Source organism: Crinia signifera, chromosome 5, assembly GCF_055691185.1.
Source record: "Crinia signifera chromosome 5, ASM5569118v1, whole genome shotgun sequence".
NCBI classification, from domain to species: Eukaryota; Metazoa; Chordata; class Amphibia; order Anura; family Myobatrachidae; genus Crinia; species Crinia signifera.
The window spans coordinates 331,924,530-332,046,425 of record NC_139221.1 but is presented as its reverse complement, the minus strand read 5'-3'; the positions used below and the strand labels follow the sequence as shown (position 1 = coordinate 332,046,425).

Sequence of the window (121,896 nt, the reverse complement as noted above, 5' to 3'; positions counted from 1 at the left end):
GGCTATGCCCTTCGGGTCCACAGACAGCGGGTTCTGGTCTCTGGCCAATAGGGGATTCCCTGGTACCATCAGTAACTGCCCATTACTGACTCGGCATCTAGAACTGCGGATACCTCCTCAGGACCAATGCCAGTACCTGAGTACTACCTGCTGAGATGTATGCCTCGACACACTGTTGACACACCTCCAACCAGCATTGAGTGGTCTCCACTGGCCTCTGCGTCAGTAGCCAGCAGAGTGGAGCTTGGAGATGCTGGATCTTTTACTCAGTACAGGAGGAGAACAAGATTAGTGCAGTAATCCTATTGGTCGCAAGATGAAAACGGTTGTCTTAAAAGGGATGTTTATTGCTCAAATATAAGTCCTTAAAAGGACACTCTCCTAGATCTCTCTGTGGACAGAGGGGATTGGTTACTCCCCTGAGACCACTGTCCACCTGGGGTGCTAGGTACCACCCAAGCGCCACCTTGTCTGGCTAGGGGAAAGGTTTCCTGCCTAAACGTACTTCCAGAAGCCTGCCAGGGGACCATCTGAACATCTCTAGCCCAGACTTAATCTCCAGAGATGGGCATCCCTAATCCCCTGCCAGGGTCTCCTGCCCCCTGATGGAGAGCTCTATGGAGCTCCAGGGAATCAATCAGCTTGTTAGAAAGCTGCTACCTTCCCTGAAGCTCCCAGTAGAGATGGAACGTTTGCGAACGAAGCAGGTCTTTTGGACGGATCCCATAAAAGAGAGAATGAGCCGCTGATCCCAAAAAGGTACAGTATGTTACTGTATACATCCTTGCTGGCGGGTCGCCAGAACGTACGCGCTGGCGACCCGCCAGCAGCCTCGCCAGCGAGGAGACTGAGACGCGCGTGCGTCTCACGCGCACGCGCGTCTCAGTCTCCGTCGCTAGCGCGACGGAAACCCTGTCCGTCTCCGCCTCAGGGAGACGGACAGGGTTAGGGGGGGTTAGGGGGGGGTGCGGGCAGGCGGCGGGGACCCCGGGTTACCGGCGGCAAGCCGGCGGGGACCCGGGGGAACGGATCGAAGCGCCGTCGGAAGGGGACGCGCGCGCCGCTCGTGCGCGCGCGTCCCCTTCTCACCATCGCCATGGCGCTGGCGGGGGATGGCGGCTGGCGACGCCAGCGCCATCCCCTGCAAAGATGGGACCTGACCCATCTGTAATTCCTTTACTTTCAGTTTCGTTTCCATTACAATGCATTCGTCTGTTCTCAGCACTGCCACCTGTGGCAGCTGAGATGTACTGACTCTGGAGACTGAGTACAGTGCTGCGACTGCAAGTGAAAGAAGGAATAATAAGGCTGCTGCTGCTAGGGATGGCCATCGGTGCAGACGCCATCGATGGTTGCCATCAATATTGATTCTGTACCCAGCCATCGATCAGTGTTTTACTCGGTCATGTATGTTCTTATTTGTTCAGCTTAATGTTTAAATTTTTTTTTTTTTTAAGTAAAAAAAAAAAAGGGTTGATTTACCGTTTATGGCAATAAATGATTGTAAAACAAATGAAGCTTCGTTATTATCAAATTACCCCTTTTTTCAAAGTGAGCCGATGATCCATCTAATAGATCCCCTTCACACGGTGGTGGAGAGTTTCTCTAATGAGAGCCGCTCCATCTGTGCTCTGTATATGACTGCTGCGATCCGACCCGATTTTTAATTGTACAGCACCCTGAGGGGTGATTACTATGATGAATGCACCCCCATTATTAACGCCACCCCCACTATCAACGATAAGCCGAAGCGTGGCGAGCCCGCGAGGGGCGGCGGTACGCGTCCTCCGACCTTTTCATACCCCCACTATCCACGTCGGCGTGGAGTTGACTTTAGATAGTGTGGCGAGCACAGCGAGCCCCGCGATGGGACGCGGAGTACATGTGCAGTAATACGCGTCTGCTCGCCACGCTTCGGGCTCGGTGGCTCGCTGCACTCGCCACACTATCTAAAGTCAACTCCACGCCGACGTGGATAGTGGGGGTATGAAAAGGTCGGAGGACGCGTACCGCCGCCCCTCGCGGGCTCGCTGCGCTCGCTGCGCTCGCCACGCTTCGGGTTGGCGTTGATAGTGGGGGTGGCGTTAACAATGGGGGTGCATTCAACATAGTAATCACCCATTAGGGTGCCTGTACAACTAAAAATCGGGTCGGATCGCATTGCATCGCATGCAATCGGATCGCATGCGATGCGATCCGACTGATACGATGCCCTACGATAGAAAATGCCCTACTGCGCCCCCCCCCCCCATCAGACCTGGGCCCGGGTAATTAGTACCCCTCCCCTCTTGGCGCCAGGACCTCAGTCTGGGCACTGCTGCCATGTATTGTGGTCCCTACTGTGCCCCCCCCCCATCAGACCTAGGCCCGGGTAATTAGTACCCCTCCCCTCGTGGCGCCAGGCCCTCAGTCTGGGTGCTGCTGCAGAATGTTAATTATTTACAATGTCTCAATGCAGAGTTTATAACCTCATGTGTTTATGTGGTTGCCGTGGATGTAAAACATATCCATAGAGCCTGCACTGCGAATCTGTAACTTGTAAAACATTTCTATATCCCGATTAGGAGTATCTCGTGCCGGGATGCATGCACGTTCTGCCTATTATATGTCACTGTATACAAAGTTTCTGTGTGTCCGTCCACCAATCACCTGCTCCCACTGTCTGCACACACGTCAGGGGTCCTGCGCTATGTCTCCCTCTGTATGTTAGCTGCGTGAGAGCAGTAAAATCTTTATGTATGAGGAAGCTATGTGCTATGTAAAGCGTAAGGTCCTTTTACAGCGCGCAGGGAACCTTTCACCTGAAAGCCTAACGATCTGTGTTTGCTTCTGGTTTATAAACAGCAGGGACACTGTCTGCGGGGAGAGAGGACAGGTGAGGCGTACCTGGATTATATACCTACAGGTCTAAGCAGCCAGAGCGAAAGGTCAGTGATATAATCATATAATTATCAGGTCATTTATTATGTGTGCAGTTTGTATGTTCTCCCTGTGACTGTGTGGGTTGTGCTTGTAGTTCAGAAGCTCGCTGGTGATTGGCTGCTGATCAGTACACTGTAATCCGGGTGCACACGTGTGGTAGGGAACACTGGTCAGGGACTGAGGGGAATTATGTAATAGTCCCTGTACAGCGCTGTGTAATATGTTGGTGCTACTATATGAATAAAGGTTATTTGCAGGATGTGACAAAGATACTGGCATCACTGTGGGGTCTGCAGATGGGAATACTGTATGTACAGCAATAACATATCTACATATATATATATATATATATATATATATATGTGACTGCGCAAAGATAATATAGATATATGATGTAGGTAAACGATTCCAGTCCCAGTGGTCAAAAAGTCCCGTATCAATACGAGGATCAGGGGTGAAATGTAATAGGATGAGAGATTCAGAAAGTGAGAGATTTGGTAAGAAATCTCCAGTTTTTTTTAAACCGGCAATCATTTACACTTCAAAATCAAACTGGCTGTGCAGAGTAAATGATTGCCGGTTTAAAAAAAACTGGAGATTTCTTACCAAATCTCTCACTTTCTGAATCTCTCATCCTATTACATTTCACCCCAGGTGTCTTACAGGGTTCCACACCTGTCTTAAAAATCTTAATAGCACTCCGCTTGTGTTCTCTAAAACACAAGAACGTGGGCGCTCCAATGGTGCAATTACCATTTAAGAGATGAACCTTATTTAAATAAAAAACATGTAACAAAAGATGAGGTCACGTACCACAAGCAGCGGCTCACAAATGACTGTGATGGAAGAGTAGAACCACTTGACCCATCCAGGCTGCCGGTTTTATCCTTATGGTGATCTCAAGCCATATTAGATCCTTAGTTCTTTGTAAGGAGATCCGGTACTTCTTTACTTTCACGGCGCCACTAGATTAGGACAGATAGGATATCGCGGTCATCGCGGGCATTGAATGCACTAAAAAATCAGGTGCGACGCGATGCCCGCGATTTCCCATAGGGACCAATGTTAAATTTCTCAATTGACACGATTTTTCCATAGGAATCAATGTTAAATGGCCCACAGAGGCCAAATAGACGTCGGCGTGGAGTTGAGAATAGAATAGTGTGGCGAGCGCAGCGAGCCACCGAGCCCGAAGCGTGGCGAGCGCAGCGAGCCCCGCGAGGGGACGAGGATACCTGTGAAGCCCGCGAAGGGACGCGTTTACCTGTGAAGGTATCCGCGTGCGCTCGCCACGCTTCAGGCTCGCCACACTATTCTATTCTCAACTCCACGCCGACGTGGATAGTGGGGGTATGAAAAGGTCGGAGGACGCGTACCGCCGCCCCTCGCGGGCTCGCTGCGCTCGCCACGCTTCGGGTTCACGTTGATCGTGGGGTGGCGTTAACAATTGTGGGGGCCATTTCACACTTCAGGGTGGCTATTTGGCCTCTGTGGGCCATTTAACATTGTTTCCTATGGAGAAATCGGGTCAATTGAGGCATTGAACAGAAAAATCGGGTCAATTGAGACATTTAACATTGGTCCCTATGGGAAATCGCGGGCATCGCGTCGGTCGCGTCGCACCCGATTTTTAGTGCATTCAATGGCCGCGATGCCCGCGATTTCTAGTGGCGCCGTGAAAGTAAAGAAGTACCGGAGATCCTTATGTCTATCCCAAAAAAGTTTACAGAGGGGCTGGGGGCATGGCCAGCAGCTCACAGTGCCACTGGCCATGCCCCATATTGGCAGAACCAGGGGCGCGGCCTTGCAGAATTGAGGCCACACCCCTTGATTGATAGAACACGCTCCCAAAATATGGAAATCCCAATTTGCACTACACAAATGTTGGGAGGTACTGTATGCTATACCCCTGGTTCACCATTCTTTCTGTAAAGTCATTCTTCCTCAGATACTGACCTTTTGAATGTTGACCTTTTGATTGTCGACATCTTGACCCTGTCGACCTACTGGCTGTCTATGTAGACACTGTAGATCTATCAATCCACCACTGATTCTATGATATATGAAGCTCCGCCCACTATATGAGTATATAGTATGGAGCATGGAGGAAGCCGGGTCCTCTCATTGTGGACTGGACGGGTTACCATAGGAAATGATGGCAGAGGAGCCGTAGGACGTTGCTCAGTACTAACACCACACCTCTGTCTCCCGTATAATGGCAGGTACAGAAGGACACATTCCCCTCCTCCTGATACTGACAGGACCATGAGCGTCTTCCCAGCGCTGTCCCTGGCGGCATCCTTCCTCCTCTCGCTCCTCTTCCTCCTCTCTCTCCTCTTCCTCATCTCATTCAGGAGAAAGCAAAAGAAGTACCAGTTCCTGCCTCCTGGACCTGCTCCAATCCCTCTCCTGGGGACCCCCAAATATGTCGGAGACCGAGCTGCCTGCAAATATTTCCCAGAGGTGCGTAACATGGAACATTGTGATGTCATATCGTAGCAATATAATGACAAACCCAATAATGGACAGTTACTAAGCGTAACACGTAGAATATCCAGCTCCACAGTAAGTACACTATGCGGATGGTATGACTGTCCGACAATGGGGATCCCGACAGTCAGTATACCGACATCAGTAGCAGGCTCGCAGCACTCGCCATGCTCACCACAGGTTCTGTTCTCGCCTCTATGTGGGTCATGGGCCTACACCCCTGTCACTCAGAATCCATGTCTGCATATATAATACATCCGCCATGTGTACGTCCCTGTAAGTGACAGGGCTCTGTGTGACAAACACTGATATTTGGTAATGACGTCTCCGGGCACCGGCCCTGTGATGTCGCAGAGAGGCCCACAGGCCGCGGTCACATATTATAATTTACCAATAAAACCAGTGGTACTCCTGACATCATACAATGTCATTAATCCTGTGCTAGTACTAATAACAAAGATAATTATATTGGAGCAACTAGGTCCTTAAATATCAGAAAAGCAAACTTTGGTAAATTTGGGGAGACCTTAAAGCAGGCATGCCCAAAGTCAGGCCCGGGGGCCAATTGCGGCCCGTGCTGTCATTTCAAGTGGCCCGCAGCCTCCAGCTGGAAGCGGGCAGAGCATCAGATGTGGAAAGCACAGGACAGGACACTAAAAGTGGGGCCCCGGCGAGCGCGCCTTTACCTTGCTGTCTGCTGCAGTGAGGAGGTGCCGGCCGCCACAGTCAGATGTGTTTGGTGTCCTACCCCTGCTGCTGCAATCGTATATATATATATATATATATATATATATATATATATATATATATATATATATATATATATATATATATCACCCTACTCCACAATCACAGTGACAGCAGTGTTTGGGGAGGGGGGCAGCAAGGGGGAAGCTTTCTCCCGTAACATGTAGAGCGGAGGAGGGCAGCAGCGGGAGCCCAAGCATCTCCTGTCCTTGCAGTGCCTGCTTTGCCTCTCCGTCCTCTGGCTCACACAAGGTGCTGGGAAACCTACAGAGAAGGGAGGGGGCAGAGTGGGGGACATACAGTGACGGAGGGTCAGGCTGGGGGACATACAGTGAATGGAGGCAGTGATGGCCATTCAGAGAAGGGGGAGCAGGGGCTGGCTGGGGGACATACAGTGAATGGGGGCAGAGTGGGGTACATAGTGAATGGGGGTCATACAGTGAATGGGAGTCATACAGTGAAGGAGGGTCAGGCTTGGGGGCATACAATGAATGGAGGCACTGATGGACATTAAGAGAAGGGGGAGGCAGGGGCAGGCTGGGGGACATACAGGGAAGGGGGGGCAGGCTGGGGGACATACAGTGAATGGGGGCAGAGTGTGGTACATAGTGAATGGGGGTCATACAGTGAATGGGAGTGAAGGAAGGTCAGGCTTGGGGGCATACAATGACTGGAGGCACTGATGGACATTAAGAGAAGGGCAGGCTGTGGGACAGAGTGAATGGGTGCAGAGTGGGGAACATACAGTGAATGGGGGACATACAGGGAAGGAGGGGCAGGCTGGGGGACATAGAGTGAATGGGGGCAGGCTGTGGGACAGAGTGAATGGGTGCAGAGTGGGGAACATACAGTGAATGGGGGACATACAGGGAAGGAGGGGCAGGCTGGGGGACATAGAGTGAATGGGGGCAGGCTGTGGGACAGAGTGAATGGGTGCAGAGTGGGGAACATACAGTGAATGGGGGACATACAGGGAAGGAGGGGCAGGCTGGGGGACATAGAGTGAATGGGGGCAGGCTGGGGGACATAGAGTGAATGGGGGCAGAGTGGGGGACCATTCTGATGTGATTTATGATTCAAAGAATGCCAGGCTGAATGGTCGGCCCCCACAGATTTTCACCTCACCAAATCTGGCCCTCATCGCAAAAAGTGTGGACACCCCTGCCTTAAAGTATGTAAACTGGAAGGAATTATTTAGAGGTATGGATACTACTGAAAGGTGGCAAACTTAAAACAATACTGCTGAAGGTCACTGATAAATTTATTAGGTTAAATAAAGGGTAAATAACAGAACAAATGTCAAAAGGAAACCGATGTGGCTTACCAGCAAAGTCAAATGTGAAATAGTGAAAAAAAAGAGGGCATTCAAAGCGTTTAAACAAGATGGGACACCCAAATCATGTGCCGCATATAAAGAATGTAATAAGAAATGTAACAATACAATCAAGATGGCTAAATTAGAGACTAAACATAAAATAGCGTCAGATAGCAAATCTAATCCCAAAAAATTCTACAGTTATATAAACAGGAAACGGTTAAGGAAGTAAAATATTGGCCCACTAAAAAATAAGCAGGGTCCCCTGGTAATAGAAGGAAAAGAGAAAGCAGAATTGTTTAATTAATTTTTGGCTTCATTATTTACAAGGGAAGAATCTTCAGAAGATCTCCCACAGATTAAATGCTCGGCTCCTGATTGCTCCCAAACTGTAGGTTTGAGTGAGGAAAAAGTCACAAATACATTACAGAACCTAAATAGTAACATATCTTCTGGCCCGGATGAAATACACCCTAGGATACTAAGGAATTGAGTTCTGTCATAGCACTACCATTATATCTGATATTCGGGGAATCAATAAACTCGGGGATGGTACCAAGGGACTGGCTCATAGCTAACGTAGTACCAATATGGAAGGAAGGGAGCAAAACTAACCCTGAAAATTATAGACCGGTCAGCCTTACATCCATTGTGTGAAAAATATTAGAAGGAACAATAAGAAATAGTATCCAAAATGTCTTAGAACGGGAGAAGGTAAATAGGTTAGGCTCAGCATGGGTACATCAAAATAGACCATGTCAGACTAATTTAAGTAGCTTCTATGAGGAAATCAGTAGAGGGATGGACTTGGAAATCTGTTGAGGTAATACTGCTTGATTGTGCTAAAGTTTTTGACACAGTGCCTCTTAAAAGGTTATTAATGAAACTAGGTAATTTAGGGTTAGGGGATAAAATTTGTAATTGGATTAAAAACTGGTTGCGCAATAGGGGACAGAGAGTGGTGGTAAATGGCATACATTCCAGCTGAGTTCAAGTCCAAAGTGGAGTCCTGCAATGTTCAATATTGGAACCTTGTTGGGACCCACCGTGTTTAATATGTTTATTAATGATATTGAAAGTGACCTAGTGAGTAAAATTGCAATATTTGCGGAAGACATGAAATTGAGGAAGGAAATGAACTCAGGAGAGGATGTGGAAACACTACAAAGTGACTTAAATAAATTGGAAAGGTGGGTGGAAAGGTGGAAAATGCAGTTTAACGTAGATAAATGTAAAGTGATTCATTATGGGAACAAAAATGAACAAGCTACTTATAGGCTAAATGGAGTTATTATAGGTAATTTTGCTGTAGAGAAGGACTTTGGGGTCATCATAGATGAAATACTGGGTAATAGTGCACACTGCTCAAGTCAGCAGTAAAAGCAAACCGGACACTGGCATGCATTAACAGGGGAATGGAGTCAAGGGATGCCAATGTGATAGCGCCTCTTTACAAGGCATTGGTGAGACCACACTTGGAATATTGTGTTCAATTCTGGGCACCTATTCCAAAGGAATTGGAATAGGTACAGAGAAGGGTAACTAAGCTATTAAAAGGCCTCAAATTACTAGAATACAGAGATAGGTCATACCAGGCTGAATATGTTCTCACTGGAGAAATTGAGGTTGAGAGGTGATATGATTACTATGTTCACATACAGGATTGGGATTCATTCTGGAACTCATTGCTGGTGGGGGTGGTTACAGCGACTACTGTTAATGAATTTAAATCAAACCCAGATACATTTTTGGCCACTAAGGGAATCTTCTAGATATGACTTACTCACGTCAGTAGTTACACATCAAATAGGTTGGACTCGATGGACTAACGTCTATTTTCAGCCTTAATTACTATATTATTGTGTTACCTTATTTCCCCACGTTATCCTGAGGACTAGCCAAGTAACAGAAAGCTGGGGGAAAGGGAAGCGCAGGTGTGTGAATCATAGTATCCACAGTAATTAGGACAACCCTGAAAGGTCACCACTCAGAAGGTTGAAACTGGAAAATTGTCGACACAAGTGAAATGTCAACACGGAAAAGGTTGAAACGTGAACAGGTTTTCATGAGTTACCATTCCCTATCAAAGTCCACGTGGATGGAAAATCTGAAAAACAAAACTAAGATTATTGGGAAAAACTCATGTCATCACAGTGATGTATTTATAAATGGTGCAGCATGTTCTTTTTTGGCCCCCTGGACTCAGGGGCCCATGTGTACTGCACCCATTATAAATATGCCACTGTGTAGACCATTGCTGCGCCAACTGCCCCCCCCCCCCCCTGCCACGGGACAATGCAATACAGCTGAGGGGGACAGTGATGGGGTCCAACCTGGCCCCATTATATGCAGATGTATTTAGGAATGTGTGCGAGAACCAACACATTATAAACCATTCTTTTTTTTCACTATTTATTCTTTTTTATGTAAGATATATGACTGGTTTGTATTTTGATTGGACTGGTGGTGCTAATGGACTGACTGGTGTCACAGACCTTCTCGTTTCTGGCTGGTTCTGGGCAGGTGCTTTTAGTGGGCAGGGCATAAAAATCACTGATACTTGTTGGAATGTAATGAGCTCTAATGTTAGAAAATTACCTCATCATGTAGGTGAAAAAACCCTCATCAGTGAAGCAGTTAAACCAGAGGAATACTGTAAACGGTTGTACCTACACAGAACTGCCAGTGTTGTGTCCAAATGCAAAGAAAATGCAATCCTTTGATACAACTTAATATTGAAATTCAGGAATAGATAGTCTAAACTTTGTTGGGGCATTAATATTCTAAAAGTGGAAATAGCATGACACCCCAGAGCTCCTCGTTGTCTCCATTTAAAAAATAGTGTGTATCTATGATAGATAATAAGTTGGAAAGTTCCAGTGGTGCCCTTTGTCGGCGAAGGATTGCCCATGTGCCAGGTCATACTGAGTGTAGCTCCATGATGTTCTCACCTGTAAGATCTTCAGTCTCTCCCAGTCATGTCATTACAGTCACCCCTGGTGCATTTCCATCTAAGGACCTTTGTATCTGGAAAGTAATTTTGGTGCATGCCCCTCGCCTTGATCCAATGTATTGTCCTGTATGCACCCGAAGGTTTATATTGTTTATAGCGCCTGTCTGGGTGGATTTAATGGGACATCTGTAGATAAAACTCCATATTAAATGTTGTAACGGGACATGGTCACTAGATAGACAAGCTTTGGGTCCACCACTGAAGGTTGACCTGCATGAAGGTCGACATGGGTACAATGTCAACCGTTTGACTGTCCACCTTCCCCATGTTGACCTAATGCTTGTGTTGGCATAATGACCCCGTCGGCCTTCAGCCATGTCGACCTTCAGTCATGTCAACCTTCAGTAGTCCACCTAATGCTTGTAGAGCTAATATCGGTCTATCCAATGATATGTGGTGCTTTTCCTGCAGCTCCATAAGAAGTATGGTCCAATGTTCACAGTATGGAAACTGACAGACCCTGTGGTGGTTCTCTGGGGCTACGAGGTGGTGAAAGAGGCCTTGCTGAATTATGGCGATAAGTTCAGCGGCCGCCCATTTGCGCCAGTGATTGATCGCTACTCAGAAGGATACAGTAAGTCAGGCCTCTCAAATGTCAATTTACAAATTTTCCCAACATGGCGGCTCTATAAATGTTTCCCTTGCCTTGGAAGCCTTGGTAGCTGGTACCAACACATCTGGGAGCTATAGGATAGAGACCCTGACATTATATCCAGAGGCTCCATAGCCTGGTATCTGCCATTACTTCTATGTCCTAGTCCATGCTGGTCTTCAAAGAGCTTCAGACGTCTGCTGTGCATGGAGCAAATGCTTCCCTCATGGATCTTATCTTTATTTCTATAAAATGTCTTGGGCTGTCCCCCACATATAGAAACTATTCCTGAGCCAAAGCTTCTCTGCATCATTGATCATGTGACCTCTGTCTCTGCATCATTGATCATGTGACCTCTGTCTCTGCATCATTACCTGTGCTGATCATGTGACCTCTGTCTCTACAACATTACCTGTGCTGATCATGTGACCACTGTCTGCATCACTACCTGCGCTGATCATGTGACCTCTGTCTCTGCAACATTACCTGTGCTGATCATGTGACCACTGTCTGCATCACTACCTGCGCTGATCATGTGACCTCTGTCTCTGCAACATTACCTGCGCTGATCATGTGACCACTGTCTGCATCACTACCTGCGCTGACCATGTAACCTCTGTCTCTGCAACATTACCTGTGCTGATCATGTGACCACTGTCTGCATCACTACCTGCGCTGATCATGTGACCACTGTCTGCATCACTACCTGCGCTGATCATGTGACCACTGTCTCTGCATCATTACCTGCGCTGATCATGTGACCTCTGTCTCTGCATCATTACCTGTGCTGATCATGTGACCTCTGTCTCTGCATCATTACCTGTGCTGATCATGTGACCTCTGTCTCTGCATCATTACCTGTGCTGATCATGTGACCTCTGTCTCTGCAACATTACCTGCGCTGATCATGTGACCACTGTCTCTGCATCAATACCTGTGCTGATCATGTGACCTCTGTCTCTGCATCATTACCTGTGCTGATCATGTGACCATTGTCTCTGCATCATTACCGGCGCTGATCATGTGACCTCTGTCTCTGCATCATTACCTGTGCTGATCATGTGACCACTGTCTGCATCACTACCTGCGCTGATCATGTGACCACTGTCTGCATCACTACCTGTGCTGATCATGTGACCTCTGTCTCTGCATCATTACCTGTGCTGATCATGTGACCTCTGTCTCTGCAACATTACCTGCGCTGATCATGTGACCTCTGTCTCTGCATCACTACCTGCGCTGATCATGTGACCTCTGTCTCTGCATCACTACCTGCGCTGATCATGTGACCTCTGTCTCTGCATCATTACCTGTGCTGATCATGTGACCTCTGTCTCTGCAACATTACCTGCGCTGATCATGTGACCACTGTCTCTGCATCAATACCTGCGCTGATCATGTGACCACTGTCTCTGCAACATTACCTGCGCTGATCATGTGACCACTGTCTCTGCATCAATACCTGCGCTGATCATGTGACCTCTGTCTCTGCATCATTACCTGTGCTGATCATGTGACCATTGTCTCTGCATCATTACCTGCGCTGATCATGTGACCTCTGTCTCTGCATCATTACCTGCGCTGATCATGTGACCACTGTCTCTGCATCAATACCTGCGCTGATCATGTGACCTCTGTCTCTGCAACATTACCTGCGCTGATCATGTGACCTCTGTCTCTGCAACATTACCTGCGCTGATCATGTGACCACTGTCTCTGCATCAATACCTGCGCTGATCATGTGACCTCTGTCTCTGCATCATTACCTGTGCTGATCATGTGACCTCTGTCTCTGCATCATTACCTGCGCTGATCATGTGACCACTGTCTCTGCATCATTACCTGCGCTGATCATGTGACCTCTGTCTCTGCATCATTACCTGTGCTGATCATGTGACCTCTGTCTCTGCAACATTACCTGTGCTGATCATGTGACCTCTGTCTCTGCAACATTACCTGCGCTGATCATGTGACCACTGTCTCTGCATCATTACCTGTGCTGATCATGTGACCTCTGTCTCTGCATCATTACCTGTGCTGATCATGTGACCTCTGTCTCTGCAACATTACCTGCGCTGATCATGTGACCACTGTCTCTGCATCATTACCTGTGCTGATCATGTGACCTCTGTCTCTGCATCATTACCTGTGCTGATCATGTGACCACTGTCTCTGCATCAATACCTGTGCTGATCATGTGACCTCTGTCTCTGCATCATTACCTGTGCTGATCATGTGACCACTGTCTGCATCATTACCTGCGCTGATCATGTGACCACTGTCTCTGCATCATTACCTGCGCTGATCATGTGACCACTGTCTCTGCATCATTACCTGTGCTGATCATGTGACCACTGTCTCTGCATCATTACCGGCGCTGATCATGTGACCACTGTCTCTGCATCATTACCTGTGCTGATCATGTGACCACTGTCTCTGCATCATTACCTGCGCTGATCATGTGACCACTGTCTCTGCATCATTACCTGCGCTGATCATGTGACCTCTGTCTCTGCATCATTACCTATGCTGATCATGTGACCTCTGTCTCTGCAACATTACCTGCGCTGATCATGTGACCTCTGTCTCTGCATCATTACCTGTGCTGATCATGTGACCACTGTCTCTGCATCATTACCTGTGCTGATCATGTGACCACTGTCTCTGCATCATTACCGGCGCTGATCATGTGACCACTGTCTCTGCATCAATACCTGCGCTGATCATGTGACCTCTGTCTCTGCAACATTACCTGTGCTGATCATGTGACCACTGTCTCTGCATCATTACCTGCGCTGATCTGATCATGTGACCACTGTCTCTGCATCATTACCTGTGCTGATCATGTGACCTCTGTCTCTGCATCATTACCTGTGCTGATCATGTGACCACTGTCTGCATCACTACCTGCGCTGATCATGTGACCACTGTCTGCATCACTACCTGCGCTGATCATGTGACCACTGTCTCTGCATCATTACCTGCGCTGATCATCTGACCTCTGTCTCTGCATCATTACCTGCGCTGATCATGTGACCTCTGTCTCTGCATCATTACCTGCGCTGATCATCTGACCTCTGTCTCTGCAGGTTTCCCCAGCATTGATGGGGAGCGATGGCGCCAGCTGCGCAGATTCACCATAGCGTCACTCAGGAATTTTGGGATGGGGAAGAAGGCCATGGAGAAGCGGGTGCTGGAGGAGTCCCAGAGTCTCATTCAGGCTGTGTCACACACAGGAGGTGAGGGTCTTATACAGGTGCGGATCATACGTTCAGCAATACTTGGTATGACCAATAGGCCAACCCGTTTAGACGACAAGAACATGGTCAACAAGATCAAAAGGTCGAAGGTACAATAGGTCAACACAGTGAAAAGGTGAACATGAAAATGGTCGACACTGGGTTTTTTGGTGTGTCATTTTGTATGTTAAACCATGTAAAAGCAAAATGAGTGGAAACATGTCCGCGCTCAGGGACACTCTGGGCACGGCAGAGCCAGAGTAACAATAGGGCAACTGTAGCTCCAGGCCTCCACATAAAAATAGGTCCATCACCATGGCAGCATGAGCATCACCAGGCATTGGGGCCTATAGTGTATGGGGTCTACATGCTGACATGTCTACATGGCCTCACCTCCCCCACTTCTCATATAGGCCCATCACCATGGCAGCATGAGCATCACCAGGCATTGGGGCCTATAGTGTATGGGGTCTACATGCTGACATGTCTACATGGCCTCACCTCCCCCACTTCTCATATAGGCCATCACCATGGCAGCATGAGGATCACCAGGCATTGGGGCCTATAGTGTATGGGGTCTACATGCTGACATGTCTACATGGCCTCACCTCCCCCACTTCTCATATAGGCCATCACCATGGCAGCATGAGGATCACCAGGCATTGTGGCGTATAGTGTATGGGGTCTACATGCTGAGACGCCTACATGGCCTCACCTCCCCCACTTCTCATATAGACCATCACCATGGCAGCATGAGGATCACCAGGCATTGGGGCGTATAGTATATGGGGTCTACATGCTGACACGCCTACATGGCCTCACCAGCCCCACTTCTCATATAGGCCCATAACCATGGCAGCATGAGGATCACCAGGCATTGGGGAGTATAGTGTATGGGGTATACATGCTGACACACCTACATGGCCTCACCTCCCCCACTTCTCATATAGGCCCATCACCATGGCAGCATGAGGATCACCAGGCATTGGGGCGAACAGTGTATGGGATCTACATGCTGACACGCCTACATGGCCACACCTCCCCCACTTCTCATATAGGCCCATCACCATGGCAGCATGAGGATCACCAGGCATTGGGGCGTATAGTGTATGGGATCTACATGCTGACACGCCTACATGGCCTCACCTCTCCCACTTCTCATACAGGCCCATCACCATGGCAGCATGAGGATCACCAGGCATTGGGCATATAGTGTATGGGTTCTACATGCTGACATGCCTACATGGCCTCACCTCCCCCACTTCTCATACAGGCCCATCACCATGGCAGCATGAGGATCACCAGGCATTGGGGCATATAGTGTATGGGGTCTACATGCTGACACGCCTACATGGCCTCACCTTCCCCACTTCTCATATAGGCCATCACCATGGCAGCATGAGGATCACCAGGAATTGGGTCTTATAGTGTATGGGGTCTACATGCTGACATGCCTACATGGCCTCACCTTCCCCACTTCTCATATAGGCCATCACCATGGCAGCATGAGGATCACCAGGCATTGGGGCCTATAGTGTATGGGGTCTACATGCTGACATGTCTACATGGCCTCACCTCCCCCACTTCTCATATAGGCCATCACCATAGCAGCATGAGGACCACCAGGCATTGGGTCTTATAGTGTATGGGGTCTACATGCTGACAAGCCTGCATGGCCTCACCTCCCCCACTTCTCATATAGGCCCATCACCATGGCAGCATGAGGATCACCAGGCATTGGGGCGTATAGTGTATGGGGTATACATGCTGACACGCCTACATGGCCTCACCTCCCCCACTTCTCATATAGGCCCATCACCATAGCAGCATGAGGATCACCAGGCATTGGGGCGTATAGTGTATGGGGTCTACATGCTGACATGGCTACATGGCCTCACCTCCCCCACTTCTCATATAGGCCCATCACCATGGCAGCATGAGCATCACCAGGCATTGGGGCGAATAGTGTAATGGGTCTACATGCTGACACGCCTACAAGGCCTCACCTCCCCCACTTCTCATATAGGCCATCACCATGGCAGCATGAGTACCACCAGGTATTGTGGCGTATAGTGTATGGGGTCTACATGCTGATACGCCTACATGGCCTCACCTCCCCCACTTCTCATATAGGCCATCACCATGGCAGCATGAGGATCACCAGGCATTGGGGCCTATAGTGTATGGGGTCTACATGCTGACATGTCTACATGGCCTCACCTCCCCCACTTCTCATATAGGCCATCACCATGGCAGCATGAGTACCACCAGGCATTGGGTCTTATAGTGTATGGGTTCTACATGCTGACACGCCTACATGGCCTCACCTCCCCCACTTCTCATATAGGCCATCACCATGGCAGCATGAGGATCGCCAGGCATTGGGGCGTATAGTGTATGGGGTCTACATGCTGACATGCCTACATGGCCTCACCTCCCCCACTTCTCATATAGGCCCATCACCATAGCAGCATGAGGATCACCAGGCATTGGGATGTATAGTGTATGGGGTCTACATGCTGACACGCCTACATGGCCTCACCTCCCCCACTTCTCATATAGGCCATCACCATGGCAGCATGAGTACCACCAGGCATTAGGTCTTATAGTGTATGGGTTCTACATGCTGACACGCCTACATGGCCTCACCTCCCCCACTTCTCATATAGGCCATCACCATGGCAGCATGAGGATCACCAGGCATTGGGGTGTATAGTGTATGGGGTCTACATGCTGACACGCCTACATGGCCTCACCTCCCCCACTTCTCATATAGGCCCATCACCATAGCAGCATGAGGATCACCAGGCATTGGGATGTATAGTGTATGGGGTCTACATGCTGACACGCCTACATGGCCTCACCTCCCCCACTTCTCATATAGGCCCATCACCATGGCAGCATGAGGATCACCAGGCATTGGGGCGTATAGTGTATGGGGTCTACATGCTGACACGCCTACATGGCCTCACCTCCCCCACTTCTCATATAGGCCCATCACCATGGCAGCATGAGGATCACCAGGTATTGGGGCATATAGTGTATGGGATCTACATGCTGACATGCCTACATGGCCTCACCTCCCCCACTTCTCATATAGGCCATCACCATTGCAGCATGAGGATCACCAGGCATTGGGGTGTAAAGTGTTTGGGGTCTACATGCTGACATGTCTTCATGGCCTCACCTCCCCCACTTCTCATATGGGCCCATCACCATGGCAGCATGAGGATCACCAGGCATTGGGGTGTATAGTGTATGGGGTCTACATGCTGACATGTCTTCATGGCCTCACCTCCCCCACTTCTCATATGGGCCCATCACCATGGCAGCATGAGGATCACCAGGCATTGGGGCGTATAGTGTATGGGGTCTACATGCTGACATGTCTACATGGCCTCACCTCCCCCACTTCTCATGTAGGCCATCACCATGGCAGCATGAGGATCACCAGGCATTGGGGCGTATAGTGTATGGGGTCTACATGCTGACATGTCTACATGGCCTCACCTCCCCCACTTCTCACATAGGCCCATCACCATGGCAGCATGAGGATCACCAGACATTGTGGCTTATAGTGTATGGGATCTACATGCTGACATGCCTACATGGCCTCACCTCCCCCACTTCTCATATAGGCCATCACCATGGCAGCATGAGTATCACCAGGCATTGGGGCGTATAGTGTATGGGGTCTACATGCTGACGCGCCTACATGGCCTTACCTCCCCCACTTCTCATATAGGCCCATCACCATGGCAGCATCATGATCACCAGGCATTGGGGGTATAGTGTATGGGATCTACATTCTGACACGCCTACATGGCCACACCTCTCCCACTTCTCATATAGGCCATCACCATGGCAGCATGAGGATCACCAGGCTCTGGGATGTATAGTGTATGGGGTCTACATGCTGACACGCCTACATGGCCTCAACTCCCCCACTTCTCATATAGGCCCATCACCATGGCAGCATGAGGATCACCAGGTATTGGGGCGTATAGTGTATGGGGTCTACATGCTGACATGCCTACATGGCCTCACCTCCCCCACTTCTCATATAGGCCCATCACCATGGCAGCATGAGGATCACCAGGCATTGGGGCGTATAGTGTATGGGGTCTACATGCTGACACGCCTACATGGCCTCACCTCCCCCACTTCTCATATGGGCCCATCACCATGGCAGCATGAGTACCACAAGGCATTGGGTCTTATTGTGTATGGGTTCTACATGCTGACATGCCTACATGGCCTCACCTCCCCCACTTCTCATATAGGCCCATCACCATGGCAGCATGAGGATCACCAGGTATTGGGGCGTATAGTGTATGGGGTCTACATGCTGACATGCCTACATGGCCTCACCTCCCCCAATTCTCATATAGGCCATCACCATGGCAGCATGAGTATCACCAGCCATTGGGGCGTATAGTGTATGGGTTCTACATGCTGACACGCCTACATGGCCTCACCTCCCCCACTTCTCATATAGGCCATCACCATGGCAGCATGAGGATCACCAGGCATTGGGGCGTATAGTGTATGGGGTCTACATGCTGACACGCCTACATGGCCTCACCTCCTCCACTTCTCATATAGGCCTTCACCATGGCAGCATAAGGATCACCAGGCATTGGGGCGTATACTGTATGGGGTCTACATGCTGACATGCCTACATGGCCTCACCTCCCCCCCTTCTCATATAGGCCATCACCATGGCAGCATGAGGATCACCAGGCATTGGGGCGTATAGTGTATGGGGTATACATGCTGACACGCCTACATGGTCTCACCTCCCCCACTTCTCATATAGGCCCATCACCATGGCAGCATGAGGATCACCAGGAATTGGAGCGTATAGTGTATGGGGTCTACATGCTGACACGCCTACATGGCCTCACCTCCTCCACTTCTCATATAGGCCATAACCATGGCAGGATGAGGATCACCAGGCATTGGGGCGTATAGTGTATAGGGTCTACATGCTGACACGCCTACATGGCCTCACCTCCCCCACTTCTCATATAGGCCCATCACCATGGCAGCATGAGGATCACCAGGCATTGGGGCGTATAGTGTATGGGGTCTACATGCTGACACGCCTACATGGCCTCACCTCCCCCACTTCTCATATAGGCCATCACCATGGCAGCATGAGGATCACCAGGCATTGGGGCGTATAGTGTTAGGGGTTATACATGCTGACACACCTACATGGCCTCACCTCCCCCACTTCTCATATAGACCATCACCATGGCAGCATGAGGATCACCAGGCATTGGGGCCTATAGTGTATGGGGTCTACATGCTGACACGTCTACATAGCCTCACCTCCCCACTTCTCATATAGGCCCATCACCATGACAGCATGAGGATCACCAGGCATTGGGGCGTATAGGGTATGGGGTCTACATGCTGACACGCCTACAGGGCCTCACCTCCCCCACTTATCATATAGGCCCATCACCATGGCAGCATGAGGATCACCAGGCATTGGGGCCTATAGTGTATGGGGTCTACATGCTGACACACCTACATAGCCTCACCTCCCCCAATTCTCATATAGGCCATCACCATGGCAGCATGAGGATCACCAGGCATTGGGGCGTATAGTGTATGGGGTCTACATGCTGACACGCCTACATGGTCTCACCTCCCTCACTTCTCATATAGGCCATCACCATGGCAGCATGAGGATCACCAGGCATTGGGGCCTATAGTGTATGGGATCTACATGCTGACACACCTACATGGCCTCACCTCCCCCACTTCTCATATAGGTCATCACCATGGCAGCATGAGGATCACCAGGCATTGGGGCCTATAGTGTATGGGGTCTGCATGCTGACACGGCTACATGGCCTCACCTCCCCCACTTCTCATATAGGCCATCACCATGGCAGCATGAGGATCACCAGTCATTGGGGCGTATAGTGTATGGGGTCTACATGCTGACATGCCTACATGGTCTCACCTCCCCCACTTCTCATATAGGCCCATCACCATGGCAGCATGAGGATCACCAGGCTCAGGGCGTATAGTGTATGGGGTCAACATGCTGACACGCCTACATGGTCACACCTCCCCCACTTCTCATATAGGCCATCACCATAGCAGCATGAGGATCACCAGGCATTGGGGCGTATAGTGTATGGGATCTACATGCTGACACGTCTACATGGCCTCACCTCCCCCACTTCTCATATGGGCCTATCACCATGGCAGCATGAGGATCACCAAGCATTGGGCCCTATAGTGTATGGGGTCTACATGCTGACATGTCTACATGGCCTCACCTCCTCCACTTCTCATATAGGCCATCACCATGGCAGCATGAGGATCACTAGTCATTGGGGCGTATAGTGTATGGGGTCTACATGCTGACATGCCTACATGGCCTCACCTCTCCCACTTCTCATATAGGCCCATTACCATGGCAGCATGAGGATCACCAGGAATTGGGGCGTTTAGTGTATGGGGTCTACATGCTGACATGCCTACATGGCCTCACCTCCCCCACTTCTCATATAGGCCCATCACCATGGCAGCATGAGGATCACCAGGCATTGGGGCGTATGGTTTATGGGTTCTACATGCTGACACGCCTACATGGCCTCACCTCCCCCACTTCTCATATAGGCCCATCACCATGGCAGCATGAGGATCACCAGGTATTGGGGCGTATAGTGTATGGGGTCTACATGCTGACATGCCTACATGGCCTCACCTCCCCCAATTCTCATATAGGCCATCACCATGGCAGCATGAGTATCACCAGCCATTGGGGCGTATAGTGTATGGGTTCTACATGCTGACACGCCTACAAGGCCTCACCTCCCCCACTTCTCATATAGGCCCATCACCATGGCAGCATGAGGATCACCAGGCATTGGGGCGAAGGGTTTATGGGTTCTACATGCTGACATGCCTACATGGCCTCACCTCCCCCACTTCTCATATAGGCCATCACCATGGCAGCATGAGGATCACCAGGCATTGGGGCGTATAGTGTATGGGGTCTACATGCTGACATGCCTACATGGCCTCACCTCCCCCAATTCTCATATAGGCCATCACCATGGCAGCATGAGGATCACGAGGCATTGGGGAATATAGTGTATGGGGTCTACATGCTGACACGCCTACATGGCCTCATTCCTACCACTTCTCATATAGGCCATCACCATGGCAGAATGAGTATCACCAGCCATTGGGGCGTATAGTGTATGGGTTCTACATGCTGACACGCCTACATGGCCTCACCTCCCCCACTTCTCATATAGGCCCATCACCATGGCAGCATGAGGATCACCAGGTATTGGGGCGTATAGTGTATGGGTTCTACATGCTGACACGCCTACATGGCCTCACCTCCCCCACTTCTCATATAGGCCATCACCATGGCAGCATGAGGATCACCAGGTATTGGGGCGTATAGTGTATGGGGTCTACATGCTGACACGCCTACATGGCCTCACCTCCTCCACTTCTCATATAGGCCATCACCATGGCAGCATGAGGATCACCAGGCATTGGGGCGTATAGTGTATGGGTTCTACATGCTCACATGCCTACATGGCCTCACCTCCCCCGCTTCTCATATAGGCCCATCACCATGGCAGCATGAGGATCACCAGGCATTGGGGCGTATAGTGTATGGGGTCTACATGCTGACACGCCTACATGGCCTCACCTCCCCCACTTCTCATATAGGCCCATCACCATGGCAGCATGAGGATCACCAGGCATTTGGACGTATAGTGTATCGGGTCTACATGCTGACACGTCTACATGGCCTCACCTCCCCCACTTCTCATATAGGCCATCACCATGGCAGCATGAGGATCACCAGGCATTGGGGAGTATAGTGTATGGGGTCTACATGCTGACGTGCCTACATGGTCTCACCTCCCCCACTTCCCATATAGGCCATCACCATGGCAGCATGAGGATCACCAGGCATTGGGGCCTACAGTGTATGGGGTCTACATGCTGACACGTCTACATGGCCTCACCTCCCCCACTTCTCATATAGGCCCATAACCATGGTAGCATGAGGATCACCAGGTATTGGGGCGTATAGTGTATGGGGTCTACATGCTGACATGCCTACATGGCCTCACCTCCCCCACTTCTCATATAGCCCCATCACCATGGCAGCATGAGGATCACCAGGTATTGGGGCGTATAGTGTATGGGATCTACATGCTGACACACCTACATGGCCTCACCTCCCCCACTTCTCATATAGGCCCATCACCATAGCAGCATGAGGATCACCAGGCATTGGGGCCTATAGTGTATGGGGTCTACATGCTGACATGTCTACATGGCCTCACCTCCCCCACTTCTCATATAGGCCCATCACCATGGCAGCATGAGGATCACCAGGCATTGGGGCGTATAGTGTATGGGGTCTACATGCTGACATGCCTACATGGCCTCACCTCCCCCACTTCTCATATAGGCCCATCACCATGGCAGCATGAGGATCACCAGGCATTGGGGCGTATAGTGTATGGGGTCTACATGCTGACATGCCTACATGGCCTCACCTCCCCCCAGTTCTCAAATAGGCCATCACCGTGGCAGCATGAGGACCACCAGGCATTGGTTCTTATAGTGTATGGGTTCTACATGCTGACACGCCTACATGGCCTCACCTCCCTCACTTCTCATATAGGCCCATCACCATGGCAGCATGAGGATCACCAGGCATTGGGTCTTATAGTGTATGGGGTCTACATGCTGACACGCTTACATGGCCTCACCTCCCCCACTTTTCATATAGGCACATCACCATGGCAGCATGAGGAACACCAGGCATTGGTGCCTATAGTGTATGGGGTCTACATGCTGACATGCCTACATGGCCTCACCTCCCCCACTTCTCATATAGGCCCATCACCATAGCAGCATGAGGATCACCAGGCATTGGGGCGTATAGTGTATGGGGTCTACATGCTGACATGGCTACATGGCCTCACCTCCCCCACTTCTCATATAGGCCATCACCATGGCAGCATGAGCATCAACAGGCATTGGGGCGAATAGTGTATGGGGTCTACATGCTGACACGCCTACATGGCCTCACCTCCCCCACTTCTCATATAGGCCATCACCATGGCAGCATGAGGATCACCAGGCATTGGGGCCTATAGTGTATGGGGTCTACATGCTGACACGCCTACATGGCCTCACCTCCCCCACTTCTCATATAGGCCATCACCATGGCAGCATGAGGATCACCAGGCATTGGGGCCTATAGTGTATGGGGTCTACATGCTGACATGTCTACATGGCCTCACCTCCCCCACTTCTCATATAGGCCATCACCATGGCAGCATGAGGATCACCAGGCATTGGGGCGTATAGTGTATGGGGTCTACATGCTGACATGCCTACATGGCCTCACCTCCCCCACTTCTCATATAGGCCCATCACCATAGCAGCATGAGGATCACCAGGCATTGGGATGTATAGTGTATGGGGTCTACATGCTGACACGCCTACATGGCCTCACCTCCCCCACTTCTCATATAGGCCATCACCATGGCAGCATGAGTACCACCAGGCATTAGGTCTTATAGTGTATGGGTTCTACATGCTGACACGCCTACATGGCCTCACCTCCCCCACTTCTCATATAGGCCATCACCATGGCAGCATGAGGATCACCAGGCATTGGGGTGTATAGTGTATGGGGTCTACATGCTGACACGCCTACATGGCCTCACCTCCCCCACTTCTCATATAGGCCCATCACCATAGCAGCATGAGGATCACCAGGCATTGGGATGTATAGTGTATGGGGTCTACATGCTGACACGCCTACATGGCCTCACCTCCCCCACTTCTCATATAGGCCCATCACCATGGCAGCATGAGGATCACCAGGCATTGGGGAGTATAGTGTATGGGGTCTACATGCTGACACGCCTACATGGCCTCACCTCCCCCACTTCTCATATAGGCCCATCACCATTGCAGCATGAGGATCACCAGGTATTGGGGCATATAGTGTATGGGATCTACATGCTGACATGCCTACATGGCCTCACCTCCCCCACTTCTCATATAGGCCATCACCATTGCAGCATGAGGATCACCAGGCATTGGGGTGTATAGTGTTTGGGGTCTACATGCTGACATGTCTTCATGGCCTCACCTCCCCCACTTCTCATATGGGCCCATCACCATGGCAGCATGAGGATCACCAGGCATTGGGGCGTATAGTGTATGGGGTCTACATGCTGACATGTCTTCATGGCCTCACCTCCCCCACTTCTCATATGGGCCCATCACCATGGCAGCATGAGGATCACCAGGCATTGGGGCGTATAGTGTATGGGGTCTACATGCTGACATGTCTACATGGCCTCACCTCCCCCACTTCTCATATAGGCCCATCACCATGGCAGCATGAGTACCACCAGGCATTGGGTCTTATAGTGTATGGGTTCTACATGCTGACACGCCTACATGGCCTCACCTCCCCCACTTCTCATATAGGCCATCACCATGGCAGCATGAGGATCACCAGGCATTGGGGCGTATAGTGTATGGGGTCTACATGCTGACATGCCTACATGGCCTCACCTCCCCCACTTCTCATATAGGCCCATCACCATAGCAGCATGAGGATCACCAGGCATTGGGATGTATAGTGTATGGGGTCTACATGCTGACACGCCTACATGGCCTCACCTCCCCCACTTCTCATATAGGCCATCACCATGGCAGCATGAGTACCACCAGGCATTAGGTCTTATAGTGTATGGGTTCTACATGCTGACACGCCTACATGGCCTCACCTCCCCCACTTCTCATATAGGCCATCACCATGGCAGCATGAGGATCACCAGGCATTGGGGTGTATAGTGTATGGGGTCTACATGCTGACACGCCTACATGGCCTCACCTCCCCCACTTCTCATATAGGCCCATCACCATAGCAGCATGAGGATCACCAGGCATTGGGATGTATAGTGTATGGGGTCTACATGCTGACACGCCTACATGGCCTCACCTCCCCCACTTCTCATATTGGCCCATCACCATTGCAGCATGAGGATCACCAGGTATTGGGGCATATAGTGTATGGGATCTACATGCTGACATGCCTACATGGCCTCACCTCCCCCACTTCTCATATAGGCCATCACCATTGCAGCATGAGGATCACCAGGCATTGGGGTGTATAGTGTTTGGGGTCTACATGCTGACATGTCTTCATGGCCTCACCTCCCCCACTTCTCATATGGGCCCATCACCATGGCAGCATGAGGATCACCAGGCATTGGGGCGTATAGTGTATGGGGTCTACATGCTGACATGTCTTCATGGCCTCACCTCCCCCACTTCTCATATGGGCCCATCACCATGGCAGCATGAGGATCACCAGGCATTGGGGCGTATAGTGTATGGGGTCTACATGCTGACATGTCTACATGGCCTCACCTCCCCCACTTCTCATGTAGGCCATCACCATGGCAGCATGAGGATCACCAGGCATTGGGGCGTATAGTGTATGGGGTCTACATGCTGACATGTCTACATGGCCTCACCTCCCCCACTTCTCATATAGGCCCATCACCATGGCAGCATGAGGATCACCAGACATTGTGGCTTATAGTGTATGGGATCTACATGCTGACATGCCTACATGGCCTCACCTCCCCCACTTCTCATATAGGCCATCACCATGGCAGCATGAGTATCACCAGGCATTGGGGCGTATAGTGTATGGGGTCTACATGCTGACACGCCTACATGGCCTTACCTCCCCCACTTCTCATATAGGCCCATCACCATGGCAGCATCATGATCACCAGGCATTGGGGGTATAGTGTATGGGATCTACATTCTGACACGCCTACATGGCCGCACCTCTCCCACTTCTCATATAGGCCATCACCATGGCAGCATGAGGATCACCAGGCTCTGGGATGTATAGTGTATGGGGTCTACATGCTGACACGCCTACATGGCCTCAACTCCCCCACTTCTCATATAGGCCCATCACCATGGCAGCATGAGGATCACCAGGTATTGGGGCGTATAGTGTATGGGGTCTACATGCTGACATGCCTACATGGCCTCACCTCCCCCACTTCTCATATAGGCCCATCACCATGGCAGCATGAGGATCACCAGGCATTGGGGCGTATAGTGTATGGGGTCTACATGCTGACACGCCTACATGGCCTCACCTCCCCCACTTCTCATATGGGCCCATCACCATGGCAGCATGAGTACCACAAGGCATTGGGTCTTATTGTGTATGGGTTCTACATGCTGACATGCCTACATGGCCTCACCTCCCCCACTTCTCATATAGGCCCATCACCATGGCAGCATGAGGATCACCAGGTATTGGGGCGTATAGTGTATGGGGTCTACATGCTGACATGCCTACATGGCCTCACCTCCCCCAATTCTCATATAGGCCATCACCATGGCAGCATGAGTATCACCAGCCATTGGGGCGTATAGTGTATGGGTTCTACATGCTGACACGCCTACATGGCCTCACCTCCCCCACTTCTCATATAGGCCATCACCATGGCAGCATGAGGATCACCAGGCATTGGGGCGTATAGTGTATGGGGTCTACATGCTGACACGCCTACATGGCCTCACCTCCTCCACTTCTCATATAGGCCTTCACCATGGCAGCATAAGGATCACCAGGCATTGGGGCGTATAGTGTATGGGGTCTACATGCTGACATGCCTACATGGCCTCACCTCCCCCACTTCTCATATAGGCCATCACCATGGCAGCATGAGGATCACCAGGCATTTGGGCGTATAGTGTATGGGGTATACATGCTGACACGCCTACATGGCCTCACCTCCCCCACTTCTCATATAGGCCATCACCATGGCAGCATGAGGATCACCAGGCATTGGGGCGTATAGTGTATGGGGTATACATGCTGACACACCTACATGGCCTCACCTCCCCCACTTCTCATATAGACCATCACCATGGCAGCATGAGGATCACCAGGCATTGGGGCCTATAGTGTATGGGGTCTACATGCTGACACGTCTACATAGCCTCACCTCCCCACTTCTCATATAGGCCCATCACCATGACAGCATGAGGATCACCAGGCATTGGGGCGTATAGTGTATGGGGTCTACATGCTGACACGCCTACAGGGCCTCACCTCCCCCACTTCTCATATAGGCCCATCACCATGGCAGCATGAGGATCACCAGGCATTGGGGCCTATAGTGTATGGGGTCTACATGCTGACACACCTACATGGCCTCACCTCCCCCAATTCTCATATAGGCCATCACCATGGCAGCATGAGGATCACCAGGCATTGGGGCGTATAGTGTATGGGGTCTACATGCTGACACGCCTACATGGTCTCACCTCCCTCACTTCTCATATAGGCCATCACCATGGCAGCATGAGGATCACCAGGCATTGGGGCCTATAGTGTATGGGATCTACATGCTGACACACCTACATGGCCTCACCTCCCCCACTTCTCATATAGGTCCTCACCATGGCAGCATGAGGATCACCAGGCATTAGGGCCTATAGTGTATGGGGTCTGCATGCTGACACGGCTACATGGCCTCACCTCCCCCACTTCTCATATAGGCCATCACCATGGCAGCATGAGGATCACCAGTCATTGGGGTGTATAGTGTATGGGGTCTACATGCTGACATGCCTACATGGTCTCACCTCCCCCACTTCTCATATAGGCCCATCACCATGGCAGCATGAGGATCACCAGGCTCAGGGCGTATAGTGTATGGGGTCAACATGCTGACACGCCTACATGGTCACACCTCCCCCACTTCTCATATAGGCCATCACCATAGTAGCATGAGGATCACCAGGCATTGGGGCGTATAGTGTATGGGATCTACATGCTGACACGTCTACATGGCCTCACCTCCCCCACTTCTCATATGGGCCCATCACCATGGCAGCATGAGGATTACCAAGCATTGGGCCCTATAGTGTATGGGGTCTACATGCTGACATGTCTACATGGCCTCACCTCCTCCACTTCTCATATAGGCCATCACCATGGCAGCATGAGGATCACTAGTCATTGGGGCGTATAGTGTATGGGGTCTACATGCTGACATGCCTACATGGCCTCACCTCTCCCACTTCTCATATAGGCCCATTACCATGGCAGCATGAGGATCACCAGGAATTGGGGCGTTTAGTGTATGGGGTCTACATGCTGACATGCCTACATGGCCTCACCTCCCCCACTTCTCATATAGGCCCATCACCATGGCAGCATGAGGATCACCAGGCATTGGGGCGTATGGTTTATGGGTTCTACATGCTGACACGCCTACATGGCCTCACCTCCCCCACTTCTCATATAGGCCCATCACCATGGCAGCATGAGGATCACCAGGTATTGGGGCGTATAGTGTATGGGGTCTACATGCTGACATGCCTACATGGCCTCACCTCCCCCAATTCTCATATAGGCTATCACCATGGCAGCATGAGTATCACCAGCCATTGGGGCGTATAGTGTATGGGTTCTACATGCTGACACGCCTACAAGGCCTCACCTCCCCCACTTCTCATATAGGCCCATCACCATGGCAGCATGAGGATCACCAGGCATTGGGGCGAAGGGTTTATGGGTTCTACATGCTGACATGCCTACATGGCCTCACCTCCCCCACTTCTCATATAGGCCATCACCATGGCAGCATGAGGATCACCAGGCATTGGGGCGTATAGTGTATGGGGTCTACATGCTGACATGCCTACATGGCCTCACCTCCCCCAATTCTCATATAGGCCATCACCATGGCAGCATGAGGATCACCAGGCATTGGGGAATATAGTGTATGGGGTCTACATGCTGACACGCCTACATGGCCTCATTCCTACCACTTCTCATATAGGCCATCACCATGGCAGAATGAGTATCACCAGCCATTGGGGCGTATAGTGTATGGGTTCTACATGCTGACACGCCTACATGGCCTCACCTCCCCCACTTCTCATATAGGCCCATCACCATGGCAGCATGAGGATCACCAGGTATTGGGGCATATAGTGTATGGGTTCTACATGCTGACACGCCTACATGGCCTCACCTCCCCCACTTCTCATATAGGCCATCACCATGGCAGCATGAGGATCACCAGGTATTGGGGCGTATAGTGTATGGGGTCTACATGCTGACACGCCTACATGGCCTCACCTCCTCCACTTCTCATATAGGCCATCACCATGGCAGCATGAGGATCACCAGGCATTGGGGCGTATAGTGTATGGGTTCTACATGCTCACATGCCTACATGGCCTCACCTCCCCCGCTTCTCATATAGGCCCATCACCATGGCAGCATGAGGATCACCAGGCATTGGGGCGTATAGTGTATGGGGTCTACATGCTGACACGCCTACATGGCCTCACCTCCCCCACTTCTCATATAGGCCCATCACCATGGCAGCATGAGGATCACCAGGCATTTGGACGTATAGTGTATCGGGTCTACATGCTGACACGCCTACATGGCCTCACCTCCCCCACTTCTCATATAGGCCATCACCATGGCAGCATGAGGATCACCAGGCATTGGGGAGTATAGTGTATGGGGTCTACATGCTGACATGCCTACATGGTCTCACCTCCCCCACTTCCCATATAGGCCATCACCATGGCAGCATGAGGATCACCAGGTATTGGGGCGTATAGTGTATGGGGTCTACATGCTGACATGCCTACATGGCCTCACCTCCCCCCAGTTCTCAAATAGGCCATCACCATGGCAGCATGAGGACCACCAGGCATTGGTTCTTATAGTGTATGGGTTCTACATGCTGACATGCCTACATGGCCTCACCTCCCCCCAGTTCTCAAATAGGCCATCACCATGGCAGCATGAGGACCACCAGGCATTGGTTCTTATAGTGTATGGGTTCTACATGCTGACACGCCTACATGGCCTCACCTCCCTCACTTCTCATATAGGCCCATCACCATGGCAGCATGAGGATCACCAGGCATTGGGTCTTATAGTGTATGGGGTCTACATGCTGACACGCTTACATGGCCTCACCTCCCCCACTTTTCATATAGGCACATCACCATGGCAGCATGAGGAACACCAGGCATTGGTGCCTATAGTGTATGGGGTCTACATGCTGACATGCCTACATGGCCTCACCTCCCCCACTTCTCAAATAGGCCATCACCATGGCAGCATGAGGACCACCAGGCATTGGGTCTTATAGTGTATGGGTTCTACATGCTGACACGCCTACATGGCCTCACCTCCCTCACTTCTCATATAGGCCCATCACCATGGCAGCATGAGGATCACCAGGCATTGGGGGGATAGTGTATGGGGTCTACATGCTGACACGCTTACATGGCCTCACCTCCCCCACTTTTCATATAGGCACATCACCATGGCAGCATGAGGAACACCAGGCATTGGGGCCTATAGTGTATGGGGTCTACATGCTTACATGTCTACATGGCCTCACCTCCCCCACTTCTCATATAGGCCCATCACCATGGCATTTGGGGGGATAGTGTATGGGTTCTACATGCTAACACACTTACATGGCCTCACCTCCCCCACTTCTCATATAGGCCATCACCATAGCAGCATGAGGATCACCAGGTATTGGGGCGTATAGTGTATGAGATCTACATGCTGACATGCCTACATGGCCTCACCTCCCCCACTTCTCATATAGGCCCATCACCATGGCAGCATGACGATCACCAGGCATTGGGGCGTATAGTGTATGGGGTCTACATGCTGACACGCCTACATGGCCTCACCTCCCCCACTTCTCATATAGGCCATCACCATGGCAGCATGAGGATCACCAGGCATTGGGGCATATAGTGTATGGGTTCTACATGCTGACATGTCTACATGGCCTCACCTCCCCCACTTCTCATATAGGCCCATCACCATGGCAGCATGAGGATCACCAGGCATTGGGGCATATAGTGTATGGGGTCTACATGCTGACATGGCTACATGGCCTCACCTCCCCCACTTCTCATATAGACCCATCACCACGGCAGCATGAGGATCACCAGGCATTGGGGCCTATAGTGTACGGGGTCTACATGCTGACACGGCTACATGGCCTCACCTCCCCCACTTCTCATATAGGCCATCACCATGGCAGCATGAGGATCACCAGGCATTGGGGCATATAGTGTATGGGGTCTACATGCTGACATGGCTACATGGCCTCACCTCCCCCACTTCTCATATAGGCCCATCACCATGGCAGCATGAGGATCACCAGGCATTGGGGCCTATAGTGTATGGGGTCTACATGCTGACACACCTACATGGCCTCACCTCTCCCACTTCTCATATAGGCCCATCACCATGGCAGCATGAGGATCACCAGGCATTGGGTCTTATAGTGTATGGGGTCTACATGCTGACATGCCTACATGGCCTCACCTCCCCCACTTCTCATATAGGCCATCACCATGGCAGCATGAGGATCACCAGGCATTGGGGAATATAGGGTATGTGTTCTACATGCTGACATGTCTACATGGCCTCACCTCCCCCACTTCTCATATAGGCCCATCACCATGGCAGCATGAGGATCACCAGGCATTGGGGCGTATGGTTTATGGGTTCTACATGCTGACACGTCTACATGGCCTCACCTCGCCCACTTCTCATATAGGCCCATCACCATGGCAGCATGAGGATCACCAGGCATTGGGGCATATAGTGTATGTGGTCTACATGCTGACACGCCTACATGGCCTCACCTCCCCCACTTCTCATATAGGTCATCACCATGGCAGCATGAGGATCACCAGGCATTGTGGCGTATAGTGTTTGGGGTCTACATGCTGACATGCCTACATGGTCTCACCTCCCCCACTTCTCATATAGGCCCATCACCATGGCAGCATGAGGATCACCAGGCATTGGGGCGTGTAGTGTATGGGATCTACATGCTGACACGCCTACATGGCCTCACCTCCCCCACTTCTCATATAGGCCCATCACCATGGAAGCATGAGGATCACCAGGCATTGGGGCCTATAGTGTATGGGGTCTACATGCTGACACGCCTACATGGTCTCACCTCCCCCACTTCTCATATAGACCATCACCATGGCAGCATGAGGATCACCAGGCATTGGGGCATATAGTGTATGGGGTCTACATGCTGACATGGCTACATGGCCTCACCTCCCCCACTTCTCATATAGACCCATCACCACGACAGCATGAGTATCACCAGGCATTGGGGCATATAGTGTATGGGGTCTACATGCTGACATGGCTACATGGCCTCACCTCCCCCACTTCTCATATAGACCCATCACCACGGCAGCATGAGGATCACCAGGCATTGGGGCATATAGTGTATGGCGTCTACATGCTGACATGGCTACATGGCCTCACCTCCCCCACTTCTCATATAGGCCCATCACCATGGCAGCATGAGGATCACCAGGCATTGGGGCCTATAGTGTATGGGGTCTACATGCTGACACACCTACATGGCCTCACCTCTCCCACTTCTCATATAGGCCCATCACCATGGCAGCATGAGGATCACCAGGCATTGGGGCGTATGGTTTATGGGTTCTACATGCTGACACGTCTACATGGCCTCACCTCCCTCACTTCTCATATAGGCCATCACCATGGCAGCATGAGGGTCACCAGGCATTGGGGCCTATATTGTATGGGTTCTACATGCTGACACGTCTACAGGGCCTCACCTCCCCCACTTCTCATATAGGCCCATCACCATGGCAGCATGAGGATCTCCAGGCATTTGGGTGTATAGTGTATGGGTTCTACATGCTGACACGCCTACATGGTCTCACCTCCCCCACTTCTCATATAGGCCTATCACCATGGCAGCATGAGGATCACCAGGTATGGGGCGTATAGTGTATGGGGTCTACATGCTGACATGGCTACCTGGCCTCACCTCCCGCACTTCTCATATAGGCCATCACCATGGCAGCATGAGGATCACCAGGTATGGGGCGTATAGTGTATGGGTTCTACATGCTGACATGTCTACATGGCCTCACCTCCCCCACTTCTCATATAGGCCCATCACCATGGCAGCATGAGGATCACCAGGCATTGGGGCGTATGGTTTATGGGTTTTACATGCTGACACGTCTACATGGCCTCACCTCCCCCACTTCTCATATAGGCCCATCACCATGGCAGCATGAGGATCACCAGGCATTGGGGCATATAGTGTATGGGGTCTACATGCTGACACGCCTACATGGCCTCACCTCCCCCACTTCTCATATAGGTCATCACCATGGCAGCATGAGGATCACCAGGCATTGGGGCGTATAGTGTTTGGGGTCTACATGCTGACATGCCTACATGGTCTCACCTCATCCACTTCTCATATAGGTCATCACCATGGCAGCATGAGGATCACCAGGCATTGGGGCGTATAGTGTATGGGGTATACATGCTGACACGGCTACATGGCCTCACCTCCCCCACTTCTCATATAGGCCATCACCATGGCAGCATGAGGATCACCAGGCATTGGGGCATATAGTGTATGGGGTCTACATGCTGACATGGCTACATGGCCTCACCTCCCCCACTTCTCATATAGGCCCATCACCGTGGCAGCATGAGGATCACCAGGCATTGGGGCCTATAGTGTATGGGGTCTACATGCTGACACACCTACATGGCCTCACCTCTCCCACTTCTCATATAGGCCCATCACCATGGCAGCATGAGGATCACCAGGCATTGGGGCGTATGGTTTATGGGTTCTACATGCTGACACGTCTACATGGCCTCACCTCTCCCACTTCTCATATAGGCCCATCACCATGGCAGCATGAGGATCACCAGGCATTGGGGCGTATGGTTTATGGGTTCTACATGCTGACACGTCTACATGGCCTCACCTCTCCCACTTCTCATATAGGCCCATCACCATGGCAGCATGAGGATCACCAGGCATTGGGGCGTATGGTTTATGGGTTCTACATGCTGACACGTCTACAGGGCCTCACCTCCCCCACTTCTCATATAGGCCCATCACCATGGCAGCATGAGGATCTCCAGGCATTGGGGTGTATAGTGTATGGGGTCTACATGCTGACACGTCTACATGGCCTCACCTCCCCCACTTCTCATATAGGCCCATCACCATGGCAGCATGAGGATCACCAGGCATTGGGGCGTATGGTTTATGGGTTCTACATGCTGACACGTCTACATGGACTCACCTCCCCCACTTCTCATATAGACCCGTCACCACGGCAGCATGAGGATCACCAGGCATTGGGGCGTATAGTGTATGGGTTCTCCATTCTGACATGCCTACATGGCCTCACCTCCCCCACTTCTCATATAGGCCCATCACCATAGCAGCATGAGGATCACCAGGTATTGGGGCGTATAGTGTATGGGCTCTACATGCAGACACGCCTACAGGGCCTCACCTCCCCCACTTCTCATATAGGCCCATCACCATGGCAGCATGAGGATCACCAGGCATTGGGTCTTATAGTGTATGGGGTCTACATGCTGACATGCCTACATGGCCTCACCTCCCCCACTTCTCATATAGGCCATCACCATGGCAGCATGAGGATCACCAGGCATTGGGGAATATAGTGTATGTGTTCTACATGCTGACATGTCTACATGGCCTCACCTCCCCCACTTCTCATATAGGCCCATCACCATGGCAGCATGAGGATCACCAGGCATTGGGGCGTATGGTTTATGGGTTCTACATGCTGACACGTCTACATGGCCTCACCTCGCCCACTTCTCATATAGGCCCATCACCATGGCAGCATGAGGATCACCAGGCATTGGGGCATATAGTGTATGGGGTCTACATGCTGACACGCCTACATGGCCTCACCTCCCCCACTTCTCATATAGGTCATCACCATGGCAGCATGAGGATCACCAGGCATTGTGGCGTATAGTGTTTGGGGTCTACATGCTGACATGCCTACATGGTCTCACCTCCCCCACTTCTCATATAGGCCCATCACCATGGCAGCATGAGGATCACCAGGCATTATGGCTTGTAGTGTATGGGATCTACATGCTGACACGCCTACATGGCCTCACCTCCCCCACTTCTCATATAGGCCCATCACCATGGCAGCATGAGGATCACCAGGCATTGGGGCCTATAGTGTATGGGGTCTACATGCTGACACGCCTACATGGTCTCACCTCCCCCACTTCTCATATAGACCATCACCATGGCAGCATGAGGATCACCAGGCATTGGGGCATATAGTGTATGGGGTCTACATGCTGACATGGCTACATGGCCTCACCTCCCCCACTTCTCATATAGACCCATCACCACGGCAGCATGAGTATCACCAGGCATTGGGGCATATAGTGTATGGGGTCTACATGCTGACATGGCTACATGGCCTCACCTCCCCCACTTCTCATATAGACCCATCACCACGGCAGCATGAGGATCACCAGGCATTGGGGCATATAGTGTATGGGGTCTACATGCTGACATGGCTACATGGCCTCACCTCCCCCATTTTTCATATAGGCCCATCACCATGGCAGCATGAGGATCACCAGGCATTGGGGCCTATAGTGTATGGGGTCTACATGCTGACACACCTACATGGCCTCACCTCTCCCACTTCTCATATAGGCCCATCACCATGGCAGCATGAGGATCACCAGGCATTGGGGCGTATGGTTTATGGGTTCTACATGCTGACACGTCTACATGGCCTCACCTCCCGCACTTCTCATATAGGCCATCACCATGGCAGCATGAGGGTCACCAGGCATTGGGGCCTATATTGTATGGGTTCTACATGCTGACACGTCTACAGGGCCTCACCTCCCCCACTTCTCATATAGGCCCATCACCATGGCAGCATGAGGATCTCCAGGCATTTGGGTGTATAGTGTATGGGTTCTACATGCTGACACGCCTACATGGTCTCACCTCCCCCACTTCTCATATAGGCCCATCACCATGGCAGCATGAGGATCACCAGGTATGGGGCGTATAGTGTATGGGGTCTACATGCTGACATGGCTACATGGCCTCACCTCCCGCACTTCTCATATAGGCCATCACCATGGCAGCATGAGGATCACCAGGTATGGGGCGTATAGTGTATGGGTTCTACATGCTGACATGTCTACATGGCCTCACCTCCCCCACTTCTCATATAGGCCCATCACAATGGCAGCATGAGGATCACCAGGCATTGGGGCGTATGGTTTATGGGTTTTACATGCTGACACGTCTACATGGCCTCACCTCCCCCACTTCTCATATAGGCCCATCACCATGGCAGCATGAGGATCACCAGGCATTGGGGCATATAGTGTATGGGGTCTACATGCTGACACGCCTACATGGCCTCACCTCCCCCACTTCTCATATAGGTCATCACCATGGCAGCATGAGGATCACCAGGCATTGGGGCGTATAGTGTTTGGGGTCTACATGCTGACATGCCTACATGGTCTCACCTCCCCCACTTCTCATATAGGTCATCACCATGGCAGCATGAGGATCACCAGGCATTGGGGCGTATAGTGTATGGGGTATACATGCTGACACGGCTACATGGCCTCACCTCCCCCACTTCTCATATAGGCCATCACCATGGCAGCATGAGGATCACCAGGCATTGGGGCATATAGTGTATGGGGTCTACATGCTGACATGGCTACATGGCCTCACCTCCCCCACTTCTCATATAGGCCCATCACCATGGCAGCATGAGGATCACCAGGCATTGGGGCCTATAGTGTATGGGGTCTACATGCTGACACACCTACATGGCCTCACCTCTCCCACTTCTCATATAGGCCCATCACCATGGCAGCATGAGGATCACCAGGCATTGGGGCGTATGGTTTATGGGTTCTACATGCTGACACGTCTACATGGCCTCACCTCTCCCACTTCTAATATAGGCCCATCACCATGGCAGCATGAGGATCACCAGGCATTGGGGCGTATGGTTTATGGGTTCTACATGCTGACACGTCTACATGGCCTCACCTCTCCCACTTCTCATATAGGCCCATCACCATGGCAGCATGAGGATCACCAGGCATTGGGGCGTATGGTTTATGGGTTCTACATGCTGACACGTCTACAGGGCCTCACCTCCCCCACTTCTCATATAGGCCCATCACCATGGCAGCATGAGGATCTACAGGCATTGGGGTGTATAGTGTATGGGGTCTACATGCTGACACGTCTACATGGCCTCACCTCCCCCACTTCTCATATAGGCCCATCACCATGGCAGCATGAGGATCACCAGGCATTGGGGCGTATGGTTTATGGGTTCTACATGCTGACACGTCTACATGGACTCACCTCCCCCACTTCTCATATAGGCCCGTCACCACGGCAGCATGAGGATCACCAGGCATTGGGGCGTATAGTGTATGGGTTCTCCATTCTGACATGCCTACATGGCCTCACCTCCCCCACTTCTCATATAGGCCCATCACCATAGCAGCATGAGGATCACCAGGTATTGGGGCGTATAGTGTATGGGCTCTACATGCAGACACGCCTACAGGGCCTCACCTCCCCCACTTCTCATATAGGCCCATCACCATGGCAGCATGAGGATCACCAGGCATTGGGGCCTATATTGTATGTGTTCTACATGCTGACACGTCTACAGGGCCTCACCTCCCCCACTTCTCATATAGGTCCATCACCATGGCAGCAAGAGGATCTCCAGGCATTGGGGCGTATAGTGTATGGGGTCTACATGCTGACACGCCTACATGGCCTCACCTCCCCCACTTCTCATATAGGTCATCACCATGGCAGCATGAGGATCACCAGGCATTGGGGCGTATAGTGTTTGGGGTCTACATGCTGACATGCCTACATGGTCTCACCTCCCCCACTTCTCATATAGGCCCATCACCATGGCAGCATGAGGATCACCAGGCATTGGGGCCTATAGTGTATGGGGTCTTCATGCTGACACGGCTACATGGCCTCACCTCCCCCACTTCTCATATAGGCCATCACCATGGCAGCATGAGGATCACCAGGCATTGAGGCATATAGTGTATGGGGTCTACATGCTGACATGGCTACATGGCCTCACCTCCCCCACTTCTGATATAGGCCCATCACCATGGCAGCATGAGGATCACCAGGCATTGGGGCCTATAGTGTATGGGGTCTACATGCTGACACACCTACATGGCCTCACCTCTCCCACTTCTCATATAGGCCCATCACCATGGCAGCATGAGGATCACCAGGCATTGGGTCTTATAGTGTATGGGATCTACATGCTGACATGCCTACATGGCCTCACCTCCCCCACTTCTCATATAGGCCATCACCATGGCAGCATGAGGATCACCAGGCATTGGGGAATATAGTGTATGGGTTCTACATGCTGACATGTCTACATGGCCTCACCTCCCCCACTTCTCATATAGGCCCATCACCATGGCAGCATGAGGATCACCAGACATTGGGGCGTATGGTTTATGGGTTCTACATGCTGACACGTCTACATGGCCTCACCTCCCCCACTTCTCATATAGGCCCATCACCATGGCAGCATGAGGATCACCAGGCATTGGGGCGTATAGTGTATGGGGTCTACATGCTGACATGCCTACGTGGCCTCACCTCCCCCACTTCTCATATAGGCCCATCACCATGGCAGCATGAGGATCACCAGGCATTGGGGCGTATGGTTTATGTGTTCTACATGCTGACACGCATACATGGCCTCACCTCCCCCACTTCTCATATAGGCCCATCACCATGGCAGCATCATGATCACCAGGCATTGGGGCGTATAGTGTATGGGATCTACATGCTGACACGCCTACATGGCCTCACCTCCCCTAATTCTCATATAGGCCCATCACCATGGCAGCATGAGGATCACCAGGCATTGGGGCCTATAGTGTATGGGTTCTACATGCTGACACGTCTACAGGGCCTCACCTCCCCACTTCTCATATAGGTCCATCACCATGGCAGCATGAGGATCACCAGGCATTGGGTCTTATAGTGTATGGGGTCTACATGCTGACATGCCTACATGGCCTCACCTCCCCCACTTCTCATATAGGCCATCACCATGGCAGCATGAGGATCACCAGGCATTGGGGAATATAGTGTATGGGTTCTACATGCTGACATGCCTACATGGCCTCACCTCCCCCACTTCTCATATAGACCTATCACCATGGCAGCATGAGAATCACCAGGCATTGGGGCATATAGTGTATGGGGTCTACATGCTGACATGGCTACATAACCTCACCTCCCCCACTTCTCATATAGACCCATCACCACGGCAGCATGAGGATCACCAGGCATTGGGGCCTATAGTGTATGGGGTCTACATGCTGACACGGCTACATGGCCTCACCTCCCCCACTTCTCATATAGGCCATCACCATGGCAGCATGAGGATCACCAGACATTGAAGCATATAGTGTATGGGGTCAACATGCTGACATGGCTACATGGCCTCACCTCCCCCACTTCTCATATAGGCCCATCACCATGGCAGCATGAGGATCACCAGGCATTGGGGCGTATAGTGTATGGGGTCTACATGATGATATGCCTACATGGCCTCACCTCCTCCACTTCTCATATAGGCCCATCACCATGGCAGCATGAGGATCACCAGGCATTGGGGCGTATAGTGTTTGGGGTCTACATGCTGACATGTCTACATGGCCTCACCTCCCCCACTTCTCATATAGGCCCATCACCATGGCAGCATGAGGATCACCAGGCATTGGGGCATATAGTGTATGGGGTCTACATGCTGACATGGCTACATGGCCTCACCTCCCCCACTTCTCATATAGATCCATCACCACGGCAGCATGAGGATCACCAGGCATTGGGGGCTATAGTGTATGGGGTCTACATGCTGACACGGCTACATGGCCTCACCTCCCCCACTTCTCATATAGGCCATCACCATGGTAGCATGAGGATCACCAGGCATTGGGGCATATAGTGTATGGGGTCTACATGCTGACATGCCTACATGGCCTCACCTCCCCCACTTCTCATATAGGCCCATCACCATGGCAGCATGAGGATCACCAGGCATTGGGGCCTATAGTGTATGGGGTCTACATGCTGACACACCTACATGGCCTCACCTCTCCCACTTCTCATATAGGCCCATCACCATGGCAGCATGAGGATCAGCAGGCATTGGGTCTTATAGTGTGTGGGGTCTACATCCTGACATGCCTACATGGCCTCACCTCCCCCACTTCTCATATAGACCATCACCATGGGGATCACCAGGTCTACATGTTGACATGCCTACATGGCCTCACCTCCCCCACTTCTCATATAGACCATCACCATGAGAATCACCAGGCATTGGGGCATATAGTGTATGGGATCTACATGCTGACATGCCTACATGGCCTCACCTCCCCCACTTCTCATATAGGCCCATCACCATGGCAGCATGAGGATCACCAGGCATTGGGGCCTATAGTGTATGGGGTCTACATGCTGACACACCTACATGGCCTCACCTCTCCCACTTCTCATATAGGCCCATCACCATGGCAGCATGAGGATCACCAGGCATTGGGTCTTATAGTGTATGGGATCTACATGCTGACATGCCTACATGGCCTCACCTCCCCCACTTCTCATATAGGCCATCACCATGGCAGCATGAGGATCACCAGGCATTGGGGAATATAGTGTATGGGTTCTACATGCTGACATGTCTACATGGCCTCACCTCCCCCACTTGTCATATATGCCCATCACCATGGCAGCATGAGGATCACCAGACATTGGGGCGTATGGTTTATGGGTTCTACATGCTGACACGTCTACATGGCCTCACCTCCCCCACTTCTCATATAGGTCCATCACCATGGCAGCATGAGGATCACCAGGCATTGGGGCGTATAGTGTATGGGGTCTACATGCTGACATGCCTACATGGCCTCACCTCCCCCACTTCTCATATAGGCCCATCACCATGGCAGCATGAGGATCACCAGGCATTGGGGCGTATGGTTTATGTGTTCTACATGCTGACACGCATACATGGCCTCACCTCCCCCACTTCTCATATAGGCCCATCACCATGGCAGCATCATGATCACCAGGCATTGGGGCGTATAGTGTATGGGATCTACATGCTGACACGCCTACATGGCCTCACCTCCCCAACTTCTCATATACACCATCACCATGGCAGCATGAGGATCACCAGGCATTGGGGCCTATAGTGTATGGGGTCTACATGCTGACACGCCTACATGGTCTCACCTCCCCCACTTCTCATATAGACCATCACCATGGCAGCATGAGGATCACCAGGCATTGGGGCATATAGTGTATGGGGTCTACATGCTGACATGGCTACATGGCCTCACCTCCCCCACTTCTCATATAGACCCATCACCACGGCAGCATGAGTATCACCAGGCATTGGGGCATATAGTGTATGGGGTCTACATGCTGACATGGCTACATGGCCTCACCTCCCCCACTTCTCATATAGACCCATCACCACGGCAGCATGAGGATCACCAGGCATTGGGGCATATAGTGTATGGGGTCTACATGCTGACATGGCTACATGGCCTCACCTCCCCCACTTTTCATATAGGCCCATCACCATGGCAGCATGAGGATCACCAGGCATTGGGGCCTATAGTGTATGGGGTCTACATGCTGACACACCTACATGGCCTCACCTCTCCCACTTCTCATATAGGCCCATCACCATGGCAGCATGAGGATCACCAGGCATTGGGGCGTATGGTTTATGGGTTCTACATGCTGACACGTCTACATGGCCTCACCTCCCGCACTTCTCATATAGGCCATCACCATGGCAGCATGAGGGTCACCAGGCATTGGGGCCTATATTGTATGGGTTCTACATGCTGACACGTCTACAGGGCCTCACCTCCCCCACTTCTCATATAGGCCCATCACCATGGCAGCATGAGGATCTCCAGGCATTTGGGTGTATAGTGTATGGGTTCTACATGCTGACACGCCTACATGGTCTCACCTCCCCCACTTCTCATATAGGCCCATCACCATGGCAGCATGAGGATCACCAGGTATGGGGCGTATAGTGTATGGGGTCTACATGCTGACATGGCTACATGGCCTCACCTCCCGCACTTCTCATATAGGCCATCACCATGGCAGCATGAGGATCACCAGGTATGGGGCGTATAGTGTATGGGTTCTACATGCTGACATGTCTACATGGCCTCACCTCCCCCACTTCTCATATAGGCCCATCACAATGGCAGCATGAGGATCACCAGGCATTGGGGCGTATGGTTTATGGGTTTTACATGCTGACACGTCTACATGGCCTCACCTCCCCCACTTCTCATATAGGCCCATCACCATGGCAGCATGAGGATCACCAGGCATTGGGGCATATAGTGTATGGGGTCTACATGCTGACACGCCTACATGGCCTCACCTCCCCCACTTCTCATATAGGTCATCACCATGGCAGCATGAGGATCACCAGGCATTGGGGCGTATAGTGTTTGGGGTCTACATGCTGACATGCCTACATGGTCTCACCTCCCCCACTTCTCATATAGGTCATCACCATGGCAGCATGAGGATCACCAGGCATTGGGGCGTATAGTGTATGGGGTATACATGCTGACACGGCTACATGGCCTCACCTCCCCCACTTCTCATATAGGCCATCACCATGGCAGCATGAGGATCACCAGGCATTGGGGCATATAGTGTATGGGGTCTACATGCTGACATGGCTACATGGCCTCACCTCCCCCACTTCTCATATAGGCCCATCACCATGGCAGCATGAGGATCACCAGGCATTGGGGCCTATAGTGTATGGGGTCTACATGCTGACACACCTACATGGCCTCACCTCTCCCACTTCTCATATAGGCCCATCACCATGGCAGCATGAGGATCACCAGGCATTGGGGCGTATGGTTTATGGGTTCTACATGCTGACACGTCTACATGGCCTCACCTCTCCCACTTCTAATATAGGCCCATCACCATGGCAGCATGAGGATCACCAGGCATTGGGGCGTATGGTTTATGGGTTCTACATGCTGACACGTCTACATGGCCTCACCTCTCCCACTTCTCATATAGGCCCATCACCATGGCAGCATGAGGATCACCAGGCATTGGGGCGTATGGTTTATGGGTTCTACATGCTGACACGTCTACAGGGCCTCACCTCCCCCACTTCTCATATAGGCCCATCACCATGGCAGCATGAGGATCTACAGGCATTGGGGTGTATAGTGTATGGGGTCTACATGCTGACACGTCTACATGGCCTCACCTCCCCCACTTCTCATATAGGCCCATCACCATGGCAGCATGAGGATCACCAGGCATTGGGGCGTATGGTTTATGGGTTCTACATGCTGACACGTCTACATGGACTCACCTCCCCCACTTCTCATATAGGCCCGTCACCACGGCAGCATGAGGATCACCAGGCATTGGGGCGTATAGTGTATGGGTTCTCCATTCTGACATGCCTACATGGCCTCACCTCCCCCACTTCTCATATAGGCCCATCACCATAGCAGCATGAGGATCACCAGGTATTGGGGCGTATAGTGTATGGGCTCTACATGCAGACACGCCTACAGGGCCTCACCTCCCCCACTTCTCATATAGGCCCATCACCATGGCAGCATGAGGATCACCAGGCATTGGGGCCTATATTGTATGTGTTCTACATGCTGACACGTCTACAGGGCCTCACCTCCCCCACTTCTCATATAGGTCCATCACCATGGCAGCAAGAGGATCTCCAGGCATTGGGGCGTATAGTGTATGGGGTCTACATGCTGACACGCCTACATGGCCTCACCTCCCCCACTTCTCATATAGGTTATCACCATGGCAGCATGAGGATCACCAGGCATTGGGGCGTATAGTGTTTGGGGTCTACATGCTGACATGCCTACATGGTCTCACCTCCCCCACTTCTCATATAGGCCCATCACCATGGCAGCATGAGGATCACCAGGCATTGGGGCATATAGTGTATGGGGTCTACATGCTGACATGGCTACATGGACTCACCTCCCCCACTTCTCATATAGACCCATCACCACGGCAGCATGAGGATCACCAGGCATTGGGGCCTATAGTGTATGGGGTCTTCATGCTGACACGGCTACATGGCCTCACCTCCCCCACTTCTCATATAGGCCATCACCATGGCAGCATGAGGATCACCAGGCATTGAGGCATATAGTGTATTGGGTCTACATGCTGACATGGCTACATGGCCTCACCTCCCCCACTTCTGATATAGGCCCATCACCATGGCAGCATGAGGATCACCAGGCATTGGGGCCTATAGTGTATGGGGTCTACATGCTGACACACCTACATGGCCTCACCTCTCCCACTTCTCATATAGGCCCATCACCATGGCAGCATGAGGATCACCAGGCATTGGGTCTTATAGTGTATGGGATCTACATGCTGACATGCCTACATGGCCTCACCTCCCCCACTTCTCATATAGGCCATCACCATGGCAGCATGAGGATCACCAGGCATTGGGGAATATAGTGTATGGGTTCTACATGCTGACATGTCTACATGGCCTCACCTCCCCCACTTCTCATATAGGCCCATCACCATGGCAGCATGAGGATCACCAGACATTGGGGCGTATGGTTTATGGGTTCTACATGCTGACACGTCTACATGGCCTCACCTCCCCCACTTCTCATATAGGCCCATCACCATGGCAGCATGAGGATCACCAGGCATTGGGGCGTATAGTGTATGGGGTCTACATGCTGACATGCCTACGTGGCCTCACCTCCCCCACTTCTCATATAGGCCCATCACCATGGCAGCATGAGGATCACCAGGCATTGGGGCGTATGGTTTATGTGTTCTACATGCTGACACGCATACATGGCCTCACCTCCCCCACTTCTCATATAGGCCCATCACCATGGCAGCATCATGATCACCAGGCATTGGGGCGTATAGTGTATGGGATCTACATGCTGACACGCCTACATGGCCTCACCTCCCCTAATTCTCATATAGGCCCATCACCATGGCAGCATGAGGATCACCAGGCATTGGGGCCTATAGTGTATGGGTTCTACATGCTGACACGTCTACAGGGCCTCACCTCCCCACTTCTCATATAGGTCCATCACCATGGCAGCATGAGGATCACCAGGCATTGGGTCTTATAGTGTATGGGGTCTACATGCTGACATGCCTACATGGCCTCACCTCCCCCACTTCTCATATAGGCCATCACCATGGCAGCATGAGGATCACCAGGCATTGGGGAATATAGTGTATGGGTTCTACATGCTGACATGCCTACATGGCCTCACCTCCCCCACTTCTCATATAGACCTATCACCATGGCAGCATGAGAATCACCAGGCATTGGGGCATATAGTGTATGGGGTCTACATGCTGACATGGCTACATAACCTCACCTCCCCCACTTCTCATATAGACCCATCACCACGGCAGCATGAGGATCACCAGGCATTGGGGCCTATAGTGTATGGGGTCTACATGCTGACACGGCTACATGGCCTCACCTCCCCCACTTCTCATATAGGCCATCACCATGGCAGCATGAGGATCACCAGACATTGAAGCATATAGTGTATGGGGTCAACATGCTGACATGGCTACATGGCCTCACCTCCCCCACTTCTCATATAGGCCCATCACCATGGCAGCATGAGGATCACCAGGCATTGGGGCGTATAGTGTATGGGGTCTACATGATGATATGCCTACATGGCCTCACCTCCTCCACTTCTCATATAGGCCCATCACCATGGCAGCATGAGGATCACCAGGCATTGGGGCGTATAGTGTTTGGGGTCTACATGCTGACATGTCTACATGGCCTCACCTCCCCCACTTCTCATATAGGCCCATCACCATGGCAGCATGAGGATCACCAGGCATTGGGGCATATAGTGTATGGGGTCTACATGCTGACATGGCTACATGGCCTCACCTCCCCCACTTCTCATATAGATCCATCACCACGGCAGCATGAGGATCACCAGGCATTGGGGGCTATAGTGTATGGGGTCTACATGCTGACACGGCTACATGGCCTCACCTCCCCCACTTCTCATATAGGCCATCACCATGGTAGCATGAGGATCACCAGGCATTGGGGCATATAGTGTATGGGGTCTACATGCTGACATGCCTACATGGCCTCACCTCCCCCACTTCTCATATAGGCCCATCACCATGGCAGCATGAGGATCACCAGGCATTGGGGCCTATAGTGTATGGGGTCTACATGCTGACACACCTACATGGCCTCACCTCTCCCACTTCTCATATAGGCCCATCACCATGGCAGCATGAGGATCAGCAGGCATTGGGTCTTATAGTGTGTGGGGTCTACATCCTGACATGCCTACATGGCCTCACCTCCCCCACTTCTCATATAGACCATCACCATGGGGATCACCAGGTCTACATGTTGACATGCCTACATGGCCTCACCTCCCCCACTTCTCATATAGACCATCACCATGAGAATCACCAGGCATTGGGGCATATAGTGTATGGGATCTACATGCTGACATGCCTACATGGCCTCACCTCCCCCACTTCTCATATAGGCCCATCACCATGGCAGCATGAGGATCACCAGGCATTGGGGCCTATAGTGTATGGGGTCTACATGCTGACACACCTACATGGCCTCACCTCTCCCACTTCTCATATAGGCCCATCACCATGGCAGCATGAGGATCACCAGGCATTGGGTCTTATAGTGTATGGGATCTACATGCTGACATGCCTACATGGCCTCACCTCCCCCACTTCTCATATAGGCCATCACCATGGCAGCATGAGGATCACCAGGCATTGGGGAATATAGTGTATGGGTTCTACATGCTGACATGTCTACATGGCCTCACCTCCCCCACTTGTCATATATGCCCATCACCATGGCAGCATGAGGATCACCAGACATTGGGGCGTATGGTTTATGGGTTCTACATGCTGACACGTCTACATGGCCTCACCTCCCCCACTTCTCATATAGGTCCATCACCATGGCAGCATGAGGATCACCAGGCATTGGGGCGTATAGTGTATGGGGTCTACATGCTGACATGCCTACATGGCCTCACCTCCCCCACTTCTCATATAGGCCCATCACCATGGCAGCATGAGGATCACCAGACATTGGGGCGTATGGTTTATGGGTTCTACATGCTGACACGTCTACATGGCCTCACCTCCCCCACTTCTCATATAGGTCCATCACCATGGCAGCATGAGGATCACCAGGCATTGGGGCGTATAGTGTATGGGGTCTACATGCTGACATGCCTACATGGCCTCACCTCCCCCACTTCTCATATAGACCCATCACCACGGCAGCATGAGGATCACCAGGCATTGGGGCCTATAGTGTATGGGGTCTACATGCTGACACGGCTACATGGCCTCACCTCCCCCACTTCTCATATAGGCCATCACCATGGCAGCATGAGGATCACCAGACATTGAAGCATATAGTGTATGGGGTCAACATGCTGACATGGCTACATGGCCTCACCTCCCCCACTTCTCATATAGGCCCATCACCATGGCAGCATGAGGATCACCAGGCATTGGGGCGTATAGTGTATGGGGTCTACATGATGATATGCCTACATGGCCTCACCTCCTCCACTTCTCATATAGGCCCATCACCATGGCAGCATGAGGATCACCAGGCATTGGGGCGTATAGTGTTTGGGGTCTACATGCTGACATGTCTACATGGCCTCACCTCCCCCACTTCTCATATAGGCCCATCACCATGGCAGCATGAGGATCACCAGGCATTGGGGCATATAGTGTATGGGGTCTACATGCTGACATGGCTACATGGCCTCACCTCCCCCACTTCTCATATAGATCCATCACCACGGCAGCATGAGGATCACCAGGCATTGGGGGCTATAGTGTATGGGGTCTACATGCTGACACGGCTACATGGCCTCACCTCCCCCACTTCTCATATAGGCCATCACCATGGTAGCATGAGGATCACCAGGCATTGGGGCATATAGTGTATGGGGTCTACATGCTGACATGCCTACATGGCCTCACCTCCCCCACTTCTCATATAGGCCCATCACCATGGCAGCATGAGGATCACCAGGCATTGGGGCCTATAGTGTATGGGGTCTACATGCTGACACACCTACATGGCCTCACCTCTCCCACTTCTCATATAGGCCCATCACCATGGCAGCATGAGGATCAGCAGGCATTGGGTCTTATAGTGTGTGGGGTCTACATCCTGACATGCCTACATGGCCTCACCTCCCCCACTTCTCATATAGACCATCACCATGGGGATCACCAGGTCTACATGTTGACATGCCTACATGGCCTCACCTCCCCCACTTCTCATATAGACCATCACCATGAGAATCACCAGGCATTGGGGCATATAGTGTATGGGATCTACATGCTGACATGCCTACATGGCCTCACCTCCCCCACTTCTCATATAGGCCCATCACCATGGCAGCATGAGGATCACCAGGCATTGGGGCCTATAGTGTATGGGGTCTACATGCTGACACACCTACATGGCCTCACCTCTCCCACTTCTCATATAGGCCCATCACCATGGCAGCATGAGGATCACCAGGCATTGGGTCTTATAGTGTATGGGATCTACATGCTGACATGCCTACATGGCCTCACCTCCCCCACTTCTCATATAGGCCATCACCATGGCAGCATGAGGATCACCAGGCATTGGGGAATATAGTGTATGGGTTCTACATGCTGACATGTCTACATGGCCTCACCTCCCCCACTTGTCATATATGCCCATCACCATGGCAGCATGAGGATCACCAGACATTGGGGCGTATGGTTTATGGGTTCTACATGCTGACACGTCTACATGGCCTCACCTCCCCCACTTCTCATATAGGTCCATCACCATGGCAGCATGAGGATCACCAGGCATTGGGGCGTATAGTGTATGGGGTCTACATGCTGACATGCCTACATGGCCTCACCTCCCCCACTTCTCATATAGGCCCATCACCATGGCAGCATGAGGATCACCAGGCATTGGGGCGTATGGTTTATGTGTTCTACATGCTGACACGCATACATGGCCTCACCTCCCCCACTTCTCATATAGGCCCATCACCATGGCAGCATCATGATCACCAGGCATTGGGGCGTATAGTGTATGGGATCTACATGCTGACACGCCTACATGGCCTCACCTCCCCAACTTCTCATATACACCATCACCATGGCAGCATGAGGATCACCAGGCATTGGGGCGTATAGTGTATGGGGTCTACATGCTGACATGTCTACATGGCCTCACCTCCCCCACTTCTCATATAGGCCATCACCATGGCAGCATGAGCATCACCAGGCATTGGGGCGTATAGTGTATGGGGTCTACATGCTGACATGTCTACATGGCCTCACCTCCCCCACTTCTCATATAGGCCATCACCATGGCAGCATGAGGATCACCAGGCATTGGGGCCTATAGTGTATGAGATCTACATTCTGACATGTCTACTTGGCCTCACCTCCCCCACTTCTCATATAGACCATCACCATGGCAGAATGAGGATCACCAGGCATTGGGGCGTATAGTGTATGGGTTCTACATGCTGACATGTCTACATGGCCTCACCTCCCCCACTTCTCATATAGGCCATCACCATGGCAGCATGAGGATCACCAGGCATTGGGGAATATAGTGTATGGGTTCTACATGCTGACATGTCTACATGGCCTCACCTCCCCCACTTGTCATATATGCCCATCACCATGGCAGCATGAGGATCACCAGACATTGGGGCGTATGGTTTATGGGTTCTACATGCTGACACGTCTACATGGCCTCACCTCCCCCACTTCTCATATAGGTCCATCACCATGGCAGCATGAGGATCACCAGGCATTGGGGCGTATAGTGTATGGGGTCTACATGCTGACATGCCTACATGGCCTCACCTCCCCCACTTCTCATATAGGCCCATCACCATGGCAGCATGAGGATCACCAGGCATTGGGGCGTATGGTTTATGTGTTCTACATGCTGACACGCATACATGGCCTCACCTCCCCCACTTCTCATATAGGCCCATCACCATGGCAGCATCATGATCACCAGGCATTGGGGCGTATAGTGTATGGGATCTACATGCTGACACGCCTACATGGCCTCACCTCCCCAACTTCTCATATACACCATCACCATGGCAGCATGAGGATCACCAGGCATTGGGGCGTATAGTGTATGGGGTCTACATGCTGACATGTCTACATGGCCTCACCTCCCCCACTTCTCATATAGGCCATCACCATGGCAGCATGAGCATCACCAGGCATTGGGGCGTATAGTGTATGGGGTCTACATGCTGACATGTCTACATGGCCTCACCTCCCCCACTTCTCATATAGGCCATCACCATGGCAGCATGAGGATCACCAGGCATTGGGGCCTATAGTGTATGAGATCTACATTCTGACATGTCTACTTGGCCTCACCTCCCCCACTTCTCATATAGACCATCACCATGGCAGAATGAGGATCACCAGGCATTGGGGCGTATAGTGTATGGGTTCTACATGCTGACATGTCTACATGGCCTCACCTCCCCCACTTCTCATATAGACCATCACTATGGCAGCATGAGTATCACCAGGCATTGGGGCATATAGTGTATGGGGTCCACATGATGATACGCCTACATGGCCTCACCTCCTCCACTTCTCATATAGGCCCATCACCATGGCAGCATGAGGATCACCAGGCATTGGGGCGTATAGTGTATGGGGTCTACATGCTGACACGCCTACATGGCCTCACCTCTCCCACTTCTCATATAAGCCCATCACCATGGCAGCATGAGGATCACCAGGCATTGGGGCGTATAGTGTATGGGTTCTACATGCTGACATGTCTACATGGCCTCACCTCCCCCACTTCTCATATAGGCCATCACCATGGCAGCATGAGGATCACCAGGCATTGTGGTGTATATTGTATCAGGTCTACATGCTAACATGCCTACATGGTCTCACCTCCCCCACTTTTCATATAGGCCATCACCATGGCAGCATGAGGATCACCAGGCATTGTGGTGTATATTGTATCAGGTCTACATGCTGACACGCCTACATGGCCTCACCTCTCCCACTTCTCATATAGGCCCATCACCATGGCAGCATGAGGATCACCAGACATTGGGGCGTATAGTGTATGGGGTCTACATGCTGACACGCCTACATGGCCTCACCTCCCCCACTTCTCATATAGGCCATCACCATGGCAGCATGAGGATCACCAGGCATTGGGGTGTATATTGTATTGGGTCTACATGCTGACATGACTACATGGCCTCACCTCCTCCACTTCTCATATAGGTCCATCACCATGGCAGCATGAGGATCACCAGGCATTGGGGCGTATTGTGTATGGGGTATACATGCTGACACGCCTACATGGCCTCACCTCCCCCACTTCTCATATAGGCCATCACCATGGCAGCATGAGGATCACCAGGCATTGGGGCGTATAGTGTATGGGGTCTACATGCTGACATGCCTACATGGCCTTACCTCCTCCACTTCTCATATAGGCCATCACCATGGCAGCATGAGGATCACCAGGTATGGGGCGTATAGTGTATGGTTTCTACATGCTGACATGCCTACATGGCCTCACCTCCCCCACTTCTCATATAGACCCATCACCACGGCAGCATGAGTATAACCAGGCATTGGGGCGTATAGTGTATGGGTTCTACATGCTGACACGCCTACATGGCCTCACCTCCCCCACTTCTCCTATAGGCCATCACCATGGCAGCATGAGGATCACCAGGCATTGGGGCGTATAGTGTATGGGTTCTACATGCTGACACGCCTACATGGCCTCACCTCCCCCACTTCTCATATAGACCATCACCATGGCAGCATGAGGATCACCAGGCATTGGGGTGTATAGTGTATGGGGTCTACATGCTGACACGCCTACATGGTCTCACCTCCCCCACTTCTCATATAGGTCCTTGGACATTTTCAGTTCTAGGCACGCTGGCGGTCACGACATTGTACATCTGCCGTGACGTCTCTGTATGCTGTTCCCTGGTAATCGGGGAGGGTCCTTTTCAGGACTATATTTTAGCAAATAAACATCATTGCTTGCGACCAAAAGGAATACAACATTAGTAGTCCTGTTCACTGAATCTGTTCTCTGTCCTTGTACCAGTCCAGTGCCCTGCGCCCCAGGCATGAACCCCATAGTGCTAGGGACCTGCTCTAATAAGGAGACCTTAATGTGGTGAGCAGGTAGATATATCTGGCCAAATGTATGCTGACATCCTCAGAAATGAATTATAAAAGTAATACATGTTAGCAGTAATGATTGCATAGTGCACCTGCAAACCCCCTCTGTCTACCAGTCCAGTGTCTCCAAGCTCTGTCCTCAGCCAGCCACCATTGCAGAGGTCTGGTCTGTGGTCAGTTACCAGTGGGGAACCAGTCAGGAGTGTTGGCAGCGTGTTGACGCATACACAGCAGCGATTAGTATTAAGTGCTGATGGTAGAAGCTTAAGCAAGTAACTATGGTTCCAGGCACCACATTATACCCCAACAAGGTCTTATTCTATAGGAGAAAAGACAAGGGCGCCTATATAGGAGCTGATACTCTAGGTAAGGCTGCTGTTCAATTTAGGGGTAGTCAAACCTTAAAAGTAATGTACCAAGAAAAAGATAGAGAACAGCGCCTCGTCACTACAATGACCTTTGATAAAGCTACAGCCAGTAGTGAAACGCGTCAGTTGTTTCACTCACCCCTGGATTTAAAACCTTATATTCAAGGACTGCCATTCTGCCTTCTGGACAAATCTGGTCACCATCCCTTTCTGTGGAGATTTATCTCCCACCCCTGATCCAGCATTGCTATCCGGATATCCCCAGGTGAAATTGGGCACCACTTACCATTACAAGCAAGGACACCATACCATCACCTTGCGGTTCCATTGTGCATCCTCCAGCGGCTTCAGCGGCACCGCATCACCAGAGAGGAGCCTTGGGCCACCCAAGATTCAATTTCCGGACCATTTCACAGTCACCTCCAGCGGTCTGACATCTGGAGACCACACTACTAGAGAGGACCTGTGGTTATTCTTCCACTTCCCCCATTCATGGACAGTGACCCACCATCCAGTCCGTTGGTAATGTGCATGTACCCCTTGTTTATACACTGATTCATTGGTATATACCATCTAACCTTCCAGGAGTGAGCATATTAATTATTTTATTCTCTCATTTGTTGTATAATTGTATTAAAGTGCCTTTTTGAATAATATAAAAACTTTTTTCATTTTTACCATTGGTGGTGTGTATTTCATTGTAGAGACGAGCCGCTGTTCTCTATCTTTTTCTTACCACATTATACCCGCCCACTGCACAGTGGGTGGAGTCAGTAAATGGGTGGTTACTGATTATAAGACGGTATCCCCTATTGGCCAGGTCCTGTGAGACCAGAACCGTGTCTGTGATCGCAGGCATCTGGTCACCCTGCTCTTGGTAGGGGAACACCCAGGGCTCCTGTTACCTTATTACATTAATTATTCTTTAGCATCATTTTTATAAATCTTTCATTTGTTAATTTAATTTAGGAAATTCCTACCAGCCTGTTTGCTTAACCCTGCATCACCTGTAACCATGGGTAACTGCCTCCTAATGAGGTGTACCAACCATCCTCTCATAGAAAACCGTTACATACTGTAAGTCATTGTATGCTATTGTCTCTCCTAGGAAAGTCCTTCAATCCTATAAACCTTCTGGGCTGCGCTGTGGGGAACATCACCAGCTACGCGCTGCTGGGGGAGCACTTTGATTACAACGATCCCAAGTTGATGGAACTTATTATAACTACCAGAAAGTTTATATTCAACACTCACTCGCCCTTACACGAGGTACGGTATTGGTCATTATATCTGTCTCTTTCATCCCTGGTTACTGATCTCATTATCAGCAGACAGTGGTACACAGGACTATTGTATCTCCCCTCCCCGCACCGATAACAGGGCGGCCCCAGGGACAGCTGGGAAATGTACTAACCATAACGTTATACAGCATATGTGGTGGAGACTGGTAATCATTGTTACTGTATGCTCCCATCCATTCCATGTCAAACCGCTCCAAAACCGTGACTTCTGAATCTGCTCGCCGCACCTTCCACCTGTCTGTGAGTGTGGCGCGCAGGCTCCAACATTCGGATCGTAACACGGGCGAGTAAAAGTATCAGAGAGGAACTAAGTTTATGTAATATATATACAGGGCTTAAAGTGGTCTCGGAGAGGTGGTGGAACTCATGTCCCCAACCCCACTCCCTTAGTCGGGCCCTGACCAGTGCCTATTTCCAATATGGAAGGGGCGTGGTTACACATTTGTACCCTCAATTCAAATTAAGCTACACTGTAGCACAATCATATGCACATTACACAGCATGTAGTGCCCCTGATTTGTATTATACCACATAGTAGGGCACCTTATTGACTTTATGACACACAGTAGTGCCCCTGATTCACATTACATCACCTATTAGTGTGCTTTTATTCAGGTTAGGATACACATTAGTACATATTTACATGTATGCCACACAGTAGTGCTACCTGTTCACAATACCCACAGGGGTAGTAGTAGGGCACCTTGCACATAATTCCCACAGTAAAATCCCACGAAAAGGAAGCGGCTGGAACAGGGTTTTCTGTTGGAATCACTGTGCAGGGCTGTGGTGGAGGTGGAACTAGTTCCCCTTACCATTAGATGTGGTCACTCAGTTCCACACGGGTCCCCCCCCCCCACCCCTATACTGTATATATGTATGTATGTATATATATAAGAAAACTGTGTACCCAGAGATACATAGAAGACAGCACTCCTTGATCCTTTTTAAAGTCCAGAACGACACAATTTATTGATCCATAAGGTTGAGCATCAGACTTAAATGCAAAATATGGCAATCTTTTGCTTCTTAGTAATAGTGGGGGTCACAAGCATAATCACCCATCCTTGCAGCTTATGATACAAGCAGTCGGCAGTCGACGGTTCCGTTTCGGCTGGAAGCCTTTCTCACAGACTGCACTTTACCTTTGTTTGGTTATGTTGAGTTGTCAGTTGTCCTGAGGAAGGGGCGTCAGCTCCGAAACTGTAGACAATGAATACTGACGTTTTTTGCACTGTTATGATTTAATACAGGTATTCACCGTTTTTTTGAGTGCCGCCTCCTGTTTTCATTTACTTGGAAATCGCAGCTATATACCTTTTTGTGGAAGGCACCTTACCATTTATTTTCACTGGATGTTCTAAGTGCCGGTCCTCAAGACCCCTATATATATATGCGTCCAGACGGCGGCACTCACCAACAATAATTTCTCACAGAGGCAGTTTCGTTTATCAACGTTTCGAACCTTTTAATAATGGTTCTTTATCAGGATACAAATACAGAAAGCACACATAACAATATTTATACATACCCCAATCAAACCTACACCAATCACCCGCACTTGGTCTTGGCGCCATTCAGCCGTCACCGAACGTCAGCGTGACTCGCGCGTCATCACATCGGCGCCGGTCCGGCATCAGGACGCCAGAAACCAACTATGTTGCCATAGCAACAATAACAACGTAGCCCCTAGCAACCAGAAAAGCTATACCGCACGTCTACCTGTGGTCACCGTGAGGACGCTATCAGCTCCGTACCGCGTCATCACGTCCTTACACGGCCTGCCCCAGTTCAACCACGGCACGCCTCCATTACCATGGCTCCGTTGTATACAAATCATGACTACACCACAGAAAGGTGTGTCACGTAAATATACAAACAAATCAAAGTGAAAAATGGAAAAATAAACAGCACATTAATACAATTAAATGACAACATAAAAAAAAAAAAAAACATGACGATACTGAGAATGTGGAGTATCAAAAAACATAATAGTAATAATACATGTATTTAAATAATGCAGCAATACTCTATCTCCAGTTACTACAAACATAATTACTATCCCGAAAATACGGCAATTCGTATTCGTATTGATAGCACATCAATACGACTACGAATTGCCATATTTTCGGGAAAGTAAGGGGGACATTTACCAAAATGGATTCGTAGAAAAAAGGTGTATTCGTAGGCAGAAATACACCTTTTTTTTACGAATTTGTATTTTCGGGATTTACAATCCCAAAAATACAACAATTCGTAGTCCTAAAGATGGAACATTCGTATTTGTATTTACAAATACGAATGTCTACACCATCGATAGAATACGACAGAAATCACCATTCAAAAGAATGGTGGTTTCTGATTTACTAAGCAGCCGTACTGATAATACGGCTGCTAAGTGGTGTGAAACAGGCATGCAAATACGACAGGAAAATAGAACACCATTTTCATGTCGTATTTGCGTTTTAGCCTGCACGGATCAGTCAGATCCGTGCAGGCTGCAGTGTAAAAAAATAGAAAAATAAATAAATTAAAAAAAAAAACGGCGTGGGGTCCCCCCCACAGCCGAAACCAGCACCAGGCTGACAGAGCCTGGAGCCGGTAATTAAAAATCAGGGAACCCGACAAATAGGGGTTCCCCGATTTTTAACAACCAGCCCCAGGCTCCTGCTATGGGGCTGGTTCCCAAAATACGGGGGACAAAATGACTAGGGGTCCCCCGTATTTTAAGAACCAGCCCCAGGCAAAACCAGCCAGCAGGGTAATGCCACAGCCGGGGGGAGACTTTTTATACAAGTCCCCCCGGCCAAAGCATTCATCCCTACCGACCAGTCAGCCTGGCCAGGGGCCCTGGGGGAGTGGGGACCCCCCCAATAAAGGGGTCCCCCCCCTCCAGGACTTACCTGACCAGGCTGAAGCCTGGTGCTGTCCTCGATGCCCCTGGGCGGTGGGCATCGAGCTGATGGTATGGTGTAAAAATAAAATAAAAACCATTGTCTTTTACTGGTGAACTATGAGTCCCAGCAAGCCTCCCCCGCAAGCTGGGACTTGGAGAACCACAAGTCCCAGCCTGCGGGGCATTAAAGGGCCCGCTGGGTCTTGTAGTGCCACAGTAAAAGAAAGAGTTAAATAAACACACTGACACACGTGAAAAATAAAAGTTTAATACATACATAACACATACATACTGATACTTACCTTTCTTGATCCCGTAGGTAGCCCTGGTCCTGATGTCCTGTGTCGTCCATGTCGGCTGTCTGCGTCGTCCTCCAGGTCCATGTCGACGGTCCGTGTCGTCCTCCAGGTCCATGGCGGTGTCCGGGTCCGAAGAAATCCATGTTGGAGCTGTGGAAGGAAATCCTACTCACCTGGTCCTGCGCTGAAGAAGTCTTCTCTTGATCCGACGTAATCCAGGTAATCTTCATGCTGTCGCCGGTCCCCGCTGTCTGCGCTGTCTCTGCATCGCGCTGAGGAGAGATGCTGAAGTTTCATATTCGCCGCCTCTCCTCAGACTGAATTCTATTGGCCGCCTAGCAGGCCAATCAGGAGCCGACTTTCTCGGCTCCTGATTGGCCCGCTAGGCGGCCAATAGAATTCAGTCTGAGGAGAGGCGCCGAATATGAAACATCTCAGCATCTCTCCTCAGCGCGATGCAGAGACAGCGCAGACAGCGGGGACCGGCGACAGCATGAAGATTACCTGGACTACGTCGGATCAAGAGAAGACTTCTTCAGCGCAGGACCAGGTGAGTAGGATTTCCTTCCACAGCTCCAACATGGATTTCTTCGGACCCGGACACCGCCATGGACCTGGAGGACGACACGGACCGTCGACATGGACCTGGAGGACGACGCAGACAGCCGACATGGACGACACAGGACATCAGGACCAGGGCTACCTACGGGATCAAGAAAGGTAAGTATCAGTATGTATGTGTTATGTATGTATTAAACTTTTATTTTTCACGTGTGTCAGTGTGTTTATTTAACTCTTTCTTTTACTGTGGCACTACAAGACCCAGCGGGCCCTTTAATGCCCCGCAGGCTGGGACTTGTGGTTCTCCAAGTCCCAGCTTGCGGGGGAGGCTTGCTGGGACTCATAGTTCACCAGTAAAAGACAATGGTTTTTATTCTATTTTTTACACCATACCATCAGCTCGATGCCCACCGCCCAGGGGCATCGAGGACAGCACCAGGCTTCAGCCTGGTCAGGTAAGTCCTGGAGGGGGGGGACCCCTTTATTGGGGGGGTCCCCACTCCCCCAGGGCCCCTGGCCAGGCTGACTGGTCGGTAGGGATGAATGCTTTGGCCGGGGGGACTTGTATAAAAAGTCTCCCCCCGGCTGTGGCATTACCCTGCTGGCTGGTTTTGTCTGGGGCTGGTTCTTAAAATACGGGGGACCCCTAGTCATTTTGTCCCCCGTATTTTGGGAACCAGCCCCAGAGCAGGAGCCTGGGGCTGGTTGTTAAAAATCGGGGAACCCCTATTTGTCGGGTTCCCTGATTTTTAATTCCCGGCTCCAGGCTCTGTCAGCCTGGTGCTGGTTTCGGCTGTGGGGGGGACCCCACGCCGGTTTTTTTTTAAATTTATTTATTTTCTATTTTTTTTTACACCTTGCAGCCTGCACGGATCTGACTGATCCGTGCAGACTGCTAGAAATAATTTGTATTAGCGGCCGTATATACGGCCGCTAATACGAATTCCTACGACATCGGTGGGTTACAAAGCAGTCGTATATGACTGCTTTGTAAATCCCCCTCCGGAACACGACTTTGCATACGACTTAAACAGTCGTATGCAGTCGTAGGGAAAATACCAATACGAAAAACTAGGTTTTTCATATTGGTAAATTTCCCCCTAAATGTCAAAAATAAGTGTATTTCTGGATACAAATACACCTATTTTTTACAAATTTCCTTTAGTAAATTTCCCCCAATATTGCAAGCAAATGAGTCTAGTTAGAACCACTCTTTACAGGAAGCAATGCAAGCCCCTGAATTAATTTAGGCCCCGAGGGGCCAGGGTCCCCAGGCGCTGTATCCACTGCGCCTCACACTGCAATAGCTTCTTAGACCGATTCCCCCCTGCGTATACACGCAGGGACATGGTCGATGATAGTGTATTTGAGCATAGGAATCGTGTGGCGGGCCTCCAAAAAGTGCCTCGCCACCGGTTGCTCACTTATACCCTTTTCTAGAGCCAACTTAATAGAGTAGCGGTGGGAAGCCATCCGCCCTCTCAAGGTGCGCTCAGTTTTCCATATGTAATTGAGTGAACAAGGACATGTAGTCATATATACTATGTACTTGGTTGTACAAGTCACCCTGTGGCGAATAAAATATCACCTACCACTAGATGGGTGGTAAAAGGAGTCATCAGTGTTTAAGGATCTGCAGGTGATACAATTCAGACATTTAAAGCAACCAGGTCTAGCAGCAAGGAATTGTTCACTACCCCTCTGTTGCAATTTTGCTATTTCAGTCTTCATAACGATGTCCCTTACACTCCTCCCACGAGTGTAACAAGGCATGATCCTTGTGCTAGCCAAATCCAGTGTTGGGTCCATTTGTACTAAGGGCCACAATTGTTTGACAGTTTTCTTTATGTTTGTACTGCTTGAGCTAAAGTGATTGACCCAAGGGATCCTATTGGTGTTGTCACCTTTATTCACTTTGTACTTTAATAATGATTCCCTAGTTTTTGATAGGGCTTTCGCCTTAGCTTCAAGCAGCAAAACATTGTCATACCCCCTTTCAAGAAACAGTTCTTAGCATGTAATACATTCGTATTCGTATTGATAGCACATCAATACGAATTGCCATGTTTTCGGGATAGTAAATGTAAAAAATAAGTGTATTTCTGGATACAAATACACCTATTTTTTACAAATTTCCTTTAGTAAATTTCCCCCAATATGTCACATTATTCGTGTTCCAGAGTGTTTCCCTAGTGCCCATCACCCCGGAGTCCGGCTCTGTAGCGCCTCTCACCGGTCCGATGTGTTTGTGTCTTTTCGGTTATAGCTCAGTAACTTGTTCCCGATTCTCCTGGACGTGCCGATCCTCAAGCAGAAAATCTTCAGGGAGAGCTCAGCATTGAAGGCCTTTGTGACACATTACATTCAGCAGCACAAGCAGACGCTGGACCCCGCGTCCCCCCGGGACTTCATAGACTACTTCCTGCTCAAGATAAAGGAGGTAAAACCAGCACTGGGAGTATCTCTTAAATATTTGGCTACATCTGTCACTCAATGTGTGAGTGTCTATAACGCTGGGTGGAGTCATAGGCTAATAGCCTATCAGAGCCTCTGACTCCGCCCACACACACTCACATAGTGACAGAGAACCAGCCCACAGTGCCAGACACCCTTTGCCTCCCCATGCTGCCAGGCAAAGACACTACCACTTCACAGCCACCAGGTGAGCGGCAGGTCTGCCCGCCCCCCCCCCCCCACCTCTGCCAGCACCCATCCGGACGCCCGCAACCCCCCTCCCGTGATTCGCAGCACACACACACCCCGCGCGACCCCCTCCCCCTCCCGCGATTTGCGGGCCCCTCCCATGATTCGCAGGCACCACCCCCCCCACCCGCGCGATTCACGCCCCACCCGCGATTTGCGTCCCCCCTCCCGCAATTCACGGACCCCTGCGCCCCCTCCCATATTTTGCAGACCCACCTGACCCCCTTCTGGCAATTCCACCCCCCAGCGGACCCCCGTAACCTTGCTCCCGCTTTACACATACCCCCGTGAGAATGGGGGATCCTGTACCGCCACAAGCAGGTGCCGCCCCTAGGTGGGAAATCCGGCCCTGGCTGCCGCGCTGCCGGTTCCCCCACTGCCAGAAGTGTCCCCGCGGTCCTCTGCACCAGCGCCACAACATTTATCAATGTCTTGCCCACATACCACTATTATACAGCCTCCTGCTCTCATGCACCCTCACTCCCTCCCAGTGGGAGGAGATGCTCACCCACTGCCGGAAGCTGCATACTGCCCCTCACCCTCCTCCAGTTCTAGGGATGCCCATCGATCATCAATGGTTTTAAATCATCGATGGTTTATGGCCAATGTTGAATACTTTTGCCATCGATGTGGGAGGACCAGATCGTTTCCCTATATCGATGGCAAAGGAGAACCAATCAAGTTTCACATTTTTTTATGGTGCCGGGACTCCGCCCCCCAACACCCGACAGTCCCGCCACGGAGTTCTGATTGTCCCACGGCCTATTCAGTCAGCTATAATGGATGACTATCGATAGCTACAACAATCGATGTTTATCCAAGTAATATTTTACTACTATCAATGGCAGGGTGCAAAATCGCTATCAATGCCAACCATCGATGGCGTCTGCACCAATGCCCATCCCTACCCCTCATGCCCACACACCTCTATCACTGCCCTGCCTCCTGTTCTCCTGCCCCGTAACTTCCGCCAGTGGGGAGCCGCTCACCCTGTGTGGCCCACATACCCCTATCATGCTTTACCACCCAGCCTCCTGCTCTCATGCACCCTAACTCCCACCCACTAAGAGGAGACACTGACTCAGAGCCACCGTCCTATACTCCTGTGCTGCCACGCTGGACCCTCACCCACTGGCAGAAGCTGCACAGTGTCCCCCACGCTCCACTTTAGTCCCCCGTATGCCCACACACCCCTATCACTACCCAGCTTCCTGCTCTCCTGAACCGTAACTTCCACCACTGGGGAGTTGCTGACGCTGTGTTGCCCACATACCCCTATCATGCCTCATAGCCCAGCCTCCTGCTCTCATGCACCCTAACTCTCACCCAGTAGGAGGATTAAGGTCTAAATGGGCCTGGAGCTGAAAATGATCAAGGGCCTATTATGCGCAATAATAGGGGCTGCGGCCAACACCTAATAATGTGGGTGGCGTGACCAGTGTTCTGGTTGGGTGGTCTGCTCATGGGTGTGTCTCTATTCGTGTAAATACTTTCAACTAATGATATATGCCTGGAAAAGGCAGGGGGCTGGCATAGGAAAAATGCAGGGAGATATATTGGCGGGTGCCCTCCAAAGGTGCACCCGCAGGACGCCGATGTCCTAAGATAATTGCGGGGTGAGGCGGCACTCCAGTCATAAATAAAATACTGAAAACCAACACTTGGTAGACAATATGTCAGCACCTTTTATGTGGTAACCTAAGTTTACCACACCATATACCCAGCGGTGTAGCTAGGTGCCATGGTGCCCGGAGCAAGGGCATATTTCGCGCCCCCCTACCCCGGTAATGAATTGGGGGCGTGGCTAACATGTGTTTGCATGTTACATTTCAAAAGAAAAAACTTAAAAAATAAGACACTATATAAGACACTGTAACGGAATCTGCTGTGCTATATATGACACTGTAACAGAATCTGCTGCGCTATATAAGACAGTGTAACGGAATCTGCTGCGCTATATAAGACGCTGTAACGGAATCTGCTGCGCTATATAAGACGCTGTAACGGATTCTTCTGCGCTATATAAGACACTGTAATGGATTCTGCTGCACTATATAAGACAATGTAAGGGAATCTGCTGCGCTATATAAGAAACTGTAACGGAATCTGCTGCGCTATATAAGACGCTGTAACGGAATCTGCTGCGCTATATAAGACGCTGTAACGGAATCTGCTGCGCTATATAAGACAGTGTAACGGAATCTGCTGCGCTATATAAGACGCTGTAACGGAATCTGCTGCGCTATATAAGACGCTGTAACGGAATCTGCTGCGCTATATAAGACACTGTAACGGAATCTGCTGCGTTATATAAGACACTGTAACGGAATCTGCTGCGCTATATAAGACACTGTAACGGAATCTGCTGCGTTATATAAGACACTGTAACGGAATCTGCTGCGTTATATAAGAAGCTGTAACGGAATCTGCTGCTCTATATAAGACACTGTAACGGAATCTGCTGCGCTATATAAGACACTGTAACGGAATCTGCTGCGCTATATAAGACACTGTAACGGAATCTGCTGCACTATATAAGACACTGTAACGGAACCTGCTGCGCTATATAAGACACTGTAACGGAATCTGCTACGCTATATAAGACACTGTAACGGAACCTGCTGCGCTATATAAGACGCTGTAACGGAACCTGCTGCGCTATATAAGACGCTGTAACGGAATCTGCTGCGCTATATAAGACGCTGTAACGGAACCTGCTGCGCTATATAAGACGCTGTAACGGAATCTGCTGCGTTATAGAAGACACTGTAACGGATTCTGCTGCGCTATATAAGACACTGTAACGGAACCTGCTGCGCTATATAAGACGCTGTAACGGAATCTGCTGCGCTATAGAAGACACTGTAACGGATTCTGCTGCGCTATATAAGATGCTGACAGCTGTAAATAAATAAATATATATACAGCACAGCAGGTTAGCAGCAGATGCCAGAGAGATTCACTTTGCACCCCCCCCCCCCCCTCCTCCCCTCCCCCAGGACACACGAATCACCCAAACCCCAAGTTAAACCCCATCATTAATTAGCTGTAAAAAATAAATAAAGAAATCCACCTTGAATAATGATAGCAGGGCGGCAGCAGCAGAAACTTTCTCCTCATCAGCGCTTGGGATGGCTGTGGCTGATGACGGAGGAGGGAGTGAGAGCCGAGGCAGGCGACTCTGATGAGTCTGAGTGCTGCTGCGCTGCGCTGCGCTGCCCGGAAGCCTGTCCGAGCAGCAGCAGCACCAGCAGCAATTAGATTGGACGGAGTGAGTCACTGTCAGCCGCCCTAAGCGTCAGGGACCGGGCGAGCAGGCCAGGGCAGCTGGGCAGGCGCCGGGCAGGGCAGCCGCTGGCGCACGCTGCCCGCCGTTAGCACAGATGATCATTTCTGCGGAGGGGGGGCGGGCCGGCGGCGCCATTCGACCAATCGCCGCCCGGAGCAAGAGCTCCGGTGGCTCCGCCCTCCCTACGCCTCTGCATATACCCCTTAAACAAATCATGCAACACAAAAGTAACCCCCTTATACTGTACTGTGCCTCGTACACATTATGCCACATGGATTGAGCCAAAATACACACTATACCAGGCATGTCCAAACAGTGGCCCTCCAGCTGTTGTAAAACTACACGTCCCAGCATGCCTTGACATACAGTAGTTTTAGCATTCCCTAATTGCAAAACTGTGGCAATGCATGATGGGACTTGTAGTTTCACAGCTGGAGGGCCATAGTTTGGACATGCCTGCACTATACCAAACAGACTGAGAAATAATGCACAATATGCTTCATAAATAGGGGCATTGCGCGCCAAAGGCGCACATTAACAATTTACACCATAATGCTTGTTACATGTTAAGCCTCACACCATAATCTCCATTACGTATTATGCCAAACACAATAATGCCTATTAAAAATTATGCTACATAAGTGTTGCTTACCTACATGTTCATTGCCAGGGGTTCCATGTTCATTGCCAGTTGTGCAATGCTCATTGCCATTGGTTCCATGCTCGTTGCCATGTGGGATTACATGCTCATTGCCAAGGGGGAATACATGCTCGCGGTAACTGGGGGACACCGGGCAGAAATGACAGCCATTAACAGCCGGGCAGAGAGCAGGGGGCTGCCCGGCTGTATTCAGAGAACTGCATGTCCCGGCTATTTGAAATAATACCCCTTTCATACCAGAAAATGCAGGGAATATGGTCCCAGGATCATGCAGGGACATTCTCGGACTGGCCCCTTTTACACCAGCCTAGTCCCTGCATTTTCTGGTGTGAGGAGGAGAGAAAACCACCCCTGCCCCCCTTTAAACAACCAGCTATATCTTCGGAACCAACTGACCCATTTATATGTAGTCTTCAAATGATTTTGGTCCCGTGAAACTGTGCCGTTTGGTTCTAGAGAAATCTCTCCTTAAACAACATGAACAGCCATGAAATTACATTTCAGAAATAAAAAAAAAAAAGTTTTACCTGCAATATCTCTAGAACCAATGAACCCATATGGACCAGGTAGGAGATTGAAGGCCCAGCGATTTGAGTTCAACTGAGATCAACCTTGAGTTTCTGTGATGCTGTAGGGGGAACCGGCAGCCGTCGGAAGCGGGTGTAGGTCGGAATTAGCGGGTCCCATGTTATCCTATGGCTGAAAACGTTCCAGGTTTGCCTGGCGGTATCTCCGGTTCCCGCGGGGCTGGTCTTGTTGGAAAGCCCTGACCCTCAGCTACAAAATGGGCCTATTTGGAGAGTGGGCCTGGAGCTATAGCTCCATCAGGCCCATTGTTAATCTGGCTCTGGACTCAGGGCCACCGTCCTGTACTCCTGTACTGCCACGCTGGACCCTCACCCACTGGCAGAAGCTGCACAGTGTCCCCCACCCTCCTCTTTAGTCCCCCGTATGCCCACACAACCCTATCACTACCCAGCTTCCTGCTCTCCTGAACCGTAACTTCCACCACTGGGGAGTCACTGACTCTGTGTTGGCCACATACCCCTATCACTACCCAGCCTCCTGTTTTCCTGTGTCGTGACCTCCGCCAGTGGGGAGCCGCTGACTCAAAAACACCCTACTATACTATTGCACACACACACCTAAACAACACGCACACCCCCCCCACACCCACAAATGTCACTGTACCCTCCACACTATCAATGTACATCTTACTCTGTAACCGCTTTTTAATTAAACAAAACAATACACACCCCCTTCCACATCATATGCTCTCAAGTTGCAATACAGGCATCTTTCATACATTCTAAGCATATTTCTCACAATACAAACGTTCACAAATTAAGGGGGCGCAGCCCCTTACGTCGGTGTGAAGAGCGCCCGTAGGGTGCGATGAATTACCTAGTTGTCTATATCAGCTGTTATTACAAGTCAACCCAAAACTAGAAATAATACCCCCTAAAAACATTTCTGCACATAAAGATTCACTAAAAGTTCATCTCCTGCCTGTGTCTGTGACCAGTGTCTCCTGCCTGTATCGGCTGCCAGTGTCTGTGGCTGGTGTATGCTGTCAGTGTCTCCTGCCCAGGTCTCCTGTCAGTGTCTGATTCCAGTGTCTCCTGCCTGTATCGGCTGCCAGTGTCTGTGGCTGGTGTATGCTGTCAGTGTCTCCTGCCCAGGTCTCCTGTCAGTGTCTGATTCCAGTGTCTCCTGCCTGTATCGGCTGCCAGTGTCTGTGGCTGGTGTATGCTGTCAGTGTCTCCTGCCCAGGTCTCCTGTCAGTGTCTGATTCCAGTGTCTCCTGCCTGTATCGGCTGCCAGTGTCTGTGGCTGGTGTATGCTGTCAGTGTCTCCTGCCCAGGTCTCCTGTCAGTGTCTGATTCCAGTGTCTCCTGCCTGTATTGGCTGCCAGTGTCCTCTGCCTGTGTGTGCAGCTGGTGTCTCCTGTCAGTGTCTCCTGCCCAGGTCTCCTGTCAGTGTCTTCTGCCTGTGACGGTGTCTTCTGCCTGCCCAGTGTCTCCTGACAGTATCTCCTGACTCCTGCTCAGGTCTCCTGTCAGTGTCTGATTCCAGTGTCTCCTGCCTGTATCGGCTGCCAGTGTCTTCTGCCTGTGACGGCTACCAGTGTCTCCTGACAGTATCTCCTGACTCCTGCCCAGGTCTCCTGTCAGTGTCTGCTTCCAGTGTCTCCTGCACATGTCCTCTCCCTGTGTCTGCAACAAAGGCCTATTGCCAGTGTCTTCTGTCTGTGTGTGATGCCAATGACTCCTGCTAGTCTAGTGTCTCCTGTCAGTGTCTGCTGCCTGTCCCCACGGCCATTGTCTCCTTTCTGTGTCTCCTGCCTGTTTCTCCTGTCAGTGTCTTCTGCCTTTGTCTCCTGTCAGTGTTTCTGCCAGTGTCTGTGGCCAGTGTCTCCTGCCTGTATCAGCTGCCAGTGTGTTCTGCCTGTGTTTGAAGCCGGTTTCTCCTTACAGTGTAAGCTACCAGTGTCTCCTGTCAGTGTTTTCTGCCTGTGTGTGATGCCAGTGTCTGTGGCCAGTATCTCCTGCTGGTGTCTAGAGAGAGTGTCGCATTCCCCCATACTCTGCCTGTGTCTGCTGCCAGTGTCTGCTGCCAGTGTCTTCTGCCAGTGTCTTCTGCCAGTGCCTGCTGCCAGTGTCTGCTGCCAGTGTCTTCTGCCAGTGTCTTCTGCCAGTGCCTGCTGCCAGTGTCTTCTACCTGTATCTGCTGCCAATGTCTCCTGCTAGTGTCTCCTGTCAGTGTCTGCTGTCTGCCTCCTCGCCCATTGTCTCCTTCCTGTGTCTCATGCCCATTTCTCCTGTCAGTGTCTGTGGCCAGTGTCTGCTGCACATGTCCTCCCCCTGTGTCTGCAACCAGTGTCTGCTGGCAGTGTCTCCTACCTGTGTAAACTGCCAGTGTCTGCTGCCAGAGCCCCATGCTAGTGTATGTGGCCAGTGTCTGCTGCCAGTTCCCCCTGCCAGTGTCTGCTGGCAGTGTCTCCTACCTGTGTATGCTGCCAGTGTCTGTGGTCAGTGTTTGCTGCCAGTGCGCCCTGCCAGTGTCTGCTGCCAGTGCCCCCTGCCAGTGTCTGCTGAATCTCCCTTCACTAACCAGATTGTAGATTCGGTTTTGTTGACCACATCCTTTGTTGTCTCTTTACCAGGAGGAACATTTGTCGGGGGGTAACTTCAGTGAGACCAGCCTACTGATGACGGTCATAGCCCTGCTGGCAGCTGGGACTGAGACCACAACCTCCACCTTGAACTTCTCTCTGGTTACCATTAGCAACTACCCAGACATGCAGAGTAAGTATGTATGTATGTCAGCATTGGGAACTCCTGCTCCCGGCCAGCCTGTGGCTCCGATCACTGGCATAATGCTCAGCTGTGCTGGGTAACAGGGTATCACCAGTGGGCAAGCCGCATGGACCTTCACATCAGCTGGGGGGAAGCTGGCATTGGCATAAGGTGGGAAATACAGCTTCCATGACAACACGTACACACAGATGCACACACACACACCCCCTGGTATTTACCAACCTGCTGATGAGCTGACTGCCTTATGTACTAATGCTGTGTCACACACATACCTGTCACACGTACAGCACCTGTCAGACTCCAGGGGGACATATAATAGGGTGCGATTTTTTTTAAAACAAATCAGAAATCATTTGTGATTTCTGGCGATTCTTTAGTAATGGAAGTGTGTGCTTTTTCAGTAACATAACAAAAAATATGATTTACTAAGGCAGGTCCTCCGTTTGGAGGTAGGACTGGCACAAAACTGCATTATATACAGTATCTCCGACGCAATTCCCGGTTCTCAACATCCTGCTCACTTCCCTATGGAGAGATCCTGCAGGTGTGAGAGCATGCTGTGAGTGTAACCCTGCAGGTGTGAGAGCCTGCTGTGAGTGTAACCCTGCAGGTGTGAGAGCCTGCTGTGAGTGTAACCCTGCAGGTGTGAGAGCCTGCTGTGAGTGTAACCCTGCAGGTGTGAGAGCATGCTGTGAGTGTAACCCTGCAGGTGTGAGAGCCTGCTGTGAGTGTAACCCTGCAGGTGTGAGAGCCTGCTGTGAGTGTAACCCTGCATGTGTGAGAGCCTGCTGTGAGTGTAACCCTGCAGGTGTGAGAGTCTGCTGTGAGTGTAACCCTGCAGGTGTGAGAGCCTGCTGTGAGTGTAACCCTGCAGGTGTGAGAGTCTGCTGTGAGTGTAACCCTGCAGGTGTGAGAGTCTGCTGTGAGTGTAACCCTGCAGGTGTGAGAGTCTGCTGTGAGTGTAACCCTGCAGGTGTGAGAGCCTGCTGTGAGTGTAACCCTGCAGGTGTGAGAGTCTGCTGTGAGTGTAACCCTGCAGGTGTGAGAGCCTGCTGTGAGTGTGACCCTGCAGGTGTGAGAGTCTGCTGTGAGTGTGACCCTGCAGGTGTGAGAGTCTGCTGTGAGTGTAACCCTGCAGGTGTGAGAGCCTGCTGTGAGTGTAACCCTGCAGGTGTGCATAGGCGTGCGCAGCTCATTTTATTAGGGGGTGCACCGTCAAAGGGGTGTGAGTAGCTCCACTTATTAGGCATGTCTAACACCGCCAATCAGGCGTGTCTTCCGTCATCTATTGGAACTTGCTACAATATAAAAAGTCTCTCAGCAACATCAAAATCTCCTGAACCCTGCAGGTGTGAGAGTCTGCTGTGAGTGTAACCCTGCAGGTGTGAGAGTCTGCTGTGAGTGTAACCCTGCAGGTGTGAGAGTCTGCTGTGAGTGTAACCCTGCAGGTGTGAGAGTCTGCTGTGAGTGTAACCCTGCAGGTGTGAGAGCCTGCTGTGAGTGTAACCCTGCAGGTGTGAGAGTCTGCTGTGAGTGTAACCCTGCAGGTGTGAGAGCCTGCTGTGAGTGTGACCCTGCAGGTGTGAGAGTCTGCTGTGAGTGTGACCCTGCAGGTGTGAGAGTCTGCTGTGAGTGTAACCCTGCAGGTGTGAGAGCCTGCTGTGAGTGTAACCCTGCAGGTGTGCATAGGCGTGCGCAGCTCATTTTATTAGGGGGTGCACCGTCAAAGGGGTGTGAGTAGCTCCACTTATTAGGCATGTCTAACACCGCCAATCAGGCGTGTCTTCCGTCATCTATTGGAACTTGCTACAATATAAAAAGTCTCTCAGCAACATCAAAATCTCCTGAATATTTCAGTTTTCATCTTCTAATTACTCTGTGTAACACTAACAGTACATGCAAATAAAGTCATACACATATATGGATGATGCAGGTATGTAGTAATACGACAATGGTCTTGTACAATTACCAATGCAAAAACACATTGTTGATTGATGGGCGCTTCTTTAAATGGAATACAGTTCTAAAAAGCAAAAGTCTTTGGTTAAAGGTATTGCTGGTATTGCTAGCGGCAGGGAGGTGTTCATAAGGGTGGGCACAGCATTAGGGGGTGCCTGTGCACCCTTAACGCTCAATGTGCGCACACCTATGCAGGTGTGAGAGCCTGCTGTGAGTGTAACCCTGCAGGTGTGAGAGCCTGCTGTGAGTGTAACCCTACAGGTGTGAGAGCCTGCTATGAGTGTAACCCTGCAGGTGTGAGAGCCAGCTGTGAGTGTGACACTGTATCTGTGAGAGCATGCTGTGAGTGTAACCCTGCAGGTGTGAGAGCCTTCTGTGAGTGTAACCCTACAGGTGTGAAAGCCTGCTGTGAGTGTAACCCTGCAGGTGTGAGAGCCTGCTGTGAGTGTAACCCTGCAGGTGTGAGAGCCTGCTGTGAGTGTAACCCTGCAGGTGTGAGAGCCTGCTGTGAGTGTAACCCTGCTACTACTAATTACCTGTATATTGCAGGGAAGGTCCAGCAGGAGATTGATGAGGTGACCCAGTCCCAGCGCCCACCTGGCATCATGGACCGGGCACAGATGCCGTACACTAACGCCGTGGTGCATGAGGTACAGAGGATCTTAGACCTGGCACCTGTGGCTCATTACCACGCATTGACCGAGGACACTCAGTTCCGAGGATACACTCTCCCTAAGGTATGGGGTCTCCATGAGAGCACACTCACCCTGACCACATGCCAGGAGGTGGAGGGTGTGGTATAGGGACTGGCCGGACCCAGACAGCATGGTGAGCGCAACTAAGCCCCTTGCGGGCTCGCTCGCCACCTATTCTATTCTCTCTCTATGGGGGTCGTGGACCCCCACGTGGGAAAATAGCAGGTGGCATGGGAATGCAGTTTGGGGCGAGCTGGTACATGTTGGGCATTTATGGGATGCAGTTTGGGGCGAGCTGGTACATGTTGTACATTTATGGGATGCAGTTTGGGGCGAGCTGGTACATGTTGGGCATTTATGGGATGCAGTTTGGGGTGAGCTGGTACATGTTGGGCATTTATGGGATGCAGTTTGGGGCGAGCTGGTACATGTTGGGTATGTATGGGATGCAGTTTGGGGCGAGCTGGTACATGTTGGGTATGTATGGGATGCAGTTCGGGGCGAGCTGGTACATGTTGGGCATGTATGGGATGCAGTTTGGGGCGAGCTGGTACATGTTGGGTATGTATGGGATGCAGTTTGGGGTGAGCTGGTACATGTTGGGCATGTATGGGATGCAGTTTGGGGCGAGCTGGTACATGTTGGGCATTTATGGGATGCAGTTTGGGGTGAGCTGGTACATGTTGGGCATTTATGGGATGCAGTTTGGGGCGAGCTGGTACATGTTGGGTATGTATGGGATGCAGTTTGGGGCGAGCTGGTACATGTTGGGTATGTATGGGATGCAGTTCGGGGCGAGCTGGTACATGTTGGGCATGTATGGGATGCAGTTTGGGGCGAGCTGGTACATGTTGGGTATGTATGGGATGCAGTTTGGGGTGAGCTGGTACATGTTGGGCATGTATGGGATGCAGTTTGGGGCGAGCTGGTACATGTTGGGCATTTATGGGATGCAGTTTGGGGCGAGCTGGTACATGTTGGGCATTTATGGGATGCAGTTTGGGGCGAGCTGGTACATGTTGGGTATGTATGGGATGCAGTTCGGGGCGAGCTGGTACATGTTGGGTATGTATGGGATGCAGTTCGGGGCGAGCTGGTACATGTTGGGCATGTATGGGATGCAGTTTGGGGCGAGCTGGTACATGTTGGGTATGTATGGGATGCAGTTTGGGGCGAGCTGGTACATGTTGGGCATTTATGGGATGCAGTTTGGGGCGAGCTGGTACATGTTGGGCATTTATGGGATGCAGTTTGGGGCGAGCTGGTACATGTTGGGCATGTATGGGATGCAGTTTGGGGCGAGCTGGTACATGTTGGGCATGTATGGGATGCAGTTTGGGGCGAGCTGGTACATGTTGGGCATGTATGGGATGCAGTTCGGGGCGAGCTGGTACATGTTGGGCATTTATGGGATGCAGTTCGGGCGAGCTGGTACATGTTGGGCATTTATGGGATGCAGTTTGGGGCGAGCTGGTACATGTTGGGCATTTATGGGATACAGTTTGGGGCGAGCTGGTACATGTTGGGCATGTATGGGATGCAGTTTGGGGCGAGCTGGTACATGTTGGGCATTTATGGGATGCAGTTTGGGGCGAGCTGGTACATGTTGGGCATTTATGGGATGCAGTTTGGGGCGAGCTGGTACATGTTGGGCATTTATGGGATGCAGTTTGGGACGAGCTGGTACATGTTGGGTATGTATGGGATGCAGTTTGGGACGAGCTGGTACATGTTGGGCATTTATGGGATGCAGTTTGGGACGAGCTGGTACATGTTGGGCATTTATGGGATGCAGTATGGGATACACTATGGGGCGAGCTGGTACATGTTGGGCATGTATGGGATGCAGTTTGGGGCGAGCTGGTACATGTTGGGCATTTATGGGATGCAGTTTGGGGCGAGCTGGTACATGTTGGGCATTTATGGGATGCAGTTTGGGGCGAGCTGGTACATGTTGGGCATTTATGGGATGCAGTTTGGGACGAGCTGGTACATGTTGGGTATGTATGGGATGCAGTTTGGGGTGAGCTGGTACATGTTGGGCATTTATGGGATGCAGTTTGGGACGAGCTGGTACATGTTGGGCATTTATGGGATGCAGTTTGGGACGAGCTGGTACATGTTGGGCATTTATGGGATGCTGTTTGGGGCGAGCTGGTACATGTTGGGCATTTATGGGATGCAGTTTGGGGCGAGCTGGTACATGTTGGGCATTTATGGGATGCAGTTTGGGGCGAGCTGGTACATGTTGGGCATTTATGGGATGCAGTTTGGGGCGAGCTGGTACATGTTGGGCATTTATGGGATGCAGTTTGGGGCGAGCTGGTACATGTTGGGCATTTATGGGATGCAGTTTGGGGCGAGCTGGTACATGTTGGGCATGTATGGGATGCAGTTTGGGGTGAGCTGGTACATGTTGGGCATGTATGGGATGCAGTTTGGGGCGAGCTGGTACATGTTGGGCATTTATGGGATGCAGTTTGGGGCGAGCTGGTACATGTTGGGCATTTATGGGATGCAGTTTGGGGCGAGCTGGTACATGTTGGGCATTTATGGGATGCAGTTTGGGGCGAGCTGGTACATGTTGGGTATGTATGGGATGCAGTTTGGGGCGAGCTGGTACATGTTGGGCATTTATGGGATGCAGTTTGGGGCGAGCTGGTACATGTTGGGCATGTATGGGATGCAGTTTGGGGCGAGCTGGTACATGTTGGGTATGTATGGGATGCAGTTCGGGGCGAGCTGGTACATGTTGGGCATGTATGGGATGTAGTTTGGGGCGAGCTGGTACATGTTGGGCATGTATGGGATGTAGTTTGGGGCGAGCTGGTACATGTTGGGCATGTATGGGATGCAGTTCGGGGCGTTGCTGGTACATGTTGGACATGTATGGGATGCAGTTTGGGGCGAGCTGGTACATGTTGGGCATGTATGGGATACACTATGGGGCGAGCTGGTACATGTTGGGCATGTATGGGATGCAGTTTGGGGCGAGCTGGTACATGTTGGGCATTTATGGGATGCAGTTTGGGGCGAGCTGGTACATGTTGGGCATTTATGGGATGCAGTTTGGGGCGAGCTGGTACATGTTGGGCATTTATGGGATGCAGTTTGGGGCGAGCTGGTACATGTTGGGCATTTATGGGATGCAGTTTGGGGCGAGCTGGTACATGTTGGGCATTTATGGGATGCAGTTTGGGGTGAGCTGGTACATGTTGGGCATGTATGGTATACACTATGGGGCGAGCTGGTACATGTTGGGCATTTATGGGATGCAGTTTGGGGCGAGCTGGTACATGTTGGGCATTTATGGGATGCAGTTTGGGGTGAGCTGGTACATGTTGGGCATTTATGGGATGCAGTTTGGGGCGAGCTGGTACATGTTGGGCATGTATGGTATACACTATGGGGCGAGCTGGTACATGTTGGGCATGTATGGGAATGCATCTTGGCACTAGCACCAGCCTATATTGCTCATGCCCGCAGCTGACAGGGGCATCTGGTGCCTGTATGAGCTGCTCTCTGCCCTGTGGAGACCTCTAGTGGCCATGTGAGTGTGATAGAAAAAGGGCCAATTATTGCTTGAGGCAAAGGGCCTGATTCAGCAAGCCCATGAATGGCACCCTGCAGAATCTGATGGTTGCCAGAGTCTGCCGAGGACGGTGTGGGTGCTGAGACGCCATGTGACATGGCCGCCCCTAGCACAGAATGCCCAGCATTGCCCTGCAGCTGCCCACTGCTCATCCTAAAGGTGCCCATACACGTTACAATTATTGTATACAATATCGCATCTCATCGCATATCGGTTTTGCGATGAGATCAGGTGAGATGAGATCTAGTACAAAAAGTATGTGCAGCACACACACACATACACACATGCTGCACACACTTTTTGTACTAGATCTCATCTCATCTTATCGCAAAACTGAGATGCGATGAGATGCGATATTGTATACAATAATTGTAACGTGTATGGGCACCTTAAGCCTTCCCTCCCCGCAGCGATCGGTCCGGTGAGTATGTAACTCAGCCATCATGGTTGGAGCCTGTCACGGACCCACCAGTCGCTCCTTCAGATTCATCAATATGAACAGCACCGGCCGTGACTGGAGGTTCACTTTGGACACACGGGTCCCCTATATACGGTCACTGCCACCAATGTAATATATGAATGGGCGCTTGTGTTCGCCCCGGACGCACAATACAATGTATAACAAGGCCGTAGCGAAACCACAGTCTAGGCGTAAATCCTAAAAACACAGATTCAGGACTGGAATTATGGAATCATTTATTCCCAGAAGACTTCAGAGCTTTAGTTACAAAGATGATTAAATATATATTAAAGGTACGCACAGTATAATACAATCAAATAAGAAAATAACAGGAAACATACAGATGGAGCGGGTCCCATCTTTGGCCGGCGCTCGCCAGATCCCTTGCACTGGCGAGCGCCGGCGATAGAGACTGGGACGCGCGTGCGTCTCACATGCACGTGCGTCCCAGTTTCCTGTCGGCGGGAGGACGGGAGCCCTGTCCGTCTCTGCTTCAGGGAGACGGATAGGGTTAGGGGGGTGCGGCGAGGCGGCGGGGACCCGGGTGGAGCCCCATTGTAAGGGGACGTGCGCGCATCTCGTGCACGCGCGTCCCCTCCGGCGGCTGGCAGGGGATGGCGGCTGGCGAATCTTCCGCCATCCCCTGCAAAGCTGGGACCCGCTCCATCTGTATACAGCAATCTAACACACTTACTCCAATAATCTTAGGTAGTTCTGCTGTGAGGGACCTGCACCGAGTTGGAGGAATGGTCATTCCCAGCTTATGGCTGAAGTCCCCAAGACATGTCCCCAGGTTATTGTGAGAGAAGGGAAGTTCTACCTGCAGCCCCCCGCATCCCTCCCACCCTCCAGAGGTTTTAACCAGTTTCATGCTGGACACTAATGAATTTCCCCTCACTCCCAAGGGATTGATTCTGTACATGAGAGAGGTGGGAGTAGGTCACGGAGAAGCCCCATTCTCCTTCTCATGATCCCTGGGGTCAGGATGGTGATTCTCTGGCCATAAAGTGTTTTACAGTGTATGGCCCAGAACACAGGCCTGGTTCCAGGCACATAGTGTGATAACCTCTCCGCCCGCCTGGGGCTATGTCCACAGTACTTACACCCTGCAGAGGGAAATGACAGGCAGCCCCCCTCAGCCCTCTTTGGGTTACAGTAAGTTCGCAAGCAGAACACAAGAAATAACATTTATAATACACACACTGATAGAAACATCGATTTTGCAATCCAATCATGTGATTAATCATGACAAAGCCCAAATAGGGTTGCAACGTTGTTGTGCATTTGGAATACCCTGGCATAGCAATAGGTACTCGTAACATTCTACCGTTCCCAATCAGTGTACCCTGGCATAGTACGCTGCGCTCGGAACACTCTACTGTTCCCAATCAGTGCCTGGCATAGCACGCTGCGCTCAGAACACTCTACTGTTCCCAATCACTGTACCGTGTACCCTGGCATAGCACGATGCGCTCAGAACACTCTACTGTTCCCAATCACTGTACCGTGTACCCTGGCATAGCACGCTGCGCTCAGAACACTCTACTGTTCCCAATCACTGTACCGTGTACCCTGGCATAGCACGCTGCGCTCAGAACACTCTACTGTTCCCAATCACTGTACCGTGTACCCTGGCATAGCACGCTGCGCTCGGCACACTCTACTGTTCCCAATCACTGTACCGTGTACCCTGGCATAGCACGAGGCACTCGGAACACTCTACTGTTCCCAATCACTGTACCGTGTACTCTGGCATAGCACGCTGCGCTCGGAACACTCTACTGTCCCCAATCACTGTACCATGTATCCTGGCATAGCACGAGGCGCTCGGAACACTCTACTGTTCCCAATCACTGTACCGTGTACCCTGGCATAGCACGAGGCACTCGGAACACTCTACTGTTCCCAATCACTGTACCGTGTACTCTGGCATAGCACGCTGCGCTCGGAACACTCTACTGTCCCCAATCACTGTACCATGTATCCTGGCATAGCACGAGGCGCTCGGAACACTCTACTGTTCCCAATCATCTGTACCGTGTACCCTGGCATAGCACGAGGCACTCGGAACACTCTACTGTCCCCAATCACTGTACCGTGTATCCTGGCATAGCACGAGGCGTTCGGAACACTCTACTGTTCCCAATCATCTGTACCGTGTACCCTGGCATAGCACGAGGCTCTCTGAAAACTCTACTGTTCCCAATCACTGTACCATGAACCCTGGCATAGCACGCTGTGCTTCAAACACTCTACTGTCCCGTATCACTGTACCGTGTACCCTGGCATAGCATGCTGCACTGAGAACAATCTACTGTTCCCAATCACTGTGCCGTATACCCTGGCATAGTACGAGGCGTTCAGAGCACTCTGCTGTTCCCAATCACTGTACCGTGTACCCTGGCATAGCACGAGGCGCTCGGAACACTCTACTGTCCCCTATCACTGTACCGCGTACCCTGGCATAGCACGAGGCGCTCGGAACACTCTACTGTTCCCAATCATCTGTACCGTGTACCCTGGCATAGTACGCTGCACTGAGAACACTCTACTGTTCCCAATCACTGTACCGTGTACTCTGGCATAGCACGCTGCGCTCGGAACACTCTACTGTCCCCAATCACTGTTCCATGTATCCTGGCATAGCACGAGGCGCTCGGAACACTCTACTGTTCCTGTCACGGACCCACCGGTCGCCTGCTCCGATACGTCAATCTGAGCAGCGCCGGCCGTGACTGGGGTTCACTCAGGACACTCGGGTCCTTTCCTTGAGGTACACTGCCACCAGCCAAAACCTGATTTTAGCGCCTGAAACTGCGCAAGGGGCGGCTTGGCTCGCCCCTGACCACACAATACAAGATAACAATGGTAACGTTTTCCAGCCTTTCTCTTATGAGGCTAATGAGTCTTAAGAACACAGAACCAGGACTGAGAATATGTATTATTTATTCCTAGAAATACTACAGAGCTTTAGACAAAAATAGTTACAAGATTTTACAGTGATTTTAAAAGTACACACGAGTTTTAAATGCAATTTCAAAAATAAAAAGGGAAAAAAGACAGAACCTATCTTACACTTAAATACAGATCCTGACGTGGGGGGATCCTCCACAAGAAATCTCTCGTCGCCTACAGCCTGTTTTGCTAGACCCCCAGGTAGTGACACTGACTATAGGGAGAAGGGTCTTGTTATACCTTGCAGACTCCCTCATCCCTCCCACCCTTGGGATTTTTAACCATTCCCTTGCTGAGCCTAGTGAAGGTCTCCAGATATAGGATCTTTCCCATAAAGAATTTCTCCCTGCTTTGAAGTAGATTTTATACATTCCTCAAGTGATAAGAGGTCATTTAGTGCAGGGCCAGAGCCACTTTGGCCGGTTGGCTGGACACTATTGCTCTCCCCCCCAATCTGGTTTATGAGGGGTCTCAGATCTTATCTTACATCCTAACTCCAGAGGAGTCCACAGATGGCTACACTCCCTGGGTCACCAATAGTCCACACACATAATACATGACATGTTCTGATCTCCCACATAATAATCACAGGCGGCATGATTTTACCAAACATATCAGACATACCTTGATTGCACAGATAATCATAACAGGAGGCATACGTTAATTTGATCGATCACCTGATCTGATCGTTACACCTCCCCCTTTTAAAATGGCGCACAGTGGTGGTGACCCACGTCACCATCTCCTCAGTGCGCTATTCACTTCCTCGCCGTGAGAGTCCATCCGCATTACTGTGGTGGGCACCCTTTTTGTGCTGGATGGTAAAAGTGTACTGCTGCAGTATGAGACTCCATCTTAGCAGTTTACCATTATCTCCGGCAACTCTATTCAGAAATACCAATGGGTTGTGATCTGTAATTATTAAAAAGTCACGTCCGTACAGATATGGCTGGAGTTTTTGGAGAGCCCACACAATCGCCAAACACTCCTTCTCCACGGTGGCATAGGCTACTTCTCTGGGAAGCAATTTCTTACTTAAGAACAGGATGGGATGCTCCTCTCCTTTCTCATTGACTTGGCTGAGCACAGCACCTAGCCCATAATTGGAAGCATCAGTCTGCACTATAAACTTCTTTTGGAAATCTGGGGCCTGCAGCACAGGTGACTTAGCTAATGCGGACTTCAGCGCCAAAAATGCCCCCTCACATTCCTTTGTCCAATTGACCACCTGGGGCAACTTCTTTTTGGTTAAGTCTGTCAGTGGTTTTGCTAGAGTGCTGTAGTGGGGTACAAATTTTCGGTAATACCCAGCAGTACCTAGGAAGGACATGACCTGTTTTTTGGTTGTGGGAGTGGGCCACTCCGTTATAGCCTCTACTTTGCTTAACTCTGGGCGAAGGGTACCACCTCCAACACAGTGCCCCAGGTAGTGTACCTCACCCAGCCCAAGCTGGCATTTCTCTGGTTTAATCGTCAACCCGGCCCCCGTGATTTTACTTAACACACTGTTCAGATGGATCAGGTGCTCTTCCCAGGTCTGACTGAACACCGCAATGTCATCCAGGTAGGCAACGGCATGTGTCTCCTGGCCTTCCAGCAGGTCATTAACCAGGCGCTGAAAGGACGCAGGTGCATTTTTCATTCCAAAAGGCATGACCAGAAACTCAAACAGGCCGAATGGTGTGATAAATGCAGACCGCTCACGGGCCTCAGGTGACAGTGGGATCTGCCAGTATCCTCTACTCAGATCCATGACAGTGATGTAACGTGCCTGGGCCAGCTGATCTAACAGTTCATCTATCCTGGGCATGGGATAGGCATCGAACACAGTGGCATCATTTAACCTTCTATAGTCTACACAGAAGCGGGTGCCCCCACACTTCTTTGGGACCAGTACAACTGGGGCAGCCCAAGCACTGTGAGACCGTTGAATCACCCCCAGCTGCAGCATTTCATCAATTTCCCTCTTCATGGCTTCCAGCACCTCAGGAGAAGCCCGGTATGCTGGCTGCCTGAGGGGGGTCTGACTACCTGTGTTTACATGATGAGTTACCAAGTGTGTTTTTCCAGGCTTCCCTGTGAAATGGGACTTGTAGGGCTGCAGTGTGTCAGTGAGCTGTGCTCGCTGTGCCTCTGTCAGTTTATCACTGAAGTGGGCATCAGACAGGGATCGCCCCTCCTTAGCAGCAGCTGCTAAATCCATCAGGGGGTCAATTCCTTGCTCATTCTCAGGCAAACTACACACAGCAAACACACAAGCCCCCCTTTCGTGATAAGGTTTGAGCATGTTGACATGATACATCTTCTGCCTCTTACGTCCCTCCCCTTTTTCCACAATGTAATTAACATCTTTGATACGTTGTATTACAGTGTAGGGACCCTCCCAGGCAGCCTGCAGCTTGTTCTGTCTCATGGGAACCAGAGCCAATACCTTTTGCCCCACCTCAAAGATACGCTCTCTTGCCTGTCGGTCGTACCATTGTTTTTGCTTGGTCTGTGCAGCCTTCAGGTTGCTCTGTGCCATTTCCATTAGGAACTGCATTTTCTCCCGGAATTGCACCACATAGTGCACCACGGATGTTTCCGGGGTGACCAACTTCCCCTCCCACTCCTGTCTAATCAAATCCAGGGGTCCACGGGCACGGCGCCCATACAGGAGTTCAAAGGGGGAGAAGCCCGTTGATTCTTGAGGCACCTCCCGGTATGCAAACAGGAGGTGCGGCAAGAACCTTTCCCAGTCCCTTCCCTGGGACTCCACAAAGACCCTCAACATCTGTTTTAGGGTACCATTGAAGCGTTCGCAGAGGCCGTTCGTTTGGGGGTGATAGGCAGAGGTGATGAGGTGATCCACCTGCATCCTCTTACAGAGACTCTGCATGAGCTTGGACATGAACTGAGTACCCTGGTCAGTTAGCATCTCCTTTGGGAACCCCACCCTGGAGAAAATGGATATGAGCGCATCCGCCACTTTGTCTGCGCGGATGGAGGAGAGTGCTACAGCTTCAGGGTACCTCGTGGCGTAGTCCACCACAGTGAGAATGTATTGTTTCCCTGAGCTGCTGGGGATAGCGAGGGGCCCCACAAGATCTACACCAACCCGCTCAAAGGGTTCTGCGATAAGTGGTAATGAAATGAGAGGTGCTCGGCCTTGGTCACCGGGCTTCCCAGCTAACTGGCAGGCATGGCAGGAGCGACAGTAATTAGGTACATCGTTCCCCATGTTAGGCCAGAAAAAATTGGGCCTCAAACGAGCTTGAGTTCTTTTCGGATTCATATGTCCGCCTAAGGGAATTTCATGAGCTATTTTCATTAACCCTTCCCTATAAGCCTGTGGAACCACCAGCTGCCTGTTAGGACCTTCATCTTCAGGGTCCTCTGAGGAAGGTGGCTCACGATATAACAGCCCATTTTCTACATAAACTCTGACTGAGCCATTCCCCGTTGGGACCTCCTTGGCTTGCTCTCTGAGAGCGGCCAAGCTGGGATCGGTCTGCTGTTCTGCTTTGAATGCCTCACTTCTGAGCAGCTGATCAGTGTGGGGAAACAAGGCAGGCAAGCCCCCCCCCCTCCTCTAGGACAGCATCTGAACTGGAGACTTCTACAGGAGGGGAGGGGGGTGGAGGGGTATCCACTTCCAGGGAGTCCCCTTCCACACAGGCAGGGGTTAAATCACAGCTGTTCTGGGCTGCAGCTCTCCTTGTCTGAACTGCTAACACAGAGATTGGCTCAGTATTCTGTATAACCCCTGATACTGGTGCTTTCGCAACATTATCTGGTAACGATACATCACATAATTCTACCTTAGTACAGGCATTGTGACCCACTTCCCCCCTGTACATTTGCAAAGGGTTAGGTTCTGCTAAACACAAATCTGCAACCTCACATACATTTACATTACGATTGTAAAGCTCAGCAGGGGTCGCCTGAGGGACAGAAGGGTTAGCTAGTAACACAGAGTCAGTACCAACATCACTTTTATTGACATAGGCAGTGTGCATCTTTCCAAGATCAGTCCCCAAAAGCACACCGGCAGGTAGATTGTCCAGCACCCCAACATCACGGATGCCTCTTCCAACCCCCCAATCAAGGTATACCCTGGCCATAGGAACATCAGGGTGGACCCCACTCACCCCCCGTACAGCAATAGTCTTTCCTGGGATGATGTTCTCTGGGCCCACCAATGCTGAATCTATGAGAGTCAGATCTGCACCTGAGTCCAATAGCCCAAGCGCCACCCTTTGTCCTACCTGGACTGGTTGTAGATTGTCCCGGGGTCTCTCCTGGGGTCCTCCTACACACAGGACGGCAGGCATAGGTTTCACGGCTGGGCCCCCCACAGGAGAGTTCCTCTTGGGGCAACGGGAACGGAAGTGCCCCACTTCATCGCAAATAAAACACCTGCGGCTGGTTGCCAAAACAGGTTGTCCCCCCACCCCCCCAACAAATGCAGCGGCTGCTGGTTTAGTTGAAGAGGGCTGCTGGGACGAGTCTCCGGGTCTCCGCTCTCTCCAGCTGACTTGCCCGGGCGTCCCCCAGGTCTTCTTTGCCACAGAAGCCCTGGTGCTGGTGTATTGGTCTGCCAGGGTGGCAGCCTTTTCTGCTGATTCGGGACTCCGGTCCAGGACCCACTCTTTAACCTCAGCTGGGCAGAGTGCGATGAACTGCTCTTGCAGAAATAGGTCCTTCAATTTATCATAGTCCTTTACTTGCAAGCCCTCAACCCACTGATGCAATAGGGTTGACAGTTGTGCTAACAGGCCCCCATAGGTATCAGAGGGGCTGCGCTTTAAGTCTCTGAACTTCTGTCGGTATGCCTCAGGGGTGATGTTGAAACGCTGTAGCAAGGCTTTCTTTATGGCAGTATAATCTCCATCCAGCTCCTGGGGAAGGTCAGCAAATGCATCCAAAGCCTTTCCCCGCAGCCCAGGGGTTAAATAACTTGCCCATTCACTGGGGTCCAGTGCAAACTGCCGGCAAGTCTTTTCGAAACTCCTGAAGAAAGTATCCAGGTCACCATCTTTCTCCAGCACGGGAAATTGGTCATGCCGGGGCTTTTTCCTACCCGGGTTACCAACAGCGCTCTGGCCGCTGAGCCTCACCAGTTCCAACTGGTACTCACGCTCCGCCTGACGCTCTGCAGCCTCTCGCTCGGCTCTGCGCTGCTCAGCCTCTAGCTCGGCTCTGCGCTGCTCAGCCTCTAGCTCGGCTCTGCGCTGCTCAGCCTCTAGCTGCATTAGCTGCACGGCCATTGTGGGGTCCAGGTCCTTCATTTGCCTGACAGCAGTTTGAAGGTAACTCTGCAGTGTAGACTCACTGTTGCCAGCAGATGCATCTGACCCTGGCAGGGCATCACTTGTGTTGTCTTGTGCCAACTGAGCCCTTGGAGTAGGAGTGTCCCTGGACTGGCTTCCTCCAGCAGCTAGAACCCGATCGGCTTCCATGAGTGCCTTTATCATCAGTTCTTTACTCAGGCCAGACCAAGGGATGTCCCTCCGTACACATATAGTCGCCAGATCATCACGTCTCATCATCCGGTAATCAGACATCCTGAGTCTCACACTTGTCAAATAAAATGATAGTAAAGAAAACAAGAGAAGGGAGGGGAACAGAAATTGCACTCACTGTGTGACTTTTAAAACTATAGTAAAGCTCTGAGTTCTGATTCTGGTGATGTGGGTATTTCTCACAAAATTCTACCCACACTCACTTAAGTTCTTAAAGAGAAAAATGAATTCTCCACCCCACCGCTTGCCACCAAATGTCACGGACCCACCGGTCGCCTGCTCCGATACGTCAATCTGAGCAGCGCCGGCCGTGACTGGGGTTCACTCAGGACACTCGGGTCCTTTCCTTGAGGTACACTGCCACCAGCCAAAACCTGATTTTAGCGCCTGAAACTGCGCAAGGGGCGGCTTGGCTCGCCCCTGACCACACAATACAAGATAACAATGGTAACGTTTTCCAGCCTTTCTCTTATGAGGCTAATGAGTCTTAAGAACACAGAACCAGGACTGAGAATATGTATTATTTATTCCTAGAAATACTACAGAGCTTTAGACAAAAATAGTTACAAGATTTTACAGTGATTTTAAAAGTACACACGAGTTTTAAATGCAATTTCAAAAATAAAAAGGGAAAAAAGACAGAACCTATCTTACACTTAAATACAGATCCTGACGTGGGGGGATCCTCCACAAGAAATCTCTCGTCGCCTACAGCCTGTTTTGCTAGACCCCCAGGTAGTGACACTGACTATAGGGAGAAGGGTCTTGTTATACCTTGCAGACTCCCTCATCCCTCCCACCCTTGGGATTTTTAACCATTCCCTTGCTGAGCCTAGTGAAGGTCTCCAGATATAGGATCTTTCCCATAAAGAATTTCTCCCTGCTTTGAAGTAGATTTTATACATTCCTCAAGTGATAAGAGGTCATTTAGTGCAGGGCCAGAGCCACTTTGGCCGGTTGGCTGGACACTATTGCTCTCCCCCCCAATCTGGTTTATGAGGGGTCTCAGATCTTATCTTACATCCTAACTCCAGAGGAGTCCACAGATGGCTACACTCCCTGGGTCACCAATAGTCCACACACATAATACATGACATGTTCTGATCTCCCACATAATAATCACAGGCGGCATGATTTTACCAAACATATCAGACATACCTTGATTGCACAGATAATCATAACAGGAGGCATACGTTAATTTGATCGATCACCTGATCTGATCGTTACAGTTCCCAATCACTGTACCGTGTACCCTGGCATAGCACGAGGCACTCGGAACACTCTACTGTTCCCAATCACTGTACCGTGTACTCTGGCATAGCACGCTGCGCTCGGAACACTCTACTGTCCCCAATCACTGTACCGTGTACCCTGGCATAGCACGAGGCGCTCGGAACACTCTACTGTTCCCAATCATCTGTACCGTGTACCCTGGCATAGCACGAGGCACTCGGAACACTCTACTGTCCCCAATCACTGTACCGTGTATCCTGGCATAGCACGAGGCGTTCGGAACACTCTACTGTTCCCAATCATCTGTACCGTGTACCCTGGCATAGCACGAGGCTCTCTGAAAACTCTACTGTTCCCAATCACTGTACCATGAACCCTGGCATAGCACGCTGTGCTTCAAACACTCTACTGTCCCGTATCACTGTACCGTGTACCCTGGCATAGCATGCTGCACTGAGAACAATCTACTGTTCCCAATCACTGTGCCGTATACCCTGGCATAGTACGAGGCGTTCAGAGCACTCTGCTGTTCCCAATCACTGTACCGTGTACCCTGGCATAGCACGAGGCGCTCGGAACACTCTACTGTCCCCTATCACTGTACCGCGTACCCTGGCATAGCACGAGGCGCTCGGAACACTCTACTGTTCCCAATCATCTGTACCGTGTACCCTGGCATAGTACGCTGCACTGAGAACACTCTACTGTTCCCAATCACTGTACCGTGTATACTGGCATAGCACGAGGTTCTCGGAACACTCTACTGTCCCCAATCACTGTACCGTGTACCCTGGCATAGCACGAGACGTTCGGAACACTCTACTGTTCCCAATCACTGTACCGTGTACCCTGGCATAGCACGAGGCGCTCGGAGCACTCTACTATCCCCTATCTCGGTACCATGCACCCTGGCATAGCATGAGGCGCACGGAACACTCTACTGTCCCCTATCACTGTACCATGTACCCTGGCATAGCATGTGGCGCTCCAAACACTCTACTGTCCCCTATCACTGTACCGTGTACCCTGGCATAGCACACTGCGCTCGGAACACTCTACTGTCCCCAATCACTGTACCGTGTACCCTGGCATAGCACGCTGCGCTCGGAACACTTTACTGTTCCCAATCACTGTACCGTGTACCCTGGCATAGCACAAGGCGCTCGGAACACTCTACTGTTCCCAATCACTGTACCGTGTACCCTGGCATAGCACGAGGCGTTCGAAACACTCTACTGTCCCCAATCACTCTACCGTGTACCCTGGCATAGCACGAGGCGCTCGGAACACTCTACTGTTCCCAATCATCTGTACCGTGTACCCTGGCATAGCACGAGGCACTCGGAACACTCTACTGTTCCCAATCACTGTATCGTGTACCCTGGCATAGCACGCTGCGCTCGGAACACTCTACTGTCCCCAATCACTGTACCATGTATCCTGGCATAGCACGAGGCGCTCGGAACACTCTACTGTTCCCAATCTACCGTGTACCCTGGCATAGCACGAGGCACTCGGAACACTCTACTGTCCCCAATCACTGTACCGTGTATCCTGGCATAGCACGAGGCGTTCGGAACACTCTACTGTTCCCAATCAACTGTACCGTGTACCCTGGCATAGCACGAGGCTCTCTGAAAACTCTACTGTTCCCAATCACTATACCATGAACCCTGGCATAGCACGCTGTGCTTCAAACACTCTACTGTCCCGTATCACTGTACCGTGTACCCTGGCATAGCATGCTGCACTGAGAACAATCTACTGTTCCCAATCACTGTGCCGTATACCCTGGCATAGTACGAGGCGTTCAGAGCACTCTGCTGTTCCCAATCACTGTACCGTGTACCCTGGCATAGCACGAGGCGCTCGGAACACTCTACTGTCCCCTATCACTGTACCGCGTACCCTGGCATAGCACGAGGCGCTCGGAACACTCTACTGTTCCCAATCATCTGTACCGTGTACCCTGGCATAGTACGCTGCACTGAGAACACTCTACTGTTCCCAATCACTGTACCGTGTATACTGACATAGCACGAGGTTCTCGGAACACTCTACTGTCCCCAATCACTGTACCGTGTACCCTGGCATAGCACGAGGTGCTCGGAACACTCTACTGTTCCCAATCACTGTACCGTGTACCCTGGCATAGCACGAGGCGTTCGGAACACTCTACTGTTCCCAATCACTGTACCGTGTACCCTGGCATAGCACGAGGCGCTCGGAGCACTCTACTATCCCCTATCTCGGTACCATGCACCCTGGCATAGCATGAGGCGCACGGAACACTCTACTGTCCCCTATCACTGTACCATGTACCCTGGCATAGCATGTGGCGCTCCAAACACTCTACTGTCCCCTATCACTGTACCGTGTACCCTGGCATAGCACACTGCGCTCGGAACACTCTACTGTCCCCAATCACTGTACCATGTACCCTGGCATAGCACGCTGCGCTCGGAACACTTTACTGTTCCCAATCACTGTACCGTGTACCCTAGCATAGCACAAGGCGCTCGGAACACTCTACTGTTCCCAATTACTGTACCGTGTACCCTGGCATAGCACGCTGCGCTCGGAACACTCTACTGTTCCCAATCACTGTACCATGTACCCTGACATAGCACGAGGTGCTCGGAACACTCTACTGTTCCCAATCAGTGCCTGGCATAGCACGCTGCGCTCAGAACACTCTACTTTTCCCAATCACTGCACCGTGTACCCTGGCATAGCACGCTGCACTGAGAACACTCTACTGTCCCCAATCACTGTACCGTGTACCCTGGCATAGCACGAGGCGCTCGGAACACTCTACTGTTCCCAATCACTGAAGCGTGTACCCTGGCATAGCACGCTGCGCTCGGAACACTTTACTGTTCCCAATCACTGTTCCGTGTACCCTGGCATAGCACGAGGCACTCGGAACACTCTACTGTTCCCAATCACTGTACCGTGTAGCCTGGCAAAGCACGAGGCACACAGAACACTCTACTGTTCCCACTCACTGTACCGTGTACCCTGGCATAGCACGAGGCGCTCAGAACACTCTACTATCCCCTATCACTGTATCGTGTACCCTGGCATAGCACGCTGCACTGAGAACACTCTACTGTTCCCAATCACTGTACCGTGTGCCCTGGCATAGCACGAGGCGCTCGGAACACTCTACTGTCCCCAATCACTGTACCGTGTACCCTGGCATAGCACGCTGCACTCGGAACACTCTATTGTCCCCAATCACTGTACCATGTACCCTCGCATAGCACGAGGCACGCGGAACACTCTACTGTCCCCAATCACTGTACCGTGTACCCTGGCATAGCATGCTGCACTCGGAACACTCTACTGTTCCCAATCACTGTACCGTGTACCCTGGCATAGCACGCTGCGCTCGGAACACTCTACTGTTCCCAATCACTGTACCGTGTACCCTGGCATAGCACGAGGCGCTCGGAACACTCTACTGTTCCCAATCACTGTACCGTGTACCCTGGCATAGCACAAGGCTCTCTGAAAACTCTACACACCAAGTAAACGGCGCTAATGGACCACACTATTTAGTATTCAAAAATGTACAAATTTATTAAAAATACATAATACAATTTTAACAATACCACCGGCCGGTAGAGCTACCAAAAAATGTGCACAATAATTTCTGACCATAAAAAATGATAAAAATATATATAATAAAAATAAGAAAGAAGGGAATAAGACTTCTTTCTTTAGGCTGCAGCGTGTAGAGAAATATCAATGTTCCATTATCATTAATCTGGGATTGCCGATTTATGCTAAGGCATATAATGGTTTTTGAGGCTAGATGGCTTTATTTTTCTCTTGTTATGTCCACTTAAAAGTTTAAACAGTCCCAAAAATCTTAAGAAACACTTTGGTGAACTTTGTTGTTAGATATATTTAGCAAGCGTGTTAGTCATTCACACATACAGGCTTATTAGCCTTTAGAATTGCTCCAAACTGTAAGTGCTCAGCCAATCAAGCAAAGCAGCGTTTTCTTGAAGAATAAAAATGAGTGATACTTATGCTTCCAAGCGAGTGCTTTCAAGCGAGTGCAGCGCTTCAATGCCCACTATGGGGTGGGAGTTCGCTGACCTGAAGCGGGTCCCCAGCTGTTGGTCTTCCCTATAGTACAGCTCCTCTCTGGGACTCACAGCTCCGTCAGTTCTCCCCGGCTCACGTGGTAATACTTGTTTGCGGAAGTCGAAGTGACGCTGGATGACGCGTTTCCCCGCCTGTTCCTAGTCAGCGGCTTCATCAGGAAAACTCTACTGTTCCCAATCACTGTACCGTGTACCCTGGCATAGCACAAGGCGCTTGGAACACTCTACTGTTCCCAATCACTGTACCATGTACCCTGGCATAGCACAAGCCTCTCTGAACACTCTACTGTTCCCAATCACTGTACCGTGTACCCTGGCAAAGCACGAGGCTCTCGGAACACTCTACTGTTCCCAATCACTGTACCGTGTACCCTGGCATAGCACAAGGCTCTCTGAACACTCTACTGTTCCCAATCACTGTACCTTGTACCCTGGCATAGCACGAGGCGCTCGGAACACTCTACTGTTCCCAATTACTGTACCGTGTACCCTGGCATAGCACAAGGCTCTCGGAACACTCTACAGTTCCCAATCACTGTACTGTATACCCTGGCATAGCACGAGGCGCTTGGAACACTCTACTGTCCCCTATCACTGTATCGTGTACCCTGGCATAGCACGCTGCACTGAGAACACTCTACTGTTCCTAATCACTGTACCGTGTGCCCTGGCATAGCACGAGGCGCTCGGAACACTCTACTGTCCCCAATCACTGTACCATGTACCCTGGCATAGCACGAGGCACGCGGAACACTCTACTGTCCCCAATCACTGTACCGTGTACCCTGGCATAGCACGCTGCACTCGGAACACTCTACTGTCCCCAATCACTGTACCATGTACCCTGGCATAGCACGAGGCACGCGGAACACTCTACTGTCCCCAATCACTGTACCGTGTACCCTGGCATAGCATGCTGCACTCGGAACACTCTACTGTTCCCAATCACTGTACCGTGTACCCTGGCATAGCACGCTGCGCTCGGAACACTCTACTGTTCCCAATTACTGTACCGTGTACCCTGGCATAGCACGAGGCGCTCGGAACACTCTACTGTTCCCAATCACTGTACCGTGTACCCTGGCATAGCACAAGGCTCTCTGAACACTCTACTGTTCCCAATCACTGTACCGTGTACCCTGGCATAGCACGAGGCGCTTGGAACAATCTACTGTTCCCAATCACTGTACCGTGTACCCTGGCATAGCACAAGGCTCTCTGAACACTCTACTGTTCCCAATCACTGTACCGTGTACCCTGGCATAGCACGAGGTGCTCGGAACACTCTACTGTTCCCAATCACTGTACCGTGTACCCTGGCATAGCACGAGGCGCTCGGAACACTCTACTGTTCCCAATTACTGTACCGTGTACCCTGGCATAGCACAAGGCTCTCGGAACACTCTGCAGTTCCCAATCACTGTACCGTGTACCCTGGCATAGCACGAGGCTCTCTGAACACTCTACTGTCCCCTATCACTCTACCGTGTACCCTGGCATAGCACGAGGAGCTCAGAACACTCTACTGTTCCTAATCACTGTACCGTATACTCTGGCATAGCACGCGGCCCTCGGAACACTCTACTGTCCCCAATCACTGTACCGTGTACCCTGGCATAGCACACTGCGCTCAGAACACTATACTGTCCCCAATCACTGTACTGTGTACCCTGGCATAGCACGCTGCGCTCGGAACACTCTACTGTCCCCAATCACTGTACCGTGTACCCTGGAATAGCACGCGGCGCTCAGAACATTCTACTGTCCCCAATCACTGTACCATGTACCCTGGCATAGCATGCTGCGCTCGGAACACTCTACTGTCCCCAATCACTGTACCGTGTACCCTGGCATAGCACGCTGCCCTCAGAACACTCTACTGTCCTTAATCACTGTACCGTGTACCCTGGAATAGCATGCGGCGCTCAGAACACTCTACTGTCCCCAATCACTGTACCATGTACCCTGGCATAGCACGCTGCCCTCAGAACACGCTACTGTCCCCTATCAGTGTACTGCATACCCTGACATAGCAGTATGCTAGTGTTGACCTAGACACCTCTGACCTATCACCCTGATACCTCTGCCCCAAACTGTCATTTGTTAAACCAAGCAGCTAACATAACAGTTAGGAGCTGGTTTGTTTATCTCTCTCTACAGGAATCGCAGTACTCGCGCTGATGTATTCTCTTCCACAGATCGTCCACCATTGCCGACCGTAGCTATAGGCATGGTGTGCTTGTGTCACTTTCTAGTGTGGCTGTCTGTCATCTAGAATTTCCTGCAGTGTCCCCGGGACATGGGCACCACATTGACACTCAGGATCAGCTGACTTCTGGACACCTGTCCACTAATTCCAGCAATGGTCACATGATCCAAATACACCCAGGTACTATCTCTTCCTGGTTCTGTCCAAACTCCTGCAGTCGGCAGTCAATCAACAGCCACCTTGGGGGATATAAGTAGGGCTCCCAGAAAGTGCATGTACTGTACAACCTAGTTTCTGGTTTCCTTGCGCCCTCTACTGGCTCACCAGAGTTACTGCAAAGAACTCAACTAGACCAGATCCTCACACTACATTATCTCTCTCCAATGCTTGGTACATAGACCTTATATAACAGGGGATTTCTTCTACAATTTTAGGGTACAACAGTGATTCCATTCATTTCCTCAGTGCTCTCTGACCCTACCCAGTGGGAGACCCCCTATGAGTTCAACCCAGAGCACTTCCTCGATGACAAGGGGCAGTTCCGGACAAAACCGGCATTCATGGCCTTTTCAGCAGGTGAGACTAATGTCACTTATGGCATTATACATAATATTAGTAACATTATATAATGTGAAGCATTAGGGGAGATATGAGTTACAGTATTTGTCCCTTGGGAGCCAACTGAGGTATTGCCAGTGGCTGCCAATAAGACTCCAGCTATCAATATTCTAGGACATGCTATGATATGATAGCTAGAACCTGATTGGTTTGCTATGGCCGTTATGCTTAACTTTCATCAATTCATTTTCACCTGGTTAGGTACCAATGGACTGGCGAATTGCAGAAGTAGTGCCATTATTCAAAAAGGGAAATAAAACACACCCAGGAAAATAATGACCAGTCTTACATTGAGAGTGGGGAAGTTATTGGAGGGTATATTAAGGGACAGCATTCAGGAATACTTGTTGTGCAATTAAGTTATTAGTGGTAAGTTGGAACCAACATGGATTTATGAGGGATAGGTTTTGTCAAAGTAACTTAATTAGCTTCTATGATGAAGTGAAATAGAACCTAGACCTGGGCAATGCAGTAGATGTGGTCTACTTAGATTTTGCTAAATGTTTTGATACTGTACCTCACAATAGGATGATCCACAATATGGGCAAGCTGGGTCCCGCCCTGTATAACCTCTCTCCTCTCTCCGATAGGGAAACGTGTCTGTGCTGGGGAGAACCTGGCCCGTATGGAGCTGTTCCTACTCTTCTCGGCCCTACTCCAGAAATTCACCTTCTCCCCGCCCCCCGGGACCCCGCGGCAGGACTGTAAAACCCTGAAACAGAACAAGATTAAAAATTTGTTTTTCTCCCAGCTCTGCGCTACACCCCGCCCCCTGTCAACCTAGGGACCGTCCTCTATGGCTTGTCCAAAGAGCAGACGCTTTATGGACACCAGGCATGCGATGTCCCTCATGTGGTCCGGAAGAGGATTTCTGGCTCATTGACCTCCAGGGGAACCATTTATTGCATTATATACCACTTAGTTTAAATTAGGCTTATTCTTCTCTTTTTGTTCAGCGCCAGCCCCCACCCAGTACACAAAACTCCAGTGCTGTGAGAGAAAGGGGAGATGGGGTGTGCGGAGGGAGAGAGCATGGTAGCGCTGCTGTTTTATCATTTCTGTGTATTCTACGCTATTTGGGAATCACTGAGGAAAGTTTAATAAAATGAAACATGGGAGATTTGTGGTTTGGGTTTTTCACTGTTTTGCAAAATATGTGAGTGCTGCACGAGATATCGATGGTCAACCGCAGAATCTGTATCGATATACAGCATATCAGTTCATGCCAATAACATCAGAAACCGTTCTATAACAGCTATTGGTTAGTAAAGGAGGTAAAGTAAATTGTTGATATGGCATTGACCGCTCTCAGCCAATCAGCGATTCCCCCATTCACTCCTATAGCAGCATCTGTGACTGACGCGTCATCTTACCAGTGCTGTCCGTGGGGGTTCACTGCTGAATGGGTGAAATTTAATAGGGAGCGATTTTTGGGCATGTTTCAAAATCGCACTTTTTAAAATAGCATTTCTGGCCTGATTTTCAAATATTTAATGAGATGCGAATTTGTGGCAAAAAAACGCGATAAAGTACGATATCGTGCAATTTTCAGTCATGAAAATCAGCACATTTTTAGAAATGTGCGATTTTGGTAAAAAAAAAATGGCGTGAGGTCCCCCCGCCTGAGCATAACCAGCCACGGGCTCAAAGAGCCGGTCCTGATTTCATAAAATCACAGGGCAAAACAAGTAGGGGTCCCCAGGATTTTATAAAACCAGCACCAGGCTCAAGGGCTGGTCCTGGTTCCCAAAATACAGGGGACAAAATGAGTAGGGGTCCCCCGTATTTCAAGAACCAGCACCGAGCCCAACCAGCCAGCAGGGGGGAGACTTTTTATACAAGTCCCCCCGGCCAAAGCATTCATCCCTCTGACCGGTCAGCATGGGCAGGGGTCCTGGTGAAGTGGGGATCCCCCCAAAGAAGGTTTCCCCCCCTCCAGAACTCACCTGCCCATGCTGAAGCCTGGGGCTGTCCTCGATGCCCCTGGGCTGTGGGCATCGAGCTGATAATTGTGTAAAAAATAGAAAAACTATTGTGTATTGCTGTGGCACTACAAGTCCCAGCAAGCCACTACCGCATGCAGGAACTTGGAGAACCATAAGTCCCAGCATGCAGAGCAATAAAGGGCCCGCTGGGACTAGTAGTGCCCCAGCAGTACAAATAGTTTAGAAAAACCACACACTTAAAGTATAACTTTATTACACACGGAGCCCATACATCCAATACTCACCTATGTTGATAGAAGATCCGTCCACTTCTCCTGTAGAATCCATAGTGGGGAACCTGTGGAAGCAAATTATACTCACCACGCTGATCTTCGGGCCTTCTCTGGACTGTCCGCAATGCAGTACGATGTCTGAGGGCGGGTTTGTTTACATACGGAGGTCCGCCCCAGACCGGGACTTAGCCCCGCCAGCCAATCATGGTCCGGCATGGTCCGGCATGAGGGTTTTCCCGGACCATGATTTTCTGCAAATCGCACCCTATAAAATATGTGATTTTCAGAAAATGGACGTTTTTGCGAAAAAAAATTGGGTACTTGTTTCCTAGCACGGCCACACCGATTCAGATCGGGGTGGTCGTGTCGGAAAAATCGGGTCGATCGCATCGCATGCGATTTGGTCGCATACGATGCGATAGACGCGACCGACCGATTTTTGACCCGATTTTTTTCATTGAATCCAATGTAAATTGGGTCCCTGGGACCCAATTTTACATTGGATTCAATGAAAAAAATTCCCAACCCCCCCAAATTTAAGCGCGTTAACCCCAGGCCACGATAGACGCCAACCCGAAGCGTGGCGAGCGCAGCGAGCCCGCAAGGGGCAGCGGTACGCGTCCTCCGACCTTTTCATGCCCTACTATCCACTAGGGCGAGGAGTGAGAATAGAATAGTGTGGCGAGCGCAGCGAGCCACCGAGCCCGAAGCGTGGCGAGCGCAGCGAGCCCCGCGAGGGGACGCGGATACCTTCACAGGTAAACGCGTCCCTTCGCGGGCTTCACAGGTGTCCGCGTCTCCACGGACACCTGTGAAGCCCGCAAGGGGACGCGTATAACTGTGAAGGTATCCGCGTCCCCTCGCCACGCTTCGGGCTCGGTGGCTCGCTGCGCTCGCCACACTATTCTATTCTCACTCCACGCCCTAGTGGATAGTAGGGCATGAAAAGGTCGGAGGACGCGTACCGCCGCCCCTCGCGGGCTCGCTGCGCTCGCCATGCTTCGGGTTGGCGTCTATCGTGGGGTGACGACAGGGACATCTATAATGTGAAATGGGTCATATTGGCCCATTTCACATTTTTTCACATTTTTACAGCATTTCAATGTTAAAAAATTTTTTAACATTGAAGCCTATGCAAAAATCGGGTGCATCGCGTCGCATCGCGTCGGGACCAATGTTAATGGTCCCGACCGACGCGATGCCCCCGATATTTTAGCTTCCCGACAAGATTTCAATGTTAAAATATTTTTTAACATTGAAGCCTATGGAAATATCGGGGGCATCGCGTCGGTCGCGTCGGGACCAATGTTAATGGTCCCGACCGACGCGATGCCCCCGATATTGTCTCCTAGCCGGCAAAATGGACCTGATTTCAAAAGAAATCGGGTCCATCGGGGGTAATCGTGTCCCTTAATTAAGGGACACGATTACTTAAGATTGTGGCCGTGCTAGGAAACAAGTACCAAAAATTGCAAAAAAAAAATGTAATCGCCCCCTATTAAATTTCGCCCAATACGTTTAATCAACCAAGATTCCGACATGGACTGACAATGAGGCAAGTATAATTTGTTCTTTATTAAAAGATTGCCACCTTCAATGTGTGTGTGTCTTGTGGTTCTTCTAGTATTTTATATATATATATATATATATATATATATATATATATATATAGTGTGAACAAGCAGAAGTCACTCTAAGAAATAATTCAATGCTGCACGGCGGCAGTAAAAAACGTGAAGACACTAGTATAGTGCAAAGCCAACGTTTCGGGCGGGTAGCCCTTTATCAAGACATGATTATATATATATACACTATAGATCAGGGTTGCCGACTTTCAAAAAATCCTCTCCGGGAGAAGCCCAGAGAGGAATCTTGCATTGCGCGTTTTGGGGGCGGGGCTTAACTGTGACATCGTTAAGCCCCGCCCCCATTACAACAAATAGCCGAAATAACAGTTATCCATGGAGGGGGCGGGGCTAAAACGTCACGACTGTGCCGTTTTAGCTCCGCCCCCTCCCCTGAGACCCGTGGATTGCGGCATATAAATGCCGCGATCGGGGGGCTCAGTGGGGGTCCCCCCGATTCCGGGAGGGTTGCCCACCCTTCCGGGGGCCGGGAGGAAAGACCCGATTTTCGGGAGACTCCCGCAAATTCCGGGAGGGTCGGCAACCCTGTTATAGATAGATAGATAGATAGATAGATAGATAGATAGATAGATAGATAGATAGATCTGGGGTGTAGTGCACAATGTCACATAGCCACAAATAAGGCCAACAGGATACTACCATGCATAAAAAGGGGCATGGAGACTAGGAACTGAAATGTACTTATGCCACTGGAAAAGTCATTGATTAGACTAGCGGTTCTAAAACTGTGGGTCCCAACTCCATGTTGCTGACCATCAGGCTGATGACTTTTCTAATCTCAGTCAGTGATTCAAGGAGTCTGAAAAATCTGTTGAAATTTCTGTTATTTTAGACTGCTCCCATCACTCTGTGCCTCCACAATGCTGCCATGTATGTGCTGTCTGCTGACTACACGTGTGATGTGATGGGTTATGGTATATCAGACTCCTCCCATCACTCTGTGCCTCCACAATGCTGCCATGTATGTGCTGTCTGCTGACTACACGTGTGATGTGATGGGTTATGGTATATCAGACTCCTCCCATCACTCTGTGCCTCCACAATGCTGCCATGTACGTGCTGTCTGCTGACTACACGTGTGATGTGATGGGTTATGGTATATCAGACTCCTCCCATCACTCTGTGCCCCCACAGTGCTGCCATGTATGTGCTGTCTGCTGACTCCACAGGTGATGTGATGGGTTATGGTATATTAGACTCCTCCCATCACTCTGTGCCTCCACAATGCTGCCATGTATGTGCTGTCTGCTGACTACACGTGTGATGTGATGGGTTATGGTATATCAGACTCCTCCCATCACTCTGTGCCTCCACAATGCTGCCATGTATGTGCTGTCTGCTGACTACACGTGTGATGTGATGGGTTATGGTATATCAGACTCCTCCCATCACTCTGTGCCTCCACAATGCTGCCATGTATGTGCTGTCTGCTGACTACACGTGTGATGTGTTATGGTATATCAGACTCCTCCCATCACTCTGTGCCCCCACAATGCTGCCATGTATGTGCTGTCTGCTGACTACACGTGTGATGTGATGGGTTATGGTATATTAGACTCCTCCCATCACTCTGTGCCTCCACAATGCTGCCATGTATGTGCTGTCTGATGACTACACATGTGATGTGATGGGTTATGGTATATTAGACTCCTCCCATCGCTCTGTGCCTCCACAATGCTGCCATGTATGTGCTGTCTGCTGACTACACGTGTGATGTGATGGGTTATGGTATATTAGACTCCTCCCATCACTCTGTGCCTCCACAATGCTGCCATGTATGTGCTGTCTGCTGACTACGCGTGTGATGTGATGGGGTATGGTATATCAGACTCCTCCCATCACTCTGTGCCCCCACAATGCTGCCATGTATGTGCTGTCTGCTGACTACACGTGTGATGTGATGGGTTATGGTATATCAGACTCCTCCCATCACTCTGTGCCTCCACAATGCTGCCATGTATGTGCTGTCTGCTGACTACACATGTGATGTGATGGGTTATGGTATATCAGACTCCTCCCAGCACTCTGTGCCCCCACAATGCTGCCATGTATGTGCTGTCTGCTGACTACACATGTGATGTGATGGGTTATGGTATATTAGACTCCTCCCATCACTCTGTTCCTCCACAGTGCTGCCATGTATGTGCTGCCTGCTGACTACACGTGTGGTGTGATGTGATGGGTTATGGTATATCAGACTCCTCCCATCACTCTGTGCCCCCACAATGCTGCCATGCATGTGCCCTCTGCTGACTACACGTGTGATGTGATGGGTTATGGTATATCAGACTCCTCCCATCACTCTGTGCCCCCACAATGCTGCCATGTATGTGCCGTCTGCTGACTACACGTGTGATGTGATGGGTTATGGTATATCAGACTCCTCCCATCACTCTGTGCCCCCACAATGCTGCCATGTATGTGCTGTCTGCTGACTACACGTGTGATGTGATGGGGTATGGTATATCAGACTCCTCCCATCACTCTGTGCCCCCACAATGCTGCCATGTATGTGCTGTCTGCTGACTACACGTGTGATGTGATGGGTTATGGTATATCAGACTCCTCCCATCACTCTGTGCCCCCACAATGCTGCCATGTATGTGCTGTCTGCTGACTACACGTGTGATGTGATGGGTTATGGTATATCAGACTCCTCCCATCACTCTGTGCCCCCACAATGCTGCCATGTATGTGCTGTCTGCTGATTACACGTGTGATGTGATGGGTTATGGTATATCAGACTCCTCCCATCACTCTGTGCCCCCACAATGCTGCCATGTATGTGCTGTCTGCTGACTACACGTGTGATGTGATGGGTTATGGTATATCAGACTCCTCCCATCACTCTGTGCCTCCACAATGCTGCCATGTATGTGCTGTCTGCTGACTACACGTGTGATGTGATGGGTTATGGTATATCAGACTCCTCCCATCACTCTGTGCCCCCACAATGCTGCCATGTATGTGCTGTCTGCTGACTACACGTGTGATGTGATGGGTTATGGTATATCAGACTCCTCCCATCACTCTGTGCCCCCACAATGCTGCCATGTATGTGCTGTCTGCTGACTACACGTGTGATGTGATGGGGTATGGTATATCAGACTCCTCCCATCACTCTGTGCCCCCACAATGCTGCCATGTATGTGCTGTCTGCTGACTACACGTGTGATGTGATGGGGTATGGTATATCAGACTCCTCCCATCACTCTGTGCCCCCACAATGCTGCCATGTATGTGCTGTCTGCTGACTACACGTGTGATGTGATGGGTTATGGTATATCAGACTCCTCCCATCACTCTGTGCCCCCACAATGCTGCCATGTATGTGCTGTCTGCTGACTACACGTGTGATGTGATGGGTTATGGTATATCAGACTCCTCCCATCACTCTGTGACCCCACAATGCTGCCATGTATGTGCTGTCTGCTGACTACACGTGTGATGTGATGGGTTATGGTATATCAGACTCCTCCCATCACTCTGTGCCCCCACAATGCTGCCATGTATGTGCTGTCTGCTGACTACACGTGTGATGTGATGGGTTATGGTATATCAGACTCCTCCCATCACTCTGTGCCTCCACAATGCTGCCATGTATGTGCTGTCTGCTGACTACACGTGTGATGTGATGGGTTATGGTATATCAGACTCCTCCCATCACTCTGTGCCCCCACAATGCTGCCATGTATGTGCTGTCTGCTGACTACACGTGTGATGTGATGGGTTATGGTATATCAGACTCCTCCCATCACTCTGTGCCCACACAATGCTGCCATGTATGTGCTGTCTGCTGACTACACGTGTGATGTGATGGGTTATGGTATATCAGACTCCTCCCATCACTCTGTGCCCCCACAATGCTGCCATGTATGTGCTGTCTGCTGACTACACGTGTGATGTGATGGGTTATGGTATATCAGACTCCTCCCATCACTCTGTGCCCCCACAATGCTGCCATGTATGTGCTGTCTGCTGACTACACGTGTGATGTGATGGGTTATGGTATATCAGACTCCTCCCATCACTCTGTGCCCCCACAATGCTGCCATGTATGTGCTGTCTGCTGACTACACGTGTGATGTGATGGGTTATGGTATATCAGACTCCTCCCATCACTCTGTGCCCCCACAATGCTGCCATGTATGTGCTGTCTGCTGACTACACGTGTGATGTGATGGGTTATGGTATATCAGACTCCTCCCATCACTCTGTGCCCCCACAATGCTGCCATGTATGTGCTGTCTGCTGACTACATGTGTGATGTGATGGGTTATGGTATATCAGACTCCTCCCATCACTCTGTGCCTCCACAATGCTGCCATGTATGTGCTGTCTGCTGACTACACGTGTGATGTGATGGGTTATGGTATATCAGACTCCTCCCATCACTCTGTGCCTCCACAATGCTGCCATGTATGTGCTGTCTGCTGACTACACGTGTGATGTGATGGGTTATGGTATATCAGACTCCTCCCATCACTCTGTGCCTCCACAATGCTGCCATGTATGTGCTGTCTGCTGACTACACGTGTGATGTGATGGGTTATGGTATATCAGACTCCTCCCATCACTCTGTGCCTCCACAATGCTGCCATGTATGTGCTGTCTGCTGACTACACGTGTGATGTGATGGGTTATGGTATATCAGACTCCTCCCATCACTCTGTGCCTCCACAATGCTGCCATGTATGTGCTGTCTGCTGACTACACGTGTGATGTGATGGGTTATGGTATATCAGACTCCTCCCATCACTCTGTGCCTCCACAATGCTGCCATGTATGTGCTGTCTGCTGACTACACGTGTGATGTGATGGGTTATGGTATATCAGACTCCTCCCATCACTCTGTGCCTCCACAATGCTGCCATGTATGTGCTGTCTGCTGATTACACGTGTGATGTGATGGGTTATGGTATATCAGACTCCTCCCATCACTCTGTGCCTCCACAATGCTGCCGTGTATGTGCTGTCTGCTGACTACACGTGTGATGTGATGGGTTATGGTATATCAGACTCCTCCCATCACTCTGTGCCTCCACAATGCTGCCGTGTATGTGCTGTCTGCTGACTACACGTGTGATGTGATGGGTTATGGTATATCAGACTCCTCCCATCACTCTGTGCCCCCACAATGCTGCCGTGTATGTGCTGTGTGCTGACTACACGTGTGATGTGATGGGTTATGGTATATCAGACTCCTCCCATCACTCTGTGCCCCCACAATGCTGCCGTGTATGTGCTGTGTGCTGACTACACGTGTGATGTGATGGGTTATGGTATATCAGACTCCTCCCATCACTCTGTGCCTCCACAATGCTGCCATGTATGTGCTGTCTGCTGACTACACGTGTGATGTGATGGGTTATGATATATCAGACTCCTCCCATCACTCTGTGCCCCCACAATGCTGCCATGTATGTGCTGTCTGCTGACTACACGTGTGATGGGTTATGGTATATTAGACTCCTCCCATCACTCTGTGCCTCCACAGTGCTGCCATGTATGTGCTGTCTGCTGACTACACGTGTGATGTGATGGGTTATGGTATATCAGACTCCTCCCATCACTCTGTGCCTCCACAATGCTGCCATGTATGTGCTATCTGCTGACTACACATGTGATGGGTTATGGTATATTAGACTACTCCCATCACTCTGTGCCTCCACAATGCTGCCATGTATGTGCTATCTGCTGACTACACATGTGATGTGATGGGTTATGGTATATCAGACTCCTCCCATCACTCTGTGCCCCCACAATGCTGCCATGTATGTGCTGTCTGCTGACTACACGTGTGATGTGATGGCTTATGGTATATCAGACTCCTCCCATCACTCTGTGCCTCCACAATGCTGCCATGTATGTGCTGTCTGCTGACTACACGTGTGATGTGATGGGTTATGGTATATCAGACTCCTCCCATCACTCTGTGCCTCCACAATGCTGCCATGTATGTGCTGTCTGCTGACTACACGTGTGATGTGATGGGTTATGGTATATCAGACTCCTCCCATCACTCTGTGCCTCCACAATGCTGCCATGTATGTGCTGTCTGCTGACTACACGTGTGATGTGATGGGTTATGGTATATCAGACTCCTCCCATCACTCTGTGCCTCCACAATGCTGCCATGTATGTGCTGTCTGCTGACTACACGTGTGATGTGATGGGTTATGGTATATCAGACTCCTCCCATCACTCTGTGCCTCCACAATGCTGCCATGTATGTGCTGTCTGCTGATTACACGTGTGATGTGATGGGTTATGGTATATCAGACTCCTCCCATCACTCTGTGCCTCCACAATGCTGCCGTGTATGTGCTGTCTGCTGACTACACGTGTGATGTGATGGGTTATGGTATATCAGACTCCTCCCATCACTCTGTGCCTCCACAATGCTGCCGTGTATGTGCTGTCTGCTGACTACACGTGTGATGTGATGGGTTATGGTATATCAGACTCCTCCCATCACTCTGTGCCCCCACAATGCTGCCGTGTATGTGCTGTGTGCTGACTACACGTGTGATGTGATGGGTTATGGTATATCAGACTCCTCCCATCACTCTGTGCCCCCACAATGCTGCCGTGTATGTGCTGTGTGCTGACTACACGTGTGATGTGATGGGTTATGGTATATCAGACTCCTCCCATCACTCTGTGCCTCCACAATGCTGCCATGTATGTGCTGTCTGCTGACTACACGTGTGATGTGATGGGTTATGATATATCAGACTCCTCCCATCACTCTGTGCCCCCACAATGCTGCCATGTATGTGCTGTCTGCTGACTACACGTGTGATGGGTTATGGTATATTAGACTCCTCCCATCACTCTGTGCCTCCACAGTGCTGCCATGTATGTGCTGTCTGCTGACTACACGTGTGATGTGATGGGTTATGGTATATCAGACTCCTCCCATCACTCTGTGCCTCCACAATGCTGCCATGTATGTGCTATCTGCTGACTACACATGTGATGGGTTATGGTATATTAGACTACTCCCATCACTCTGTGCCTCCACAATGCTGCCATGTATGTGCTATCTGCTGACTACACATGTGATGTGATGGGTTATGGTATATCAGACTCCTCCCATCACTCTGTGCCCCCACAATGCTGCCATGTATGTGCTGTCTGCTGACTACACGTGTGATGTGATGGCTTATGGTATATCAGACTCCTCCCATCACTCTGTGCCTCCACAATGCTGCCATGTATGTGCTGTCTGCTGACTACACATGTGATGGGTTATGGTATATTAGACTCCTCCCATCACTCTGTGCCTCCACAATGCTGCCATGTATGTGCTGTCTGATGACTACATGTGTGCTGTGATGGGTTATGGTATATCAGACTCCTGCCATCACTCTGTGCCTCCACAATGCTGCCATGTATGTGCTGTCTGCTGACTACACATGTGATGGGTTATGGTATATTAGACTCCTCCCATCACTCTGTGCCTCCACAATGCTGCCATGTATGTGCTGTCTGCTGCCTACACGTGTGATGTGATGGGTTATGGTATATCAGACTCCTCCCATCACTCTGTGCCTCCACAATGCTGCCATGTATGTGCTGTCTGCTGACTACACGTGTGATGTGATGGGTTATGGTATATCAGACTGCTCCCATCACTCTGTGCCTCCACAATGCTGCCATGTATGTGCTGCCTGCTGACTACACGTGGGATGTGATGGGTTATGGTATATCAGACTCCTCCCGTCACTCTGTGCCTCCACAATGCTGCCATGTATGTGCTGTCTGCTGTGATGTGGTGGAGCGCACATTTGGCGTTTTAAAGAGTCGATTCCGGTGTTTGGACAGGTCATCGGGTACACTGCTTTACCACCCTGCCAAAGTCGTGATGATCATCCAGGCTTGCTGCATGCTGCACAACATAGCCCTGTCCCAACCTGCCTATGTGGAGGAGGAACATGCAGCAGTCGTGCAGGAAGCCCAACCTACCACACCTCGGGTAGTGAGGGGTACGCAGAGGGGGAATCTGGTGCGCACACACATCATCAGCCGTTACTTTTCTGGTAAGCACATGTGCCCTGTATTCCAAAATGTACCTGTGCTGTAAGTGTACTCATTAACAAATTAGTGACCAATGCCATCTGTTTCCACCCACATTTAGCCTAATACACAGAGCCCAACGGATGCAGCTGGTGGTGCTGACCTATCCCTTGCTGGTATCTAGCTTCTAAGTACATTTGATACATGTATGAATGAAGTTTGCAGTAAAACATGGCTCACTGGTGTTGTGGAACTACACATGCCAGCATGCCCTGACACACTATAACCATTACAGTCCAAACCATTGTGTCAGAGCCTGCTGGAATATGTAGTTCCACAACCTTTCACGGGCCAGGAGTTACCCCACACTACTTTAGTGCAATCCCATAGTCATATACCATTACAATATGTTATAATTCACACAATAATTGGTTTAAAAGTAATACACAAACACAATGGTATGCGGTTAGACATTTTACTTCTGTCTACTTTGTCAGACGCAATCTGCATTTTTGCAGGTGAAACATAAAAACTGTGGGGGCATGTTACAAGATGTATTGGATATTACAAAACTAACAAACATATGAGCTACCTTCTCCCAGCATCAGGCACCCCTACACCACTTCTAGAACCTGCACCAAGCCCACCACGGGTCCTAATACTCCGACGGGGTGGGGAAGTGGGGGAGCCACTTATTGGGGTGCTGGATATGTGGCACCCCAGACTTTTCCAGAAGTCCCAGCAGCGGGACTTTAGGGGTTAATCCCCCGTGCAGTTAGGGCGCGAAGGAGCATCCCCAGGCTGACTGACAGCTCTGGGGACGTATAGGGGCAGAGCGGAAGGAGGAGGACAAGTTCCTGGAGAAGGACGGGCTGAGAAAAGGAGCAGCGTGGAGGACGGAGCTGCGAAGGGGAGACGGAGGCTGAGCGGCGGCGCAGTGATAACCGCGTGACCCCCGCCGACCCCGAGACACACGCCGGGAGCAGAGACGCGGCGCATGAAGCGCGCGACCCCCGACGACCCCGCAACGCATCCCGGGGAGGGACGGAGAGCGGCGGCAGAGACCGGAGTGACGGAGCCCAGCAGCGCAGAAGTGGCTGGCTGAGTGCGGCAACGCTGCAATAGCAGCGCCCACACTAGCAGCCCTCCTGCAGAAGAATACCCAGCGCCAGAGTCCAGAGGCCGGGGGACCTGATCGTGACGGGCAGGAGCCTGCACCTTGCTCCTGATGCCAGGTACCCATCCGCTGGTTGCTCCAGTGCCCACTCCCTGCCACCAATGTGACTGTGTTAAATACGAGGAGCCCACTCTACACTCCCTGCCACTAACGTGACTGTGCTAAATAAAAGGAGCCCACTTCCCACTCCCTGTCACCAACGCGATCCATTGCTGGAGCCTCAGGGACTCCCTGAAAGACCCACTAGACCCTTATTTCCCCCACTTCATCGTTGGTCTGCCTGCCGCGCCATGGAAGCAAAGTATATTTAAATTGAATATGCAACTGACAGTCAGGAAAATCACACAAGTCCCTGCATTACCCTGTCAGCTCTGGAAATACCGCCATCTTGTGGCTAAACATGACTATTACTGAGATTCAACTTTCCCCTTACTTTGCTTGCTGGATTACCCTGACTCATCAGGAACCCTTTCTGATATTCCCTCTGGTTACATTAAATGTGCCTGGTTGAATGTTACACGAGAGGTTATAATTTGTCTGTCGCCTGTAACGGTGAACTCTCTGTAAATGTAAGCATTGGTTTCTAAAGTCTATAGACACCATTAGAGTATTAGTCCGCTAGGCGGCTATGAAGTGTTATTTGTGAAATAAGTCACTATAGTACCATTCCAAGTTTGGCTCACGCTAAGCCTGGATGTGAGATCTGCATTTAATAAAACGCAAACAGTTGTACCTGCTGAACGCCTTGCTTGAGTTTTAAGGGCGGCGCAATCCCTGCAGTCGACGAGGAGAAGAATCGGTGCGGAACCGCGAGTATCCAGCAACTCAAGGTAAAACATACACCCCTGCCGTTGGCGTGTCACAGATACACTGCTGAGGGTGCTGCGCCACCTCCGACATTGGCTTCCAGATGCTGTAGTTTGGCCTGCATACCTATTAAGGCATTGGTCTGCGCTGTGCATGATTGGCTTAGTGCAGCTATACTTTGCGCAAGGCTGCCAATATGGCTATTCTGCTCCCTTACAGCAGAAGTTAAATCTGCAAAACGGGTGTCAATGCTGTTAGCAATGCGCACATGAGTGCCTACACCTACCCGTACACTACGTGCAATTTTGCGTAATTGAAGAAAGGTGTCACGCATGTACCCCTGGATGTTACCTATTTGCAGGCTTTGGGAGGCCATGAATTCTATCTGTTTGTCCTTGAAATTGACCAAGGAGTTAGCTACTTGGGAAGCCGAAGCGGCTGTATGGGGTGTGTTGGTGGGTGGGGGTGGGTTGGGAGACACCCCACTTGGGGGAAGATCACTCTGATGACGTCTGTATTTCTTCCTCTGCCGCAAAGGTCTCCACGGTTTCAAGAATGATGTCCATTTCGTCTAACAGCATTATTGAAGAATCTGTTTGGTCCGTCCCTAGTTGTATAGTACCTGTGGATACAGATGAAGAGGTAAGTACTGATGCATATATAGGCCACACTGTCGTCTATACTGTTTTAGAAAGGGCTTGAGATGCTGGACGCACTTACACATGTACCCCGATACAGCATGTAACATTGACATTAGTAATAAGTCACATGTCTAGCTCAGATTACATTCATTTCCGTTGCAATGTAGCAGCAGGAGATGAATGTAGTGTGAGTTATTGTTGATGTGACATGGGTGTGTGTACTGTATGTGTAATGGCGTGTTTTTTGTTCATTTACCTGCTTCCACAGATTCTGCAGTAACGGGCCTTCTTTTCTTGGATGCCGCAGCACTTCGGGATGGACAATCTGTGCAAGGAAAGATGGCCAGGCATTATGGACCTTGCAATGGTTAAGCATTTTCATAAACCATGCATTCAAATGACAATAATGGACAATACTTCCTTTGGATAAGGACTACATTATTTATTCCCCCCAATTTGTTTTATTTTTCACAATATTATTTTGTTAATTTATTATTAAATTAGTGGACACATGACAACTATTGGATAATCTGTGGTATGTAGGCATGGCAGCTAAACCACCAGTACACCTCTGTGTTTTTTGCCACATACATGTTAGGCTGCTAGAAAGAATGTTACAGTGTTGATCAATATGAGCAGTTGTGGAACTACAAGGCCCAGCATTATGAGCAATTTGAAAGTAGGAGCAGGCAATTTCTTGTGCATGACCTTGCTGGGCTATGTAGTTCCACAGCAGCACTTTACTTAGCATAACAAATCAAGTGAAAATTACAGTTAGAAAGCATTGGCATGTTTATTTAAGATTGCATGTGGTCACACTTACCAGCTCGGGATGGCGTTTGCGGCCTATCGGTATCCGCCACGTGCATGGACCTCAGGGGGTATGATGCGCTTCAACTTCACCTCATACGATGTGTAGCACACAGTGGTGGGGCTTCCTCCGCCAGTCTTGGTGGCCTCCTACAACTCCATGGCCATTTTACTTTTCAACTGCCTTTTGATGTCGTTGAATCTCTTTTTTACATTGCGGACCAGGCGCTTGTGCTGACTGACAGCGTTCACCGCCTGGGTGATGTCCTTCCACATAGCCCTTTTGCGCTGTGCAGTGGTCTTGTGGTGAGATTTGCCAAGTAAACGGTCAAACACAGGCATGATAGCCCGGACAAGCGCAGCATTTTCCTCATAGGAGAATCTGACCTTTCGGCCACTTTTGGTGCCGCCAGCTTCCACCTCCTCCTCCTCCTCATTTTCTACTCCAGCCATGTACCCCTCCTCCTCCATGCCAGTGTCTTCCTCCTCCTCACCTCCATCTTCCTCCACCTCTGACATGTGGCCCTCCTGCAGCTGCTGTGGGGTATGGTCAAGGTCTTGGCTATAGGATGGGGATGCCAGCGGATCCTCCACCTCCTCCTGCTGGGGCTGGACGCCCAGGGCCTGGTCTGGGGCTGGCCTTGCTGTGGCCATGCTGCCTGCCACACTGCTGGCTCTCCCACTTGGCTGGCTGCTGCCACTGCTCACTCTGCCACTGCTCACTCTGCCACTGCTCACTCTGCCACTGCTCACTCTGCCACTGCTCACTCTGCCACTGCTCACTCTGCCACTGCTCACTCTGCCACTGCTCCCTCTGCCTCCAACACCTCTTCCTCTAATCACACTGCCACTGCTCCTCTCCATGCTCCTTACTTCCTATCAAAGAGTGAAATGGTGCCAATGCCCCTTTATATAGGGGGTGTGATGCATAATGGAGGGGACAGAGGTGGGCCAATAGGTTGGGGGGTTCTTAGTCATGCGGAGACAGTTTTGTAAATCACACTCCGGTTGGTCCAAAACTCGCACATGACCGGCGGAAGAATTCGCACTTTTTTGTTACTTAAAATCGCACCACTTCGCCGCAACTCGCACCTCTTCGCACTTTTCAGCCTCCAAAGCGCATCACATTAAATATGCGAATTATTACTAAAAAATGCGATTTGAAAAAGGGCGAATAGCGGCGATATGGTGTGCTAAAATAACATGCGCATTTATCACATCCCATAGAATGTCACCGTACATGTCAATATCTCACACTACATTCATCTCCTGCTGCTACATTGCAACGGAAATGAATGTAATCTGAGCTAGCCATCTCACTTATTATTAATGTCAATGTTACATGCAGTATCGGGGTACATGTGTAAGTACATAATACCCCTAGGTATGTGGGTTCAGCATCTCAAGCCCTTTCAAAAACAGTACTGAAGAGAGTCTGGCCTATATATGCATCAGTACTTACCTCTTCATCTGTATCCACAGGTGCTATACAACTAGGAACACAACCAACAGATTCCTCTGTTATGATGTTGGACGAAATGGACATCATTCTCGAACCCATGGAGACCTTTGCGGCTGAGGAGGAAATACAGACCTCATCACAGAGTGATCTTCCCCCAAGTGGGGTGACTCCCAACCCACCCCCACCCACCAACACACCCCATACAGCAGCTTCTGCTGCACAAGTAGCTAACTCCTTGGTAAATAGGGAACATCCAGGGGTACACGCGTGACACTTTTCTTTAATTAAAAAAAATTTCAAGGAGTGTACAGGTTGGTGTAGGTGTGGCATCCCAGAATTGGGCTACCCCCTTTTTGGTGCCACAGAATCATTGGTGGCCAGGGCTGCCTAAAAATACACAGGATTTCGGGGGGTTGCTAGGCAACCACCCCGCAGCAGCAAGGAGGACAGCAGGGACTTTAGGACCCAGCAAGGTGCTGGGAGAAGCAGGAAGTTAGAGACCTGCCTGTTGCTGGGCAGATTGGAGTGTAACCAGTTTGCTGTGAGCAGTGAGAGGAACCAGGAAGGCAGTCAGTGAGAAGTGTGCCTGAGAGTAAGGAGTAAGCAGCGCATTACGCTGGGCGTGCTGAGGAGAGTGGTGAAGAGTGGAGCAGAGGCAGGACAGAGCAGCCAGAGAGAGACCTCTGCAGCAGCTTCCCAGTGGTGATTGATGGTTGGGAGAGAGGGGGAGAGAGAGAGCCTGCAGCCCACACTCGTGTAGAGGAGTCCCCGCACAGCAGGACACCCACAGATCCTGTGTGTCCCCAGAAAGCCCTGACAGGAGTCAGCAACAGATGTGCAGGTACCCTGACAACACCCCACATACCAGTTACCCATCTCACCTTCCCCAATGGCCTTGTGGCCTGTCCTCTTTTTCTGCCACAAGTTAACCCAGCACAGTGCCATTTTAGCCTGAGGCACGGCCCAGCATACAGGGACTGCCTTTACCCTCACCCTTCCTTACTTGGAACCGGATAACCCATTTATTCAACCAAGTGCCTTTGACTAGCCAGAACCCGGACCCAGGCCTTTTCTTCAGCAAAGTCCCTTTTCAATGTTGGCATTGTGCCAAAATTACAGACACCTCTTTTGCCTTGGATTACAAATCCCATTACTAGCTGTTTAAAAGACACGGTGCACCTAGGCCAAACAGGTACCTTATTTCTGGAAATACTGTAACTGCGCAGTTCAGGGACTCGCTCTTTTTAGCCTGGACACTTATGGTTATTTATGCAAGGTATAAGTACTGCATACTATGTTCATTCATGTGAAAGCTATTGCATGTCTTGTTTGATGGTTTGAATTGGTTACACGACAGTATACCGTGCGAATTGCGGCCTGCAGGTGTTACAGGTGGCCCCATCGCGCACGATATCTTCTTTATAGAATATCTTTATTCTTTCATCTCTAAATTGAATTTATTGTTGAACAGTGTATTGCATTTACTGCAGTGTATTGTGCGAAGTGCGGCCTATGGTGCCACAGTGACCCCATCGCGCACAATATCATGAGGGAGAATTGTCTTTTTTCATAAACTGCCAATTGTTATCATTGTTATTGCATTGTTTCGTCATTTTCATAGCGGTGATTCACAGTCCTTTTCGCTTCAAAAATAAATCCTTTTTGATCACCGTCGTCACGTGTGGTGACCATTCTGTGTGGTTGTGTTGGGTATTGTCTTCCCATGGTGCCTTTGTCCCTCCGCCCTCTGAATTGCAGGCAAGTGAAGCAGTCAGGTAGCAGCCAAGCAGTGCCGAGAGGAGAACAGGAACATCAGGTAACGGTCACACACCTGCACGTAGTCTGACAACATCACATAGGTACTCATGTGCGCATTGCTAATAGCATTGACACCCGTTTTGCAGATCTTACTTCTGCTGTAAGGAAACAGAATAGCCATATTGGCAGCCGTGCGCAAAGTATAGCTGCACTTAGCCAATCATGCACAGCGCAGACCAATGCCTTAATAGGTATGCAGGCCCAACTACAGCAGCTGGAAGCCAATGTCATAGGTGCAGCAGCATCTACACTGAGTAGTGTATCTAGCACCCCAGTAAGTGGCTCCCCCACTTCCCCACCTCGTCAGAGTATTAGGACCCGGGGTGGCCTGGGTGCAGCTTCAAGAAGTGGTTTAGGGTGGGAGAAAATAGGTCATATTTTTTATACATTTTTAATTTGCATCTAACATGCAATACATCTTGTTACATCCCCCGACAGTTTGAATGTTTGAGTGACAAAAATGCAGGTTGTTTATAACATACTATACTGCAGTAAAAATGTCTAACCGCATACCATTGTGTCTGTGTATTATTTTTAAAACAATTATTGTGTGAAATATGACATAGTGTAATGGTATATGACAATGGGATTGCTGAAAAGTAGTGTTGGGTAACTTCTGGCCCGTCAAAGGTTGTGGAACTACATATTCCAGCAAGCTCTGGCACTCATTGTTTGGACTGTAATGGTTATAGTGTGTCAGGGCATGCTGGCACGCATAGTTCCACAACACCAGTGAGCCATGTTTTAGAGCAAACTTAATTCATACATGTTACAAATGTACTTACAAGGTTGATACCAGCAAGGGATAGGTCAGCACCACCAGCTGCATCCGTTGGGCTCTGTGTATTAGGCTAAATGTGGGTGGAAGCAGATGGTATTGGTCACACATTAGTTAATGAGTACACTTACAGCACAGGTACATTTTGGAGTACAGGGCACATGTGCTTACCAGAAAAGTAACGGCTGATGATGTGTGTGCGCACCAGATTCCCCCTCTGCGTACCCCTCACTACCCGAGGTGTGGTAGGTTGGGCTTCCTGCACGACTGCTGCATGTTCCTTCTCCACATAGGCAGGTTGAGACAGGGCTATGTTGTGTAACATGCAGCAAGCCTGGACGATCATCACTACTTTTGCAGGGTGGTAAAGCAGCGTACCCGATGACCGGTCCAAACACCGGAATCTACTTTTCAATACGCCAAATGTGCGCTCCACCACATTGCGGGTTGCATTATACCAGTGCTGTGCAGGGCCCTCTGGGGAGCGCAAAGGTGTCATGAGCCAGGAAACACACCCATATCCTGAGTCACCTAAAACACAGATAGGAAGTGATTGCCTTATATGGTAAGGTATGTGCATTGTGCAAACAGGAGACACTGGGACAACAGCAATATGCTTGTGAAACTGGAAACACACACATTTGAGCAGGTACAAATAAGGACAGACAGGGTAATATGTAAAAATGTACTTACCAAGTAGCCAGCCCTCTGGCATTTGTTGTTGGGTAAATCAGTTCCAGAGGGCTGAGTGTCTCAGAATATAGGCGTCATGGCAGTTCTCAGGAAAGCCTGCGACAACACTTAGGATTTTGAGATGAGCATCACAAACAACCTGGACGTTCAGGGAGTGCCGCCCACGCCTATTGACATAGACGTGGCCCCGCACGTGCGGTGCCCTAATCCCAATGTGTGTGCAGTCTATAGTTCCCAGCACGCGAGGGAATGCTGAGAGTCTATAGAAAGCCACCTTGTGGTCCTGCCACTCCAACTCAGAACTGGGGAATCGGATGTATGTGCGCCACAACTTCTTTAAAGCAAGTAACACTTGAGTAAAATGCTTAGAGAAAGTGGCCTGTGATACCCCCAAGGACCATGAGGTCACAGACTGAGTGGAGCCTGTGGCCAAATAGTAGCGGGTACATATTAATTTCTGCAGCCCAGACACTGCATAGTTGCCTCCCCCGAAAGGGTCCAAATCATCTCTCACCTGCTCATATAAGCCCAACAGGTTAATACGGTTCAGCCTAAACATCACCACAACCTGTTGATCCGAGAGGGGGTCCAGGTACAGCCGAGCACGATACATACGTGGGGTACGCAGTAGTTGGGGGGCTACCTGGATCTGGTGCCCAGCTTCCTCCCTCCTGCGCAGCTCCTCCAAATGGGCCACATCACAGATAAGCAACTCCAAACCACTCTGCAAAATCTCCATGTCTCAAACCCTCACAGGTGTCCTTAATGATGTTGGGGTTTATGTAGGGGTGTTTATGAGTGAAATTGAGTGCACCTGTGCTGAAATTAACCATATGTGCACTTGACCAAAGTGAGTTCTGGGCCAAATCGCCCAACAGAACCTGGTCTGAAAAAAGTGCGCTTAAAAGTGCGATTAGCGAAAACGCATCCCATAAAGTAAGCGATTTGTATTCTTTTGTGTACGAAAACATCTGGATGCGATAAAAATGCGATTTTTTTCACACACTTTTGGTCCGCCTGAGTTATCGCCTCATAATATGCGATATCCGTACCTTAGCGCATCCTATTAAATATGCGATTTCAAGGAAAAATGCGATGTCGCCATTTTTTTTACTACGGTAATATTTGCAAAAAAACACAAATCTCATCCCATAGAATGTCACCCGAAGTATCTGACTGGGAAGAGCAATTAACAGGCTTGGATGGGGACCACTGCTTTGAAGTCCGATATCTCCGGTTCCCAAGGGCCGATTTGTAAAATTCTTGTACCCATGGAAAGAGGGGACCCTCTGCTTTCAGCCTAGGACCCTTAGACTCGTGGGGGGGTTTCTGGGTACTCAGAAACCCCCCCTGCGTGCAGTGGTGTAGCTAGGTGCCATGGTGCCCGGAGCAAGGGCATGTTTCGCGCCCCCCCCCCCCCTTGCACTCTCATACATACATACACCATCACTCTAATACATACATACACCATAAATCTCGTACATACTCATTCATACACAGATACACATTGCCACTCTCATACATACATACATACATAAACCCTGTCGCTCTCATACATACATACATACATACATACATAAACCCTGTCGCTCTCATACATACATACATACATAAACCCTGTCGCTCTCATACATACATACATACATAAACCCTGTCGCTCTCATACATACATACATAAACCCTGTCGCTCTCATACATACATACATACATAAACCCTGTCGCTCTCATACATACATACATAAACCCTGTCGCTCTCATACATACATACATAAACCCTGTCGCTCTCATACATACATACATACACCCTGTCGCTCTCATACATACATACATACACCCTGTCGCTCTCATACATACATACATAAACCTTGTCGCTCTCATACATACATACATAAACCTTGTCGCTCTCATACATACATACATACATAAACCCTGTCGCTCTCATACATACATACATACATACATAAACCCTGTCGCTCTCATACATACATACATAAACCCTGTTGCTCTCATACATACATACATAAACCCTGTCGCTCTCATACATACATACATACACCCTGTCGCTCTCATACATACATACATACACCCTGTCGCTCTCATACATACATACATAAACCCTGTCGCTCTCATACATACATACATTCACCCTGTCGCTCTCATACATACATACATACACCCTGTCGCTCTCATACATACATACATAAACCTTGTCGCTCTCATACATACATACATAAACCCTGTCGCTCTCATACATACATACATTCACCCTGTCGCTCTCATACATACATACATACACCCTGTCGCTCTCATACATACATACATAAACCCTGTCGCTCTCATACATACATACATGCATAAACCCTGTCCCTCTCATACATACATACATAAACCCTGTCGCTCTCATACATACATACATACATACATAAACCCTGTCGCTCTCATACATACATACATACACCCTGTCGCTCTTATACATACATACATACACCCTGTCGCTCTCATACATACATACATACACCCTGTCGCTCTCATACATACATACATACATAAACCCTGTCGCTCTCATACATACATACATACATACATAAACCCTGTCGCTCTCATACATACATACATAAACCCTGTTGCTCTCATACATACATACATAAACTCTGTCGCTCTCATACATACATACATACACCCTGTCGCTCTCATACATACATACATACACCCTGTCGCTCTCATACATACATACATAAACCCTGTCGCTCTCATACATACATACATTCACCCTGTCGCTCTCATACATACATACATACACCCTGTCGCTCTCATACATACATACATAAACCTTGTCGCTCTCATACATACATACATAAACCCTGTCGCTCTCATACATACATACATTCACCCTGTCGCTCTCATACATACATACATACACCCTGTCGCTCTCATACATACATACATAAACCCTGTCGCTCTCATACATACATACATGCATAAACCCTGTCCCTCTCATACATACATACATAAACCCTGTCGCTCTCATACATACATACATACATACATAAACCCTGTCGCTCTCATACATACATACATACACCCTGTCGCTCTTATACATACATACATACACCCTGTCGCTCTCATACATACATACATACATCCTGTCGCTCTCATACATACATACATATGTATGAGAGCGACAGGGTTTATGTATGTATGTATGTATGAGAGCGACAGGGTGTATGTATGTATGTATGTCGCTCTCATACATACATACATACATAAACCCTGTCGCTCTCATACATACATACATAAACCCTGTCGCTCTCATACATACATACATAAACCCTGTCGCTCTCATACATACATACATAAACCCTGTCGCTCTCATACATACATACATACATAAACCCTGTCGCTCTCATACATACATACATACATAAACCCTGTCGCTCTCATACATACATACATACATAAACCCTGTCGCTCTCATACATAAATACACCCTGTCGCTCTCATACATACATACATAAACCCTGTCGCTCTCATACATACATACATACATAAACCCTGTCGCTCTCATACATACATACATACATAAACCCTGTCGCTCTCATACATACATACATAAACCCTGTCGCTCTCATACATACATACATAAACCCTGTCGCTCTCATACATACATACATAAACCCTGTCGCTCTCATACATACATACATACATAAACCCTGTCGCTCTCATACATACATACATAAACCCTGTCGCTCTCATACATACATACATAAACCCTGTCGCTCTCATACATACATACATACATACATACATAAACCCTGTCGCTCTCATACATACATACATACATAAACCCTGTCGCTCTCATACATACATACATAAACCCTGTCGCTCTCATACATACATAAACCCTGTCGCTCTCATACATACATACATACATACATACATACATACATAAACCCTGTCGCTCTCATACATACATAAACCCTGCCGCTCTCATACATACATACATCCTTCCGCTCTCATACATACATACACCCTGCCGCTCTCATACATACATACATACATAAACCCTGTCGCTCTCATACATACATACATCAGGGTTGCCGACTTTAAGATTCTCCTCTCCGGGAGAAGCCCGGAGAGGAGAGTTTCAGCAGCCGCTCAGGGGGCGGGGCTTACAAGTGACATCACTAAGCCCCGCCCCCATGCTGGTAAAGCAGCGAATTCATGTATCTCCGTGGAGGGGGCGGGGCTAAAATGACGCGATTTTGCCGTTTTAGCTCCGCCCCCTCCTCTGAGACCCGAGGATTGCGGCATTTTAATGCCGCGATCCGGGGGGCAGCGGGGGTCCCCCCTGAATCCGGGAGGGTTGCCCACCCTTCCGGGGGCCGGGAGGGGGTACCCGATTTTCGGGAGACTCCCGGAAATTCCGGGAGGGTCGGCAACCCTGACATACATACATACATAAACCCTGTCGCTCTCATACATACATAAACCCTGTCGCTCTCATACATACATAAACCCTGTCGCTCTCATATATACATAAACCCTGTCACTCTCATCTCTTATATATTTAGCCAGATCTGTCACTCAACCCCTGTGGAGAACGTTCCTGTGTAAAACAGTTTCACTTTCATGTGTCTGACGTTCCATCCCCTTGACATCACCTCCCCCCGCCCAGCCAGGACTACAGTACACGCCCACCATCCACCATTACTCCACAGCCACCATCCACCATTACTCCTGCACATCCCTACCCTCTGCCAGGACCCCCGCGACCCCCCCTCCCGCGAATCGCGGGACCCCCCGCGACCTCCCGCGATGATGTGTGTGCGCACCAGATTCCCCCTCTGCGTACCCCTCACTACCCGAGGTGTGGTAGGTTGGGCTTCCTGCACGACTGCTGCATGTTCCTTCTCCACATAGGCAGGTTGGGACAGGGCTATGTTGTGTAACATGCAGCAAGCCTGGACGATCATCACTACTTTTGCAGGGTGGTAAAGCAGCGTACCCGATGACCGGTCCAAACACCGGAATCTACTTTTCAATACGCCAAATGTGCGCTCCACCACATTGCGGGTTGCATTATACCAGTGCTGTGCAGGGCCCTCTGGGGAGCGCAAAGGTGTCATGAGCCAGGAAACACACCCATATCCTGAGTCACCTAAAACACAGATAGGAAGTGATTGCCTTATATGGTAAGGTATGTGCATTGTGCAAACAGGAGACACTGGGACAACAGCAATATGCTTGTGAAACTGGAAACACACACATTTGAGCAGGTACAAATAAGGACAGACAGGGTAATATGTAAAAATGTACTTACCAAGTAGCCAGCCCTCTGGCATTTGTTGTTGGGTAAATCAGTTCCAGAGAGCTGAGTGTCTCAGAATATAGGCGTCATGGCAGTTCCCAGGAAAGCCTGCGACAACACTTAGGATTTTGAGATGAGCATCACAAACAACCTGGACGTTCAGGGAGTGCCGCCCACGCCTATTGACATAGACGTGGCCCCGCACGTGCGGTGCCCTAATCCCAATGTGTGTGCAGTCTATAGTTCCCAGCACGCGAGGGAATGCTGAGAGTCTATAGAAAGCCAACTTGTGGTCCTGCCACTCCAACTCAGAACTGGGGAATCGGATGTATGTGCGCCACAACTTCTTTAAAGCAAGTAACACTTGAGTAAAATGCTTAGAGAAAGTGGCCTGTGATACCCCCAAGGACCATGAGGTCACAGACTGAGTGGAGCCTGTGGCCAAATAGTAGCGGGTACATATTAATTTCTGCAGCCCAGACACTGCATAGTTGCCTCCCCCGAAAGGGTCCAAATCATCTCTCACCTGCTCATATAAGCCCAACAGGTTAATACGGTTCAGCCTAAACATCACCACAACCTGTTGATCCGAGAGGGGGTCCAGGTACAGCCGAGCACGATACATACGTGGGGTACGCAGTAGTTGGGGGGCTACCTGGATCTGGTGCCCAGCTTCCTCCCTCCTGCGCAGCTCCTCCAAATGGGCCACATCACAGATAAGCAACTCCAAACCACTCTGCAAAATCTCCATGTCTCAAACCCTCACAGGTGTCCTTAATGATGTTGGGGTTTATGTAGGGGTGTTTATGAGTGAAATTGAGTGCACCTGTGCTGAAATTAACCATATGTGCACTTGACCAAAGTGAGTTCTGGGCCAAATCGCCCAACAGAACCTGGTCTGAAAAAAGTGCGCTTAAAAGTGCGATTAGCGAAAACGCATCCCATAAAGTAAGCGATTTGTATTCTTTTGTGTACGAAAACATCTGGATGCGATAAAAATGCGATTTTTTTTCACACACTTTTGGTCCGCCTGAGTTATCGCCTCATAATATGCGATATCCGTACCTTAGCGCATCCTATTAAATATGCGATTTCAAGGAAAAATGCGATGTCGCCATTTTTTTTACTACGGTAATATTTGCAAAAAAACACAAATCTCATCCCATAGAATGTCACCCGAAGTATCTGACTGGGAAGAGCAATTAACAGGCTTGGATGGGGACCACTGCTTTGAAGTCCGATATCTCCGGTTCCCAAGGGCCGATTTGTAAAATTCTTGTACCCATGGAAAGAGGGGACCCTCTGCTTTCAGCCTAGGACCCTTAGACTCGTGGGGGGGTTTCTGGGTACTCAGAAACCCCCCCTGCGTGCAGTGGTGTAGCTAGGTGCCATGGTGCCCGGAGCAAGGGCATGTTTCGCGCCCCCCCCCCTTTGCACTCTCATACATACATACACCATCACTCTAATACATACATACACCATAAATCTCGTACATACTCATTCATACACAGATACACATTGCCACTCTCATACATACATACATACATAAACCCTGTCGCTCTCATACATACATACATACATACATACATACATACATAAACCCTGTCGCTCTCATACATACATACATACATAAACCCTGTCGCTCTCATACATACATACATAAACCCTGTCGCTCTCATACATACAAACATACATAAACCCTGTCGCTCTCATACATACATACATACATAAACCCTGTCGCTCTCATACATACATACATAAACCCTGTCGCTCTCATACATACATACATAAACCCTGTCGCTCTCATACATACATACATACACCCTGTCGCTCTCATACATACATACATACACCCTGTCGCTCTCATACATACATACATAAACCTTGTCGCTCTCATACATACATACATAAACCTTGTCGCTCTCATACATACATACATACATAAACCCTGTCGCTCTCATACATACATACATACATACATAAACCCTGTCGCTCTCATACATACATACATAAACCCTGTCGCTCTCATACATACATACATAAACCCTGTTGCTCTCATACATACATACATAAACCCTGTCGCTCTCATACATACATACATACACCCTGTCGCTCTCATACATACATACATACACCCTGTCGCTCTCATACATACATACATAAACCCTGTCGCTCTCATACATACATACATTCACCCTGTCGCTCTCATACATACATACATACACCCTGTCGCTCTCATACATACATACATAAACCTTGTCGCTCTCATACATACATACATAATACATACATACATAAACCCTGTCGCTCTCATACATACATACATACATACATAAACCCTGTCGCTCTCATACATACATACATACACCCTGTCGCTCTTATACATACATACATACACCCTGTCGCTCTCATACATACATACATACATACATCCTGTCGCTCTCATACATACATACATACATAAACCCTGTCGCTCTCATACATACATACATAAACCCTGTCGCTCTCATACATACATACATACATAAACCCTGTCGCTCTCATACATACATACATAAACCCTGTCGCTCTCATACATACATACATAAACCCTGTCGCTCTCATACATACATACATAAACCCTGTCGCTCTCATACATACATACATACATAAACCCTGTCGCTCTCATACATACATACATACATAAACCCTGTCGCTCTCATACATACATACATACATAAACCCTGTCGCTCTCATACATACATACATCAGGGTTGCCGACTTTAAGATTCTCCTCTCCGGGAGAAGCCCGGAGAGGAGAGTTTCAGCAGCCGCTCAGGGGGCGGGGCTTACAAGTGACATCACTAAGCCCCGCCCCCATGCTGGTAAAGCAGCGAATTCATGTATCTCCGTGGAGGGGGCGGGGCTAAAATGACGCGATTTTGCCGTTTTAGCTCCGCCCCCTCCTCTGAGACCCGAGGATTGCGGCATTTTAATGCCGCGATCCGGGGGTCAGCGGGGGTCCCCCCTGAATCCGGGAGGGTTGCCCACCCTTCCGGGGGCCGGGAGGGGGTACCCGATTTTCGGGAGACTCCCGGAAATTCCGGGAGGGTCGGCAACCCTGACATACATACATACATAAACCCTGTCGCTCTCATACATACATAAACCCTGTCGCTCTCATATATACATAAACCCTGTCGCTCTCATCTCTTATATATTTAGCCAGATCTGTCACTCAACCCCTGTGGAGAACGTTCCTGTGTAAAACAGTTTAACTTTCATGTGTCTGACGTTCCATCCCCTTGACATCACCTCCCGCCCAGCCAGGGCTACAGTACACGCCCACCATCCACCATTACTCCACAGCCACCATCCACCATTACTCCTGCACATCCCTACCCTCTGCCAGGACCCCCGCGACCCCCCCTCCCGCGAATCGCGGGACCCCCCGCGACCCCCCCTCCCGCGATTCGCGGGACCCCCGTGACCCCCCCTCCCGCCATTCGCAGGACCCCGCACCCCCCCTCCCGCGATTCGCGGGACCCCCGCTTTCCACCCTCCCGCGAGTCGCGGGACCCCCGCGACCCCCCCTCCCGCGATTCGCGGGACCCCCGCGACCACCACGGTATCCGGACTATTGTTAGACAGCACTTACATCGACAGCCATTACATCGACACCATTAGTTCGACACCTCAATAGGTCGACATGGTTTTAGGTCGACATGTTATTATGTCGACAGCTCATTAGGTCGACATTGCCATTAGGTCGACAGTGTCTATGTCGACAGTCAAAAGGTCGACATGGTTTTTTTCACTGTTTATTGAGCCGTCATGTGCCGACAGGCAGTATTTCATGCCCTACTATCCACTAGGGCGTGGTGCCCGAAGCATAGCGAGCGGCTGCGGTACACTTCAAACTGTGTCCATGTCGACTGTGTCGACATTTCGACCAAAAAACAGTGGAAAAACCCATGTCGACCTTTTGACTGTCGACATAGACTCTAATGGCAGTGTCAACCTAAAAACATGTCGAACTAATGGTGTCGATGTAATGGCTGTCGATGAAAGTGCTGTCTAATATCCGTCCCAGACCCGACCACCCCCTCCCGCGATTCGCTGGACCTCCGCAACCACCCCCTCCCGCGAAACGCGGGACCCCCGCGACCCTCCCGCAAATCGCGGCACCCCAGCGACCCCTCCCTCCCGCGATTCGCAGGACCCCTGCATCCTCCCCTCCCGCGATTCGTGGGACCCCTGCGACCCCCCCCTCCCGGCATTAAAAGGGACCCCCGCGACCCCCCCTCCCGCGATTCACGGCACACCCCCCCTACTGTGATTTGCGACCCCCCTCCCGCGATTCACGGAACCCCCCGTAGCGCCCCCCTCCCGCGATTTGCGGGCCCCCTCGGCACTTCTCGCGATTTGCGACCGCCCCCTAATTCACACATTCGGGGACCCCACCTCCCGCGATTCATGCCCCCCTCACGCAATTCACGGCACCCCCCACACCCCCCTTCCTGCGATTCGCAACCCCCCAAGACCCCCCCTCCCGCGATTCACGAAACCCCCCCATAGCGCCCCCCTCCCGCGATTTGCGGGCCCCCTTGGCACCTCTCGCAATTTGCGACCGCCCCGTAATTCACACATTCGGGGACCCCCCCTCCCGCGATTCATGCCCCCCTCACGCAATTCACGGCACCCCCCATACCCCCCTTCCTGCGATTCGGAACCCCCCACGACCCCCCCTCCCGCGATTCATGCCCCCTCCCGCGATTCACGCACCCCCGCACCACCCCCCTGCGCCCACCCTCCCTTGATTCACGCCCCCCTCATGCAATTCACGGCAACCCCCCACACCCCCCCTCCTGCGATTCGCAGCCCCCCCACGACCCCCGCCTCCTGCGATTCATGACCCCTCCCGTGATTCACGGACCCCCGCACCACCCCCCCTTGACTCACGGCACCCCACGCGCCCCTCCCGCAATTCACGGACCTCCGCAACCCCCCCCTCCCGCAATTCACTAACCCCGACAACCCCCCTCCCGCAATTTGCGGACC

General features: G+C 50.5%; 2 protein-coding genes across 2 annotated transcripts; one reads left to right on the top strand and one right to left on the bottom strand.

Moving 5' to 3' along the window:
- The first annotated feature begins 2,514 nt into the window (after positions 1 to 2,514).
- On the top strand, positions 2,515 to 92,594 carry LOC146005648 (cytochrome P450 2F5-like). The gene is made up of 11 exons (XM_083145039.1): positions 2,515 to 2,701; positions 2,845 to 2,927; positions 5,145 to 5,385; positions 10,899 to 11,061; positions 14,169 to 14,318; positions 54,212 to 54,372; positions 60,427 to 60,600; positions 67,980 to 68,121; positions 70,642 to 70,829; positions 91,293 to 91,434; positions 92,067 to 92,594. The coding sequence occupies exons 1-11, from the start codon at positions 2,582 to 2,584 to the stop codon at positions 92,258 to 92,260; spliced, it is 1,758 nt and encodes a 585-aa protein (XP_083001165.1). The 5' UTR covers positions 2,515 to 2,581; the 3' UTR covers positions 92,261 to 92,594.
- A 13,295-nt stretch (positions 92,595 to 105,889) lies between these two features.
- On the bottom strand, positions 105,890 to 108,347 carry LOC146079794 (uncharacterized). The gene is made up of 3 exons (XM_083186437.1): positions 106,811 to 108,347; positions 106,244 to 106,312; positions 105,890 to 105,968 (listed from the first exon to the last, which is right to left on the bottom strand). The coding sequence occupies exon 1, from the start codon at positions 107,659 to 107,661 to the stop codon at positions 106,948 to 106,950; it is 714 nt and encodes a 237-aa protein (XP_083042563.1). The 5' UTR covers positions 107,662 to 108,347; the 3' UTR covers positions 105,890 to 105,968; positions 106,244 to 106,312; positions 106,811 to 106,947.
- Positions 108,348 to 121,896: the final 13,549 nt, after the last annotated feature.

Coding starts and splice junctions, on each gene's coding strand:
- LOC146005648 (XM_083145039.1), top strand. CDS start 2,582: ATGCATGCACGTTCTGCCTATTATATGTCACTGTATACAAAGTTTCTG. Junction 2,928..5,144: donor CTAAGCAGCCAGAGCGAAAG/GTCAGTGATATA, acceptor GTATAATGGCAG/GTACAGAAGGACACATTCCC. Junction 91,435..92,066: donor ATTCATGGCCTTTTCAGCAG/GTGAGACTAATG, acceptor TCTCTCCGATAG/GGAAACGTGTCTGTGCTGGG.
- LOC146079794 (XM_083186437.1), bottom strand. CDS start 107,661: ATGGAGAGGAGCAGTGGCAGTGTGATTAGAGGAAGAGGTGTTGGAGGC.